The sequence below is a fragment of the Episyrphus balteatus genome, chromosome 1 (genome assembly GCF_945859705.1).
Source record: "Episyrphus balteatus chromosome 1, idEpiBalt1.1, whole genome shotgun sequence".
In the NCBI taxonomy this organism is placed as follows: Eukaryota; Metazoa; Arthropoda; class Insecta; order Diptera; family Syrphidae; genus Episyrphus; species Episyrphus balteatus.
Genome location: NC_079134.1, coordinates 116,886,661 through 116,997,786, shown reverse-complemented (window position 1 = coordinate 116,997,786; position 111,126 = coordinate 116,886,661). Strand labels below are relative to the sequence as shown.

The following is a 111,126-nucleotide window of genomic DNA, read 5'->3' as shown; positions in this document are numbered from 1 at the left end:
TATCAAAATGAAAACCTGGCTTTACAAAGAAAGCTTTTGATGTACATATCGTCGTCGTAAAGCAAAATTGCTCTAAGTCACAAAAATCAAATTTTAAAGGGGACCAGGGGACAATTTCTAAGTTTCAAATTGGTTTAAAGCGACAATTTTCTGCTCGTTTGCCATTCAAGTTATGTTTTTTATAAAGTTTGTTCTTTTCTCTTGAATAAACCATACAAGTTAACCTCATTAGTAGGTGCATACTATTTTTAAATATTTTTTTAAACTAAAAACCCAAAATTGGACATAGAACAATTCCTTTTCGTTTTCGTTTCTTTCTTTCTTTTCGTTTTTTCCTCAAATAAAAAGTGGACTTAGAACAAAATATGATGTTACTTAGAACAATCAAGAATACTCGGGCTCATTTTCAAAAGGCTACTTCCCTGCTTTTATTATTCTATGTCCCATATAAAAGAGAGTTCGTTAAGTGTGTGTGGCCGGTAAACTCGCGTTTGGCTGGTCCGATTTTGGTAGTTTTTTTTTTTGTTCGAAAGGCATTAATAAGAAGATGGTTTGTATCAAACAAAATTATACCTTTTCTCCCATCTTCACTTAGTTGTCAATTTGTACGAGTGAAGAAACACTCTGGCTTTTTAAAATTTTTTACTAAGCTTAATTTGTAAGCAAATTTATTAAGATAGGCTTTCAAAATAATGATTATCGTTTCAAGCCTGCTTTTGAGTAAAATAAATAATTTTCAACAATATTCAAATCAACTTATCGTGGTAAGTAGTAAAAAAATTAGCTAAGACAAGGTTTGAAAATAAAAATCGTTTTCTTTTAAAGTGGGACTTTGAAAGAACTTATAATTTAAACAAAGGATTTTACCGAGGTAAAAGTGATTTCCGAGAATCGCTCAACTCAAAGGGATTTTCGAAAAAGCAAAGTGAGTATAGTGTATTTACCGTTGCTGTTCTGCATTGAATTTTTATGCTTACAGGTAAATGGTTCGCAGAAATGAACTAAACCAGGGGTCGAATTACAGCACACGATTACGATCATACGTTAACGTTTTGTTTATTGCTCTCTCTATTACGATCATACGTTAACGTTTTGTTTATTGCTCTCTCTATTTATTTAGTAGAAGAAGATAGAGACACATAGCAACGATACGTTAACGAACGTATGCGGTAGTTCGACCCCAGATTTTGTATGTCGTACGTCGTAGATTGTTTCATCAATATGCTGTGGATTGAGAAAAAAACAGGATTCTCTAAATCAATACCACATATTTTTAAAGATTTAAAACTGCTTCCATTTTGTGTTGAAAATTCAAAGGCGAAGAAGTTTTGATTCCTCGAATTCCAATTATTCCGTCAGATTTCCCATTTGATTTAAAGCGTCATCAGTTTCAAATCTTTAAAAATATGTGGTACATATTGATTTTTCTGTTTTTTCTCATGGCCTACTTTATATGTTGGCTGTTCGCGTGTAGGAAAACCATCTGCTCTATTAATATTAGCAAGATATAAAGCCTAGTACGCAGATCGGGAAAAAACAAATTTTATCTTTACAATTTTAATCTCTACAAAACATTTTTTAATCCCGCGGAAAATTTTGAAGTTGGAGAAATTACCATGGTAATTCGCACCTTAGTGAATGTCGCACCAACTTTATTTCGCAGTTTTTGTGGTATAGCACTAAACTGTTTTTAATACTTTTTTTTGTAATTATCAATATCTCGTTTGCTAAGAACATGCCAAAAAAGGAGGGAACCAAAGAGTGAATTTTTTAACAAAAAATAAAATTACTAGCTGTAAATGGTTTTTTAACTCAAGGTGCCAATCACATGGGGAGTGCCAACAATAGGGCAGTTTACCCTAAGTAATTTCTATCAATAGTTTTTTTCTTCTTTTTTGATTTGATTCTGAGTTGTATTTACTTCGTCTTCACTTTCGAAGTATTTTATTAAAGAGTCCACCTTAATTTTGTTTGAGTTTTTTTTCAATTTTGTTTAATTTTTTTTTTCTTGTCACAATTTTTGCCGGCAGAATAATGCTTCGAACCTCATTTGTTCGCGCAAAATTAATTGGAGACTTTTTCTTTACAGCGGCTCCAAATATTTAAATTTTGCGCGTGAACTGCGTACTGCTTGGAAAAATATTCAAGACAAAATTTGTCCCGAGAAAAAATTTGTATGAGAAATAAAATTTTTCCCGATCTGCGTACAGTATCCCGTTTTCTAAAATTCTGAAAAAATGTTTAAAATCCCGTTTTTAAAGTACTTTGTTTTTTTTTTTTTTTTAAATCCCGGTTATACCTAATAATCCTGTTTAAGCAAAATCCCGTCTCTGGAAAGCACGCTTTTTAAAGCCCCGTTTATACCGCAATTCCCGTTTTCGTACTTCATAACTGCTACTCAATATGGTACACTTAAATTACCTTGCAGTTCCTCAATTGAAAAAATGAAAAAAAAAAAATGCATTGAAAATAAAATTTGTATTGCAAATTAAAAAAAAAGTTGCATTGAAAAAATATTCAATGGAAAATGTGGTAGGTAAATATTTTTTTTAATATTCGTATATTTTTTACAATTTTGACAATTGGACCTTACATTCTATTTCAACTTTAATAATAAAGATAATCAGCCCTATTGAGGTATCCGTTTGGAGAAATTTTTTTTCCGATTTGTTCGAAATCGGAGAATTTTCTATGGAGGTATTCGCTTAGAGGATATAATATATGGAGTGCTTGTTCCTATACCTAATACATTGTAACGCCATATACTATACATGGATAGGGGTCGCTGCCTTCGTTTTTCAGTGCGAGTCCGGTTCCGCAGCTGTAAATAAACACGCTTGTTGATGACAGCCATCTAATGAAAATAAAATGGAGGCATGCACTCATCGAAAAACTTAAAGAAACTAGAGCCCTCTATAAAAGCTTCACGGAACTAACAGCACAAGCACTCCATATATTATATCCTCTAAGGGTATCCGTTCCGATTGACAAATCGGAGGATCTTCCGATGAAACATGGCGCCTATCAACGCATTGCGATGAAGTGTATTCAGCAAAGATTTTTTGACAATTTTGCTTTGAATTTCATCGGAAATTCTCCGACATAAAATAGTTGCGGAATATTTAAAAAAAAGTGTAATTTCACAGAAAAAATATAAAAATGTAAATATAATTTTAATTGTTTAGTGTAGATTAATAAAAAAAATAGTGACAAAGCCTCAGCAAGAATGGTGGGTTGAAATTAAGAAGACTTGAGCATCACAAGGATTTTTATTTATTGAATAAATTGACACATGTGTCAAATGAATGCGATTGTATACTTTATTTTTTTGTTCAGAAGTGGATACCTTAAAAGAAATGTAAGTTCCGATCGGAACGGGATATCGTTTCGGAACTTTCTCCGAACGGATACCTCGATAGGGCTGAATGTTTAATAATGTCAAATAGGATAACATGTATGGAGCGTCAGAGATTGTTCATCGTTCAGTGCGTGTACATCGTTAGCGAAAGATTTAAAAATCCACCCTAAATAAAAACAATAATAAAGTGCAACTCAGGTATACCTGCGGGCTACCTTAATCCAAGTGTTTTAACCTGATTTATTCTTAGGTTTTTTTTTCTAAATAAGTGTTGTGAGTTTTAACCAGTGCAGTAAAGTTATAAAATTAGAGTGAAGTTAAGCTGGAAATGGGTGAACCATTTAATCCGGAGGAGCATTTACTTCCCTTGAAGCTTTGCTGACCAGGATAGCCACCCACTTGGTTCCCGATTATGGACCTAGACTAGCCGATACCTTCAGCAAATTTGTTGTCATAAAGGAAAAAGATATCGAAGAAAGCATGGAGATAGACGAGCTCCGCATCGAAGGAATCCCAGTCGTAAAAGTGACACTTCAAATCAAGGAAGGCCAAGGCGAAGGACTATAACAAATTTGTGGTTGCAGTTTCAAGACATGCGACATCAACGAGGTCTGTGCAAAGAATGTGGAAGCGGAACTCTGGTGTGCCCACTGCCAGAAGGGAGGACATCCAGCCAGCTTCAAGGGCTGTCCACTCTAAAGGCCCACCTTACTGAGAGGAACAAAGTCATTGCTGAGAAGAAGGCGCACAAGGAGTTCGTCGCTAAATCAGCATGCGTGCTTACCCGTTCGGCAGCAAGGGAGAAGCAGAATTCACCACCCAAACCATCAACAGCAGCCAAGCCAAGGACTCCAGCCAAAACCATCCCTGTGAAGAAAGCGCTAGTGAAACCATCGTCAGCAACATCCCCATCCATGAACCTCAACAATAAAGTCCAGCGGCTCCTCGGATCCAACCTCATCTCCCTCATGGATACAGCCCGTTCAATATGTCGTCGTGTCAGCCAAATTTGTATTTTTCAAAAATTAAATAAAATAAACGAAAGAAATAAATTAAAAATGTATGAATATTAATCCGGAGGTAGCATTTACTTCCCAATATGCACCCAGATTAGCTGATACCTTCAGCAAGTTTGTCGTTATCAAGGCAAAAGACGACGAAGAAGACATCGCCGACATGGAGGTCGAAGACACGACGAGTGAGTCATCCAGTGACGAAGACGACCAAGTATGCTCGGAAGGGAGCATGACTGAAGAGGAGGAAATCATCGAAACACCTCCACCCACCCAGACATCAAGCTCGGATGACGAGTTTCCTTTACCTGGTCAGAAGAGACCACGTAAAGGAAAATCAAACAAGGACAACACATCCAAACGCCCCAACTGGAAGGAAAGAAGATCCCGCCAAAGGAACTGGAGAAAGAAACAGCAGCACCATCATCAGCCGCCATCCCGCCAAAAACCCCATCACCATCAGCCGCCATCCCGGATAAACCATCTACATCATTAGCCGCCATCCAAGCAGTAGCAGCCCCTAATCCTGCTCCTGCCCAGAACACAGCTGCCGCCACCGTCAACCCAGGTAAAGGTCCTGGAATGCCCCCGATATTTTGTTTCTCGGGCAATGTCGCCGAAATAAGGAGACATTGCAACGCCAACAAAATATCGGTGACATTTAAAAACCGCAACACAAAGACAACCATAATCAGCACCCAGGACAGGACATCATTTGAAGCCGTCAAACAGCACCTAAGGACCATGAAGATCCAGTTCAACACGTTCACGCCAAGGGAAGACAGGAAGAACCTCCTGTTACTAAAGAACATCCACTTCACGTGTGAGCCACTAGACGTTGAAGAAGAGCTCCGGATCGAAGGGATCCCAGTTGTGAAAGTTACGCACTTCAAATCAAGGAGGACCAAGACCAAGGTGTACAACAACTTTGTTGTGGAGGTTTCAAAGACATGTGACATAAACGAGGTCTACGCTAAGACTCTGATAATAAACCAGAGGGTCTACTGGGAGCGGCTCAAGTCCAATGGCATTGTCCAGTGCCGAAACTGTCAGCGTTTCGGACATGTAGCCACCAACTGTGGCCGCCAATACGTGTGCGTCAAGTGCAAGGAAACCCACGAGCCCGGACAATGCAAAAGGAAGGAAAACACTGGACTCGATGTTTGGTGTGCCAACTGCCAGAAGGAAGGACATCCAGCCAGCTTCAATGGATGCCCCACTCTCAAGGCCCGCCTCACTGAGAGGAACAAGATCGCTGCTGAGAAGAAGGCGCAGAAGAAGTTCGTCGCCAAATCAGCCTGCGTGGTTACCCGTCCAGCAGTCAGCTATGCAGCAAGAGCGAAGCTGAATCTACCACCCGGACCAACAGCAGCTAAGCAGAATCTAAAACCCGCAGCGAAGCCAAGGACTCCAGCCAAAACCATCCCTGTGAAGAAAGCCCCAGTCAAACCAACATCAGGAACATCCCCATCCATGAACCTCAACAATGAAGTCCAGCGGCTCCTAGGATCCAACCTCATCTCCCTCATGGATAAAGCCCGCAATGCCGTACCAGCCAACTACAACCAACTGAGTGACAACGAGAAATCCGTGGCCTTGGCCGCCTTTGTCTTTAGAGTATGTCAATGAAGAAGCTCCGCATCCTGACGTAGAACGTAAACTCGTTATACAGCCTTGAGAAGAGGACGTCATTTAACTGGTTTATGAAGAGCAACACCCCCGATCAGAGCCGGTTTTAGGGGGGGGGGGGCAGCCTGGGCCGTCGCCCAGGGGCGCAAGAATTGAGGGGCGCCCGAACTTTTACAAAAGTTTTATAAATAACGAAGTCTTTCCAATCGATGTTTTATTTTTTTTACATTCACAAAGGCGCCCCAATTTTTTTCTATTTTACATTTTCAACGGCGCTCGTATTGTTTGTCCTAAACTTTTTGAAGAATGAAGGCGCCCCCCAATTTTGGGTTAATTTATTTGGCTTCCGGAAGGACAATGGTGTCCAAAATCTTCGTTCATCTTTGAAGAACAAGGCGCCCCAATTTCTTTTGAAAGACTAAAGAAATCCTAATATTCCTCCTACCAATTTAATTTTTGCAAAGGTGCCCCTATAATAATGAATAAGGAAAGAGAAGGGAGACGGACAGAATCCCGAAATTAAAAATCCAGAAAGCCCAAAATCCAGAAAACCCTAAATTCCGAAAACCCAAAAACACAAAATCCCGAAAACCCACAATCCCAAAATCCCGAAAACCCAAAATCCAGAAATGGCAAAAATTGACAGCTTCTCCATTTCTCATAAAAACTACGTTTGTGTGTGAGAATAAAAAAATAGGTCTGTTCGTTGTTCCCCCCTCCAGGGCACTCTAAGTCATTTCAATTAACTGTGAAAAAAATCTGAGTTTCTCGGGTTTTCATTTTACATCGAACACCTCAGAGCTTTAGTTTCATCAGCGAACATCGAACACAGAGGAAATAACTCTGGTTGAAAAAGGAGCTACAAAAAACGCTTGACAACGAATTCGGAGCGACCCAGAGTGCCCTAGAGCTCACAACGAACAAACCTTATACTTATAAAGGTATGTTGTTTTCGATTGGCCGTCCGGAAGCGCCTGGAATCATTAAAAAGCGTGCTGCAAGTTTTTTATTCTCCTAGTGAAAAAACAAAAACAAAATATTTGATTTTTCACCAATACAGATATTAAATTTTAGAATTGGGTGGAAGCGATTCAAAGTTTTTTATTGGATTTCAGAATGAGTGAATCATTGAGTGATTCCAATCGAAAACGACATTAATGTACCTAGTTGAAAAAGTTTTTGAAAAAATATTGTTCAAATAAAACCAGCTGTACCTAATCTTTAAATGTGTTTAAACAAAAAAGTCAGAGATAAAGGTAGTCTTGTCAATTGAGCCTAAATGACATGAATAATTAATTTTTTTTTTTTAAGTTAACCTTTTTAAGTTAATACACTGCACATTTTTAATAAATGCATTAACAAGTTTATGAGAGGTAAGACATAATCTGCTATTGCTTTTTTTCGTGATTTTAAAAAATTGTTTTTAAATGAATTTTTTTTTAGAGGCGCCACTTGCAATCTTGCCCAGGGGCGCCGGTAGTGCTTAAACCGGCACTGCCCCCGATATAGCCCTCATCAGTGAGATGAAGGTCACCAAACGGAACAATATCAACGTCAAAGGATACAGGACGTACTGGCAGGACAAAAACGAGGACCGCGTTGGAACAGCTATCTTCTTAAAGGACAAACTTTCCCCTAATTCAGCAGAAGTCATAATCCCCGGACTGCCATCAAGATGACCATTGGAGGGGGTGAGACCCTTACAATCATTAGCGTATACTTCAAGTGCGCTTCCTTGACAGCAAATATCCAAAGTGACCTGCACATATGGAATCATTGGCGGCGACTTTAATGCGAGACATTCCCTATGGTCAGATGAACGAGACAACAGAGAAGGCAGAGCAATCGTGGACTGGATGGAGCAGAACTGCGGCGAGCATTCCCTGGTGGTTATATCCCAGCCAAAACCGACCTTCCCAAGAACACCATCGACGCTGGACTTCTTCCTGGCTTCCTCGAACCTAGTGCACATACTTCCGGAATTCCGGAATTATATGTGTACTTTGGTCCCTAGTGATTCAGACCATGAAGCTGTTCAACTGACTATTAATTTAAACCAACATATTCTTCTTTTCATTTCAGAAGCTCCTGAGAACTTCATCAACTTCAGAAAGCTGGATATTGAGATTATAATTAAGTATTTTTCGGACTTACCGCGACAATTAAACTTTTAATCATATAAAATATGACACGGCTCGACGTTTCGATAAGGTTGCACTTATCGTGGTCACGAGATGACTGATGGTTTGTGGGTGGATGTTGTTTTTTTATTAAGCTTTTTTATTTTCTTTTCTTGCACGGAGATTGTACCGGTTGGTATTTTGTGTTGATGTTGTTGGTGCTTGCAGTTCCGATGATGGTTCTTGTTGGGACTGCATTAATTGTTGTTGTTGTTGTGAGTAAGCTTCTGTGCAAGCAAAGCTAATCACATCAGATGGTACATTGTTTTGATTTTTGCTTTTCTGTTGTTGTTTTTTCTTTTTTAGTTCGTTGATAAGTGGATCCCATGCTCCGGATAAATTAAAACTTTGGTCTCTGTTGAAATTGTTGCACTTTTTAATTTCAATTGCCTCACGAACCAATCTAGGCACATAAAACCTTTCCGTTGAAATGGATTTTGCTTGATCAAATCTTATGAAGTGATCAGTATTGTACGCTAAATGTTCACAAATGGCAGATTTTGTAACTTCATTCTTCTGAATTGCTTTTATATGTTCATTTAAGCGTGTGGATATGGAACGTTTGGTCTCTCCAATATATTCCGAGCCGCAGCTACAAGAAATAGAGTATACTCCTGGGTTTTGTAGGGGTATTTTATCTTTTGGTGACCTTAAGATTTGTCGTATTTTCGCTGGTGGTTTGAAAATCGACTTTATCCCATAATTAGACAAGATCCTTCCAATTCCTTCAGATACACCTTTTCTATATGGAAGAAAGGCCCGTTTTACATTTTCGTTTTGGATATCTTGAGTGGGTTTTGTTTTTGGTTTCCAAGAGCGTTGCTTTAAACTGTAACCATTTTTAATTAAAGCTGCATCTACCCTTTCTTACTCATCTTGGAGATGGTTTTGGTCACAAATAGCATGTGCCCTGTTAATAAGAGCAGAAACAAAAGAATTGAAGTTGGCTGGATGATGATGAGATGCAGCATGCAGATACCTATCAGTATGAGTGTCATCATCATCCAGCCAACTTCAATTCTGTTGTTTCTGCTCTTATTAACAGGGCACATGCTATTTGTGACCAAAACCATCTCCAAGATGAGTTAGAAAGGGTAGATGCAGCTTTAATTAAAAATGGTTACAGTTTAAAGCAACGCTCTTGGAAACCAAAAACAAAACCCACTCAAGATATCCAAAACGAAAATGTAAAACGGGCCTTTCTTCCATATAGAAAAGGTGTATCTGAAGGAATTGGAAGGATCTTGTCTAATTATGGGATAAAGTCGATTTTCAAACCACCAGCGAAAATACGACAAATCTTAAGGTCACCAAAAGATAAAATACCCCTACAAAACCCAGGAGTATACTCTGTTCCTTGTAGCTGCGGCTCGGAATATATTGGAGAGACCAAACGTTCAATATCCACACGCTTAAATGAACATATAAAAGCAATTCAGAAGAATGAAGTTACAAAATCTGCCATTTGTGAACATTTAGCGTACAATACTGATCACTTCATAAGATTTGATCAAGCAAAATCCATTTCAACGGAAAGGTTTTATGTGCCTAGATTGGTTCGTGAGGCAATTGAAATTAAAAAGTGCAACAATTTCAACAGAGACCAAAGTTTTAATTTATCCGGAGCATGAGATCCACTTATCAACGAACTAAAAAAGAAAAAACAACAACAGAAAAGCAAAAATCAAAACAATGTACCATCTGATGTGATTAGCTTTGCTTGCACAGAGGCTTACTCACAACAACAATTAATGCAGTCCCAACAAGAACCATCATCGGAACTGCAAGCACCAACAACATCAACACAAAATACCAACCGGTACAATCTCCGTGCAAGAAAAGAAAATAAAAAAGCTTAATAAAAAAACAACAACAACATCCACCCACAAACCATCAGTCATCTCGTGACCACGATAAGTGCAACCTTATCGAAACGTCAAGCCGTGTCATATTTTATATGATTAAAAGTTTAATTGTCGCGGTAAGTCCGAAAAATACTTAATTATAATGTGTATAAACCGCGAATATGAAAGTTTAAAATTGGATATTGAGAGATTACACAAGGTCATCGAGGACAATATTACCCTTCCACCGTCAAACAGGAACCTGCTGGATATGGAAATAGACGCAGCGATAGACAACCTCCAACACGCCGTTTCTGAAGCCCTGGATAAGCAAAAGAAGCCCAAGACATCAAGGGACAGGTACCAGCATCTTCCGGAATATATACAGAACTTGTATGCTCACAGGCAGCGGCTGAGGAAAATGCTCCAGCGGATCCACCAAAGAGAACTGAATACTACCAACGCCAGCTATCAGACAGTTTGGAATGAGCTGCAACAAACTAACATCATGTTCCGGAACTCCATCCAGCACTACAACAATATCCAGTTCCAGAAGAGGCTGCAAGACATCAAGCCGGGACCGGACGCTTTCAAGAATATCAACAGTATCATCGGAAAACAGCCACAGATGCCAGAAACCATCATCAGCAACAACGTAGAAGCAACCTCAACCCAGGACAAGGTTGAAGCATTCGCTAACTACTTCGAGGGAAACTTCAAGCCGAACACACCAGCTGATCCACCGTTCCTACAAGAAGTCGAAGCATCAATTCAGCAGACCCTATAGCCAAATCCAGCCACAATCAGTTTCAATGACACCAATCCAGCTAGTGATCCCACCAATTGCCCACACCTATGCAGTCTAGAGGAGGTTGCAGAGATCATCGGCAAATCCAAGCCAAAAAAATCAGCTGGACCAGATGGAGTCTCCAACTATATCATCAAAAGGTTTCCAGAAGTTGTTATGATTTTCCTCACAATCATCCTCAACAACTGCTACTTCCCCCGGACGTGGAAAACAGCGAAGATAGTGGCAATCCCGAAGAAAGGTGCATCCAACCTGGTATCCAACTACAGGCCAATTTCACTGCTCAACAAATTACTGGAAGAAGTAATCCTCCGGAGACTGAAGAAATTCTGCAGTGACAATTCCATCATCCCTGACATGCAGTTTGGCTTTCGAGAAAAGCACTCAACGCTGCGTCCACTACTGAAGTTTCAGCACGACCTCACCACCTCCCTCAACAGTCATCGTGCCACCATCGGATGCTTTCTGGATGTCGAGAAAGCATTTGATAGCGTTTGGATAGAAGGCCTAATACACAAACTACATGTATTACAGGTACCTCCGCCACTAATAAAAATTCTTTTTTCCTTTCTTTCTTTCAGGAAATTTTTCGTTCAAATTGACAACTTGAAAACCAACATGAAGAATATCGCAGCCGCAGTCGCCCAAGGCTCAAAACTTGGCCCCTTCCTCTACAGCCTGATGACTTCCGACCAACCGGTCCCAATTGGATGTGAGAACCTGCTCTATGCTGACGACTCGCTTACTTACACATCATCAATGTCATCGCTCATCGCTGTCCGGAAAGTAGAAGCCCACATCAGCAGACTCTTCAACTTTTACTCTTCAACTTTTATCAACACTTCGAAATCGGAACTTGTCTGCTTCAGGAGACCTACCACTAATGGAGGAAGCCGCTCAGCAGGCGTTTGCCGAAATCTGGTCCTGAAACTCCCTGACGGATCCACCATAGCTGCCAAACAGAACGTGAAGTACCTGGGAATCCAATTCAACGAGCTGTTAAGGTTCAACCCACACTCAAGGAACGTATTGAGGAAAGCCAACTGGGCCTTCCACCGCGTATACCCATTGATGAAGAAGAGAGCAGGACTAAGTCAGCCAACTAAGTTACTGATCTACAAGCAGCTCATCAGACCAGTCATCAGCTACTCCTTCCCAGTGTGGTTCACCATCTCGAAGACAGCCATGAAGGAGCTTCAAGTATTTGAAAGGAAGATACTCAAGATCTGCACCGGCCTGCACTTCGACCGACAGCGGCGGAAATACTACAGGAACGAACATCTTTACTCCGAAGCCAACATGATGCCACTGGACAAATACCTAGTTCTCTCGGCGAAGAGACTAGTGAGGAACACCATAGACCACCCGAATCAGCTAATGAGAAGGATGACCACAGAACAACGACATCCAGAGCAAAGATACCTCAGCGTGATGGAAACTCTAGATGACAACATACTCATGGACAACGAGGAGGCAGTCTCGTTTTACGCTGACACTGGGTCAGCCTTCTTCCGCGGCTAAACACCACTCCCCCCAACCTACACCAAAACCACCATTGACAACCGGGAATGAACACCCTGAGAACGATAAAGTCAGCCGACTTTTAATTTAAATTTTTTTGACATGTACTTTATTGTTTATAAATTGTTAATCTTAAGACAATGTATAACGTTAGGCCCCCTATGTGCCAACAAATGTAAAATTATCATAAGTATATCATATTAGTTATAAGTCAAAATTGTATATATAAAATGTTCAATAAACCAAACTTAAACTAAACTTAAATGTATGAATATTATTTAGACCATCGAAGGGAGCGGACGTGTATTAAAAGTAGCTCTGAAAAAAGAAGAAAACTATTATAAATAAAATAAATACTTTAAATACAATAAATAAATAAATAAAATAAAATAAAATAAAATAAAATAAAATAAAATAAAATAAAATAAAATAAAATAAAATAAAATAAAATAAAATAAAATAAAATAAATTAAAATAAATAAAATAAATAAATAAATAAATAAATAAATAAAATAAATAAAATAAAATAAATAAAATAAATAAAATAAGTAAAATAAATAAAATAAATAAAATAAATAAAATAAATAAAATAAATAAAATAAATAAAATAAATAAAATAAATAAAATAAGTAAAATAAATAAAATAAATAAATAAAATAAATAAAATAAATAAAATAAATAAAATAAATAAAATAAATAAAATAAATAAAATAAATAAAATAAATAAAATAAATAAAATAAATAAAATAAATAAAATAAATAAAATAAATAAAATAAATAAAATAAATAAAATAAATAAAATAAATAAAATAAATAAAATAAATAAAATAAATAAAATAAAATAAATAAAATAAATAAAATAAATAAAATAAATAAAATAAATAAAATAAATAAAATAAATAAAATAAATAAAATAAATAAAATAAATAAAATAAATAAAATAAATAAAATAAATAAAATAAATAAAATAAATAAAATAAATAAAATAAATAAAATAAATAAAATAAATAAAATAAATAAAATAAATAAAATAAATAAAATAAATAAAATAAATAAAATAAATAAAATAAATAAAATAAATAAAATAAATAAAATAAATAAAATAAATAAAATAAATAAAATAAATAAAATAAATAAAATAAATAATATAAATAAAATAAATAAAATAAATAAAATAAATAAAATAAATAAAATAAATAAAATAAATAAAATAAATAAAATAAATAAAATAAATAAAATAAATAAAATAAATAAAATAAATAAAATAAATAAAATAAATAAAATAAATAAAATAAATAAAATAAATAAAATAAATAAAATAAATTAAATAAATTAAATAAATTAAATAAATTAAATAAATTAAATAAATTAAATAAATAAAATAAATTAAATAAATTACATTATTATAATAAAATAAATTCTTCTTCCTTCCTATTCGGCGCTGTTATGATCTTGATCTCGTTCACAGTTCACACTCGTGATCCGCCCGTAAAATAAACTACATGCAATAAATAAATTAAATTAAACGGGTCTCTACTTCTCTAGGTATTACCTTCTCTATGTTGAGAACTCAGAACAATAGAAAAACTGTTCAATGGTTTTGGTCTATTTTTTTTTATATTATGATTAAGAACATAAAGCGATCAATTAAAAGAGAGAGCAGTAAAAATGTTCTATGCTCTAAGGGCACTTTATTTACTCTCATTGAAGTCCCCATTGAAAAAAATTAGAAATCTGTCAAATCGCAAACAATTTTAAAAATTAACTTAAGCTTCGAAAAGGTTCGCTAAGTTTTTTCCGTGGTAATTGACCAAAAAAATTAGAAGAGATGGCCCAACGTCGGGATAGTTAAAGACAATAGCGCAAAATTTTAAACGATTAAGTGATAAATTGCTTAAGTCTGTAAGTAAGTTACTAAGCCAAAAAGCGGATTGATTTTATAACTTAGTAACTTACTAAATGGTTTTAGCAATTTACTAAATCGTTTAAAGTTTTACACTAATGAAGCATTTTGAATTATTAAAAAATAAGACAACTTCATATTTTTCATACAGCTTACTTTATTTCCAAAAGGTCGATTTAATTGACAATAATTACGCAAAAAAAAAGAACCTGAAAATGTTTTAGAAAACTTGTCAGCTTTTTCCTCCAGATCAATTTTTGACTAGTTTGTTAGATTCTGGGACTGCAGAACTTCAAATGTATCCAAAACCTTTTAGGATTTTCCAGTCTTTCGGTCTGAGAACGTGACTCTTCACCATTCACAGCCTTTTATAGTTCGCTTCTTGCAAAATCTTATAGCCTCTTCCAGTTCAAGTCTTTAATTCCATTGCTACTTCACGGGTTTTCCTACGAAATTCTATCCGAGAACAGCCAACATGAAAAACAGTAGACTACATTTTTTTCTTCAGAACATTAAGCCCGATGTGGTGACAACGGAGTAATAATATTTGGAAAAACTTTGACCACTATTTTTGTCCATTGGGAGAGCTCCTAATGGCCGGCTAACGTCAGAAACCAACAATTCTTTAATAACGCTGGGTCATGTAAAGTCTTGGAAACTCATTGCTTTCTTAAGCGGAGTTCAATTGTTCCTCCGAAAGATTTTATTGTTCTTTCCTCAGATTGTTCTAGAAATGGAAAAGAATTTTCTAATTGGTCAAGATTAACGGTTTAGGGTCTATACCTTCGTTATCTTGAAGCTGATTTGAAATTGTTGCGAAATTTTCTTTATGAACGAGGTTTTCTCCCAAAATTGCCAGAGATGGTTGAAAAGAATAGGATTTTATAATTGGTTAAGAATAACGTTTTGAGGTAAGCCTTCGGTTTTTTAGACTGTTCTAAAATAGCTAGGTACGAGACTTTTTTGTTGGACAAGGTTGACTACAAATTAGAGAAATGTGTCATGGCGCATTCTACTACTTTCAGTTTTTTCATAAACCAAATCGGTAACTCTTCTTTTGACTAGAAGTACCAATATATTTTTTAATATTTATAAAATGAAAGGTAAGTAACATTTCAAAAGATTTCAAAATTGACTAAATATCCAAAATTTTTTGAAAGAGAGAAGAACGTTTCGCTAAACTATCAATGACATGGTCGTAAAAATTGTTGCCTTCATCTCTAATCAGATCTGATTCGGTGTTCAATAAAGAGTCAAAAAGTTCTTGACTCATGAGAGATCGTAGTCTTGTTTTTATGCGTTTAAGCGCAGAAAAACGCCTCTCGCATGTCACTTGGGTGAACGATATTGTAAGATTACGCAATATTCTATATACAAGTTTGAGTATGTACTAATGTGCATATTATATTGAGAAAAAAGCTTACGGGCGCAGGGAATGCAATTTCGACAATTATCTGACTCATTTCGGGACAAGCAAAGATGTGTTTTATTATCAACGCCCATATTATGTTGGACTTCATCGATTACTTGCTCGTTATCAACGATCATTTGCTCGTCTTCATCGTCTAAAAGTTGATCTTCGACTTCTTCCTAATCTTCCTTTTCACTTTGCGAATCCCTGGGCTCTTGTTTAAGAGAAAGGTCTTCATCCCACATCGTTTTCGAAATCGTTTTGCAAAGGATTCTAGCTCTATGCTAAGGATACCTCTGTCAACTCCTGAAATCGAGGAAATGGCTTTCAAGGATTTTTAGGAATATCATTTTTGTTTATATAGCTGCTATATAGATGCTATAGCCCATCGTGATTCGTTATGTTCCCCGTTTGTGTCGTCCCAATCCATATAATTTTCCGGGCAGTAAGTGGAAGCAGTATTTTCCCTGTTGAGCATTGGAAAATTGTGAAGCACCAAACAAGCCAACACCACTTTTTCGGCGTTTTCTGGGAACATATGCTCGTTGGCAGAATGGCCAAAACTATTTTCAATAGTTCGGCAAGCTCTTGATAAATGTTTATTGAAATTGTCCTTGTTCCACGGAAGTAGGATTCCGGAATACGGTAGCATTAAATTGGGTCCCAAGAGGAAAGCTGCGTAGCCTACAAAATAGTGGGGTATTAGGTAGATTGGGTGTTGGGTAGATTTTTAGGAGGCGGGATTGGAAAATGGTTTTGAAAAAGCTTTCTACCAAAGCTACTGGCTTGTTTAATGCCTGAAATAATATTTTGGAATATATTGAATATTATATGGATTATGTATTTATAAAGGTTTTTTAATCAAGAAAGGATTTTTTTTTGCTTAGAGAAAATGAATATACAATTTTTAAAATTTTTGACGTCCATCGCTCTGGCTTCCGTATGCTCCAACGTTGGCCTCATAAATGAAACAAAACCGGGGATTCTTGAGGTCAACCCGGCGAACAAATATATTATGTTCGGGGTATAAGTAATACATTACTACTGATACAAATATACTTACCTACTGAAGGAGAACAGCAAGGAGACATTCTGGGATGATGGGTTCTCTTATCGATGTTTTGGTAAGATAAGGTGTCAGGGTCACAAGCAACACATTGTAGTGCTCTGGGCTCATATGGGTATAAATAAAAAACTGGTCAAAGTGCAGATCTTTTATTTTAAGGAATATCACCTGGAAGAAACCATTCCTTTTTCGGTCTCGGTTTATCAGCCATGCCGTACACGACCGATTTCTTTTTTATTTTTCATGTTTTAAATGCCGAAAATGCTTTCATCAATGAAAGCAACATTTTTCCATTATTTATTGTTTCAAGTTCCATTATATGAACAATTTGAACGCTTTTATATTAATAAGCTTTCTAAAAAGCTGATTGGTTTTTGATTTATAAAATATTTGTTTTTATCACAAAACAAAAAAACATTACTGGTTGAACAGAATGAAAATTCGCTTGTGGCAAAGAAAAACGCCTTGGTACAAGATGTCAAATAAAATCGCTCAAAATCTAGAAAAGATGAACAGAATATATGGCGCACTAAAATGTCAACCTCGTTGAAAAAAAAATTATTTGAACTGAGCAACCACATTAGAAACGTCAAAAGTCATTGCGCTTGTAGCTTGAAGTAAAAGTCGACTCGACTTGTACCACAGCGAATTTCCTTGCCACAGCCACAGCTACATACGTTTTCTGGCACCAACATACTAATTTCATACTTTTAAACTTTGACAGCGCCACAAGACACAGCCACAGCTACATCATTCTGTTCTACCAGTTAACATTTAAATGCGCGCGAATAGTTGTATAGTATTTTTATTGAGATTTTCTTTTTTAGCTCAGGAAAATTAGTCAAAATATAGACATGAAATAGCATTTTTCGCGGGACAAAATTTTTTTCATGGATTGTGTTAGGTTGTCCACATCATCAAATTTGAAATTAATATGCAAAACCACAGTCCTTTTCAGGACTACAAATTTTTTTTCAAAGAGATTTAAACTTCAATTGCTACAAATTGAAAAAAAAAAAAAACAATGGGCAGGTTCAGAAACGTTAGGGACTAAATATTTAGGTAATTTCTCGGTCTCTGATTGGTCAGCTGTCAAAAAAAAAATCCTTCCAATTTAGGTAATTTTATTGGAAAGCTGACTGGAAAGTTAGGCAAGAAAATTTTCCCTAAAAATTTAGGAAAGTTTTTTTTGTCAACATGACAGCGGATTGTTTTTAATTAAAGAATAAATTTAGCAAAATTAAATTTATTTGTGTGAAAAACAACTAAAAAGTGCATTATCGGTTATAATTAGTTTTATTTATTCATTACAGTTAAGTGAAATTTGGTGTCTTATCCATGCGAACGGTAAAATTCTTAAATAAATTTTGAAATTTGACAATATCATCACATGCAAACTAATTTAGTCAATTTACTCAAATTTCCGTTCAGAAAATGACGTTGCCTAAATATCTAGTCCCTAACATTTCCTGAACGTGCCCAATATAATATATTATAATATACATATTAGGTGTGTTTTTTATTACAACCGGTCTTAGCTAGACAAAAAAAACGCAGTCTGGGCTAAGCAATTTACATGTTAAATACAACAACACCTTAGCCCCTTGGGCTTAGTTGTTTAGCCCGGAGATTTCTCTGGGCTTAACTTTTTGAAGAGTTTTAAATCTGTGCTACCAAACTAATTTTTTCATAAATTGTTTAGTATTTGTTTAAAAACGTGAAAACTCACGTTTGGAAGGACAAAAAGTATTAAAATAGTTTTGCTAGCATACATTTTTGTATCTCTTTGTAAAACATACACGAAAAATACAAAAAAATGACGAAAGCGAAAAATATGACAATTCTAAATTTTTGTTGTGTCTGCTGTTTTCGGAACATTCAATATACAGTGCTGCCAAGATTTCAGGTTAAGACCCGAGGCGTTTTTTTTGTCCAGTTAAGACCGGTGGTAATAAAAAACACACCTATTATGTAGGTTTTTCGTTCATATCCAAACAGAACAGTTTTAGTTTAGGTTTTTTTTTTCTATGCAGTGTATGATTTTCATTCAAACTGCAAACAATTTTAGAAATAATATGCGAAGAATGTGAATTTTTTGGGATAACTCGAGAGTCGGGAGCAGCCGCCATCTTGGAAAAGAGTTTGGTATCGTTTTTATTGAATAGCGTCATTATTATTCATTTTAACAAGAAATGACAAAGGTAAGACTTATTATATACAATACAATTTCGTGAGTCGATTAAATTAAATTTTATTGTTGGTCAAAGTGCGGGTTTGTCTCGCAAGCTTGGGGCAAAATGACATTTTTTCATATATCTGCCGAACTTTTGATTTGTTTGGGTAATTCTTAAAGAATGAATTAAAGTTCTTATAGTCTATAAAATGACCCTACAATCGTTATTGTAAGCATCATATTGTAGAAGTAATCTAACTCCGAAATTCTCTATGTACTATTCAAAAGTGAGTAAAAAGCAAGTTTTTTCTATTAGGCCGAGCAAATTTTGGGAGTAGAGGTATAACCAAAATATACACGCGTCTTTATATCGAATTCAAAGGTCTGACAACTTGTTGCTGGTTAGTGGAGGGGAGAGGAGCGTGGAAGAGGAAGAGTCGATAAGGCAGCAAAACTACCATACCGTGACAGGAACATCTGGAAAAGGAAAGACGAACACCAGGAAAAGGGAAAGAGTGTCTACTCCCGAGAACTTGGCCTGCTTGCTGTGCACAGCGTCAGCTCGTCGGATGTGGGGGGGATCTTGTTCCCGGAAGTAAACTTCACCAGCAGCCAAAAACATAAATCAGGCCGATAACTAGCAACTAAACTCAAAATTTGACGCGGACGGACGTTCACCACCCCAAGGGCACTGCCGGTGTTGTTGCAGTGTGGCCTTTTACCCACCCAACCATGAGAATCCTCGGCCATTTTGGATTCTCCCAAACGCGTTGTCGTTCCAGCAGGATCAGGTCCTCACCATCGTTGACGATCAGCTACCATCAGCACCCCTGAAAAGTTCTTTAAAGAATCATGGTTTCACCTTCATGAAACCAAAGCAAAACCAACAAGATTTCTTTTTTTCGACTTTTGGCGTCATTAAGTTTATTAAGACATTGCTTCTGATAAAAAAACTATGAAAATCTTGACAAAATCCAGTATAACAAATATCAAAAAAAAAATCAATAAATTAACAAAAAAAATTACAACAAAAGTCTAACCAACTAAAGAAACAAACGTGAATAAATCTTTCCTAGGAGTCAGGAATAAACACAAATAAACTCTTTTACCCTTTTTGGTATTTACGCTAAAAAAAAAAACTACACGGCCCTGGACTCCCTACCCCTAGAGAGCTCTTTGGAGGTAAATGGTACTCAGAGGAAACAAAAAAACTAACCTTCGCGTTGACCTCTAGGAACCTGATTTTGTTATCACTTACAAGAATATAATTATGTTTAAGGAATTATAAATTTAAAAAAATATATAAATTCAGAAAAAAAGTAATTATTTAACTTTAACGCCAATAAAAAAAATTTTTTTTAATAAATAAGGACAAACACAAACACTTAATTTTTAAAGGGTCCCAATATTTTTGGACCTGGGATGAAACTTGTGAAAAGTTTATTTCCTTTCTTTGGTTAAAGTTCTATTTCGTTTTGTTTTTGTAACTCACTGTGACCTCGTTTTTCTTTTAGTGTGTAAGTATGTAATTGTTTTCTTTTGTTTTTCGTTACAGGATTGTGCATCTACGGACCGGCACTCAAGTGAGCCGGGGTGCTCCGATGGACGGAACCAGACTGCGGAAGGGATGGCTTAGACTCCTCAGTTCTCATCCAAATCCTTCAAAAAAAACTTTGGGTTATGGGTGGTACAGGAGTCAGCTTTCAACAAAAATAGCTCAAAAATAATTTTATTTTATTTTTATTTTTTTACCACAATTATTTATTTATATATTTATTATAATTTGTTTACTAAATTAGATGTTTTGCATGTTTAAATTACTTATATAATATCACTTAATACTAGAATATGTAAATAAAACACTTAAAACACTCACCAGTTATAATATGTGCAGTGAAATTTGTTGTAAAGATGATTCGCAATTCAATATCGACAACGCGTTTGGGAGAATCCAAAATGGCCGAGGATTCTCATGGTTGGGTGGGTAAAAGGCCACACTGCAACAACACCGGCAGTGCCCTTGGGGTGGTGAACGTCCGTCCGCGTCAAATTTTGAGTTTAGTTGTTAGTTATCGGCCTGATTTATGTTTTTGGCTGCTGGTGAAGTTTACTTTCGGGAACAAGATCCCCCCCACATCCGACGACCTGACGCTGCGCACAGCAAGCAGGCCAAGTTCTCGGGAGTAGACACTCTTTCCCTTTTCCTGGTGTTCCTCTTTCCTTTTCCAGATGTTCCTGTCACGGTATGGTAGTTTTGCTGCCTTATCGACTCTTCCTCTTCCACGCTCCTCTCCCCTCCACTAACCAGCAACAAACTCTAGTTCTGTGCTTTAATTTTCATAAAAAATACGTTTTGATTTGGAAACAAATATTATTGATTTGAAAACAAAAATTAATTAATATTACTTTAAATTGGTGTAGAAGGTGGGTAAATGACGAAAAAAACGGAATTCTTTAACTTTGTCAGCTTGAGGTGGTTTAACTAAACCACATGTTTTATACATTGTTGAAAAGGTCTAAGGCCCAATTTATTGACTCTCCATTAAACTTGAATCGCCATTAAAAAAGTGAATTTTAAAATTAAAAGCCAAATTCGTTTAATTCAGTGTCTTTTAAGGATTTTTTTGAAGTTTGGCATCATTAACTAATTGAGCATTAAATTTAAAAGTCGTTTTAGCTAAAATACCAAATTCGACCTTTTAAGAGGGATTTTTAGAGCTAATGAAGGTTTTAAACAGAATTTCTTTTTATTCACTCTCCGTTAGCGTTAGATGTCAAATCATATACTATTTTATTATTTGTTATTTGAAAGCTTGTCAATTGACCTGAGCAATTATAAAAAATAAAACTTAAATATGGGTAAAAGTCTATTTTCTCGGTTTTAAGTGACTTCGCATCGTTGACCAAAAAATTTATAAGAACTCAATCGAACGATGGAAGGAATAAATAATAAAGAAAAACGGGCCGATACAAATGCCTACTAAAATATTGGTATAGATTACGTTCATCAAAGGTAGGTCTAACATTTGTGTATAAATATTGTGAAGTGATAAAGATCAAATTCTTTTCAATCTATTACCGATTTTTTTCTGTGTGTCCCTTTTGTGTCCAATCTATTGTCAAAATCAAGCTAGCCAGTTGAATTGATGAAAATCGCTTAAATACCAAAACCAGTTGTCTTTTCTTCCAAGTTACGTTCGACGGTTATTTTATACCGATGCATGTGCTTGTACAAAATGTAGTAATTCGTTTTCGGAGGATATCCCACTTTAAAATATCAACATATATGTGCTTCTTCATATTTTTTTTATGTCGTTTTCTTTCACTCCAATGAGAGTACCCTTTTAGTACTTATTTTTACACTTTTGAAGGTTTTGTGTTCTTTGACGCACAAAAGTGTAAGCAAAAAATTACTATGGAGTAATTTTAGTACTACGGAGTACCCCGGATTTACTCCACATTTTTAGTCAGATTTGCACCGATTTGCACACGGACTTGCACACACACTTATGAATTTGAAGTTTGACATTTCTCGAAAAAGTAATTGGGAAATTTTAAAATTTTGTTTGAAAAGTGAAAAGTGAGAATTGTTTCATCAAAAAAGAATAATAATAAAATAAAATAATTTGAAAAAGTACAATGAATCCAAATTTATTGCCAACAATCAGCGAACTGATTGATTCTTCATCATCATCTTCATCAACAACTGATGGCTACTTCTCCTCTGACTCGGACGGAGACTTTTTGGAGCTCGACAAATTGTTTAAGCACCGAAATGAGAGACATTCGATGAAAAGATTTGTTGAAGATATAGTATCCAACTATAGTGAGGGAGAAGTAGGTCCTATTTATAGTTGTTTATAAACTATATAGTAATTGTTTTATTTTTTAGTTCCGTCGCTATTTCAGGGTGTCTCGTCAAACTGCTGCTGTTATTACTCAGCAGTTTGAAAACTCCCGGCACTACAGTCTTGGTCTTGGTCTGGAATTAATTGATATTGTTGGGAAGGATGTGATAGGTCTTGGTCTGGAATGAATTGATATTGTTCGGAAGGATGTGATAGGTCTTGGTCTGGAACTAATTGATATTGTTCGGAAGGATGTGATAGGTCAGGGTTTGGAATGAATTGATATTGTTCGGAAGGATGCAATAGGTCTTGGTCTGGAAAGATATTTGGCGATTCAGGGAGTTCTATTTGAGGGGGGGGGGGGGGTTTGGTTGATGCTTCTAGTTCGGATGATTGTTGTTGATACGGGTCCGGATTTGGAAAGAAAAAGTGGTCTTGGATTTCCGGCGTTATCTCTACTTGAATGATGCCTCCATCTATTATTAATATTCTTTAATTGGTTTTATAATCTTTTTTATTTAATTTAACTTATTACCTATTTTATTTTGAAGTAAAACTTCATCATCAGGAATAGCTAAATCAAGTGTATTTTTATTTATTAATTTATATTCATACAGATTTATTACGGTCATTTTCTTCGTTTCTTCTTCACCTTTTAAAACTTTTTGCCAAATTAAATACACTAGCCCAAAAAATTAAGGGAACAAAAAAAATCTTCATTTTTTTAGTGATTTTCGATAGGCTGTATCTCAGTAAAAAATGATCGCATCATGACAAACTAAAAAGCATGTAAAAGCTCTATTCTTCTAGTTTTAGGATTAAATATTAAAATATTTTCTTTCTAACGGTAAAATAGCTAAACTGTTGGAAATGTTCAAAAACCAACATTTTCCAATTTTTTTTCGTTTTTACTGTTCTCCTAAGAAAGAGGGAACATTTTTTCTGATAAAATGATTATTATTTTTAGAAAGGCTATTTATTTGGCTTTAAGATTCATTTTGTTTCAAACTTCTACGATTTTTTTTAGACTGCAATATCAGTCATCGAACCAAAAACCATACTTTTGACTTTGACTATCAATATCTCACAGTTATAATAGCATGTTTTTATTACGCCAAAATATGATGATTTCGCAAAATATCTCATTTCGAATGTCAAATGTAATAATTTTCTGTATGACTTGACATTGGAAATAAGATAATTCGCGAAATTATATCATTTGGGCTCTAGTGAAAATAGGTTATGAAGATAAAATGTATTCAAATTACAAGAAAAAAGTGTTTGTTGTGTGTTGTTTTAATCCCATATTAAATCACAACTGATCGTGAACATGTGTTGACATAAAAAAAAATCAAATTGTATCCTAAAAATTACTGATGGGAGATTTGTAAACCACCTTTCAAGCAAGAAAACTGAGTTCAGAAAACGAGAAAAACGGGGTTGCACTCACACACTTGCAACTTTTTGTGTATGAACACAAAGTCGAAGGAGAAATCGTAGTGAAAAAACCAAAACATTTAAAATCGGCTCCGCGGTGATTATAATTTCCGTACTAATTTGAGCCACCGTGGGTGTGGGACCTGTTTCGTAGTCGAGGTCGGACTCAGGCCGAGCGGATTCGGACCGAGGTCGGACTCGTTTGCTTGAAGGGCAGCTGATTATCGGATACTTAGACGACTTCTACACGAAGATGTAGACGTACAAGATGGACATAAGAACAAGGGAAAGAGAATGATCGATTTCTCCTTTGCTCTTATGTGTATCTTGTACGGCTACGTCTTCGTGTAGAACCAGACTTAGGTATCTTGATAATCTATCTATGCGTACGTGAACACACCCAAATAATCCTGCTCTCTATCGAAATCATTTTCACATTGTATATATATTCTTATAGTACTCTCATGAAGTAGACATTGTATATATATTCCTATAGTACTCTCATGAAGTAGAATTTTCTGTTTTGCGTCGCCACCGCTGTGATCGCTAGTTTATTTTATGTTTGAACCTTATGCAGAAAATTGAAGTGCAGATCTACCAAAAGATGTCGCTAAAGTATTTTCATGGATTGATAGTACTATAGAAATATATATACAATGAAGTAGAATTTTCTATTTTGCGTCGCCACCGCTGGGATCGCTAGTTTATTTTATGTTTGAACCTTATGCAGAAAATTGAAGTGCAGATCTACCAAAAGATGTCGCTAAAGTATTTTCATGGATTGATAGTACTATAGAAATATATATACAATGATTTTCATTTGACATTTAGTTCCTATTTCGATAAGTAGATGGCTTTTGTACTTCGGTAGAGAGAAAAATATTAGATGGAGCATGAATTAGATAATGTAGATATAAACATGAGAGATAGAAACATGAGCGAAAAAGAGATGAATATACAAAAATTGATCAAGGTTGTTTTATTTTGTAATGATGATCTATGTTGATCATTGGTCGTAATAAAACATTAACGTTTTGATACTGTCTTAATATTCGAAATCAAAGTATACCATGAAGTATTTGCGTGAAATAATAGCCCCCTTAAAAGTAAAAACAAAAATTTTAACTATTGCGAAATTTTTATTTTTGTTGATAAAAATTTTTCCCTGCGCCTGTAATCCTGGTATAAAAAGACAGGGTATGATCATTAGAGCCGCCATCTTACAAAATGGGGTAATAAGGTTTTGACATTATTTGGCATTTGGCAAAGTCAAAAGCGACAACAATTCCCAAGACAAATTTGTTTACAACAACAATTTCAGTGGGCTGGGCTGTCAAAACTTTAATAGTAATAGTAACTTTATTGAGATTTTTCTTTATACACTTTTTAGTTATGGATGGATTAATACATTATTATATCAACTTAAGATAATGAAATTGCCGACTTAGAATTGGTCTGGCTACAGAAAATGGTTTGCTTGTTGTCTAAATTATGACAAATCAATTAAATAGAAAGAAATTAACACTACTTTTTAACTTTTAGAATTGTGTCCACTCAACAAGACACCATCTTTACAAAAAAGAACTTAACCTAAAATAAAAAGAAGGATAGCGAAAAGAGGAAATAACAAGAATGAAATGCAAACATAGATAGATACAACGGGTCGTCTCTATCTGAACACTATATGTGTGCAAGTGAAGAGGACAGATGGCCCTGTTTTAATTTTTGATGCTGCTTAAATCTATTTGTTTCATTTTCTCAACAATCGAGTTATTTATTACATCTATGTATACTAGACTGGGCCAAAAAAATAAAATATTTTTTTTTTTTGAAAGTTACTTCGAAAATCTTGTTCATAATGATGAAAAAAAAATTTGGTGAAAATTTGACCCGTTAAAAAAAATTTTAAGAGGTCTATCATCGGTGTTTTTTATTTTTATACATGATATGATGTTTTACAACAGAACTGCTAGACGATCAAAGTAAAAAAAATTTCTGTTCATTTTTTCTTATATAAAATTAAATTTCCTACAAAAAAGATGTAATTGAAAATTTTCGTCAGACGAGCCGTATTCGAGTAATTAAGCTTTTTAAATCGAAGTGTTTTTTCAATTTGCCTGTTTCACTTTGGAATTTTGTGATGAGGAAATAAGTGAATAGAAAAATAAAACCTCGACAGATTCTTATAGGAAATTTAATTCTCTACAAAAAAGGTCTCTTAGTAATTTTCCCTAAATTGAGTTTTGAAGAAGTTATTCACGATTTAAATCGAGAAAAAAATTAAAAAATCAATTTTCAATTTCAAAATTTTCTAATTCACTGAAAATTCAATATTTTCAAATTAGCAAGATGTTTTCTTGTAGGGAATTAAACGTTCTATAAAAAATTCCTTGGCAGCAAATTAATTGCTTTAACCGTTTAGAAGATAATCGTATTCAAATCGCAAATGCATACTTGTCATAAGAGAACTATTGAAATCAGTGGGCATTGGTTTTGATACGAATATCTTCTTAACGGTTAAAGCAATTAATTTGCTGCCAAGGAACTTTTTATAGAACGTTTAATTCCCTACAAGAAAACATCTTGCTAATTTGAAAATATTGAATTTTCAGTGAATTAGAAAATTTTGAAATTGAAAATTGATTTTTTAATTTTTTTCTCGATTTAAATCGTGAATAACTTCTTCAAAACTCAATTTAGGGAAAATTACTAAGACCTTTTTTGTAGAGAATTAAATTTCCTATAAGAATCTGTCGAGGTTTTATTTTTCTATTAACTTATTTCCTCATCACAAAATTCCAAAGTGAAACAGGCAAATTGAAAAAACACTTCGATTTAAAAAGCTTAATTACTCGAATACGGCTTTTCTGACGAAAATTTTCAATTAGATCTTTTTTGTAGGAAATTTAATTTTATATAAGAAAAAATGAACAGAAATTTTTTTTACTTTGATCGTCTAGCAGTTCTGTTGTAAAACATCACATCATGTATAAAAATAAAAAACACCGATGATAGACCTCTTAAAATTTTTTTTAACGGGTCAAATTTTCACCAAATTTTTTTTTCATCATCCTGAACAAGATTTTCGAAGTAACTTTCAAAAAAAAAAATATTTTATTTTTTTGGCCCAGTCTAATGTATACGTAGTTTTTGAATTTTTACATTTTATTTGTACTCTTTTTTGTTTTTTTTTTTGTATCTTTTTATTATTTTGTCTTATTTTTTCTTTTTTTTTTTGTGTTTACATTTTGAAAGACGATTTAGGTGATAGCTTAACTTATGTTTATTAGTTTCACAGTAGATGGTATGGCTAAATTAATGAATTAATATCACATATCAAGTTACATTTAGTAAAGTTACAGTCTTAAGGCAGGTTTTTTTTTTTTTTGTTTTTCCTTATCCTTACTTAATTCTAGTTAGGTACAAAAGTATTTTACAAGGCAGGTATTTATTAGTATTTTCATAATAGTTTGAGACGTTGAGTTACTCAGCCTCTATGGGTATTTGGGAAGCATTTCTTATAGAAAGAGGAAGTAAACAGATTGTCATCATCCTGGATTTGGAAAAATGACTCTGAATCCTCGTTGAGGATGCTGATAGGAGACATATAATAGCGGTCGTTGATAGAGTAGCCTATATTTTCATCGATATTCCGGAGGATAGGGTTGTCATGATACGAAAGAGCTGATAGTCTTTTTTTGGATAACGATGTAAGATAGTCAAGTAGAGGGACGATTCCAGAATCTTGATATAGAATTTTATTACAAAACCATTTCCCATTAGGCCTTCGTCTTTTTGAAATGCAGTTTCTAATGATTTTTCTTTCGAATCTTTGCAGTTCAAGAACGCTAGGTGTTATGTTGAACCATATTAGGAAACCATAAGAAATCAAGGGGCGGATTAGAGTTTTGTACATAAGCAATTTGGTGTTTTTATTTACGCTATTTGAATTCATGAGAAGTTTTAGCTTGGCCGCTGCAGCCTTGCTGTTATTAAGAGCTTTTCTGGCATGAGGATTCATCTTGAGTCTTTGGTGTAGATGGACACCCAAATACTTAAGCGAATTTTTCAAGGGGATTGGACTCCCATTAATACACATTCTAGGATGCCTGCTTTCGCGAACAGCAAGATGATGTCCCCTGCCAGATGCATTTCTGAAACAAATCAGTTCGCACTTATTGATGTTAAGATCAATTCCCCATTTTTTGTAAAATACGATGGCTTCGCTAAGGTGTCTTTCGACATTATGAAGGGCCTCGTGCGGCCTCTCATGTTTACTAAATAGTATTGTGTCATCCGCATAAAGGATGGCATCAGAGTTGTTGTGTTGGATTGGAAAATCATAAAGATAAAGGTTAAATAGGAAAGGGCCGAGGATAGATTCTTGGGGGACACCCGTAAAGATAGGGATGGATGAGGACTTCTCATTTTCGAAATAAACGGACAAACTACGATTAGAAAGAAAACTTTTAATGATTTTGGTGAGACTCGGAGGGAAATTTAGTTGGATAAGTTTATAAATTAGACCCACGTGCCAAACGGAATCGAAAGCTTTGGTGAGATCCAGGGCACATGCCACAGTGCATTGTTTATTCCTTAGATTATTCAGGATTTGATCCTGAAAAACCAGAAGAGCGTGTTCAGTGGAATGGGCTCGCTTAAAACCGAACTGTTGATCCTGTGTGAGGGCAGTATCTTCGAAAAGGTGTTGAATTTTTATTAAAATGGTTTTTTCTAGGATTTTACCTAGGTTGGATAGAAGGGAGATGGGGCGAAAATTTTCCAAACTGTTTGGAGAGTTTTTTTTTTATCGGTATCAATTTGGCTTTTTTCCAAGTATTCGGAAAATAGCAATTATTCAAACAATTGTTAACTAATGGGGTAAAAAATTTGGCTATTGTAGAGTTAGCTTTTCGCAATATAAAATTGGGGATATTGTCATGTCCAGCACATTTTTTGTTATTGAGCGAGAAGATGATGGATTCGACGAGATCAGTGGAAGCAAAGATATCGCCGTTAGTAGAGTCAGATTTGTTATGGGGAGTAAATTCAGTTGAAGACAAGTTATTATTCCAGACGGAAAAAGCAGTATTAGAGGTAGTCACCTCCAGCAAATTTTCGAGATCATCTGAAGGAATTTTTAGCGAGTATAGTTCAGAGTAGTAAGACGCAAATGCCTCTACTTTATCAGTAGGAGATACAAAGACTCTGTTCCCGAGCATTAGCTCCTGGAAGCAACTATCAACTTTGCTTTTTCGCCCAGTAATTTGGTCGATAAATTTAAAGACATTTGCTGAAGGCCGTAGGCTACTTAACTTGCGGATTCGTACCTTATCTTTGATAATTTTACTAAGACAACTTATACGAGCTGATAACTCCGAATATTCGGGACTGGTGCGATCACCAAAATGATGATAAATTCTTTTTAGTCTTTGTTTCCAGATTTTTCTAGTTTTGAATAAACTAAGAGTATCATCTGAAACTTTTACCCAGTTGGGATGAAGATTTATCTTTTTACTATGCTTATCCATGCATTGGACTAAACTATTTGTGAAGGTGTTGATGAAATTGTCAATTTCCAGATTGGAAAGATTTCTATCAGTTGGAAGAGCCATATTAGTAAGCAAAGAGTTAAGCGAGCGATTGAAATTGACCCAATTAGTGTTCTTATAGCTGGTGAATGAATGGGGAAAGTCAGGTAAGGTTGAGTTATTTTGCAATTTTAGGGTCATAAAGACAGAGAAATGATCTGAGATTGCATCTAAGGTCAGGCAGGCAATATTGTTGTCTGAACGGAGGAGGTTTGATGAAATTATAAAAAAGTCGATATGAGAGCCGGACCTTGGACGGGTGGGGACAACGGCTGCCACAATGTCAAAATCCAGAAATTGGTTCATCTGATACCATTGGGCTAAATGAAACCCATTAAAATTTGTTGTGGAGTCACCCCATAGCGGATTGCGAGAGTTAAAATCTCCACCAATTATAATGTAGTCAAAGTTGGAAAGGCTGTCTATCAAATCATCCAATGCAGGAGGGAGGGACGGTCCACAATTACATGGAATATATATGGAAACAAGAGCTAGAGATTTGGGAGTGTCTTGCGAATAAATTGGGATGGAGGCAATTGTTGCTGAAATCAATTGGTTAGAAAAAAATGATTGAGTGAAACGAATGGTATTTTGTACTAAGATACCCGTTCCTCTGCCTTCGTTATTTCTAATAAAGTCATACTTGTCGTTAAAACTACACTTTATTTATTTTTTTTAGGCATGTTTCTTGGATTAAAATCGCAGTAGGGAGAGTATCTTTTAGCAAGAGATCTATGGGCACGTTCAGGAAATATTAGGGACTAGATATTTAGGCAACGTCATTTTCTGAACGAAAATTTGAGGAAATTGACTAAATTAGTTTGGATATGATGCTATTGTCAAATTTCAAAATTTAGTTAAGTATTTTACCGATCGCATGAGGAAAACACCAAATTTCGCTTAACTTTATTGAATAAATAATATTAATTATAACCGATAATGCACTTTTTACTAGTTTTTCACACAAATAAATTTAATTTTGCTATATTAATTCTTTAATTCAAAACAATCTGCTGTCATGTTGACAAAAAAAAAACATTCCTAAATTTTTAGGGAAAATTTTCTTGCCTAACTTTCCAGTCGGCTTTCCAATAAAATTACCTAAATTGGAAGGATTTTTTTTTTTGACAGCTGACCAATCAGAGACCGAGAAATTACCTAAATATTTAATTTAGTCCCTAACGTTTCTGAACCTGCCCTATTTCTATTTGTTTGTCTTTGGAGAAGGAGTTGATATTAGATGTGATTATGTTTAAATTCATGGTGAAAGGGGGGGGGGGGTTAGAGAAGCGATAAAACGCAGATAGGCACTAGGCTTCTGATTTTCGTTTAATGACTTATATTTGGGCCAAAAAGATCGAATTTTTTCTATCAGCGAGTTGATTGGCAAGCCGAATAGCCTATTTGATTCTTCCATAAAGTCTGAAATTTCATTATTGGGTTGATTTGTAATCAAAGACGGAGATGATTCCTGCGGATTATTTTTAACTCTTAAGGCGCCTGCAAAAGACACAGAAGGCTTCAGGGCCGATCTACTATTGTTGACTGAGGCCAACATGGCCTCCTTTTTTTTTTTTTAATTCTACGTCTAGGGCAGCCCCTGTAGTTTGCCGGATGGCCAGTTGACCCACAGTTCACACAAGATGCCGACGACGTTTCGGTTTTTGGACCAACCTCACATTGACCCACCAGGTGGTTCTTAAGGCATTAAACGCAACGATTTGGAAAAGTGCAATAAGTTGCCACATGGCCGTATCGCTGGCATCTATAGCATTGCTTTTCGCCTGAGCTTTTTACACTCTCCCATTTGATTCGTTGCCTAAGCAGCGACTTAAACTGCTTAATTTTTATTAGGCTGTCCCTGTCCCCCAGGACACAAAGGAACAAGTCATTTGGAATACCGTTCGCTTTAGACCAACTGGTCTCGAAACGTTTAACCTCCAACCTCAACGACGGATCCAGAGTCAAGAGTTCTCTTTGAATCTCAGATGGCAAAAAATCGCTTGAAATACCTTTCAAAACCACATTAAACTTTTTTAAATTTTTTGGGGTGAACGAAAAAGCTTCGATCTTCAACTCTTTAAGGAGGCCAAGAAAATAGCTATGCAGCTCAACGTCCCTAACTATTATTTTTAACTTGCCAAAACTATTGGCTATAAACTTAACATCATCTACTTTATATTTAGACTTACTTATATATTCTAGTATAATTTTTGCAGACACACCTCTGGTGAAAATGGGAGGGCACCAAGAGCTTGCTTCCATCGGTGCTGTCTTGTTGATTTGGATGCCGCTGTTGCCGCTTACATTTGGTCCATTGATGTTGTTTGGGACGACATTTATCTTTTCCTTCGATGTATTGATGCTCACTTTCTGTGGAGCCAATTTATCGTTGTCTAGGTCGAGAGCTGCGAAACGATTGTTTCGGTTCACAGAATATTCCATTGCAGCTTTTTTTGATGCATTTGTTGTTGAATCAAATTGCCGCCTTTTCCGGGCAACAACTGTAGTGAACGAATTTTTATAATTTGCAAGAAAGTTTTTTAGCGCAATTTCGGTTTCAGCTTGGGCGTCCTTTTGCCCGGCAACGGGACTATTGTTGTTGCTTATGCAACCTATATGGACACAATTATCCATCTGTTGCGCGCTTGAAGTACTTGCCTTCTCATTTTTGCTCACATTGGTTTCAGTATCCATCTCACTCTCACTGCTAATGTCTGTGAGACTGCCTGCAGCCATTTCACGCCGCCACTCTTTCCTCGCATTTTTGCGAATTTCTTTTTTTTGTTTTTCAGTTAACATATTAGATGGTAATTGTTCATAATTAAACTGATTAAACTGTTTGTTAGGGTCAGGAGGCCTAGGAGGCACACCTGAAGATGGATCACCACCTTCACTCATCATCACTGATTTTTTTTTTATTTCTTTAGAGAATTTTTTTTTTTTTTTTTATGAAATTTATTCACACAGAAACCAACGACACGTCTGCACTCGATGAAACGAAGATGCAAACTCTGTCAAAACCTTAAGTAGCCATAAGTTTTGACAGTTCTCGATACTGAGTTTTTTCATGGAAATATTACATGGCCTGTAATCACTATTTTTTTCAAGGAAATTATCCATTTTTGCCTTGTCACACACACAATTACAAAAAAAAAAATTACTCTCATTATGTTCTTTCACTCCAGAAAAAGGAGTAATAATTTAGAGTACTCCTTAATAGAGTGAAAGAAAACGACATTAAATGTAAAAAAAATAATATCTGTTTCACTTGACAAAATTTTGCTTTTGACAGATTTTTTTATCAAAATAAATTAAAATTCTCTGGGATCTTTTAACGGAGTCTTAAACTTAAAGTTTCCATTAAAAACAAAGTATTTAACTAAAGGAGAGTGAATAAATAGAATATTTAATGGCGTGTATTTAATTGCGTCAATAGTTTAATGGCGTTGTTAACTAAAACGATGAAATGCAATATTTAATGGAGGGTGAATAAATTGGGCCTAAATGTCTGCTATCTAAAATTGTAAAGAAATCTAAAATGGGTACAAATTTGACGAAGCTAGATTCTTTTCAATGGGTGAAGGTCAAAAAAAACAGTTTTTTGCCCCTAACTCTAGATTTCGGGGCTGTTACAGAGTTTTTAAATATTGTTTTGTAATCAGTGCATCTAGCAGTGCAATAATCTGGAGGACAACGTTAAAGTTAATTGAATAGCGGCCATTGCTCGAAAAAAGTGCTTATCGAATTTCCAACTGGTCAAAACATTTAGAAGTCTTAACCCTCCAAGCACCTACTGGGGTCTGAGAAAACCCAAAAAACTTTTTTTTTAAACTACGCACGACCCTTTTATTATAGTTTCCATTTTTTTTATTTTATGTTATTCATCGTTTTTCTTTTTGTTTTGATTATTTAAAAATAATATGAGTTAATAGCCCAGGGAAATTAGTAATTTAAATCGCATTTTTCGCGGGACAAAATTTTTTTCATGGAATGTGTTCGGGTGGTTGTCCTTATCATAAAAGTCAATTTGTTGGCATAATTGGAGGTTGGGAACAGCCGCCATCTTGGAAAAGAGATTGGTATCGTTTTTATTGAATAGCTCCATTGTTATTCATTTTAACAAAAAATGACAAAGGTAAGACTTATTAACAATAAAATTATCTAAGAAATGATATACAAAACAATTCCGTGAGTTGATTAAATAAAATTTTATAGTTGGTCAAAGTGCGGGTTTGTATCGCAAGGTTGGGACAAAATGACATTTTTTCATATATCTGACGAACTTTTGATTTGTTTGGATAATTCTTCAAGAATGAATTGTAGTACTTCTAATTACCTATAAAATGAGCCCACAATCGTTATTGTCACCATCGTATTGTAGAAGTAATCTAACTCCGAAACTCTCCATGTACTAGTCAAAAGTAAGAAAAAAGCTGTTTTTTTTGCTAGTAGGCCGAGAAAATTTTGGGAGTAGAGGTATAATCAAAATATAAGTACGCAGTTTTGCAGCCATACGCGTGTTAATGTCGATTTCAAAGGTCTGACAACTCTAATTTTGTGCTTTATACGGTTTTTGGGGGGTTAAATAACGTAAGTTTTCCAGTTAATGTGAATGGGCTAAATTTATACTATTTGAAATTATAAATATACAAGCTGATGCTCTATTATTTTTCCTAAATCTGAACACCCCAATCTTGAGGATGTGACCAATAGAACTATATATAAGCCGTTTATACGATTATGTTTTAGAAGCTGTTTTTGTTTAGATTTTTGTTTGTTTATTTGAATTGAAAAGCCTGATATGGTTAGTTAAAAAAGCTTATATCGTGAGTTCTATTAACCCCATAGCCGAGATTGAGGTGTCCAGATTTAGGAAAAATAATAGAGCATCAGCTTGTATATTTATAATTTCAAATAGTATAAATTTAGCCCATTCACATTAACTGGAAAACTTACGTTATTTAACCCCCCAAAAACCGTATAAAGCACAAAATTAGAGTTGTCAGACCTTTGAAATCGACATTAACACGCGTATGGCTGCAAAACTGCGTACTTATATTTTGATTATACCTCTACTCCCAAAATTTTCTCGGCCTACTAGCAAAAAAACAGCTTTTTTCTTACTTTTGACTAGTACATGGAGAGTTTCGGAGTTAGATTACTTCTACAATACGATGGTGAAAATAACGATTGTGGGCTCATTTTATAGGTAATTAGAAGTACTACAATTCATTCTTGAAGAATTATCCAAACAAATCAAAAGTTCGTCAGATATATGAAAAAATGTCATTTTGTCCCAACCTTGCGATACAAACCCGCACTTTGACCAACTATAAAATTTTATTTAATCAACTCACGGAATTGTTTTGTATATCATTTCTTAGATAATTTTATTGTTAATAAGTCTTACCTTTGTCATTTTTTGTTAAAATGAATAACAATGGAGCTATTCAATAAAAACGATACCAATCTCTTTTCCAAGATGGCGGCTGTTCCCAACCTCCAATTATGCCAACAAATTGACTTTTATGATAAGGACAACCACCCGAACACATTTCATGAAAAAAATTTTGTCCCGCGAAAAATGCGATTTCATGCCCATATTTTGACTAATTTCCCTGAGCTATAATAAACAAAAATAGAAAAATATTAATACATATATCTGTTGGGGGCTGTGATACCTCAGCGTGTGAATACGGAAAGTATATTTGTTTAATGGGCTATGCTTTGGTTCACTGATTCGACCTATTTCGAAAAAAGGTCAAATAGGGTCCGATGCAGGAACTTAAATCTTAACTTAATTAAGAAATTAAACACCAATCTCTTCTCCCAATATTAAAATACTTGGTTGCAAAATAGTTGCAGGTAATAAATATTTCAAGAACAACATTTCTGAGTAAATAAATAGTATAAAAGTGTTTATTTACATTTAATTATATTTAAACAAAAGTGTGCTAATAACATTACAAAAAATAGTAGTTTTGTAGAAAGACGTAGAAAAAAAAATTATGTAATTTTATTCAACTCGTTGTTTTTTTGATAAAAAAAAAGAATTCTACTTACATAACTAATTTTGGCTAGAATAAACATGTAAGCAGAATATTGTTTTTATTTCTTAGCAATAATTTTTAATACATACATTATGTATAACTAAGTTGTATGGAAAATATCACTATCTATAACAAAGATACTTTATTTGGGACCTATCGATTATTCTCTTCGCGTATTTCTTTTTAATTTAGATAACTCCTTTATAACCAATCTTGCAAGCATGGTCATAGCAATTACATTGGAAAATATTAACATATAAAAAACATTTTCCCATCCTTGGCTAGATATCATCCCTGCTACCAATGGACCTACCGCAGCACCTATACAAAAATAATTAAAATACTTTTAAGCTTACTTTCGAATTAGATTATGTATGTACATACCAATTGAACCAGTGCCATCTATAATAGCTGTAACTGTAGCCAAAGCTTTTGAATTTCCTTCCAAGGAACTATGCTGACCCAATTCAGCACTTACAGATGTTGTAATAAGAGCATATGGACCATTAACCAAAATTCCTCCCAAAAACAGTAAACCAATACTGATGGTCAATGAAATAGCTCCATAATGATTATAAAGAAGTAACTAGAAACCAAGGGAACTTTAATTGAATTCACATTTTAAAATGCTAAACTTACGACTGGACAAGCAAGAAATAGCATGATTGAACATGTTGTTGCTGACATTCCAGTATAATCGGATATCATGCCAGCTGTGATTGCTCCAATAATGCCTCCCACGTCAAATACAGTTGATAAATCAGCGCTTAAACTAGCGCCCAATGTAGCTAGATTAGAATAATATAGAAGTTAATATGTACAAGATTCTGGCAAAGTAATTTTAGTATATTATGAGTCGAAGAGTCTCAATCTAAAGGAATAGTTAATAAGAAAGTTCTTAAATGAATAATCTAATCTGATTAAAAAATGAAAATATAAAAAAGCTTTCAAATCTTATCAATTCTTTTAGATTTTTCAAACTTTTAATAATTAAAATCTTGATCTTGATGGATATAGACCACATTTTTTGTTAAAAAATCTATGTAAGTTGAGCTAAATATAAACAAAATTTGCGTATTGACAAGGTGTCTCACGATAAGTCAAGTGATGAGTCCAAGTGAGCTTCACCGGGACGAAACGCCAAAATTTTTGTTTGTATTAAAGGCCGTAAAAAGCTATATTAAATCAATAAATTAGTTTTGATATATCATTAGTGCCGAATTTCGAAATTTACTTCAGAATTTCACAGATGGCATAGGGCTACCACCAAATTTCATTTTACTTTTATAAATAAATAAAATAAGTTATAACTGATAATGCACTTTTTACTCGTTTTTCACACAAATAGATTAAATTTACTTATTTTTCATGAGCACAAGCCAAAACCACGAATCAGCAAAATTCTAGTTTTGAGAAAAACGGATTCAAAGTTTTGGAAACTCATGCAATCTTATAGAAACTCGTTTAACGGAAATTGATGGATGGAAACAAATTTAATTCTGTAACCGATACGAAACCACAGTGAATAAACACAATAAGCTGTCATGTTGAAAAAAAAATTTCCCTAAATTTGTAGGGAAAATTTTCTTGCCTAACTTTCCAGTCAGCGTCGTGTCGCGTCGTGACGTATCGCGTCATGTTTAGCGTCGTGTCGCGTTTTGTCGCGTTGTGTCGCGTCGTGTCGCGTTGTGTCTCGTCGTGTCTAACATTTCTGTCTAGTATCAATATTCTAGGTCCTAGGAGGAAAAAGCTCTAATTGAGTTTTATCTGACTCATGAAAAACTGGCCCTAAGTAGTATGGGTTCTAAAGAATAACTTTATAATGGTTTCCAAAATTTTGAAATCTCTTATTTTTTAATATATTCGTTAGGAGTGTAAAAGTAGGTTTTAACTGTTTTTAACTCTAAACCGACGGTATACAGGGTGTCCCAAAAGTCAACGTCGAAACGAAAACGGTAGATAGGTTAGGTGTTGACTGTTATCAGAAAAATAATTAAAAAAATCGCACCCTATATTTTGAGAGTTATGAGAATCGAAAAAAAAAATCGAAAAAATGGTCACCTTGTGACGATCTTTCATGTGCCATGACTACAATCTTAAGTTTTCTCAATTTTTTCTTTTGCTACGGAACCTTGAATAGCCCTGCTAACAAGTGCATTCAAAAATTTTTACTCAGCTGCATCAGTTTTAAAGAAAATTTCTCTTAAAAAATCAGCACTTCACTACTTCTAAAAACGCAAATTCAGTTCTGAAATAATATGGAAAAATTACCTAATAAAAAAAGTCGGATATCTTAAGGGGTAATAACACCTTGTAAACCATGAAATCGAGCGTCATATTCATCAGCGTATAAAACAAAGAAGAAATATTATTTTCTTTTCGTGTTTGTTTAGTTTAATTAAGTATATTAATAGGTAACAGAATAGGCTAATGTTAAATTTTTTAATGATGTGAAATTTTTTAAATGGCGGTGTAGTTCAGGATGATAGTAAAATCCTGTGCTCCCATCGGGCGACCAACTAACTCCTACAGTTTTTAACCGATTGGGCTGAAATTTTGTGTGGAGCTTAAAAATACTATTCTCTAGTTAAGTACGTAGGGTTTTTTTGAAATATTATTTTTTAAAGAAATGGCATTAGTTTGAAAAAATTATTTCATTCCAAAAACAAAATTCGTTGAAAAAAAGACCATAAAATCGTTAAATTTTAATATTTCAAAAAAATCCTACGCACTTCACTAGAGAATAGTATTTTTAAGCTCCACACAAAATTTCAGCCCAATCGGTTAAAAACTGTAGGAGTTAGTTGGTCGCCCGATGGGAGCACAGGATTTTACTATCATCCTGAACTACACCGCCATTTAAAAAATTTCACATCATTAAAAAATTTAACATAAGCCTATTCTGTTACCTATTAATATACTTAATTAAACTAAACAAACACCAAAAGAAAATAATATTTCTTCGTTGTTTTATACGGTGATGAAAATGACGCTCGATTTCGTGGTTTACAAGGTGTTATTACCCCTTAAGAAAAATATTTTTTTTTCCGTTATTTATGGAATAATCTCAACAATGTTATACCACTTAGAAAAGAGAATTGAACAGACCAAATTTTGAGGTAACTTGCCGATATGTCGTAGTGCATTTTTTTTTTACACTACGGTTCATTGAATTAGGGTCATGTAAAATTTGTGTTTACTTAGTTGGGCACAAAAGTGAAATTTGCTTTACAACTGATGCAGCTGAGCTAAAATGCTCTTGTTAGCAGCATGTTTTTTTAATCAAAATAAATTCTCTCGCATCATAAAATTACAAAAATCTCTTTTTATTTTTATTTTTTCCGATTATTTCAAAAAAAAAAAAACTTTGTGTTCGTTTTCTAAACAAAACATCCACTTTGACACATCAACAATCTCATGAATGTTAAACTCATATCATGGAGGCGAGTTGGAAATAGTTACGATTTGTAACTATTTGACACTTCAAAACGAGTTTAGGAACGATGTTCATCTGTCAAATAGTTACAAATCGTAACTATTTTGTAGTTTAGGAACGATAAAAGTTAACGATAGTCAACAATAGTTAACTATTGTTAGAAAAAGAACGCACCTCAGTATACCAGTAACTAGTATCTCCTATCGGTTGAAATTCAACCGTAAACTTTTGTGCTATAGATTATTCTAACCAGCAGAAACAGAAAGATGAAATCACTCAGGTGCTTGTCTTAAGGCCATACACAAATCGCTCTAAATTTTAGCTAATTTTTTTTCAAGCGCAAAATGTGACAGATAATACATGTCAAGTTGGAAACGAAAATGTTATTTTCTAGCTCAAGCTGCTAACAACTCTGCTGAAATGCTTGAATAAATTTAAGCTCGGTAAATATATATGTAATTTAGTCTTAGATTTGGAAACAGATTTCTTGCACGACAGGTAACCGATTTATATTATTATTACAAAGAGGTCCTTTTATAGCGACAACAAACATAAGGAAATGCAGTGTTATTGCACTTTGTCTCAGAATGGGCGCCGATAAAAGCCGGCAGACTTACATGTTTGGTTTCGCTATAAATGGACCTCCTTGTAATAATAATACAAATCGGTTACCACTTAAGCAAGAAATCTGCTGCCAGCTCTCTAATATAAGCACTTAACTGTGATAGGGACACTACCTATGCCTTTCAAATAAAAGAAAAAATAATATAATTCCTTGCTAAGTTAATGAAAAAGGGTAAAATAAAATTCTTGTTTAAGTATTGACATGTTAGACCAGTGCCAATAATTTTTGAAAATAAAAAAAATATTAGCAGCATAAGGATGGTGGGAAAATTTAGGATAAATGGTATATGAAAGGGGAAAAATAAATTGCCCACAAAAAAATTGGGGGAAAGGGGGTGGGTGTCAAAAATCATGGTTTTTATACGATTTCTGTCAAAATTAGACGTCCTATCGAAAAAAGTCAAATGCAAAAGTTGTAGGTAGTATAAATGTCTACAACTTTTACTCAAAAAATTTTTTTCTATAACCTCAAAAATATTGGAAAAAATGCAGAAATACGATTTTTTTATTTTTTATTTTTATCTTTTACAAAAATGGTTGGATTTTAACAAAACTTGGTTAAAAACTACTTTGTTATGTTTTCTATCTATTAAAAATGTTTTTTGAACAAAAAGTGAGTTTTTGGATTTTTGACGAATTTAATTTGAAAAAATAGCCTATTTTTCAATCAAAAAAGTTACCGAAAAAATTTTTGATTTTTGAAAATTTTGGAATGCAATTACATATTTAGCTTAAAACCGTTTTCTAAAGATTGTGTGGAAAAACTATACTTTTGTTTTAGAAAATATTGAGAAAAACTGAAAAAGACAAAAAAACGATTTTTAAGATTGATTTTTCCGTAAATGACAGTAATATTATTTTTTATTATTTTTTGACTAGTGAAATCAACCAGGGCAGATAAAATCGAATGCCTTGTTTGATTTCACTAGTCAAAAAATTGTTTTTTTATAGAAATCAAAGTATATTTTTCTAATGGTTTTTTGTGCGCTGAGCTTGAATCCGTCAGAAAAATTCTATCACATCACGTTTTTGTCATATTACCTACTATGCCAAAAATCAGAAAAATATTGTTTGGGAGGTTCAAAATTCAATATCTCAAAAACTTTGCACGTTAGAGCTATTCTAATGCTTGATTCAAATTAAAAAGGTCAATGACCATTAGAAAAGTATAATTTGGTTTCTATGGAAAATTATTTCTCGCTAATACTACTGTCATTTACGGAAAAATCAATCTTAAAAATCGTTTTTTCGTCTTTTTCAGTTTTTCTCAATATTTTCTAAAACAAAAGTATAGTTTTTCCACACAATCTTTAGAAAACGGGTTAAAGCTAAATAATTGCACTCCAAAATTTTCAATAATCAAAAATTTTTTCAGTAACTTTTTTGATTGAAAAATAGGCTATTTTTTCAAATAAAATTCGTCAAAAATCCAAAAATTCACTTTTTGCTCAAAAAACACTTTTAGTAGATAGAAAACATAACAAAGTAGTTTTTAACCAAGTTTTGTTAAAATCTAACCATTTTTGTACAAGATAAAAATAAAAAATCAAAAAATCGTATTTTTGCATTTTTTTCAATATTTTTGAGGTTATAGAAAAAAATTGTTTGAGTAAAAGTTGTAGACATTTATACTACCTACAACTTTTGTATTTGACTTTTTTCGATAGGACGTCTAATTTTGACAGAAATCGTAAAAAACCATGATTTTTGACACCCACCCCACTTTTTCGCCTACCCACCCTCTTTCCCCCAATTTTTTTGTGGGCAATTTATTTTTCCCCTTTCATATACCATTTATCCTAAATTTTCCCACCATCCTTATGCTGCTAATAATTTGTTAAACTTTTGCCCTCTGAAAACCGGATTGGCTCTGGTCTATGTGTTTTTATGTGTAATATAGATCTAGTTAATGAAAATGCAACTTACTTGACGATTGAATGTATAGTGGCAGCCAATACAAGAAGGTGTAGCTTACGAGTTTGGAAAAGAATAAGCACAAAGAAAAGTCAATTACTCCCGGTATGCTAAGTGCACCGATTAATCCTATAGGTCTTCGATCCTGGGAAGAATTCAGAGAATGTGATCTCTCCAGAATAGGTGTTCTTTCCGTTGGCCGGTAGCTCACTTCCTGTTTGTGTAAAATAATAAAATTAAAAATTACATAAGGGGTGTTTATTTCATTTTGAGCATTTAAGGGCCATTTGCTGAAAAGAAACTCATATTCTCTACTCTTTTCTCTGCGTAAACTGTCACATAAGAATTTATGTAGAATATAAATGCTTAAGTTTCGATTCAGCAAACGGTTCTAAGTGTAGGTAGTATAAGGTTTTACATAAATGGCTTTTATTTAATTTTTTTTTCGGGAAAAACTTGTTTACTACTCAAAAGTTAATTTTTTCCGGAACTTTTGCCAAATATATATATGTAGTAGTGAATACTTGTTAACCGTTAGTTATTTAAAAACCTTACTTGACGGTGGTTAGTGCGATGTACTATCATCCATCCTCTTGCGAGGAATTGACAAAGCCTCCAAGAGGATCATTGACATCTCTGTTTAGCCGTTCGAGTTTGGCATTGTGTTTTAAGTCTCTTTACCTTGATCCTTCACGGATTGTCATACATATGACACATGTCGTACCACAAAAAAAAACTTGGTCTATTGTAATTTCTAATGCTACAAGAGCATAAGCCATTTTGTAAGGAAAAAATTTGATTTTTGTTTTCAAAACATAAATGCGAGTTTTTGAACACTGTCTTTACTGTGAACCAAGGTACTCAATGCTTAATATTCCACTAGAGCCAAATCCATATCGTAAACGATACGATATCGTTTCATTTCATTCATTTTTTTTTTTTTTTTAAACTATATGCCTTTAAGACCTAAAGTCTTTTAAAAACATACTGCACGGCACTAGTTAGAAGGAATAGAAAGATAGGAAAGAATTTGTCTTGGTACAGTGAATTGAGAATAAGATGGTTATTGTCTCATATAATCCCACGGGTTGACCCCAAGCTGGGGGATAAATAAAAGAATTTCGCCTAAGGTAGGGCTCGAACCGACATCTCGAGGTTACAAATCAAGCACTACATCCACTGCCACTATAGTCATAGGCAATGCTCTCCGTTATTCCAGCACTACGTTTGTCATCATAAAATTGCATACTTTACTTTAGGGTGCTTGTACTCATGAGTTTATGGAGAGGAAAATAAAATGCTGTCGAAGTTATGGAAATCACCACCCCCAATATCGTTTGGCGATAATCACGTTATGGAATGAATCCTCAGTGAAATTTTGAAGAAACATCCTGTTTCAGATTATTCCAATTCCAAAGTTAACCAGTGATGGATTTATGATTTTCATATTGAATTGACCATTATTTCAATGTTGAAAAAGATTTTTAAACAAATCGAGGTCTCGGATTTGTGGTAACCATGACAACGTCTAATATTTCACATTTCCGACGTATTCTTTAATAGTTTAAGAAGTAATTTTCAGACTGTATGTGACCCTATGATTTTAAAATAAAATCGTTAATTTTATGGTATTACGCCAAGATTATTTTCTTTGTCCATTATTTCTTTATGAATGGTTAAAAAAAATCTTAAAAACACAATGTTATTGCCTTAAAACAAAATAGATTTTCGTTTTATATTTCTTTGAACAGGGAAAAAAGATTACGTTTTTCCTGTAAAACCGTTATCAGTATCTATCATACTTCCTTAATTTTGAAATTTCGAAGACTTTTTTAATGGAATTTCAAGAAGAAAATTTAAAAATGAAACTAATTTTGGGTTCTAATACAAATTACGATTTTGAAGATCAAGAAGAAATATGCAACAAATATTAATTTGAAGATCTCAAGACACAAATGTTTCTTATTTCATTATGTTTGCATTAGTGAAATATGACAATTTAGGCTTGACTAGCTTTGTAGTGCAATTTTTCATTCCAAAAGCTAGTTAAATTTCGACTACGTAGGTACTAGATTAGTGAATGCGCCCATTTTAATACAATCCGGTAACTAAATTGGCACCCTTTTCTGTAGGAAAACATAATTTCAAATTGAATGTGTTTTTAATTTAAGCAGCACAAAATGTTTAGAATAATTGACTGGGTTTATAATTGTTAAATACGACACAATTTGTAACAAAAGTTGAATCTGCACCATCATTTAACCTCAAATGTTATGTTAACGACATTTTGAATCTTAAAAAGGAATTTCAACAAAGAATAACACATAAATATGTAAATGTAAACCTAAATTCTTATCTCTTGTATAAATTTTTGATTAATTTCCTTTACCAACACACTAATAGAACATTTACAAATTAGACGTTTGACACAACAATCATGTTTTTTTTTTTTTTAATACAGACATGCACTTACAGAATCCACATTGATTATGTTAGATAGATTCTCGATACCAGCCTAATAATAAAATAAAAACGTTGTCACTTTATAGCATTCTTGGGATGTCAGTGTTTAAATTTTAATATCTAAATACAAAAATAAACTTACCGCATTTCGAAAATCAGCAGCAGCTCCATCTTCAATATCAGAAGAATTTGATATTCGGTCATCAATTGATGGTCTCTGGTGAAAACCAGCTTGTTCAGGAGAATCGACAAGAAACAAAAATATCATAAAACCCAACACAGCAGCTATAACACCGGGAACAATAAACGACATTGACCAATCACTTTCAACGTAGTGTGCTGCAATCAAAGAACCAAGAATATTTCCAATCGAAGTGTGACTGTTCCAGATTCCAAATATAAGTCCACGTTTCGATTTGCCAAACCAACGACCGACAACAGTTACAACACCGGGCCAACCTGTTGTTTGAACAATACCCGCACACGCTTGTATAATCAGGAAGTACCATAGGCTGTGAATGTTATACGTTTTGGCAATTCCAAAGAGATACGAGAAAATGCCTGATAGCATCATTCCAAAAGCAAGAAAATAACGAAGTGATACACGTTCGGCAACGAAACCTGAGGCAAACATTGCTGCTGCGTAGGAAAAGAGAAAAGCCGAATCTAAGGCTCCAAAAAGTGTTTGAGCATCATGTCCATCTTTAAAAAAGAAAAATATTTGATAAATTACAATAAATTATTCAAATAACACCGGCACACAAAATAAAAAAAGTGTCATGTACCAGGAACCAGACCTATCTTTCTATATTGTTTTGGGCACGCTGAATCCGAATTTCAAGTCCGTTTGGCCCTGTCACTCCCAGTTTTGAGTAAAATGCGAAAAACTAAAAAAAAAGGAAGTTTTTTTGCCGTTTTTGGGGTCTTTTTTACATTTTTCTCAAAACTGGAGGGTGACCGGGCAAAACGGACTTGAAATTCGGATTCAGAGGGTCCAAAAACATATAGAAAGATAGGTCTTGTTCCTGGTACATTCAACTTTTTTTTTGGTGTGCTGGCACTGTCGCCAAATGTCGCTTTCATCCCCGGCACACAAAAAAAAAAGTTCCATGTACCAGGAACCAGACCTATCTTTCTATATGTTTTTGGACCCGCTGAATTCGAATTTCAAGTCCGTTTTGCCCAAACACCCTTCAGTTTTGAGAAAAATGCAAAAAACTCCAAAAAAGTCATAAAAATCCAAACAAAATGCAGTCACAGCTCAAAACTGGAGGGTGACCGGGCCAAACGGATTTGAAATTCGGATTCAGCGTGCCTAAAAACATATAGGTCTGGTTCCTGGTACATGACACTTTTTTTATTTTGTGTGCCGGTGTAATCATTTTCACTTACGAAACGGTGCATAGCCACCTTCTGTTGTGGTGTTGTCTGGATTTGTGTGATTTATGTGCAGGACGGATTTAACGACAGAAATTGGCTTTCTGGTCATGTGATAGCACGTATAGGAGAGATACGTTAGCACTAGAATTGAGGATTTGAACCTGTAAGCATAATAATTAGTTTTATTGTACTCAAATAACAGACACATAACAAAGAGAATTTTAAAAAGCTCCGAGAAAGCCTCGGGATTATCGTCAAATTTTAAAGAAGTCATAGTAAAAATATTTTTTTTCCATTGTAATTATGCTTTTTATGAAACACCAACAAAATTTGAAGTGCAGTCGAAAGCGCAGTAACCATTTTATTCCATTATTTAAGAGTTGAATCTTTATTGTTCGATTTCAATTTTGGTTTATTAAACTTGCTATTTATAATCAAGCGGCACGGTAGTGCTCAGCCAAGTTCTCTAGCAACTTTGGCACTACACACTACACGAAAATTTGAGATTTTCAATTCAGGGGGCGTGGTAACCACCCATTTGCACTGATTTTTAATCAATTATTTTAGAACACTTCTGATTATTGCAGAATCTTGAAACTTGGCAGAATTGTAGAGCTGGTAGTTTATACAAATGAAAAAACTAAAATTTAAGAATTTTAGGCAGGGGGCGTGGTACCGCTCATTTTCACTGAATTTTCATCAATTATAATTGAATTGTATAGCTTGCTAGAATCTAATGCCTTGCAAAAAGTAGTAAAATCACAACAAAAAATATAACTTAAAAAAAAGCCAAGTTCTCCTATGATAAAATTATTCTGGCACAAAAAGTACGATGTAAAAGTGTGCCAAGTTCTTAAGTTTAGTTTTAAATTTGTATCAATAAAATTTTGATTGTTTACATGGAAATTTTTCAAATAACTGTATAAATAGGTAATTAAAGAAAAATTTTCAAGAGAATAATCAAAATTTAATTGATACAAATTTAAAACCAAACTTTACACTACATCTCAGAACTTTTTGTTCCAGCATAATTTTATCATAGGAGAACTTGGCTTTTTTTAAAGTTATATTTTTTTGTGATTGATTTAAAATTATTGCTAAGATACATACATTGATTGATACAAAATTTTGTTGGCACATAGGGGCTTAACCATATACAATGACTAAGTTATAAGATATAAATAATGAAATAAAAATCTAAACTAAGTAAGTAAGGGCCATTTGCTGATACGAAACCTGAATAATTTTTATGTTGATCATAAACTCTTATTCTCTACTTTTTTTCTCTGCGCAAACTGTCACATAAGGATTTATGTTGAACTTAAAAGATTCGATTCAGCAAACGGCTTAATAAAGAATTGTAAAGCTTTGACATAGTTCAGTTGGAAAATTTAATGAGGTAATTTTACTTTATGAAATTTAAATGAATTGATCTAAACGAATTCAGTCATTAGTATTCTATACTTATAAATTCAGTTTAAAAAGCAGTAGGTATAATAGCTTCCAATTTGAACCATTTAATAATATAGAAATTGTTTCTTGCATTCTTAAGCTATTTTCCCCGAGAAAAGTTCTTTTTTGATGTTTTAAAACTGAACAAATACTAATAAAATGGAATCAGTCTAATGTTGCAAACGGTACAGAATTTCTGGAAATATTTAATTTGTTCATCAAGATATAATAATTTGCTCGATCGAAAGCTTTGTTTAAGTCTGTGTAGATAACGTCACATTAAAAATCACTTTCCAAGAAATTAACAACACTATTGAAAGAAATCGTAAGATTTGTTGTGTTAAATTTGCCAGGTATAATTTCACCTCATCCATATGGTTTTATATAGATGAGGTGAAATTATACCTTCTAGAAAGAAACATAATTTTTTAATAATAATGTTTTTCGAAAAGTTTAGGAAAAGCGAAAAGTTTACAAATTATTCGATAATTTTTTACATTATGTTTTATTATGAATTGAAATTATAAAAAAAAATTCAAAATTAAAAAAAACACCTTCTTTAAGTGAGGCATTAAAAAAAATGTCAAATGCAAGCAAAGAGCGCTGAAACATTTTTTAACGAAAACCGGAGATATACCATCAGGACCGGGTTGCTTGTCCAATTTCAGACTATGTAAAGCTTCCATGGCATGAAATTTACTTATGCAAAGGTTTGCTATATTAACTGGACAGTTAATGCGGTCAGAAATTGGATTTTCGAAATAACTTGTATTTTTTGTTTTTCTTATTGTTTAAATTGTATAGCCGATAATTGAACCATTGATGTTTAGAATTCGATATGATATGTTTTTTAGGTACATAAAGATCAACCGCCCCATAAATTGAATTAATCAAGATACATCATACAAAACAGATTATTTTCCTGTAAAAAGGTCATAATAATCAGTTGATAGAAATATTCTAGTAGTTGCCAATAAGAACTACATAGTTGGATACTTCGACCGAGGGAAAATGTTTGATAAATAAACATATACAGGGTGTCCCACAGTCACCGCCCCAAACGAAAACCATGGATTCCTGAGGTCATTTTAAGTCGAAAAACTTAAGAGGTAATTTTCTCGTTTTCGTCCCGTTTTCGAGTTACCACGGTTTTTATGATTTTTGTTCTCTTTTCCCTTATCTAGCTTTATCTTTGCCAAACTACGTTTGATTTGAAAAATTTTTTTTACAACCAAACAAGAATTTATTACAGTTTTAGTTTGTCTCAAAACTTTTTTTTCTGCGGACAACCGTTTCTCCACAATTTTGCATCAAACACAATTTTCCTCGTTTTTTAAGTTGTTTTTTACACTTTCATATCATTTAAGTCAAAAAAACACGTTAATGAGTATTAACTTTTTGTGCTTTTTATTAAAGCCCAGTTTATTTTCATAAAAAAAATAAGTTTTATTTCATAAAAAAGGCTACTGAAATTAATTAAAAAAAAATAAACAATCTGAGTGAATTAAAAAAAAATAATTTTTAAATAAAAAATTAATTTAAATGAATTAAAAACTTTTTCTGAGCTATTGTGGTTAAGAAAAGAACAAATAAATAAAGCTCAGAAAAAGTTTTAATTCATTTAAATAAATTTTGTATTTAAAAATTATTTTTTTTTTAATTCACTCAGTTTGTTTATTTTTTTTAATTAATTTCAGTAGCCTTTTTTATGAAATAAAACTCATTTTTTTTTATGAAAATAAACTGGGCTTTAGTAAAAAGCACAAAAAGTTAATACTCATTAACGTGTTTTTTTGACTTAAATGATATGAAAGTGTAAAAAACAACTTAAAAAACGAGGAAAATTGTGTTTGATGCAAAATTGTGGAGAAACGGTTGTCTGCAGAAAAAAAAGTTTTGAGACAAACTAAAACTGTAATAAATTCTTGATTGGTTGTAAAAAAAATTTTTCAAATCAAACGTAGTTTGGCAAAGATAAAGCTAGATAAGGGAAAAGAGAACAAAAATCATAAAAACCGTGGTAACTCGAAAACGGGACGAAAACGAGAAAATTACCTCTTAAGTTTTTCGACTTAAAATGACCTCAGGAATCCATGGTTTTCGTTTGGGGCGGTGACTGTGGGACACCCTGTATTTTTCAAAACACCTAGGTCTTTATAAATTAGGTATTCATTTTCATCTTATTTGTGTTCTAGATCTTCCCATAAGAATTTTAGTTATATCCTGAGACATTTTATAGGTAGTTCTTTTTTATGTACGCTCCTGCTTAAATTTAACGCACATCCTATTTATTTTACAGAAAAGTCCTATTATAGGTCGTTTCAAATCAAAAGTCCCATGGAAAATTGAGCAAAAATAAAACAAACTAATTCGCTTACTGGAAAGAAGCATTTATAAGGCAGCTGAACTTTTTCTAAAATTAAGAAAAAATAATGAAGAACAGTTCTTGATATCCCTATTTTAATTAATTGATCCGTCTGTGAAAAAGCGGAGGCAAGTCTCCCGGGCTTGCATCACTCCATATCCGCGGGCAATACAAAAAAACATACAATTATTTAATTATTTATCATTTGAAGGCAGTTGGGATAACTTTGCCGAAGATATTGTTATAGGACAAGCCGAAGATGGACCAGAAATGTCCAGTATATATGATAGCAATTCATAACTCAAAATTCTATTCACATCTTTTCATTTGTATAATTGGCCAGTAAATATCTTATTTTTATTTTTCAATTATTTTGGAGTCGTCACCATAGAAATCATTAATAAACAAATTCAGATTTTTCATTTGTTTATTTTTTCTCTAGCATTTCTTTCATTCAAACAAGCATGATTTGTTGTTATTTTTGAGTTGATTTGTCGCAATGAGTCAATAAAATTGAGTTTTTTGTTTATTTTGTTCTCAATTTTATTGGAATGGAGAAAATAAACTCTGAGTCAGGACTTTTGATTTGAAACGACCTAGGTCGTTTCAAATCAAAAGTCCCATGGAAAATTGAGCAAAAATAAAAAAAACTCATTTGCTTACTGGAAGGAAGCATTTATGAGGCAGCTGAACTTTTTCTAAAATTACGATAAAATAATAAAGAACAGTTCTTGATATCCCTATTTTAATTTATTGATCAGTTTGTGAGATTCACTGGGTTAGCCTCAGAAAGCAGAGGCAAGCCTCCCGGGCTTTCATCACTCCATATTCGCGGGCTTTACAAAAAAAACATACAATTATTTAATTATTTATCATTTGAAGGCAGTTGGCATTACTTTGCCGAAGATATTGTTATAGGACAAGCCGAAGATGGACCAGAAATGTCCAGTACATATGATAGCAATTCATAACTCAAAATTCTATTCACATCTTTTCATTTGTATAATTGGCCAGTAAATATCTTATTTTTATTTTTCAATTATTTTGGAGTCGTCACCATAGAAATCATTAATAAACAAATTCAGATTTTTCGTTTGTTTATTTTTTCTCTAGCATTTCTTTCATTCAAACAAGCATGATTTGTTGTTATTTTTGAGTTGATTTGTCGAAATGAGCCAATAAAATTGAGTTTTTTGTTTATTTTGTTCTCAATTTTATTGGAAGGGAGAAAATAAACTCCGAGTCAGGACTTTTGATTTGAAACGACCTATTTTACTAATTACAATACTGAGTATTGAATAAAATTATTGGAAAGAACGTGTCACGTGCTTCCATTTTTTTTTTATATATTTTTTTCTTAAAAAACAAAATTATTATTATTTTTCAGAACTTGAATTGCTAAAATTGGTTCATTTTTTTTTTTTGGTTGATAAGACTGTTGCAGTATAGCATTTTTTCGACTTGCTAAGCAATAAGCAAACAAAAAAAATACACCAACAAATTTTAAAGCCATTTTAAATAAGATAAGGGGTATAACTAAAGAAGAATAAAGTGTGCGTTAATTTTGAGCAAGTGTATTTTGCCAAAACCATACAAGACAGTCTTCAGTTATTGTTATCATTTTGGAACGAAAACACATTGCTACACAATTAAATTGCTCCTCCGTTCTCCCTTCTACAGATTTGAATAGTTTTTGGTTCGTATCAAATATAAGTAATACGAGCAGTTCTGCTTTATGCATCAATTACACATATCAAATAAAATGCACTGTGTATTCTATATAAATATTGTATAAGAAACAACAACAACGAATTAGGAATTTCCTTTGTTTGCACATTATAATTTGTTGACTCGACTCTATATATCCAACAATAGAACCAACATTTGGTCATTTATAAATTTCAGATAAATAAAATAAGAGATAAGGTTTGATGATGAATTAGGTTCAACATAAAAAATACTTACAGAAAAAACTTTGGAAATATTGCTCTGGGACAGCATTTTTGTGATAGTTTTAAAATAGTTTTTACACCGAAAGGAATATCATTGTAGCTTGTAGACATTTTTCTTGTTTTATGAGGAATCATCAGAATTCCACTTGCATTTGAAACTCAAGATTGTCTTCTTTTTATTTACTATAGAGTTTCATTAATCATGAATGGAGATATAACTAATCACTGATACGATTAACATAAATAAATTTCTAAACATAAGGAACACGCGTTTCGCTCCCACAATTTGTTGATTCGCCTATTGCACTGCTGGCAAAGACTTCTGCTGACTCAAGCAGACAAGTCAAGGTTATTTTCTTTTTTTTTTTATTTTTATTTAAATCCAAACAAATGCAACTTTTTTATTTTGATGAGAGTTTTCTGTTTGATTTTGAATAGTTTATAAAAGAAATTAACAAGACTCCGTTTTCCGTTGAGCGACAGCAGCAACTAGAAATTAGGAAAATACGTGGAAAGGAAAACGTCAACAAAAAAAACACATACGAAATCAACTAGAAAGCAAAACTGATGACTGATGAAGGGATGCGTTCTTTTTAATCAATATTTGGTTAACATTTTCATCGGATATCCCCAAAGGTACTGCCAGATGAAAAAAAAAGCTTTTCAGAAATATTCAAGTATAAAAAAAAATACATAGTTCTTCAGCCATCTTTTACTATGCATGTGGATCTAGATCAGGATCAATATTACACGCAAAACAACAGCAATACGTCATCCTGCTCTCTATCGGGATCATTTGCTTTTGTACGTTGGTAGGGAAAAAATAAGTGATGGAGCATGAATCAGATAATCAACAAACATGAGCGAAAAAGAGATAAACAAACAAATCTGCATTCATATTGATCCATATCGTTTTATTTTGTAATCATGATCTATATGAATCATTAATTACTTATAGCCTTTCCCCACCAAACCCAAAACACGGTTTTCAGCAAAAAAATTTTGAAAACTTCAAATGTGTTCCCACCGGAAATTTTCAGGTTTTCGTTTGACGTTTTAATTATTTTAATTCTGCGACACCGTTACGCTTGTGAACACGAAAAAATCAGAAATTTTTAGGATACCTTTGGATTTTTTTGCTTCTCAACACATGTTTACGATCAGCTGAGTTTTTATATGGGATTACAACAACACAAAGGTATCCAGATACCCTTGGATCGGTACGTGGACGCACCCAATAAGATAGAAAATTTTTAGGATACCTTTGAAATTCACGATCAGCTGTGATACAACATGGGATGGCAACAACACAAAGGGTGCGTTCACGTATGCACAGATACCCTATCCAAGATACCTAAGTATCCGATACGTTTGTGAACACGAATCAGCTGTTCATCAAATCTCCCATAAAATACACGAGAATCCAGACATTTTTAGGATACCTTTGGTATCCTCCTTTGGAGATTTTATATGGGATTACAACAACACAAAGGTATCCGGATACCCTTGGATCTGTACGTGAACAAAGATATCCGTATAGCTTAAGATAGTTACGTGAACGCACCCATTGACATCTGGATAAAAGGCTAAAGATAAAAATATGAACGCCTTCATTCGATGGGAAGGATTTGGCACACTGAACGCTTCCACTGATTTTGTATGTCAAAAAAAAAATAATAAAATCAGCTGTTGAATTGAAAATAGGTGCGTGCTTTTTGGAAAAAAAGTACTTTTAGAAAAACTCGACTTTAATCATATAACACAAAAAGTATGTCAAAAAACTCAGAAGAAATTGATTCTAACAACAATAATAAAGATCTCAAAGATGCTTGGGCGGTATGTCTTATGTTTTAATAGCCACATTTAATAGTTTCATCTTGATATACTTGTTTTGAAGATACGTCCATGCAATATGTACAAGGAAGAATACAGTGATTGCACAAGCATTAAAGCGAGATTTCACCAATATTTTGTTCATGGAGAATCAGTTGATTGCAGTCAATGGTTGACAGATTATGAAAACTGTGTCAGGTACAAGGACTCAAATTGCAATGATATCAAAGCCGGTGCAGCAGTTGTACAAAGCGAAGAAGAACGTAGACAAAAACGCCTAAAAGCCCATTATGCAAACACAACTTGGAAGAAACGTCAGAGTCCACCTGAAGACTGGGCAAAGCCCTTACCAGAGTGGCTTGCAAAAAAGAATGAAAATACATATTTGGAAGTGAAAGCAAATGAAATAGCCGGTGCAATACCTGAAGCGGCAGATAGCTCCTACTGTTTGGTTATGTAGGTAAAATTGTGGAAATAAATTTTAACTTACTATAGCTTGTTAGCATTGAACTCGAAAGCATCTTTCAATAATCTGGGTTATGGGGCAAACATTTTGGATAAAGTTCTTATTCATGTTGGTATTATCTATATTTGAACTGTTTTAATTGTGCCCGAAATCCGTATTTCCATTTGAATATATTTTGTAGGTTATTATGCCAACCAAAGTGAACATCAACACAAATATGTTTACTTCATATCTTTCCCTTATCGATGCCATAACCAAACCAAAAGTTTAGAATGAGGAACCGATCTTTCAACGACTAGGAAATCACTAGATAGAGTATCTGTTTGTATCTGCATCACCGGGGCAATGAGAACATGCCCTACAACAGCAATGGGTTTTTTTCTAGATCTAATTCCACTCAAGAAAGGAACTGGAACTGGGGCTAGAAAAGAAAAAGAGATTTCCTCACCAGATCATCAAAAAGAACGGGTGTTTTCATAAACGTCTTTTTCAGATAATGAGTTTAAATTAATTTTTTTGGGGCGACTTTCCATTAGGGTCGCACGCCTAGAGTTGTGATTTTATTTTTTACAGTGAGCTTAGGGTCTCAATAGAATACCTTTAAAATATTAAGGTTAGGAAACACCCCTAAGTATGATTGAAAAATAAATATTTAAATTTTTCATACAAAATGTATGCAAATGACGACCACGAAGAATTTGAAGTTTGAGGCGTATAAAAGTGAGATGCGTATGGGGGGGCATGCTGGCCCCCTGCAACCCCCCTGCTTGGGCTAACTATAGGATTTGAGGTGGGGACAAGTTTGGGTATGTAAAAAGAACTTCAAAAAAAAATTTTTTTTTTCTTCGCGGTCGTCATTTGCATGCATTTTGTATGACAAAAATGAACTTTAAAAAATTAATTAAAAATATAAATACACGTTTCCTAACTTTAAAATTGTTATTTTTATTACTTTTAGTCATTAATCTTTCACATAAAATTATTCGCGTATTAAAATTCGTGAGACCCTAAAGGAAAGTTCAGCCATTTTTTTCGTATTAGGGTGGCTCTAAAAAATGTTATCTTCTACAGTTTCTTGTGGAATTCCAAAAAATTCAACGTAGATATTATTTTGACCAAATTATCGAAGAAAAAAATTTCCATTAGGGTGGTTCAAAAATTTTAATTGAAAAACCAAATTAATTTTCACTGCAGAGGAAGTTTGTAAAACATGGTTCATTAAATAAATAAAATGTAAAATTGGGTATTTATGCATTACGGGGCTCAGAAAAATGGTATATTTCACATTAATTTACACTTAGAATTCAACTAAAATCGATTTAACTAATTTGAATTTAATATTACTATAGCAAAAAACGCACTTCACAAACATTTTGTGCACTAAAACTAATTTTTTTTAACGCAAACAAAATTTTTTTCAACGCCCAATTAAAAATATTTTTATCCATAGACAATTTGTTTCAAATGTGAACCATTCGTTTATTTATTCCTCTATTAAAAATGAAGAAAATATGTTTTTTTTTGTGCCACCCTAATGTAACACGGTTTACAAATTTTCCGTGTTATTTAAAACAATATTTTCGGGAACTGAAAAATAAAGTATGTATTTTTTTGCAACAAACAACACTCAAAACTCATTCTGTGGTTATTTTTTATATTTTTTTCCGACGTTTATGAGCACTCAGTGACTGCTGAAAATTGTACTAACGCAGGCCTGCAAACATTCATTAATGCAGCAAAGCAGAAAGACGATTGTAGTAACGCAGATTTCCGACGTTTATGAAAACACCCAACTTCCTTGACTTTCCAAGAGATGGCATGGCCACAGACCATAACCTTGTAAAAAACTACAAAATACACCTCAGTACTAAAAAAGATTGGGTAGGAGAATTTATCAACTAGTGGTACAGCGGAAGGTACAGTTGCAGGCGTTTTTAGGCCTAGTACCAAACTCTCCGTACCAATGGGTCAATCCACAATAGATGTCATTGTAAAATGTGCAGAAATAAACCTCGAATCCTTTCTTAATTGAAAATATCTTACAAATCGTCACTATGATCGAATTTTGTGATTGTTTTTTTTTTCTGGAATCGTATAAAAACACTTATGTGTCAAGAAATCAATTCCAAGCTAGTATTGGAGTTTCTATGCAACTTGGCAAAATAAAAGGTTTTTAAAAATAAAATTAAAAAATATTAGGAGGCCAGGAAATGATAAGACTGGGCAAAACTATTAAAACTGAGACGGGCCAAATCCTGTACCAGTCTAAGTAGAAGCAATCTCAGGATAATCACTGGTATTCTCACGGCCACAGTAAGCTAAAAAAGCACGTAAACATTTTGGGACTAGTAAATATTGCAACATGTACAGTCTGCAATGAAGAAGAAGAAAAACCAGACCATATTCAGGGCGGTTACAGTGCACTAATACACCAAAGATTCAAACACCTGGGTTTCTAAAAGGGTAAAGAAAAACAATTAAACTCTATTAAAACTTTGTACAAAATTCAATTTTATAAGTTTGAAAATTTAAATTCTGGTTTCATATAAACACCTAAAACAATAAGATTTATCATCCCGGTCTGTTGTATGGGGCGAAGGCATGGACAAGAGCAAGAGTGGAGAGCAACGGCATCGACCTTTTCACAAAGCAAAGATCCGTTAAGATAGCTAAGAAACGTGGAACGTGTATGAACATTCAACCCTGATAAATAAACATGGCGCCATCTTAGGTGGTGCTCACAAGTGGACAAAGTACTCAACTAACTTGGTCTGGTCAGCTAGTTAATGACTGGGCTGACTGAAGAGGGGCCCTACCAGAGGTTGAGAATTGACATCCACCATTGATTCAAAGTGCATCTTTATTCAGTAAGTAGTCAACGCAAAGTTTTAGAAAAATAGGACAATAATGTGTGTATATTTTGACTTTACAATATTTACTTAAAACTATTCCCTACTACATCGATAACTTTTTAGCGCGACCAATGACATGAATACTTAAATTCAAAATAAAACGTTGTCAAGCTTTTTGTGCTTTGAAAATTTGTTCGGATGTAATTGGTGATCTTCCTAGTTTATACAAAGTATTTATATACAAACTAAAAACTGACGTCTTGAATGAATTTTTTCTGAAACAAAAAAAAAAAAAAAATTTAGGAAAAACATTAATAAAAGGAGAAAATTAAAAACTTACAATAGACAATACTCAAAAAGAGCTCTTCTACAAATCCAACGCAAGTAGCCAACAAATGAATTATACTTGGTATACAAGCATCTTTGAGCATGACGCGCCATTACTTTTGGTCGATCAACAACATCACCATGATGACGACTTATCGCTCGAATAGTATTGAGATTTCTACAAATAAAAGCATTAATGTTGCTATGCATTTATACATTTAGTCATTTCTTACCTAACAACAAATAGCATATTTCTTGGCATCTCTCGAAGTGTTTGCATTATTCGATCAAAATTGTTTCTGGCTACTAGTTGCATATATTTAATATCTTCATCGGATAGTTTTGTTTTAACCTGCCCTCCATTTATTTCAAATGGAACCTGAAACAATACCTGGGCAAAATTTTTGTATTCATTTATATTAAGAGCCGATGCACTTCGTTTCATTCTCTTTTCGTCTCTTAGAACAGTGGCTTCCCAAAAGTCACACAAAGCAAGACGTACTTTTTCCGGCACTGTTTCATATAGTCCATGATCAAGTATTACCAATTCGGATGCGTTGCTATTTTTGGCCTTTCGGACAAAAACTTTAATTCAAAAATAAATTGTAAGGACAAAGGAATATATTTCGTAACTTACTATTTCCAGGATGTGGATCTGCATGTACAAAACCAGTATTGAAAATCTGTTCGGCGAAAATTGTAAACAATTTAAAATCTATTTCTGGAAGATTTAGTTTTTGCTTTTTTAAATCATTGATGTTGGTAATTTTAACTCCATCAATCCATTCCAATGTGAGAACTCTCTGATTATTTTTGTGAAAATTGTACAAAATATTATTTATTATTTCAACATTAATTGATGAATTGTTATACCAACCTCTTTTGTGTGATTCCAGTACACTTTGGGAATATATACAAATTTGAATTTTTGCAAATCTCTTGCACATTTCTCCGAGTTTTTACCTTCTTCGACAAAATTTAATTCTTGTATCAGATTTTTCTTTAGATCTTGCATTATCCAACTAAAGTTGTAATTTTTAAAGAACAACTCAATAATATCTTGTAAGAACATAATGGTTCCCAAATCGCTTGTAAACCGTTTTTGTAAATCACTATACTGCACCTGTGGGGATAAGTTATGTCTTTATAATTTAACAACTTTAATTCATAAATAAAAACTTAATCTTATTGTTATAAGGGTTAGAATCATGTTCCACTTCTACATTTAAGCGTCAAAGAACCATATCGCTTCTGTGTTAAAATTTGTGGTGCAAACGATTTTGAGAAGCATATATGTTTTCCATAATGGTGATCTGCCATGTACCTTTAGTTTTGGTTATAAAAAAATCAATTTCACCTCTAGGTAGCCAACCGATACGATTGACTCAATGATTTTAAGAAAATGAATCGCCTTAGCTATTTGGGCCGTACAGACAAAGAATTGCGAGACCCACTTTTCAAAATTTCGAGTAAACTTTACCTGCTAGTCCAAGGCCCTACCATAAAATTGTCTATCCTCATAGCTATCCTATCCTCATAGCTAGTCCAAGGCCCTACAATAAAATTGTCTATCCTCATAGCTATACGATTGAGATATTTTTTAATACTTGATCCCAACCAAAACATCAGCGCACTAACGACCCATGAAATCTACTACAGTTTCGCACAAATTGAAAACAGGCATCACCCGGTCATGAGTTTTTTTTCCCATAGATCTTCTTTCTCCGAATTTGTTCATCAAATTGAATCAAAGTAAATTTTCTTTCTTGGAGTTTTTCACCGCAACGCTAACTGCTTCGACTTTAAGGTCGGGTACTTCTTCTAAATTAGATTCGGCTGTTGGAAATTTTATCCTGGGAAATTAAAAAGCTGTCGCAATACTATCATGACTTTGACCAAGTTGGGAAGCATTATTTTTCCTTGATACAACTGCTTTGACTCCATCGCTCTATAACCATATTTCTTTGTCGTGTTGGTAGTTTCCTTTGGAAGATCCTAGCAGTAAAATCGCCTTCATCAAGCAAGTTCTTTGCAGAGATTCCCACATACTTTGTAGTCTGCTCTCATCATTTTAAAGTTTGTTGGGTTTACCTTCGGTCAGAAGGGCGATCGCTTCTCCCAATATCACTTTGCAGTCTTTTCACTAGCACCTTCATGAAACTAGATACAAGAGATGGTATATACTACTCTATCAAAAAGAACCAGAATAGGCCCCCAGATGGTATATACTACTATCAAAACTTCAAATTGTTTACTAATTCGCAGCAAAATTGTGTCAATTTTTCCGAGATATTAATCAATGTTTAAGCCTAGTACGCAGCTGAAGCGAAACGAAAAATTTTGAAGTCTCCAAAAACAACAGCAAACATGTTAAAGAAAAAATACCATGGGATATTATAGCAAACTAAAAATAATAAAAGTACAAATAAAAAAAATCAAGAAAAAACATCAGAAAATAAGTTTTAATGCAAAAACAAATTTAATTTCGCTAACGAAATTTTGTATGGAAGATTTCGTTTCGCTTCAGCTGCGTACTAGGCTTTAGGCGAACAAATTGTTCAAACCCCTCTACAGTACCTTGCCATATTATTAGTCCCAAATAAAAAAAATACAAAATTTTTTTGTTCATGTTGCTGAATTTTTAAAGTTTTTGTCGAAATATGTATACGGATTGACTTGAAAAAAAAGTTAAAGAATTGATAAATTTTGATAAAAAAGATAACGTACAAAAGGGGATAAGCTCCAAGACATTTTCTAAAGAATTACCAGACGACCGGTTCAATACTTAAATTTTTGTATCGAGGAATAACGTGACATTCTTAACTTTATGTCAAGAAACTCATTTTCCGTAAATACAAAAGCTTCGAGCCTATTCCGAAATCGTAGAAGCAAAACGTTCCCAAGCTCCTTTTTGTGTTGGTCTGGAGTTATGGTGTTTTCCACAATAAAAAAGGAACCTCATCATTTCCGTGAGATAGTAGACAATCACACCTTCTATATTTATGCAAGATTGGGCACTTGTCATAAAGTTAACCCTCTGTAGGCACACCTCTTTTTTGCGAATTTGGTTTATACTTTTTCATGGCACTAGAACTTTTTTCGGCCTCACTGTTTTATGGAGAATCATATATGAAATTGATGTAGAATTTTCCTTAGAATTCGAATACTGTATTCACAATTCCAAAATGTTCAAATGTTCACCTTTATAAAGACACTTTTTTGTCCTGTCAAATTCGCACCCGTGTGCCGACAGAGGCTTATCCCTCGATACAAAAATTTAGGTATTGGACCGGACTGGTTCTTTAACTTTTTGTTTAGTCAATCCGTATCTGCATGATACAAGTGTAAGTAAATAGACAAAAAAAAAAATATACGATATTTCGACAAAAACTTTAAAATTCAGCAACAAGAACCCAAAGATTGTATTTTTTCGCTTGGGCCTAATATGGCAAGGTACTGTACTATGTACAAGGGAATGTATAATAGAAAAATAAATAGAGTTCGCAGTTAAATAAGTTTAGACTGTTTACACATTATGGATTTTTATAGCTTACCTTAATGGCAACATCTTCTCCTGTTTTCAGTTTAGCTCGAAAAACTTGTGCAAGACTTGCTGCCGCTATTGGTTTATAATCAAAATTTTCATATATCTCTTCTGGCAGCTGTCCAAAGTCTCTTTTAAAGACTTCCTGAACATCCTCTTTAGTTGTTTGCAAACACTGATCATGAAGTTTACACAAAGTTTGAGTATATTCAATTGGTAAGATATGATTAATTGCCGATACACCCTGACCAACTTTAATATACAGTCCACCGTTGTTCAAACACGCATCAAGTAATCTTTTGGCACTTTTCAAATGGACTTCTTTAAGTAGTTGTTCATAGTTTTCATAGGATTCTTTTTGCTGAAGCAGTAAGTAGTCGAAAGCTATTTGTGTTGCCACTTTTAATGAACGTAAAAATCGACTTGTTGCGCCACAGTAAGTAAAATCATTTACAACGTAATCATACACAATAAATGTTGTTAAAGTTGTCCCTGTTCCAATTTTGAAATAAGAAAATTTGCGTTTTTTGATGATGTTAATATTTCTAGCTAAATGTTTCGCTTGACTGGTGCCCAGGGTACGAACTAGAAGTAACTTCTGAAAGGAAGAACAAATAATTCAAATAAGTAGTTGGTTTAGATGTTTTAAATAAAGCACTTACATTAAAGGAAAACATATTACAAAAAAACAAAAAATCTGCTTAAACGTCTAGATGCTAATCGAAAAATATTAAAATAAATTTCTATTTACGTTTGTTTTGAAACTGGAAGAAGCAAAAACCAAGAAGACACCACAAAAATGTCAGAAAAAGCAAAAGAAAAATGACATATTTGTCCCAAAGATCTGTTCGCCTATTAAAGGCTTTTTTGTTTTAAGCCGCTAGCGGGGAACTGAGCTGTCAAAAAAAAAACTGTGTTGCTTTTTAGCTCAGAGAGCCCTGAGCGCTAAAATTATTTTTTTTTTAGCTCTGAGCTCGATCAGGGCTCGCTCGTTAAGTTCGGTTAAAATTGGGCTTTTAAGCCAAACGTCAGTGTCGAAGAAAAAAAAAAAACAGAAAAAAACTTTTGATATTTCAATTCTGAGTATCAATTCCTCAGTATGCATTTGTTTTCCTCAGAATTGCTTTGATTTGATTGGTTGGTTTTTTCTTGTACTTCTTTAATAAACAGTTATGATAGAAAGGAAAAAGACAAATTGCTTAAAAGCCCAATTAACCGACCAGAAGCAGATCGAGCGAGCACGGCTAACTTCAGTATTATTTTTTTAGAATAGATAAAACAAAGGGGGTATTCACAATCTGGTGCAACAGGCCTAGTAAAAATGTAAAATTTTATTTTTTTACAATAGATCGTGAACGCCCCTTTTCTTATCTATAGTAAATATTGAAGCATGAATGAAATCCATGATGTTTTTTTTTAATAGGGTTGTTCCTCCACTGTTGCTTCTTCTTTTTTTCCATTTTTTATAATTTAATTCTTTGTTTTGTTCGGGTTAATTAATTTTCAAATTATTATTTTACATTATTTTACATCAAAAGAAACTAAATTACCGGACCATGAGTACCGACAAGCCGACAACCATGATAAACAGAATAAAAAAGACAAACTGTTTTCTGTGGCCACAATCAATAACCGCTTAAGTCGACTTAAGCGAAAAGTCATTTTTTTGTTTTATCTTGATCTACATACCATATTTTACTACAGAAAAAAAATCTGGATTTGTAACTGTCATTTTGACACAAATATATCAAAAAGAAAAAATCGCTTATTTCATTTCATACAAAAGGACGTTAACAATAAACGCCTAAAGGCTTAACTACATTCACCACTTTTTGAAAAAGAAATATTTTTTTTCTCACTAGCGAAATTTTTTTGTAAAAAAGAGTTTTCAAATTGTTTTTTAGACAAAAAAAATAAGCTTTTTGCATCATTTGTTTTAATTTTCTAGACCGAAAAACCATACAAAAATGCGTTTGAAAATTTTCACTTTTGTACTTTTTCACTTTTTGAGCCAATGTAGTTAAGGCTTAACTCACAGTACACATATTATGTGTACTGTGCGCCTAAAGGTATAACTACATTGGCTCAAAAAGTGAAAAAGTACAAAAGTGAAAATTTTCAAATGCATTTTTGTGTAGTTTTTCGGGCTGGAAAATTAAAACTAATGATGCAGAAAGCTTATTTTTTGGTCCAAAAAACAATTTGTATACTCTTTTTCACAAAACAATTGCGCTAGCCAGAAAAAAAATATTTTCACTTTTGTACTTTTTCAAAAAGTGGTGTATGTAGTTAAGCCTTAACTCACATACGATTTCTTAAACTTAATGGTTTCGTTTATAAATAATTACTTATATAAGGTGTGTTTTTTTGTTTATCTATATAGATTTTGTGCAAAAAAACGACATCGGGATTTTTGAAATCCATGCAAATATTTGGCACCACTGTACATATACTTTGGCAGCTGTCTGTCAAAAATGTTGCTTTTGTTTTTTTTTTTTATTTTAACTCCGAAGTGGGAAGGCAATTACATCCATGTTGGATGCAAACAAAAATTTTCATATGGCCATGGCATCCATGTTGGATTCAAAAAATTGTTTTTTCACAAAAAACCAAAAATTATCTGTATTAGTTGAGTCGTTCTTGTATTATAAGCGTTTGAAGGTAGCCATATTGGATTTTTTTTTCGATTTTTTAAAAATCAAATGTGAAAACTTTTTTATTTTTATTTCTAATTTTTCGAAAAAAAACTTTGGTAATTTTATATACATATCTGTTCAACAATCTTATCAGGATCCATTTAAGACACTTATCTGAAAAGTGCATTGCGTATATCTCGAGATATTAACATTTCAATGCAACCATGTCAAAGTCAGCTATTACATGAAGCCTCAAGAGGCGCGCCTCTTTTCAAAACTAATGAGTGCAAGAGAGAAAGAAGATAAACAAAAAATTATCCGACCGGAGAGTCGTGGGCCAAAATTCTGAGACTCTTTTTTGACGTTTCTTTTTCCACTCTTTATTTTTTCAACATGGTAGAATACAACAACAACAATACTTAAATTAAAGGATAAATGTCAAATTTGAGTCTTTGACTCAAGAGGCATCGTGTAATAGTACGCGCCTCACAGAATGATTATCAAAAGAAAATTCGAAAAAAGAGTCAAGTCTCTTGAGGCTTCATGTAATAGCCGACAAACAAATTTTTGATTATTTTTTTCTATGATAGTTTTTTTCAAACCTCGTTTTCTCCGCTTTTTTTTTGTTGTTAATATTTTCAGATATTTTTGTATGAACACAACAAATAAAGTACCTTGGCACTACTGTTTTTATCGAGAGAAAGTAAAATCTGGATAATTATCTGGATTTTTCAAAAATCTATACAGATAAAGTTTTTGTTGTTTTTAACACGTAAATTGTTTTGATTTCAAAAATCTCGATGTCGTTTTTTTGCACAAAATCTATATAGATAAACAAAAAAACACACCTATAATTTTAAGATACTTTTCCAAATAAAAAATCTATTCAATAATGAAGTTTGCATAATCAATAAATAACAACCAAACTCGACTTAAGCGTTTTTTGCAAATCTTCAAAAGTTCTTTTCTTATTAAAATATCACTTAAAATGAATAAATACAAAAAATTCGTAAGCAAAAACAGCTTATTTTATTTTAAGAAACATGATAAAACTATTTGAATTTGCAAAAACAGCTTAAGTGACATAAGCTACTCAGAAGAAGTGGAATCAAATTTGCAAAAACAACTTTAAGGAATTTTTTTTAAAAATTGTGTTGAAAATAAACAATAATAACAAAAGATAAGTAGTTGATAAAATAAAGGGTTAAGTCCACTCTATGAATCATTTTCGTTTTTGTGCTAAAAGTTCGTTATTTTTTTTCCTGAATGAAAATCCAACTTCCAACTGCTCTCCTCAAAAGTTGGATTTTCAGACATAAAGCCTGGTACGCTGCTCGCGCTAAATTTTAGCTCCCATACAAATTATCGAAAATTTTTATCTCAGCTAAAATGGATCCCATACAAATTATCGATAACTTGTATGGGAATTTTATCTCGGCTAAAATTTAGCGCGAGCAGCGTACCAGGCTTAAGCGATTATTGATTGGGGCCACAGTTATCATGGGCGACGCGACGGTGAGCTGCCATCTGTCAAAAATAATTTTACTCTATTGTATTTTTATTTTGCAATAGGTCTAGGGTATAGCAAAAGTGCAAGACTGTTGTAAAATTTTAATCCGTATATTTTGTTGTTGTAGTGTTGTAAGATTTTACACTTTTGCAATGATACAAGACCAGTTGCATCGGATCGTGAATACCCCTAAAATTTAAAGACGGAAAAATTCTTAAAGAAACCAATTTTATATAAGGCGTATTCACGATCTGCTGCAACAGGCCTAGTAAAAATGTAAAATTTTATTTTTTTACAATAGATCGTGAACGCCCCTCTTCTTATCTATAGTAATTATTGAAGCATGAATGATGTTTTTTTTTTTCCTCCACCGTTGCTTGTTCTTTTTTCCATTTTTTAGAATTTAATTCTTTGTTTTGTTCGGGTTAATTAATTTTCACTTATTATTTTACATCATTAGAAACTAAATTACGGGACATGAGTAGCGACAACCATTATAAACAGAATAAAAAAGACAAACTGTTTATCATGGGCGATGCGACGGTGAGCTGCCATCTGTCAAAAATAATTTTACTCCCTTGTATTTTTATTTTGCAATAGGGTTAGGGTATAGCAAAAGTGCAAGACCATTGTAGAATTTCAATCCATATATTTTGTTGTTGTAGTGTTGTAAGATTTTACACTTTTGCAATGATACTAGACCAGTTGCATCGGATCGTGAATACCCCTATACAAAGTCGTATGTGTAAAGTGTATTAAAAAAAATGATATATAAACATTTAATTGCTAAAACATGGTACGCTGCTCGAGCTAAATTTTAGCCGAGATAAAACTCCCATACAAGTTATCGATAATTTGTATGGGATCCATTTTAGCTGAGATAAAATTTTTCAAAAATTTGTATGGGAGCTAAAATTTAGCGCGAGCAGCGTTTTTTTTTCTAAATGCACAAGGCTGAGGCTGTGCATTTTGATGGTGGAAATAAATTTTTGTGGTGTGCCGAAGAATTTGTGTGGTAGATATTTTGTTTAGAGAAAATAGTTTTCACAAATAACACTCAACACTGAGAAGATTATATATTTTTTAAATTGAATTGTTTTTATTTTTATTCTTCAAATAGAGCAGCGAAAAATTTTTTTGATGTTGCTGTGGCTGTGGCTATCAAGGTTTTACTGGTTTCACTAGAAAATATAAAGTGTAGGAAAAGTCAAATCAAACGCGAGCCGCCATTACAAAAGAGACAAAACTTTGTGCATTGCATACATTGCGCTCTTTTCCTCCCATTTATCAAAGAAGAGTTTATTTTTTCAGGAGAAACAAAACTTCTATTTTTGGAGGGGAGAGATTTTGGTAAATAAGGAAACACATACATCCTCAAAATAAGCTTTGTTGGTGGTTGTATTTTCCCCTAAACTACTGAGGTTTGGTTTGCAGGGAAATATTTCAAAGTTTTCTTTGACGTAAAACACACATTTTTTTAGTACACAAACACGTTTTGGGCTCAAAACATCACATTTGTTTGTTTTGGGCCTACCCCTCGTCTTCCCAATTATTCCAACTTCATGACAACGAATTCCTCTCTGACTTCTAAGGGAGGGGCAATCCTAATGTATATAGAGGCTAATAGATGGAACTCAACTCATTCAAACACTTTTTGTGGCTTTTTTTTAATTAAAATGTTAACACACTTGAACAGTTCCAGATCTCAAAAAATTTTTTAAATAATGTACAAATTTATAAACTTTATGAAAATTCTAAATTATTTGCTTTATGTAATTAAATGAACAATGTACAAATTTTATGAAATATTCAAAAGCTCTTGCTTTATTTAACTAAACTTTATACCATGTATAATGAAAACTTATGTAATACCTTTTGTGGTATGATGCATTTATCGACTCGTGTCAATGAGGGGACTTTTGTGTCCTTTTTGGCACGAGTCGATATCTGCCTCTTGTTAATTTGTTAATTTTTTTATCTAGTTTTAAGTACCCAATCACAATATGTACATTCTGAAAAGTGCCCTGAGCAACACTTAAATACATATGTAACTAGTCAAGTTATTTATTACTTTGTCAACAAGATAATGTAAATCTTTTTATAAAAATTTGTATGTATAAGCTAGACCAATTCCAAGTCAGCAAAAAAAAAAAAACCTAGTATTAGTTTTACTACTTTTATAAATCAAATGTTAAAAAAAAGAAAGTCTTAATAAACTTTAAATTGAATTGAATTGAATTGGGCCTACCCAAACAAACCTAATATTAGGTGTGTTTTTTATTACCACCGGTGTTAACTGGACAAAAAAAACGCCTCGGGGCTTAACCTGAAATCTTGGCAGCACTGTATATTGAATGTTCCGAAAACAGCAGACAAAACAAAAATTTAGAGTTGTCATATTTTTCGCTTTAGTCATTTTCTTGTATTTTTCTTGTATGTTTTACAAAGAGATACAAAAATGTATGCTAGCAAAACTATTTTAATACATTTTGTCCTTCCAAACGTGAATTTTCACGTTTTTTAACAAATTCTAAACAATTTATGAAAAAATTAGTTTGGTAGCACAGATTTAAAACTCTTCAAAGAGTTAAGCCCAGAGAAATCTCCGGGCTAAACAACTAAGCCCAAGAGGCTAACCGTTCGCGTACACTAAAACCGAATTATCGGCCGACATCGGGTCGGAACTACTCGGACGACTTTCTCGGACGATCGTCTGCATACACTGCTTCCGAACTAGGACGTCGCTGCCGGTCTGTAGTCTGACTTTGCGAAACTTGAAGTGCATATAATAATTGTTTTCAATGGAATATTTTGAAGAAATTTATATTTTTGAAAGTTCATACCGCCAATGTTTGGAAAGAAAAAGCTTTTAGCAATATCTATGTAAAAATCAACCCGACAACGGACGAAAAATCCAAACAAGTTCGGATTATGCCGGTTGATCGGTTATTATCGGGCGTCAACGTACTACAACGGACGATGTCACTTTCAGTGGTGTACGCACTCTCTTTTCTTTCTATGTGCTTGGTTCTATCGGCCGAGTTCGGTCGACAACGTCCGAGCATAATTCGGCCGATGACGGATTTGGTGTACGCGAGCCGTAAGGTGTTGTTGTATTTAACATGTAAGTTGCTTAGCCCAGACTGCGTTTTTTTTGTCCAGTTAAGACCGGTTGTAATAAAAAACACACCTATTGTTCTTGGAGACCAGGTGGTAGGATACTAACCAAACAGATTTATGAATATAAAAATGTGTTCTGTGGAACAAACCTTTTTTTTATCTTCTGTCAGATTTCCGACATTCGACGGAATTCAGAATTCTACAAGCTGGATAAATTTTTTTAATTTTAGTTATTTTTGTTTAAAATAAAATTAACTTACAATCATGAGTGGTGATTTTGAACCTTTGGAACCAAGTTTAAAAAATATTATTGAACAAAGTTCATTAAAATGGATATTTGTTGGTGGAAAAGGTGGTGTTGGCAAAACAACATGCAGGTAAGAAGAAAAATGTTATTTTTTTCCAAAAAAAAATAAAGTAAAATATGGTATTGAAATTTTTAGCTGTAGTTTAGCTGTTCAGCTTTCGAAAGTACGAGAATCAGTATTAATAATTTCAACTGATCCAGCACACAACATTTCAGATGCATTCGATCAGAAATTCACTAAAGTTCCGACTAAGGTAAAGCTCGTCAGTTTTATTTTTGTGTTCTGTGTCTTTGGTTATGGTTTGGTTTTAGGTTAATGGATTTAACAATTTGTATGCAATGGAAGTTGATCCAAATGTTGGTCTCAATGAGCTTCCTGACGAATACTTTGAAGGAGAAAATGATGCTCTTAAATTAAGCAAAAGTGTGCTGCATGAATTTATTGGAGCTCTTCCTGGTATAGATGAAGCAATGAGCTATGCAGAAGTCATGAAGTAAGTAAAATTTATATTTTGTTAAGCAATTTCACTTTTTGTAGGTACAATAATTTTTCATAAATAGAGAGTTTTAGGAAAATTAAATTTGATTAATATGTTACTCAAAAATGTTAGCAATGATTTTTAATCTAATTAGAGACTGAATATTAGGTAATTTATATAGAAAATTGAAGTTGTCTGAAGTTTACAAAAAAAAAAAAGATTTGGGAGAGGGGCTGTGGAGTGAGATTTTGAACGCAGTAAAACTGCAATTGTCCACTCGATTCTAATTCTAATTCTAATAATTTAAAAACATTTCCTATCTTATTATCTTATTTTATTATATACTAATAAAGTGGAAAAGGAAATATTTGTATTCTTCTATTTCATATTGTGATATATTCCATTTTTGAATTTTAAAACAACCTACGACGTCTTAAAATGTTATTGGCACATTGGCAGTTTACTCAAAATCAAAATACTCTTGAGAAAACAAATCGTTTTAGTACTATCTCTCTTTACAATCTCTTTTTACAATCTCTCTTAACTTTTGATATTTCCAATTCCTATAAGCGCACGCTTCGCTTCATGTTTCTACAAAGAAATAACGAGATAGATTTTTATGAAACAAAGAGAAAAATATTTACTTTGTATTTTCTAAATATTTGGTTTAGTATACTTTATTTAGCATTCTTGCTATTTAAACCTCCTATCAGGAGTGGAGTAGAGTTCCACTATAATTGCATATGGGTAATTCCACTGAGAATTTTTGGCAGGTATTTGTATGTTTTTGCTCTTATTTATTTAACTATTCACTAATTTAAGTATACAAATATTCCAAATATTGTGCTTTCTGAAAATATCTTCAAATAAGATGTAACGGGTGTGACGGTTGTGCTTTCTGAAAATATCTTCAAATAAGATGTAACGGGTGTGACATTAGAAAGTCACACCCATTACATTTTATTTGAAGATACACTGCGCGTCACTTGAATAAAAACAACAATTTTGCTTTTGAAAACAGCGAATGGCGCTTTGGTGAGGTAACTTGAGTATAAAAAAGCTCTTAAACTAGATAAAAATGATGAAAAATCATGGACAACACTAATTTAAGTAAAACAATGTTAAACTTTGACATTATTTGCACATAATAACCAATCATGGACCAAGAACTGCCATTAGGTACCACAGAAAATACATAAATAGAAGCTAGCATTGAAATTGCACTTGCACTGTACACAATCGTGGACCTAATTGGAGAAAGTGCTTAAAGTGTTTGTAAACTTCTTACAAATTAGGAAAATGACATTTTCCACAATTTAAAGATTCAATATGTATAATTGCTTGTGAAATAAACTTTCGTTTTCATCTGTAATGCATCTGTTTTATTCCTATTGCGTTGTTTTTTTCTGGAAATATGCTTGTTAAATGTCTATGACGGATCTTTTTCCATGTTCCTTGACTTGCCGAGATCTTCTACCATTATTTCTCTGTAAAAGTTTGCATCTTTTTTCGAAGCACAAAGCTTCAATTTTGCAAAGCGTATTACTATAAAAGTAATTATTTCATAAATCAATAAAATAGGACTAATATCAATTTGAGTCATCTAAGTTGGTATGTTTTTCTTTAAAAAACCATTCTTTCCCTCATTTTGAATGCAACTATAACATAGTTAACTTTTTTGTTATATTAATAGAACTTAAAATGGTGTTATTTTACATTTTGAGGCTTTTTAAATGCTGTGCACATTTTTTAACTTCCATGATGGAACAAACCAACACATTACACAACACATTAAATTAGTGTTGTCCATGATTTTTCATCATTTTTATCTAGTTTAAGAGCTTGTTTCTATTCAAATGACGCAAAAAAAACACTGTTTTTTGTGAATTAATGCGAAAAAAAACTCAACTAACACCATACGGTTTCTGTTTCGGGTTCTTTGTTTTTACAATTGTTAAAAGTTTCTCTTTGAAAATGCAAAACCAAAAATCTGCTAAGGTACCTCACCAAAGCACCAATCGCTGTTTTCGAAAGCAAAATTGTTGTTTCTATTTAAGTGACGCGCAGTGTTTTCTCAGAAAGCACAATAGTTGAAATATTTTTAATAATAAAAGAAGGAAACAAATCAATATGCTAAGTGTTAACGTATTAAGATACTTAAATTAGTGAATAGTTAAAAAAATAAGAGCGAAAACACACAAAAATCAACAAAAATGCTTCCATGGAATTAAACATATAAGACTTACCAAGTGAGAAAGCTCTTCACCTCATAAAACAACAACAAAATCGTACAATCTACTGCCATCTATCAAATATCACCTTAGCCGATTCCACGGATGATAATTCCCCTGTGAAATCAAAGGATATATTAGTCGCGAAACTTATTTTTATGAAACTGAATTTTATTAGTCCATATTTTATTACTAATAAGTTGGTAATTAAATATTAGACTAATAGTTTTATGAAATAAGGCCCTGAAGATGAAAAATAAAAAACAAGTTAATCAAAAAAAGTTGTCGGATGAGCTTTAAACACGTATGAGTTAATGTGTAGGTATATTATTTATTTTCTCAGTACCAACAAAATCAAAACCCGAATAAATATAGCGCTCTCTATATTTAAAATTTGAAACCTGCACTCTCAAAAATCTGTAAAAGGGAGATAAAACCTAAGGCTCTCGAAATCTTTTTGGAATAAAACTAAAACAAAAACACTTGACCCGTCCACTAGCGAAAAAAAGAGTTTTTGCCTGATGAATTTCAGCAAAATACTCAGTTGAAGAGCTGAGATTTTTTGTTGCTCTTAGAAAAAGTGAGTTCTCAAGGAATTCTCTTTTTTATAATAACATCAGATAAGAGAGATAAGAAAATTTCTTGCATTATTTTTTTTTTTTCAAGTTAAATATTTTAATACTTTGAGTAATAAAGGTGGATGCGCAAGTAGAAAAAGACATGTTTTGGTTAACGAATTACACATTATTCTAAATTAATCATTGATTGAAATTTTAATCATTGATTCTAATTTTATTTTGGTAAAATCCACTATTTGGTTAAAATCCTCTATTGACATCTCTTGAATTAAAAAAGAAGAGAAAAAGAACTTTCCTCCACTCTCTCTTGGCTCTCGAAACTCTAGAGAACAAAAGTAGTTAGATAACTCTATATGTTCAGTATGCGTTCATTCTTAACAGGGATTTTTATGTTTGATTTTAACAATATTTTTCTCAGCATACATTGTACATGATATATATTTAGGGTTTCGACATCTTTTTTATTTTTGTCTATCTAAAACTTAATCAAGAAATTGGATCAAAAGTATGTGGTGACTTGAAATTAATCTTGTGTTCATCTCTATTTAAGGTTGGTAAAAGCAATGAATTTCTCGGCTGTTATTTTTGATACTGCTCCAACAGGACACACTTTGAGATTGCTTTCATTTCCACAGGTAATCAAATTTAATTAGAATTATAAAAAAAAAAAACTTAAATCTAAATGCAATAAATTCTTTTTTAGGTCGTTGAAAAAGGACTAGGAAAACTTATGCGATTAAAATTAAAAATTGCTCCATTTATTTCTCAATTTGGATCGCTTCTTGGCTTACAAGATTTCAGTGCTGATGCTTTGACAGTAAAACTAGATGAAATGCTTACCATAATAAGACAAGTTAACGATCAGTTTAGGGATCCAGTAAGTAACAGTCAAAAACTCTAATGTCTACCAGGAAGTAGTAACTGCTAATTTATTTATTTTTTAAAGGATCAAACTACATTTGTTTGCGTTTGCATTGCCGAATTTCTTTCTTTATATGAAACTGAAAGGCTTGTACAAGAGCTTACAAAATGTGGAATCGATACTCATAATATAATTGTCAATCAATTGTTGTTTAAAAAAACAGATCAACAACCATGTTCGATGTGTGCTTCCAGATATAAGGTAATTTATTTAAATTGAATTTTGTTTCCCTAATAATATTACATTTATATTTTGCTTTAGATTCAAGAAAAATACTTAGATCAGATAGCTGATTTATATGAGGACTTCCATGTTGTGAAATTACCGCTTTTGGAAAAAGAAGTACGAGGTGGAGATAATATAAAAAAGTTTTCTGAAAATCTTATTCAGCCTTATAGTCCTAACTGATGCTAATTGTGATTACTTGGTGTTAGAAATAAATTCCATTTTAATTTTTCTATGCTTTAATTATTAAACAACTATTGCAATATATCACCAAGCAATTATAATACATAATAAAAATTTAAAAAAAAAACAATCTTATGTACGTAAAAATATTCATGTTTATAGATTGCAATTATAATATTTAACATAGTTAACACAAGTTAACAATTATAACATTATATGATTAAAAAAAATTTCTTAATCGGTCAGTCAATAAGAACAAAAAAGAATATTCCTATCGACAATTTTTTATTAGGAAACAAGAGCCAGTTGGGAAAAAGTATGAATATAGAAAAAAAAAATTAATAATTTAGGAGCACAATAGATCTTGTAGGTCGCAGTGCATCTTCCACCCCAAATATCAATCAATAAAATGTAGCCCTTCAAAAAAAGGACAAAAAAGTCTTCAAAAAAGGACACTAAAAAAAAGCCATCACATCGAGGTACACTCCGCTTCAACTGAATAAGCACACAAATTTTCAAAGGTATTTTTTCCTAAGATTGAGCTTTCATGTATTATTTGATGATGTTTACAGTTAGTCTGCGATGTTGAGAAACCAAATCAGAAAGAATAATTCTCAAAGTACCGCTATTTTTTTTCGTGTTCTCTTACAAAGCGTCCCATATGGAAAAATGCAGTTTTTTTTTGCGTCAACTGAATAGACACACGGTCTTTCAAGGTCAATATCTTCGTTGTTTATGAGAGTTTTGAGGTGTTTTGCATACCAAATCAAAGGTTGAAATGTTCTCAGTGAGATTTTGTCATTTAATTAAAATTAAAAAAAAAGTAGTAGATTAAAAGCTTTGAATACTGTCGACAGAGCTAAAATTAATTTGTTAACGGAACAAGTACTGACCGGGTCTGCTATAGCTACCAAAATTGATCGGAGTTTTAGTGTGTTGCCTATTCGTACCTCAAAAATAAAAGTTCGTACAGCAAAAATATGAATTAAGGTAAAAAACGGCAAAAATAGCAGTTAATCGACGAGAAATTTTGAGATCTGCCTCCAATTCATTTGACTCTGGGGCAAAAATCAAACAAAAAGCTGGTGTTTCTGCAAGTGTTTCAACACTCCGCAGAGTAATTAAGAGCACGGATCATTTTAACCCATTAAAAGTCTAAAAGAAACCAACTTTAAACAAGCAACAAAAAGGTATTCGTTTAGAATTTTCTAGACTCCATATGAGCTGGAAAAATGAGTGACTCAAAGTGGGTTTTTTCGTTTGAAAAAGGTCAATTTTGATGGCCCCGATGACTTCAATTATGAATCCATCAAAATTGACCTTTTTCAAACGAAAAAAAACACTTTGAGTCACTCATTTTTCCAGCTCATATGGAGTCTAGAAAATTCTAAACGAATACCTTTTTGTTGCTTGTTTAAAGTCAACCTTTGATTTGGTATGCCAAACACCTCAAAACTCTCATAAACAACGAAGATATTGACCTTGAAAGACCGTGTGTCTATTCAGTTGACGCAAAAAAAAACTGCATTTTTCCATATGGGACGCTTTGTAAGAGAACACGAAAAAAAATAGCGGTACTTTGAGAATTATTCTTTCTTTTTATTTGGTTTCTCAACATCGCAGACTAACTGTAAACATCATCAAAAAATACATGAAAGCTCAATCTTAGGAAAAAATGGACAAAATACCTTTGAAAATTTGTGTGCTTATTCAGTTGAAGCATAGTGTAGTTAAGAACTTCGTCTACCGCTATAAACATCGACAGCAACATCAGCGCTGAAATCAAACGGAGAACGCTGTTACTATAATTTGAGAAGGCTATTGACCAATAATAAAGCCCTCTCTCGAGCAACTAAGGTGTCCATGTGCAAGACTCTTATCATCTCCCAGTCCTGCTATATGGTACAGAGGCATAGACCTTAACAAAGACGGATGAAAACATCTTGGATTGTTTCCAGAGAAAAGTTCTTCGGGTGATTTTTGGTCCCGTGTGCATTGATGGTGATTGGAGAAAAAAATACAACAAGGAACTGTACGGGTTGTACAAGGCGGTAAGATCATGTGGATCGCATATACAACAATGCTCCTCCGGCCCGGAAAGGTTATTCGACTTCCACCCAGAGGCACGGCGCAGTAAAAGAAGATCTCGTCTAAGATGGCGTAAGTAAGTGGAAGAGCAACTTATCAACTTGCGAAACTGGGAACAGTGAGCTAAGAATAGAGCTGGCTGAAGAAAGAAGCTTGTTGGTTAAGGCCCAAATCCACAACGGATTGTAGCCGCCTGTCAACCTAAGTAAGTAAGTATGCAGCCAAGCATAAAACGTACAAATCAATGCTGCAAGAAAAATTCAGGGGCCAAATCATCGCATCCGGTCACAAAACCTCAAGTGTACGAAAGACAATTGTGTGATACGTTAAATGAGCACAGCGATCGGGATGACGGCATATGTAAGCAAACAGAACGTAATTTTTGCTAGAAAAAAAAAGAATTTGTATCTGCATAGGTTATAATAATTGCTTGACAAATTTGAAATCGTCCACTGCTATGTGAGGGTGCCTTAGCGGTCCAAGGCGTCTTCATAAAAGAAGATATGGGAGCGTAAATTTGCGTGGGTTCGAGCAAAGATAATAGAATACATTCTATAATCTTTGGTTCGAGTCTCACTTTTGGCAATAATTTTTTTATACAGTTTTATTAATTTTTTTGCTGAGCAGATCTAATCTCGTTGTTTTGATTTTAAAATCTAATTTTTTATTTCCCATATTTTCTTTTTTAAACCAATCAATGGTCTGCAAATGGGGTTGTTGCTGGTGTTTTGAGCTCTTTTGGTGCAATTTTATTTTGCTAAACATAAACATTTGTATGTTTTCGTGATTTCAAACAGTTTAATTAATATAAAAATAAGATTAACTCAAATTTTCTTTACTTTTTGAATCCTTTTACAATTTGTTGAAAGCTTTAAACCAAACGAATGACATTACGTTCAGTTGAATACGAAATCGTTTGCTGTACGTATGACACCATGTCAAATGAACAGATTCCGTTCACGAGCTAACGTATGCCACGATTTGACCCCGAACAACTGAGAAAAAAAAGAACTTCTTGTACAGACTACAGAAGTCGAGGAAACGCGAAAAAAAAATTGGTCGAGTCTAATGAGGGTTTCTTCAACGATACTCTTTAGCCTTTACGACTGCCATTTGCCTAGTTTTTTTTTTGTTTAAAAATATTCGTTAAGATCGGTTACATCAAAAAAACGGTTACCAAATGTAGGACCTTATTTGCCATAGTTCTCATATTTTTTTAAACCAAAATCCTTAGAGCCGTTTATAAGAAACATAATCTTTTCCATTTTGGTCGTATGGCAAGTACCTACCGTTAATTTTAAAAATTTCAAATTAAAATTTCCAGTAAATCTCTTTAGTGGCTTATGTTGCAACTCGAGATAAAAGCAGACAGACAGAATTGCGAAACCCATTTTTTATTTTGCATTCTCTATGATCGTAATGGCATGGCAAGTAAAACTGAAGGGGTTTGACATAATTGACCACAAATAAGACAAATTCAGGGGTTTTCATAACTTTTTTATTCTTGTAGGAGAACATTTAAAGATACATTTTAACTTTTTTTTTTTGTTTATCTATTTTAGGTTATTTATATTTACGTAATTCAAAATAAATACATTTATACTGACATAAATTTTAATTTGAGTGTATATATGTATTTAACACACAATTTATTAACTACAAGGTATAATTTCAAATTCATTGGCCTGCTCTTTCGGACTTATTTAATTCAAAGTTTTCAAATTATTTCTAAAATACAATAATTTTGAAAAAAAAGAAAAGAAATATGTTTTTCCTCGAAATAAATTATAATTATTCTAACAATTCGAGTACAGTAGGTATTTTGTTTAATGAGGCAGTATGCTATGTGTCATAATAGGATACGAAATAATAGGCTGAGAAGCATTCGACATTGCAAGAGCTTGGGACGTATTTATGGTCAAGCCTTGGGCCAAGGCAGGTGTCAATGTTATTTGCGATGTGCCTAGAATTTGTTGCGCATGCGTCGGGGCTAATTGCTGAGTTGTATTCGATAGCGATGTAATATTCTGCTGTGATATAGCCAACTGTTGACCTTGTGACGTATTAGCAGCAATAGCCAATGGAGTTCCACTCGATGTTATAATTTGTGTCTGCGGAGTTGCAATGCTAACAATTGGAGTTGCCTGCACTTGAACCGGAGCAATAGATACTCCGCCAATAAGTTGTGTTTGTTGCTGTGAAGTTGTTTGTGTCATAGTGACCGGATTGACAACAGCCGAGCATTGGACATTGGTGAGCCTGAGTTGAGCATTCTGGGCCAACAAGTACTCATTAGAAGCTCTAAGTTCGGCGATTTTTATTTCATTTGCTTCCACACGTCTCCTTAGCATAACTTGTTCCTCTTCAAATCGCCGAACTAAAGCAACTATGTCAATTCTTTCAATATCGTCTCGGAATCGTTTGTATGCTGCCGAATTCTCGAGTGTATCAACGTTTGCTGGACGTTTCAATGATGATGGGAAATCATCACAAACCGCCGCCCTATAGCCATTCATATGAACTCCTTGGCGTGCCATTAGATCTCCTCTGTATTCATTATGATTCCATTGGCAAACTGGTTGACGTTCTATGCATTCCACTGGTCTCATTGGGGGAGGCGATTGCCTTTTGTCCATCATGTAACAGTCCTTGTGACGACATCGCCTGTACATTGCGTACTCATTGCAAATCGATTGGTTATCTTCGGACACCTCTGGCGGAAACTCGCCATTGACATTGTAATATTCTTGTTCCTGGATGGTGTAGTGCAAGAACTTGCAATTAGCTCGGGTGCATGTTGAATTTTGGTAGTCGTGACAAAACACTACCAAATCGGGTGAAACAACATGAGGATATCTGCAGTGTTTTCGACGACATATGCCACGGACAAAGTCACGGCATATTCGATTTTTCATTGAATTGTTTGAGTTTGCATTGTTTTGGTTATTGTTGCACATATTGGTTACGTTGTTGTCTATCAAGTTATTACAAGCTTGATTCATTTTTTTTTTCTAAGAATTGCTAGAGAGTAGCAAGTTAATTGTGAGGTATAGTTTATTAGGGAATCTTTTTTTGATACATATAGTTAGTATTTAGTTTGAATGGTGTTCTAGAAAACAACAAGGAAAACAAATTAGTTCGTGAAAAAATATATACATACATAATGTACATCTATATACGTACATGGGTAATATTATCAATAAATATTGGATTTCATTTAAATGTTTTTTTTTTTAGTTTTGTTTGATTATATATTGTTTATTTCCATGATGTAGAAATAGTAGTGAATTAAATTAATTTTTCTTTTAATTTTAATTACAAAGCGACGACAGCTACAGCCACGGAAAAATAAAATCATGGACTTCACACTTCACTTAAGTGCGTTCTTTTATTGAACCGATGTTAAATTCTACGAAAGTGTCAAAAATAATGTTGTTGTTGTTATAAGACAAGTTCGAGTTCTTGCTCGGTGTGTCAGCTATTACATGAAGCCTCAAGAGGCTTGACTCTTTTTTCGAATTTTCTTTTGATAATCATTCTGTGAGGCGCGTACTACACGATGCCTCTTGAATCCACAGTACACATAATAAGGTAATATATTCCGAACGTTGTCAAAATTTGTTTGTCAAAAATGGGCACCAATCTGTCAGGTCGGCCTTTAATTTTTATATTTCAATCGCAGTAAACAGGAAATTTGTTTTTGTTTTAATTTATAAAATGTCATTTAAAAATATTATAAATTAAAAAATAACAAATTTTTTAAATGGTAAATAATTGTTTAAAAATTATTGGTGTGCGTGGTTTATCGGTTTTTGTGCGTTTTTGGTAGGTATTTTAAACAATTTAGAATTCGGTAGCTGACATTGGTCGCCAAAGTGTCATGTTTTGACAATCTGGCGACCAATGTCAGTTCGGAATATATTACCTTTTTATGTGTACTGTGTCTTGAATCAAAGACTCAAATTTGACATTTCTCTTTTGATTTAAGTATTGTTGTTGTTGTATTCCACAAAGAAGCAAAAAGAATGAAAGGGAATGTTGAAAAAAGAAAGAGTCAGATAATTTTTTGTTTGATCTTCTATCTCTTTTGCACTCATTAGTTTTGAAAAGAGGCGCGCCTCTTGAGGCTTCATGTAATAGCTGACTGTGTGTTTTTGCGAACGTACAGATGTAATGAATGGGTTCAGTACTAATAGGTGTGTTTTTTATTACCACCGGTCTTAACTGGACAAAAAAAAACGCAGTCGGGGCTAAGGAATTTACATGTTAAATGCAACAACACTTTAGCCCCTTGGGCTTAGCTGTTAAGCCCGGAGAATTCTCTGGGCTTAACTTTTTCAACTGATTTAAATCTGTGCTACCAACTCAACTTGTTCGTAAATTGTTTAGAATTTGTTTAAAAACATCAAAACTGATGTTTGGAAGGACAATTATTATTTTAAATATTTATTTAATAGTTAATTGAACTTTTTTTTTCAAAAACACACAAGAAACCCCAAAAGCGAAAAATATGACAACTTTATATTTTTTGTGTCAGCTGATTTCGGAACATTTAGTATGCAGTGCTGCCAATTTTTCTCGCTAAGCCCCGAGGCGTTTTTTTTAACCAGTTAAGCCCGGTGGTAATAAAAAACACACCTAATGTAAGACCTCGCCTTCATTTACCCTGGGCCTCAACTTGAAATAAATGATTGCAAGAAGTGTGCCATGTGTAGAATGTTTTTTTTATTTCCACGCATACATTTCTGTATTTAATTTTAAAGTTCAAGTGACCTTAACTCCAAATTTATTATTAATTAATAATTAATAGGGGTATTCACGATCTGGTGCAACAGGCCTAGTAAAAATGTAAAATTTTATTTTTTTACAATAGATCGTGAACGCCCCTTTTCTTATCTATAGTAAATATTGAAGCATGAATGAAATCCATGATGTTTTTTTTTTTAACAGGGTTCTTCCTCCACTGTTGCTTCTTCTTTTTTTTCCATTTTGTATAATTTAATTCTTTGTTTTGTTCGGGTTAATTAATTTTCACATATTATTTTACATCAAAAGAAACTAAATTACGGGACATGAATACCGACAAGCCGACAACCATAATAAACAGAATAAAAAAGCGTACTGTTTATCATGGGCGACAAGACGGTGAGCTGCCATCTGTCAAAAATAATTTTACTCTATTGTATTTTTATTTTGCAATAGGTCTAGGGTATAGCAAAAGTGCAAGACTGTTGTAAAATTTTAATCCGTACATTTTGTTGTTGTAGTGTTGCAAGATTTTACACTTTTGCACTTTTGCAATGATACAAGACCACCCGACAAACAATTTTTGTTCTATAAAGCTTTACAGATGTAATTGTTGCTTCTGTAAAGCATTATAGAAGCAAAATTGTTAGTAGGGCAGTTGCATCGGATCGTGAATACCCCTAATAATTTTTTATTATTTTATTTTTATTCGTTATTTCTGTATTTATATATACCTACACTGGACACAAATATCTCTCGAAACGTAGACAGAAATTTGAACATTTTTATGTTACATTGCTTTTTTTTGTTACAACTCATGTTATGTTTAGACTTCGTAGAGAAATTATGGCTTGTGAATATCTCTCACTCCTTTTCTGCTATTTTAAATTTAACTCAGTTAAATTTTTGAGAGAATTTTGTATGTGCCTAATCAGTCAGTTTGTTGGCAAGAGGGATGAGGAGTGAAGGGGGAAGATGCTCACGAAGGGAATTGAATTTTCTGAGGGTAGTACAGTTTCATTGCTAAATTGTTCCTCTTTCTGACGTTTGTTCCTAGAAAATGTAAAAGTGGACCGCGTTCCATGGGAGATGGTAGTTTACTACTAGTAGATGTTTTGGTTAATCTAGTACTATCATCTACTCATGCTCTTCTTCCCGAGTAGAGACGATTTGTATTGAATTCGTTGAAAGTGCGTTCCATTGAAAATCGCTAGTAGTACTTTGCCACCAAAGGAACAGGGCTAATAAATTTCAAATTAAATTTTTTCTCTATACGATTTGACATTCGAAATGAGATAATTTTCCAAATTATCTCATTTGGGCTCTAGTGAAAACAGGCTATTAACTTTTTTCACAAAAGTGAAAATATTTTTTTGCTCTCGTGCATTTAAAAATACTAAAAAAAATTGAAGAATTGCGAAAGAGTTGTCCTTCGTGTAAATATCATAAAAAGCGGTACTTCCCGCATCGTGAGACTTTGTTTCCCGCAAATAAAAAACAACTTATCGGTATCACTGGTTTCAATAAAACAACAACAAAAACAAAAAGAGCCCATCTGCCATCAAATTCTGAAGTGACGGAATAAAAAAAATTCTCAACTCAAATAAATTTGTGTTTTTGTTTCATGAGTGTGGTTTATTTTCGTCTGAAGTGTGAAAACAATTAATTTTCTTTTATTTATCCAAAGAATATTACTCTCAAAATCCTTTTATCAGAATATGTTGATATAAATTATTCTGAAAAATAATATTTTTACATTAACGGCGGTAAGTGTACGAAGTTTTTTCTTTGATGAATACATAATCTCGAAGGACAGGTCCTCGAAGGATTTAATTTTGGACAAAAATTATATATGGTCTTACGTTAGAAAAAAAATCAATAAAAGAAAAAAAACTTCACTTCCAAGGTGTTGTTTAATGTGAAAGCTAATTCTTGAAAAATTTATTTTTCTCTTGGTGTTCTGCCCATAATAGACCAAGACCATGTTCTCCTTTTCTATTTGAACTTTTTTTTTGTTATTAACACCAAGGGCAGACAGGAAGTGTAATGAACTTCTAATGCAATATAAGGGAATACAGTTTGGGCTTAGAATTTTAATTTTGTTCATAGATACGTTTTTTGTATTTTTTTGTTAGTGCCAAATATTCATTTCTCTTATCATGGTAATTGAAGAAACTCATACGCATTCTCGATAACAATATTTAGGTATTAGTCATACAAGATACAACTCAAGTAGATGTTTGTTTCTTGATTCTTTTAAATTCATAGATTTGCAGCCCTTCGAAATGGGTTGTCTGTCGGTAAAAAGCTGACGAATTTAAAAAATTCTAAATAAATTATATCAATTATTTATAAAACTATCACTTTCCAGTCCAGCCAATGTTTGTTTTTTTAAAATGCATAAATGAAAATTTATTTAAGTAGGTTGGGTTTTAATTTACTTATTAACAGTAATCATGTAAGAGATGCGTTTGTAAATAGACAAAATAGATATCTTGAAAGTATTGTTTTTTGCGCACATTGCAAACTTTCTATCGGCCGACAGTTAAGTGGGTCTCTTAATCAGTATAAAATTGTATGAAAGTGCGCACACTACAACGATTAAAAAGTTTTTGTTTGATCTAAAAAAAGTTTGTTTTCCTACACAATTGCTTTCAAACTAAATTATTTCCTAACAAACCGAATATTTACACGGCTGCCTGTGCGGACACTAGGAGCCCAACCCGACTTAACTATCAACCGGTATAAAGTCTCTAGGGTGTGGGGGCTCTTAAAGTGATCTACATCAAGACTAGGACATTTCGTCACTTGGATGCTATCTTGTTCTAAAGGAAAGTTTTTACGAAATTTAGTTAAGTAGCTATGTAGTCTTCATAAGTTTGGGACGCTCTTTCGTTTGGCGCAAACTATTTTGTTCTACCTCTTTTAGCTTTCAAGTTATAGAGAACTTTTTTGTTCAATAGGACATTTTTTAACGGTTTATCATATCATTTTTGTTCAATAAACTCCTTTTTATTTTTTTTTGTATTACATTGAACAAATGGAAGTATATTAAAAATTTCTATCTTGTCCAATATCCACTTTTTTGATGTTTTATTCACTATGCGTATGTTATTTTTTTAATTATTTTTTTTAAAAATGTATTTACTCATTTTTAAGTTTTAATTTTTCGGACTTACCGTGATTTAATTTGTTTATTAACGAAATGAATCGTTCGATTAAAATTTCCCGACGCTTGTTGTTGCAACAACAAGCACTTGTTGTTGCAACAACAAGCTCCAATCTATGCGTAAACAACGCACCGGTACAATCTCCGCACAGACAACAAGAAGCGAGAGAATAGAGAAAAAAGAAAAAACAACAACAACAACCCACAAACCAACAGTCAACCCGTGACCACGACAAGTGTAACCCTGTCGAAACGTTGGTAGATTTTAATCGATTCATTTCGTTAATAAACAAATTAAATCGCAGTAAGTCCGAAAAATTAAAACTTAAAAATGTGTAATAACCGTGAAAAGTCTAAAATCTAAAAATGTATTTACTGTTATAAAGTTCAAAATAAGAACTTAAGCTAAATGTTAGCATTATAGAAAAACACTTGTCAATATTGTACTTTAACTATTTATATTGAAATCAATCAAGTAGCTTTTGCTATAATGTAATAGAACAATATGAAAATGAAAATTAAATTAAATTGTTAGCTTGTTGAATAAAGACTTGTTTTCTTGAAAGTATATAACAATTTGGCGACGAGGATTATTTAAGAACTCAATTCGTAATTATTAAACCAACATTCATCTTACAACAAAATGGCGACTGATCCGAAGATTCTGGAACTTCTCGAACTACAAAGCAAACTTTTGCAATCAATTATCGAGGAAAAGGATGAACGCCGAGGTCAGGAATTCACAATGGATACATTGGCAAACAACATTCAAGAATTTGTCTATGATCCTGCAAATGGATTGACTTTTGAATCTTGGTACAACCGTTTCGAAGACGTTTTCATTGTCGATGGGGCGTCTCTTGATGATGCAGCAAAGGTTCGTCTTCTCATGAGAAAAATGAACTCAATCGCTCATGAGAAATATGCCAACTTGATTTTACCAAAAAAAGTCAAGGATATAAGTTTTGAGGAGACAATAAAAAAACTCAAAGGTATGTTTGGTCGTAAAGGTACTCTATTCAATGTTCGTTTCAGCTGTCTTCAAACAATCAAACGAAAGACAGACGATTTGGTTACCTACGCTTCATTGGTGAACAAAAATTGCGAAGAATTCAAATTGAGTGACCTTTCCATCGATCAATTCAAATGTCTGTTATTTGTGACTGGACTACAAGCCCCAGAAGACTCGGAAATTCGAACAAGATTATTAGCGTCGCTTGAAGATGAAGAAAAAGCAAAAACCATCACGCTCGACAAATTAATTTCTGAAGCTCATCGATACATCAATCTCAAAAAAGATACTGCAATGATTGAACATACACCACAGCCGTCTTCAATTGTCAATGCAGTTTCATCAAGTCAAAAATTCAGTCAACACGAGCGCAATGGATCATTCCAACAAAGATCTGATACAACCAAGACACCAAGAACACCTTGTTGGCAATGTGGAGCTATGCACTTCTCTCGGGACTGTACATATTCACAACACAAATGTTCTCAATGCAAAAAGATAGGACACAAAGAGGGTTACTGCTCCTGTTACAACAAATCAAATTCATCATCAAATCAAGAAGGTGTTCAGCAAAAGAAGAATTTTAAAGGTAATAAAAAACATTTTTTCAAGAAACGATCTTTTCAGAGCAATGCAATTCAAACAACTGTGAATTGTATTGAACATTCAAGCAAGCGAAAATTCATCACAGTTCAGATCAGTGATGTACATAATGCTAAACACATTAAGGACACACCTATTAAGCTTCAAATAGACACAGCGTCCGACATCAGCATCATAAGTCAATCAGTGTGGAATAAGTTAGGCAGACCAGGGTCACGTCTAAGTGAAAAAGCAAAAAGTGCAACCAGTCATAACATCAAACTAATTGCTAATTTCACCTGCAGCATTCGTCTCCGTTCTGGAGAGGTAAGTCAGGGAAAGTTTTTCGTAACTGACATAAACCTGAATTTATTCGGGATTGACTTATGTCACAGTTTCAATCTTTGGGATAAACCTCTTAGCAATGTATGTTGCCAAATCAGTCACACTCCACACAATCGTGATGCAGCCATTGCAAGTATTCGTCAAGAATACAAGGGTTTATTCAGCGATGAACCAGCATGCGTTAAGGTCGACGTTCAGCTTCACCTCAAACCAGGAGCTATTCCTGTATTTAGAGCAAAGAGACCCGTGGCATATTCTGTAATACCATTAATTGAAAAGGAACTGAAACGCCTGGAAGATCTTGGTATCATAACCCCAGTAGACTTTTCCGAATGGGCGGCACCAATTGTAGCAGTAAGAAAACAGAATGGTAACATCAGAATTTGTGGAGATTATTCTTCAGGCCTCAACGATGCTCTAGAGCCACATCAGTATCCACTTCCAATTCCTGACGACATATTCGCAACACTCAGCAACAAGAATATTTTCAGTCATATCGATCTAACTGACGCTTATTTCCAGATACCAGTTTCTACTGAGTCACGAAAATTTCTGACTATCAACACTCACAAAGGTTTGTACAATGTCAATCGCTTAGCACCCGGAGTGAAGTCAGCACCAGGAGCGTTCCAGCAACTTATGGATACTCTACTGGCAGGATTGAAAGGTGTTGCAGCTTACTTGGATGATATAATCATAAGTGGCTCCTCCTGGGAAGAACATCTCCAAAGTCTTCACGAGGTACTGAAGCGCCTTTTTGATTATGGATTTCGAGTAAAAATTCAAAAATGTTCATTTTTCGCATCAAAAATCAAGTACCTTGGACATATAATTGATAAGAATGGATTACAACCAGATCAAGCGAAAATCAATAAAATTCAGAACATGCCAGCACCGCAGAATTTAACGCAACTTCGATCGTTCCTTGGAGCTGTCAACTACTATGGTAAGTTTGTCAAGGAAATGCGTCAAATCCGTTCGCCTTTAGATAAACTTTTACAAGCCGAAGTAGAATTCAAATGGTCCAAGTCATGCCAGCAATCATTTGACAAATTCAAGGAAATACTTTCATCAGACTTACTTCTTACCCATTACAACCCAGAATTGCCAATTAAAGTCGCAGCTGATGCCTCAGGTGAAGGCATAGGAGCATTTATTGCCCACATTTTCCCAGATGGAACAGAAAAAGTAGTAATGCATGCAGCAAGAGCCTTAACTCCATCTGAAAAGAAGTACAGTCAAATCGAAAAAGAAGCTCTAGGTCTCATTTTTGCAGTGACCAAGTTCCATAGAATGATTTATGGACGCAGATTTAATTTGCATACCGATCATAAACCTCTTTTGGCAATTTTTGGAAGTAAGAAAGGTATACCCGTTTATACCGCAAATAGACTACAGAGATGGGCTCTAACACTGATGATGTACGATTTTAAAATTCTTTACGTATCAACAAAAGAATTTGGGTGTGTAGATGTCCTATCCCGTCTTATCGAGTCCCAATCAAAACCTGATGAAGAATATGTAGTCGCATGTACAGTTTTTGAAAACGAAATATCACAAAATTTGAATGAACAATTACAAAACTTGCCATTAACATACAAAATGATTCAGAAAGCAACCTCAAAACATAAAGTTCTCCAGACAGTCATCAACTTCATGAGATCTAAATGGCCAGACAAGAAATCAATTTCAGCACAGGTTAAACCATATTTCGACCGAAGAGATGCACTTTCAGTAGTAGACGATTGTCTACTTTTCAATGACAGAATTATAATCCCATCATGTTTCCATAAACGTGTTTTGAAACAGCTTCATCGTGGCCATCCAGGAATCGAAAGGATGAAATCAATCGCCAGAAGTTACGTGTATTGGCCCAACATTGATGATGACATTACAGGATATGTCCGACAATGTCAAAGTTGTGCAACTGCTGCAAAATCGCCGATCAAGACAACTTTATCATCATGGCCAAGACCCTTAGCACCAATGGAACGCATACACATAGACATAGCAGGTCCATGCGATGACAAATACTATTTTATCATAGTAGATGCATTTTCTAAATGGCCTGAAATTTTCCAAGTTCGAAGCATTTCATCATCAACAATCATACAAAAGCTCAATAAAATGTTTTCCCAATTTGGAGATTGTCAACAAATTGTGTCTGACAATGGAACACAGTTTACGAGCTCAGAATTTCAAAAGTTTCTTCAATCAAGAGGTATTCATCATACGCGTACAGCTCCATACCATCCACAATCAAATGGACAAGCAGAGCGTTTTGTTGATACTTTAAAAAGAGCCTTGAAAAAGCTTCATCACGAAGGGACGAGTGAAGAGAACCTGGAAACATTTCTTCAAACATATAGATCAACTCCAAACAAAGTTATAAACAACAAATCACCGGCAGAACTATTTCTTGGTAGGAAGATAAAAACTGCTTTAGATCTGATGACGCATAAACATCAAGATTATTTATCAACCGTACCAAACAAACAAAATCAATACTTCAATTCCAAACATGGTTGTAAGAAACGAGAGTATAGTCCAGGCGATCTTGTATATGCTAAGTTCTACAAAAGAAATAAGAACCATTGGATTCCTGGGACCATCATTGAAAGAATAGGTAATGTCAATTATAATGTATTAACAGAATTTCCAAATCGTTCCAGACTTATCCGTTCACACGCAAACCAGCTAAAAACTCGCTATGCTCCTGATACTCCTGATAACACCAATTCTATCAAAAAGAAGTTTTCAAACAACTTAAATGACATTCTTTATGAATTAAATATGATACCATCTGTGTCAAATGACGTAAATCCACCTTCCGTTGAAGAACTAGAATCTATACCAATACCTATTGAGCCTAATGAAATAATAGAAGAATCTTCACAACAACAAAATCAACCAACTACAAGTTCCAGTCCAATTGCTGAATCTAGAGTTCCTAGAGTTCCAGAAAACGAAGTTAGACGAAGTGAAAGAGTCGTTCGTACTCCAGCCTGGTTTAAAGATTTTAACATATTTTAAATAAAAAGGGGGAGGTGTTAGCATTATAGAAAAACACTTGTCAATATTGTACTTTAACTATTTATATTGAAATCAATCAAGTAGCTTTTGCTATAATGTAATAGAACAATATGAAAATGAAAATTAAATTAAATTGTTAGCTTGTTGAATAAAGACTTGTTTTCTTGAAAGTATATAACACTAAAGAAAACGAATTTCTGGTTTGTTTAACGTTTGGAAAGAATTAATGTATAATTTTTTTTTAACTTTTTGAAAAAAATAAAGATTTGAATTGAGAAACAAATAGCCTTTTTATTTAAACACATATTACACTGGTCTACAAAATTAAACTTTTTTTTTGTTGCCGGAACAAAAATATACTTTTCTGAAGGTTTTCGGTGTGCTGAACTTGAATCCGAAGTCGAAAAAATTCTAGCAGCTCCCGTTTTTGAGATATTACCGTTAGAAAATGCAGCACTTCGGACCTTATTCTTTTATATAAGGAAAATTGTTTGAGCATATTTAGTAACGGTTTTTATAAGAACTATTTACCACCTTTTTAAATCTGTTTAAATCTCTCGGATATCTTTTTTACTTCCCGAGATATCCTAAGTTGTTTGGTATTTTTATAAATTTTATAACGTCATTATCTTCTTTATGATATATGAAGCCAAACCCACTGACTTCAGTTTAAGATATCTCGGGCAATACATAAGATATTGAAAAGATTTAAACAGGTATCGAAAGATGGGAAATAGTTCTTATAGAAACCGTTACTAAATATGCTCAAACAATTTTCCTTATACAATAGAATAAGGTCCAAAAAACTCAAAAAAACGTTTTTTTGCATTTTCTAACGGTAATATCTCAAAAACGGGAGCTGCTAGAATTTTTTTGACTTCGGATTCAAGTTCAGCACACCAAAAACCTTCAGAAAAATATATTTTTGTTCCGGCAACAGAACCCTTGTTAACCAGTGTTATTATTTGATTCGAATAAAAAAAAAACAGTGTTTGCCTTTTAAGTATTCTCGAAATTATAAAACCATTATTTATTCTATATTACTCAATCAACTTTTGTCGTTTTCCAAAATTATGGGAGTGAATCACTCCTTTTTCGTGCAATTTTGGAATTTGTTCACGAAGAATTTGACAAGTGGAGTGATTTGACGTTTGCTTTGCATGTGTTTGTAATACGAAATAATGAATAAAATAATAACACAATCTTTTAAATTCACTTTTAGTGATTTTTTACAATACTTTATTGAATTTTTTTTGTAAATAAATATAATTTACTTCACAAAAAAGAATTAAAACAACCACCCAACAATTTGACAAGCAGTCCATGAAGTCAAATGCAGAAGTATTGGTAAACACTCCGTCACTCCTTCAAAATTTTGGGAGTGAAGAATTCACTCCAAAAATGCACTCCTTTTTCAATTTGGGAATTTGAAATAACTCCTTTTGGAGTGATTATATAGCTAGGAGTGTCACTCCTTGAATTTTGGAAAACGACATTTATGAATCTTTTTTGTTTGTTTTTTCTTCTATGTTGTTCAATATTGAGTTTTTTTTTGTTCAATATCCAAAATATTTTGAAAACTTTTTGTCACTCCATATGCCATTGTCCAATATCCAAAATGAATTCTCTTTGATTTTAATTTATAACTCATTCAAAATAATAGAAAAACTATTTCTATTACTTTTTTTTTAAATAAAATTGTCAAGGGTTGCAGAAAAAAATCATTTAAAAACAAAAATTTTCTGATATCAACAAAAAATTTTCATTCTGAACTTAAAGGATCGATTTCCCAAAATTTTGAAAAATGGACATTTAACAAGATAGCATCCAAGCGACGATTTGTCCTATTTAGAATATTTTGTGTTTTTATTCGAATAAAATAACAATAGCCCTTAGTAGTAGACCCCAATTTTGTAAACCTCCATATTAACAAAAAAAAAAAAAAAACGATAGTAATAGGTTAAACATACATCAAACTTCTGAATTTAGGAAGTTCACCTACAACTTAAGTCGATTTTAAAATCATAGCACTTTTTTAATTTGAAAGTGAGGGTTATGTTTTATTTTTTGTTAAAATCGAGTTTTCGATTAATTCGGGTGTATTACTTATGGGTTATGGCCAATGGGTTTAAAATATAATAATGCCTTAGTCTAGTAACTATCTTCAAAGACTTTAGATTTGCTACATTCCATTGAAAGCAACAGGTTGCAGTTACTAATTGATCATAGTCTTTGCTCACATTTATAGGACCCGGTCTAAATTCACAACGCACTTGTCCTAGTAATTAATACGTTAAAAAATGGTGTAATTGTGATTTAGTACACAAGATATTTAAATCTTTTTAAAAATATTTATGAATAAGCTAGACCAGTTCCAACTCAGCAACAAAACCTAGTGTTACTTTAAAAAAATGTATTTAAAAGAACGTCTCAATAAACTTTGAATTAAATTGTGATTTTTTAAATTATGTTTTTTTAGATTTAAACCATTTATTTTATATTGTCGAAAATTTAAATCAATTGAAACAGAAAAGAGGGCAAATAATAAAATTACATCAAGAAAATTGACAAAAAAATAATATGTAAAAGTGGAGGTAAGAAAGAAGGCAACAACAAAAAAATATACGAATTTTATTAAAAATCTAACAGTGGCTGAATCACATGTTGATGACGATGAGTATGAGATTATACAACCCTATCATTGAAGTCGTTTCTACAAAAACAACAGGATAACGGGATAAAATTGTCGCTTTAAGTCCAGTACGCAGCTGAAGCGAAACGAAATATTTTCTTAGACTCCAAAGTCTACAGCGGAAATTAAAAAAACATTCCAAATTAATTTCAGATCAATCAAAAAACACCAAAAAAATAAGTTGAAAAATCCGTCAACACTGCTCTTTGAATGAAGAAAAATGTCCCAGGACAATAAATAGTACGAAAAAAAAATGAGTGAAAACTCTTAACATAATCTAGAAAAGCATATCGAAATTTTTCGTTCAAGATTTTGTCGTTATATTTTTACATAACTATTTAGAAGGAATGATCTAAAAATTTTTTTTTAATACAAATTTTTAGTTTTATGTTTTTTTTTTTTATTTCGTAATCTTGTGCGCCTGATCGTGCCAAAAGTTTTGATACCAATATCTCATTTTTTTGCTGAGTTTTGAAAAAACGCTCCTCAATTTCGGGTTGCTATCTAACTTTTCTTACAAAAATATCCATATCATGTTCTTTCTTGCGTTTTACTTGCAAAAATGATAGTAAATAACATTTTTTCTTTAATACTTCCCTATCAGATTTTAAGTAGATAACAGTTTAACATGTCTGCAAGTAGTTTAAGGCAATACTTCCTGCTATGGAGTGTGGATTACTGGAATCTAGAAGGTACTTTTACTGTATGAAAGAACATTATTATCTTTCTTTGCATTTTTCCTTCTGCGTATTGTTTTCTTATCTAGTTATTGTTATTGTTTACCATTTCAGTTAATTTTTGGTTATTATTTACACGCCAATCTGAGTTAGTATATTTACCTAGCAAATATTAATTTATGGCTTGTTTATATTATACTCGTATTTGTCATATTTTTGTTTTCTTCATTATTTTAATACAATTTATATTTTATTTCTTTATTCTCAGTTATGACCGAAAATAATTTTAAATCCAGAGATATTGGCCTTCGGGCACAAAAGAAAATTCTCTCCCGTATGGCAACAAAAAATATTGCAAAGGCATTTATCGATGGAACCACGGCGTCACTTTTAGATAATCTCTATAAGTTGTGCAAGATGCATGTAAATCAAATGATATTACAAATTTGTTCGCTTAAAATATATTCTCTTTTTTTTTCCAATTTCAGACCGGCAACAAGAAAGAAGCTGAAAAGTTGATAAAAAATATAATTAAAATTGTTATAAAAATTGGAGTCTTGCATAGAAATAATCAATTCAGTCTTGAAGAACAGCAAGCTGCAGAACAATTTAAACGAAAATTTCAAGTAAGTTGATAAATTATTGATTATTATGAATGTAAAAAAATACACGAGGAAATTTGTATGGTATGATTAATGAATAAAAGCTCATTTAAATATTTTATGGAAAATCTGTTCGGTTTTTTTAAACGCATTAAAAAAAAAGTTAGGCATCTATACTTACTTTTGTGACTAACTGTTTATCTCATCGAGACGTGGAACTAATCTTTACATCGTTTTGAAGAATGTACAGACAGCGTTTTTAACGCCGCGTTGAGATTTTCATATTCAATTGTTCTTTTTACAAATGTTGTATATGATAATGATATTATAACTGTATATATTATATACATATATACAGTTATAATATCATTGTGATACTTTTTTTAAACTTCTTTTGAGCTCGTATTCAAAAAAAAACTTCATTCCCACAGGATGAATTATTATAAAATATATTTTGGAACCTGAACCCTTTTTTGATTCTGCAGAAAAATATTAGCTGTGTTTTATTTTCCTCGTGATCCAGATCAGATCATTGTTTTTATTAGCTTAACAACAAAAGCAGGATTTTGTTTTATTATTTCGCAAATAAATTAATGATCTGAACCGGATCACGAGGAAAATAAAACACAGCTAATAACGCTACAATTGTAATAGGGGCAGCACTGCGCACCAACCCGGTGGTAGGTACTACGTTCCTCCAAAATAATCATACCGAAAAGTTTGAAAATTTAAACGCAGCATTTAAAATAATCTCTCTGACGAGGCGTTAAGAATTGAAAAAAAGTTATACAGATTTTTTTAATTTAAGCCGTTTAAAATATTGAGGAATGTTTATCAGTCAAGCCATGAGGTTTGACATAGCTGTTCTTTTGACTTTCATTTTCGAGGTGAGGTATTTCCACGTACTTCTTAATCAGATGTACGTCGCGCAGTTATTCCAGGAGCAGGGTCCTCTCAGCTAAACGACCAGGCCCTTTTATGGCTTTCAGAACCAGAAAACCGTTTAACCGCTTTCTTAAAGTGTTGCTCACAATCTAGAATAGATCTCATTCTCAACAAACAAGCCTCTCCAGCCAGCTCGGTCCCTAGCTAGCTGTCTTCTGTTACGCACATCAAGTTGGTTGAGGTTGTTCTCCAATTGAGCGTGCCACCTAAGATAGACCACATCTCATTCACGTTGCCCATCGAGGTTGAACACGAAAACTCTAAGGGCTAGATCTCTAAATATCGGAGCAAACCATAAAAGATGTTCAGCAAGTATTTCGATCTAACTGGAAGTAGTAGCATTACCAATGAGTCCAATCATTTTTTTAATATACTTTCATCTTGTAGAATTGCATTGGTTTGAACTCTCTTCGTTCGAGGGTTATAATAGTTTTAATTGCTTTCACAAAATGATATATTTTAATTAAAAACGTTCTTTTTTTTCAGAATACTCAACTCGCTGTGATTTCTTTTTATGAAGTGGACTTTAGCTTCGATTTGCCGTATTTACAAAAATCATTTGCAGACTCGCAAAAAGCACTCAAGTCTATAGTTCAGCCTCACTTAACCGAGAAGTCTATAAATCGCATCAACGAAGTATTTGAGTTTTTCAGTGATGAAAAACTCCTGGAGACCGCATTCAAGCCAGATTCACCATACCGCGAGGTAATGGGTTATATTGTTGCCGATATTAACCAAGCTATGGACACTGGTGACATTTAATAATAATAAATTAATTTGGTGCTAAAAAAAATCATCCTAAGCTATGGGTGATGACACACAACATGAAAAAACGTCCCATTTTTTTAAATGTCGAATCTTGACACTCACAAAAAGAGAACAAAGTAGCAAGTTAGAAAGTCTTGTCTTATTTATTAGTGCAGTGTGTTTTGTTATTATACTTTATTTGTTAGTATATTTATAGAATATTTATATGTTTTTCTATATTATAGAAGAATACGAAAATCTTTTTTGTACCAAAAAAAAAAAAAAAAACAAAACAATCTATAATGAAAATTTAAGCATATCGCTCCGCATCACATTTTTACTACTCTCTTTGACTATTTAACGAAAAAAAAAAACTATATCACTTGAAAATACCAAATTTCAAAACTTTAACGAAACTTTTCTAAAAAAAAAAAACACAAAAACAAATAGAATAATAATATCCAAAACCACTAAATGCGGACCAAATGGTTATAAAGAAAATAAACACACAAATGCTTTTATATTATTAACAACAATTTAAATCTTTTTGATATTAAACAACCGAGTTCATTCAACTTTTTGTATGAACCCAATATTTTAACCAGTACTACTACTTTGGATGATATTTTTAATAATAGACACGAGCTTACATTCCTTAATTAATTAATATTGCTATTTCTGCTATTCGTTTCTTTTGATGTGGCTTTCCTAAACTCGATTTTATAACTTATTTTTTGTTATTTTCCTCTCCAACTCGTAACTTTGTTTAGTTTCTTACTCATTTTAATTCCAATCCCTCCCATCACGGACAGCAGAAAAAGCCTAATTGTATCAGTTATGCATATGCCATTTTACTATTGGATGCTAAAACTAACTTGCCTACCGATTAAAACATATCCAAGTGACAATAAATGGCACAAATTATTATTATTCTTGTACAATTGTATTTACTATATATTATATTTTTAAAAACATTTATTATTATTGCCAATATACACCATTTATTAAGTTAAGTTAAAACTGTATTGCATATTTATTCTTTTGAAAAAATAGGCATTTATGTCTACCGTATAACAAACATAAATGAAAAAAACTTTAATGTTATTATTTTAAATTTAATCGTTGGAAGTTAAAGCAAATATTTAAATATTTTCGTTTCATAGAATGTCAATATACATCGTCGTCGTGCACGTGCCTGAAGAGACAAATGTTAGACTTGCGATATTTGTTTTACTTTCTTCTTCGAATTTGGCGTACAAATTGATGTTCGAATTATTGCATGAGCCGGTTATTTTGATGATATTCTAAGTAACTTAAAAAAAAAAAAAAAGAACGGTATTCAAAATCGGATGTAATGATCTCTGTTTTATTTGTTTGAAAATTACGAGTATGTTATTTACATTGGTTGTAAAAAGTGACCTTCAAATACTTTCAAAAACACCGGCTCATATGTTGTGCTGCACACAATCTATGTTTAATTAATTGTTAATATTAGCCTAAAAATGTACTTAAAAGCAACACACACAAAATATTATCTCCAATTGGAGTTTTTTTTCTAAATAAATACACAAAAGCAAATACATTTATTTGTGTTTCATTTATTTTAGTTTTTTTTTTGTTATTTTATTCAGCCCGACTATCTTTTAATGAATCACGTTCTTTTCTAAATATTTCCAATAGTTTTTCACTTGCGGATTGTTCTATATCTAGCGGCTTGGATGCTTCAGCATTTGGATATGTCATCAAATTAGAATCTGGACTTTTTAGCATGAATGGAGACCATGGTCCTTGGATGGAAGGCATATCTGTGTGCCACATCTTCCTGAGTCGTGTTGAACTAGATGCACCGTGTTGAAGTTTAAGCATTTGAATCCATTTTGAAATGTCCTCTTTTGTTGAATTTCTGCAATTAAGCCACTCTCGGTCACCGTTTACTGTAAGAAAATAATATGGATGATTAAATGGTGAAATGTATGTATTCTGTTATGAATGAATGTTCAATGCCACTGGTGTATAAATGAAGAAGAAATAGAGGAATTAAAATACAAATATAATCGTGTTGTGTCGAGAGCCGGAACTTCATGCATCGGAAACGAAATCAAATTTATTGAACAGATAGCAGGGGAAAAAATGATGCTAAGTAAAACTAGACATCTACTAAGGCAACTAGGTGTCACCAAATAGCCCCACTTGCAACCAAATTTATGATATACCAATCGAATCGAAGACACTCTTTTTTAATATATGTACTGTATGAAAATCCCTCTATGTCAGCTTATATCGACTCGAACGGAGTTTTAAATGGAACAAATACAACAAAGGAAAATTTTATCGTAGTTTCTCCGTTCAAAATTCTTGGCACGACACAAAAGAGGGCATAATTATTTTTAGACTTGATTCATTATTACTCTCAATTCATACCTAATTTATCTACAGAGCTTTAAATTTTGTATGAACCTACTAAAAAGAACGATGAAGCTTTTCAAAGAAGTAAGATATTGCTGATATGTAGAAAATAAAAATCAATTAGCTCCCTATGATACAACCCCCAAAATGAAAAAAATATTCATTGTGACACCAGTCCCTATGGGGTAGATGGGTGTTATCTCACGTGATTGACGACTTTGAGAATCAAATACTCTCAAATTGAAAGAAGTGTATCCGCACTTTCCTACTACACTGTAAGTGGGAGTAATATAAGTTAAGGTAGAAAAAGTTAAGCGATTTTTTCGGTATTTCCCTACCATTATAATGCTCAGAACCAGAGATCAGAAACCACAGTCAACCTTTATTTTCAACTGGTTTCTCTCTGAGAGTTACCACATTATTTTAAATAGGTTTCGGTTAAGGTTTGAGATTTATTTTTAAAATTCAAAAATATAGGTTATCGGTTGAGATTTATTTTTTATGTTTTAAAATATCTCTGAAAGGTTGAGATTTTTACAAAAAAAATAAATGGAAAAGGTCAACCTTTAACCGTTTTCTCAGAAAATAAATTAAAAATGGTTAATTCAAAGCAAAAAGTCGAATATGTCAAAAATGTCTTTATTTTGCAAAAATAAATATGAAAAGGATATTTTTTCTTAGTTTATGTATTAAGTTCAACTAAAAATAGACCCTCAAAGTTCTTTGACTCAAGCTAATATCTCTTTTCGCCTAAAATAAAATGTAAAGATAAAAAATGTCCTTTCCACTGTGATTTGAATCGCTGGGACGACAAGCACAAACGATGCAATTTCGAATATTTCAGAAGACCGATGTTCTAATTGATAAATTTGCAGACGAGATTTATTTTTTTTCTCTCAGCGATAAAACGCACTGGTTGACCGAAACATAAGAAAATACAAAATAAGACTAAGCGCCCACATGCGATTTTGATTGCGCGATTATTCAGTCGCACATAATTTCCAAATTTTTAATCGCGGGAAGCATGTGTGTTCACAGGCATTGAAATCCTTGTGATCCATTTTTCCGATTGAATAATCGCGCGACTAAAATCGCATGTGTGTGCCTAGCCTAAAGGTTTCTCTCAGACCTTGACGGAAATTTTTCTTTTTTAAAAATAAAGGTTACTTTATGACCTTTATTGAAAATGGCAAGAAATAAGTGTTATTAAAGAACCTTTCAAAAGGTTGAGATTTATTTCTTATCTCTGTTCAGAACTTCAAAACCGATGTGCATCGGTTTGTCTTTTTAAATCCTTCCCTATTTTCCTGAAGCTCTTACTGAATTTATAATATCAAGATTAGCCAAATCCCTGTAGTGAGCATAGAATATTAAACAAAAGTAGAAAAATTCTTCCTGTTGCATTATGCGGAAAATTAACAAAAATAGCTTACAATCGAGGAGATGTTGAGATGTTCGTGTTGGAATCAAGTGCGAACTTATGATCTAATTGGATCTTGTCATTGCGGTCTTAGATCAGTAAAATTTACCATTGACCAAAAAATATTACCAACGCGACGAAGAAGAAGAGAATTTAATATAAAGAATGCAACCAAATCAACATGTTAAAAGGAATGATTTCAAATCATGCTTAAGACTTTATTATTTAAACCAACTAACCTAAAACTATCAATTTCTCTACTTTTATATTGTAATTTGAATCTTGATTGTAATTAACAAATCCCTATATCATTTATTTAATGAAAATTATGTAAAAGAATATAATTGTAAAATATTGTTATAAAAAAAAAATAAACTAAAAGTAGGCTAAATTCACAGTATTTTATTTCCCCTAAGCCTGAAGACATCAATCGTGACGATTTGATAGATATAAGCTGTTTAAGTGCCTTTGTATTGGAAACATTTTTGTCATTTAATTTAATATTAAACAAGAAAACCAAACTATTTGAAAAATAAAATTTTTTATCTATCTATCTATTGTAGACTTTTTTGTTTAATTTTTACCGATATGGTTAGTTAAAAAAGGTTATATCCTATTTGTTGCAACTTGCAACGCCGAGATAACTGTATTCATGCTTAGGGGAAATGATAGACTTTCAGTCCTTTTATTAATAATGTTAATTTCACGTTAAAAAATTAATTGGAAATCTCGCATTATTTAAACCCTTAAAAAGTGTACATATATAGCCGCGATTTAATGCTGCCAGCTGCCAGACTTTTAAATTCGTTATTAGAACGCATAAGGCTATAAAACAGTATACTGACATTTTGGTTATACCTCCACTTCCAAAATTTGGTGAAGGCTCTCGGTTTAACACATATTAATACAAATCATCTTAGCGATTTAAAAGATGCTCATGACCATGATAAACTTGTTTCAAGGGTTCATTAAAGCCCTAGTCAGTACGGTGGTGGTAGGATAAAAGGAAAAAAGGCACTGATTTTAGCTGACGAGAGTTTGTATTGATTGAATGATAAGATAACAACCAAACTAGGACAATCAATGACACCATTTAGTAAATAATGAACAAAAAGAATATCAGCAGCATCGCGACGCGAGCAAAGGGTCTGTAAGTTTAAGAGTTTCAGTCGGTCCTAATAAGGACGTAGGTTAGAAGTATTTTCCCAACCACGGAGAGCGAAACGTAAGAATCCACGCTGAAAAGCTTCAATACGTTCAATGTGGACTTGTTGGTACGGTGACCAGACTTACGAGGCGTATTCGAGGAGTGAGGTAAGAGGTAGTCACCGAGCTGATAGTGGGGACCCGGTGAAAAAATAACCTAGAACTATTTTTCTGTTTGGCCAAAACAAATAACTCAATAACTTCTAATTTGGAAGGCCAAATTTAAAATCATCATTCATCCAATTCTAATCTAATGTTATGGTATTCTCCTCCTACATGATAACAGAATTAACGTTTGTTATGTAACTATCGGAGTTTCAAAGTATTTTGCTCCAATACTTTTTTTTTTGTCTACAAATTGTGTCAACTTACAATATTCTCCAACGATAACAGGTGTTCTATGACGCCTTGGTTTAACGTAGACAACAACACCGGGATTCCCTTTGGCAAAATCAATGAGATCCTCTTCCAGAAATTCTCTGTAAAATGAGTTACATATATTCAATGTTTTTCTGTAATAATGGATAATAATTTAGTTACCTCATGCCTTTACTGGAACCATTGTTTTTACAGAATTTTAATGTTATTCTTTGCAATTGACACACATATCGTCCAACACCATTCTGCAACGGTGCTCTGGGAAATCCAGATTTCAGAAACAAATGACTGTTGGACATGGTTTGGTTATATTATATTTTAATAGAAAAGAAACGAATTTTTAAAGTTTTAAAATTTTCTTCTGAAGTCGCATAACCAAAAATATAAAATTTGACATATTTTGAGCACAGGGATGGCCTTTCTCTCAAGTCGAAGTCTGTTCAACGAGGATTTAACTAGATCTTTGTATATAAAATCTATAGTACTATCATGAAAAAAAACAGCGCCACCAAAAAAGTAAGCTAGCGAACGAACTAAAAAATATGTCAAATTTCAAACAGAAATGTATATCTCATCTCCTTACTCCCATTATTAATTCGATCTAAGCGCCCTCGCGACCACTCAGGTAACGAACAAACTAAAAAATTGCACTTCATGATAGTACTATAGTACTATAGATTTTATATACAAAGTACTAGATCAAGCCTGGTACGCTGCTCACGCTAAATTTTAGCTCCCATAGTGCCGGGCTACACGGTGATTTTTCCATCGCCTAACCAGTCAGCTTGTTGGCAAGGGGGGTGAGGATTTTCGTCATTTTGACGTTTGTTCCTAGAAAATGTGAATTGGAACGTGATTGGGCACAACACTGTGTAGCCAGGCACATATAAATTATCGAAAAATTTTAGGCGAGCTAAAATGAGTCCCATACAAATTATCGATAACTTGTATGGTAATTGGCTAAAATTTAGCGCGAGCAGCGTACCAGGCTTCAGAACAGTTTCGTGAAAAATTTCAGAGCAAGTTAGAACAGTCAGTTAAATGTCAGTTGTCAAAATAAAAAAAAACAACAAAATTATATATTAGGTCTGTTTGGGTTCTTTTTGGACAAAAATATGAAACCTGTCAAATTTTAAGGAGTGGGAATGAAATCCTCTCAGAGAAAGAAAAATTGTGTAAAAGAACCCAAACGCTTTTAGAACAAAATGTTCTGCTACTTTTTTCACAACAACAAAAATGTAAACAACAACACCAATTGAAACAAAAATATAGAAACGAAAAATATCAAACACTTTTTTTTTATTTAATTTTTCATAAAATATTTATAAAATGAAGCACTTAACCACTAAAACGCAATAAATAAATAAAAACGCCATGTTTGTACTTTGTTTTGTTCCTCAAAAAATATAAACAAGATTGAAAAAAAAAAATAAAGAAATAAAAAATATTTACACCACTTTGTATTGTTTTTGAAACACTTTTTTTATTTTTTGTTCATAAAATATTAATTTATTTTAAATATTACACCACTAAAACGCGATAAATAAAAAGAAAAACAAGAAAAAAGCCACACCGCCATGTTTGTAGTTTGTTTTGTTTATGTTGTGCGATAAGAAAAAATAAAGAAAAACAGAGAAAGCACTACATATGACAGATTTCAGATTTTTGTCCGAAGAAATTTTTTGGGCAGAAATTCGCACGAAGGGGAAATTTTTTTCTTTCTCGCGGCCATCTTTTTTGTGAAAAAATGCACAATTTCAGAGTACCCAAACAGGAATTGGGCTGAAAATGTTGAAAAAAGTTGAAATATTTCTGTTTTAGGCAGTACCCAAACAGACCTATTATATGAATTTTTCATTTATCGTATCTCGTTTATTTTTTTTATATTTTTGTGTGTTTTAAGCCTGGTACGCTGCTCGCGCTAAATTTTAGCTGAGATAAAATTCCCATACAAGTTGTCGATAACTTGTATGGGATCCATTTTATCTCGGCTAAAAATTTTCGATAATTTGTATGGGAGCTAAAATTTAGCGCGAGCAGCGTACCAGGCTTTACTGCGAAAAATATAATTAAAAACCACGAGCACAGGAAAAATATTCGCACAATTAAATCAGAACAAGAACAAAATATGATACCTTTGCTTTTGACATTGACACTTCTCACAAATCTGTTTTAATCTGTTCTGACTAAAACAGTTCAGAACAGAAAAACCTCAATGAACAGAAAAAAAACTTTTTTTTTTTACTATTCTGCTCTCAAATTAGGAAAATGGATTATCACTGTCTGCCGGACAGACATGTCGTTTAATTGACTAACATGTCCGTCCGACCACCAAAAAATCAAAATTTTTTGAAAACTATCCGGCAAACCGGACAGGCTGTCGGATGGGTGTTCACATTAGTGGGGTTCACATTGACCAGCTTACCGGACAGACCAGCCGCCATTTGGTCTGATCTCATACTATCGTGTGAACGAAAATATAACTCGGCCATCAGGCGAAATGACAACCGGTCTGTCCGGTAAGTTGGTCAATGTGAACCCGCCTATTATCAAAACAGCATCAGATCAGACCAAATGGCGGCTGGTCTGTCCGGTTAGTTCACAGCATGGTATAAAAAGACAAGGTATGATCATTAGAGCCGCCATCTTACAAAATGGGGTAATAGTGTTTTGACGTTTGGCATTTGGCAAAGTCAAAAGCAACAACAATTTCCAAGACAAATTTGTTTACAACAACAATTTCAATGGGCTGGGCTGTCAAAACCTTAAGTAGCCATCTTTTTTTCTTTCATTTGACAGTTCTCGATACTGAGTTTTTTCTAATGATCATACCTTCTCTTCTTATACCATGAGTTCACAGTACACATAAGCTGCGTTCCTTTGGAAATATTTATCTACCTTTTAGTAATTAAAGCTGCTTTGAACTACTTTTTTAATAGCTGCGTTCCTTTGGAAATATTTATCTACTTTTTATTACTTAAAACTACTTTGCTATACTGAAAAAGTAGTTCAAAGCAGCTTTAAGTACTAAAAAGTAGATAAATATTTCCAAAGGAACGCAGATAATAATATGAGTTGACAGATGAAAAACATCCCATACAAATTATCGATAACTTGTATGGGAATTTTATCTTGGCTAAAATTTAGCGCGAGCAGCGTACCAGGCTTAAATAGAAAAAAAAAATAATAGGTACATTATTTTTAAAGCAATTTTAGAATTAATGAGATCACAGTTTACTAAAATTAAGTTATGGGGACTTTTCACGTGCAGCGAAGCTTTTCGACCCGTGTGAACGTAAGTCGCAGGCGACTAAAGTGACAGTTTTGCACATACGACAATATTTTATTGGGGCGACGATTTTTCAATTTATAATATTTTTAAATGACATTTTATAAATTAAAACAAAAACAAATTTCCTGTTTACTGCGATTGAAATATAAAAATTAAAGGCCGACCTGACAGATTGGTGCCCATTTTTGACAAACAAATTTTGACAACGTTCGGAATATAATTACCTTATTATGTGTACTGTGGGTTAGTTGGTCAGTGTGAACCCCCCTATTGGTTAGTTTTTCCCTTAGAAGCCTGGTACGCTGCTCGCGCTAAATTTTAGCTCCCATACAAATTATCGAAAAATTTTAGCCGAGATAAAATGGATCCCATACAAGTTATCGATAACTTGTATGGGAATTTTATCTCAGCTAAAATTTAGCGCGAGCAGCGTACCAGGCTTCAGCTAAAATGGATCCCATACAAATTATCGATAACTTGTATGGGATATTATATCCTCTAGCGTACCAGGCTAGAGGATATAATATATGGAGTGCTTGTGCTGTTAGTTCCGTGAAGCTTTTATAGAGGGCTCTAGTTTCTTTAAGTTTTTCGATGAGTGCATGCCTCCATTTTATTTTCATTAGATGGCTGTCATCAACAGGCGTGTTTATTTACAGCTACGGAACCGGACTCGCACTGAAAAACGAAAGCAGCGACCCCTATCCATGCATATGGCGTTACAATGTATTAGGTATAGGAACAAGCACTCCATATATTATATCCTCTAAAGTTTTTCCTTGAAGCCTGGTACGCTGCTCGCGCTAAATTTTAGCCAAGATAAAATTCCCATACAAGTTATCGATAACTTGTATGGGATCCATTTTATCTCGGCTAAAAATTTTCGATAATTTGTATGGGAGCTAAAATTTAGCGCGAGCAGCGTACCAGGCTTGAACTTCTTTAATAAACAGTTAAGCCTGGTACGCTGCTCGCGCTAAATTTTAGCCGAGATAAAATTCCCATACAAGTTATCGATAATTTGTATGGGATCCATTTTAGCTGAGATAAAATTTTTCGATAATTTGTATGGGAGCTAAAATTTATCGCGAGCAGCGTACCAGGCTTTATGATAGAAAAGAAAAAGACAAAGACAGATTGCTTAAAAGCCCAATTAAATTCTTGTTATAAAAAAATAAATCGCTATAATAATTTAAATATTATTTGTGTAGCCAGACCAATACTAAGTCGGCAAAAGTTAATTAAAATAAGTTCATATAATAGGTGTGTTTTTTTGTTTATCTATATAGATTTTGTGCAAAAAAACGACATCGAGATTTTTGAATTCGAAACAATTTACGTGTTAAAAACAACAAAAACTTTATCTGTATAGATTTTTGAAAAATCCAGATAATTATCCAGATTTTACTTTCTCTCGATAAAAACAGTAGTGCCAAGGTAGTTTAATTGTTGTGTTCATACAGAAATATCTGAAAATATTAACAAAAAAAAAAAAAGCGGAGAAAACGAGGTTTGAAAAAAACTCTCATAGAAAAAAATAATCAAAAATTTGTTTGACATGGTTGCATTGAAATGATAATATCTCGAGATATATGCAATGCACTTTTCAGATAAAAGTCTTAAATGGATCCTGTGCCTACGTTCTGTAACTTAGTCGAGAACTTCTCGCATCGAAAAATTTTAAAACAAAAATTCCATACGTTTCTCTATTTGGAAAAATAACCTGTGTCTGTATCTCGATGTGAGAAGCAACCCTGTAAATTTTTTATTCCATTGGAATTATTGGAAACTGTCAAAAAAAAGGGAAAATATTTGTACCTTTGGCCATCAAAGGTCATATAGACATAGTTTTACAATAAATATTTCAAGCAGAGATGAGTATTTACTTCATATGTAGCAGATCTACTTCATTAATTTATTTTGATGTATCTGCTACGTAGCAACCTATTTCTACTTCGTTTAAAAATTTTTTTCTAACGAACAAAATTTCATTTAAGATGTGTCATCTTGTTTCATTTTTTGTTAAAAAAAATGCATTGTTAGTGCTCTTTAGGCACTGCAAGAATTTCACATCATATACATCCAAATCAAAGACCCATCCAAGATATCAATTATTTTATGTCACCGCCCAAATCCACATAATGGCTGTGGGTCCGGTTATGCATTTTGCATAAAATAAATCAGACATCGGCTTTTAAAAACCAATCTTAGGTTCTTATATGGCAGATGGCATATCTTTGCTCATGGAACTAAGACCAAGTCAATGAAAATAATTTTGTAATAAAAAACACTTTATAATTTGAAATTAAAAATCATTATAGCAATCACGGGGATGGCTTTTTGAGAAAAAAAATCATATTTGTTATTTACGAGTGATGCGCTTTCAAGCTATGCAGGTCTCATTTAAATCGGTGCTGGTTTTTTTTTTTTTTAAATATATTTATTTTTGGGCATTCTCCTTTGTTTTATATGTATATTTTTTTTTTCATTATCTGCTACATATTTTCCAAATCTACTTCGTTTTTTTGGGCAGTATGTTTCACTTTTCGGGCTTAGCATTCTCATCCCTGATTTCAAGGCTCGGTAGTCCGAAGGTAGAGCAGTCGGTCAGCGAGTGGAGGGTACCAAGTTCAAGTCACAGTTAGGGCATGTATTTTTTTCTTTTTTTTTTCTTTAATATTCTTTTTTTTTATTTTAAAAATTTAAGTGATACAAAAATAAATTACCGTGAACACTTTTACTTTTAACACATCTCACATTTTATGCAAGATTATCAAATTTTTTTCAAATATCTTACTTTCTCGCATCCTTTTTGCTTGTGAGTAATTTTGGCAGTTCAATCGAGAAATTATCTCGATAATTTTCTTACAGAAACAGTTTTATTCACATTTTTCCAGTCTGTCAAGCATTTTGATTCAGAAATGTTTCAAGGCGAGAAAAATTTGTTTATAGAAACAAACGAATGTGAGAAAATGATTTTTGTGTCGATTCACATAATTTTTGTTCCGATTTGCGTGTTTCGTGCGAGAAATTTCTCGATGCGAGAGTTACAGAACGTAGGCACTGATAAGATTGTTGAACAGATATGTATAGCTGCGTTCCTTTGAAAATATTTATCTACTTTTTAGTACTTAAAGCTGCTTTGAACTACTTTTTCAGTATAAAGGCTTAACTACATACACCACTTTTTGAAAAAGTACAAAAGTGAAAATATTTTTTTTCTGGCTAGCGCAATTGTTTTGTAAAAAAGAGTATATAAATTGTTTTTTAGACCAAAAAATAAGCTTTCTGCATCATTTCTTTTTATTTTCCAGCACGAAAAACTATACAAAAATGCGTTTGAAAATTTTCACTTTTGTACTTTTTCACTTTTTGAGCCAATGTAGTTATGGCTTAAGCCTGGTACGCTGCTCGCGCTAAATTTTAGCTGAGATAAAATTCCCATACAAGTTATCGATAACTTGTATGGGATCCATTTTATCTCGGCTAAAAATTTTCGATAATTTGTATGAGAGCTAAAATTTAGCGCGAGCAGCGTACCAGGCTATAGCAAAGTAGATCAAAGTAGTTTTAAGTACTAAAAAGTAGATAAATATTTCCAAAGGAACGCAGCTTATATAAAATTACCAAAGTTTTTTCGAAAAATTAGAAATAAAAATAAAAAAGTTTTCACATTTGATTTTTAAAAAATCGAAAAAAAAATCAATATGGCTACCTTCAAACGCTTATAACACAAGAACGACGCAACTAATGTTAATGGTCATGGTCTTAAAATGTAGCTAAGAATATACAGATAATTTTTGGTTTTTTGTGAAAAAAAAAATTTTTTGAATCCAACATGGATGCCATGGCCATATGAAAATTTTTGTTTGCATCCAACATGGATGTAATGGCCTTCCCACTTCGGAGTTAAAATAAAAAAAAAAACAAAAGCAACATTTTTGACAGACAGCTGCCAAAGTATATGTACAGTGGTGCCAAATGTTGACAGACGTGTTTTCTGGCAGTCTCCTATTTGGTTGGTGTTTCTCCAAAATCTTTGTGCTGTTATTTGCATATCGAATTACCTTGTTATAAAAACTTTTAAAAAAAACTTTAAAAAAAAAAAAAATATAAATAAAAAGAAAAACATTTAAAAATAAAAAAAAACTTTTTAATCGCTCGTCTGGACTGTGTTCGGAGTGATTTATTATGTCTTCGGACGTGAATGTCCCCAAAAGGGATGATGGGAGTATTCGGTTTGTCGCTCCCTCGAAACTTTTGAACGAGGCTGACATACAGCGAATAAATTTGGTGGTCGGCGCTAACGCCGATGGTTTTTTAATGCCAGACAAAGCCAACGGTTTTGTAAGTGACGCCGCCGGCCCGACGCCGGTTGCTATGGAGATTGGTGGTGGTAGTGAGTTTGCAGCCGCAGCTGCAACTAATACCAACATGAATACTGGTGTAACTAACACCAACACCAATATGGGTGATGGTGGTACTGATATACATAATGGAAGTATCCATAATGGCGGTACTAATACCAATATAAACAACAATGGCGGTACCAATGGAAATGGAACTAGTCCAGTGATGCCAGGCATCCAAAACAATGAAGAAAATTTCAAGTCAATTTGGGGAGATGATTTGTCGGTCATGTCGGACCTTAAGAGAATTCTGCAAAACGACGCAAACACCTTTCAGCAGGTTATGAGTAGAAAAAGAAGCTCTTCAAACTACCAGCAGTCGTCATCTAAAAAACAGGCAGTCGAAAATATCGACAATAATAATCGATTTTCTCTATTGGCGGATACGAATGAAGAAGTAGCTGCTCCTGCACCTGCACCTGCAACAGCACCTGCACCTACAACAAACAACCAGCAACATACAACACAACTGAATAAAGAAGAATGGTGCCCTCCTATCTTTGCAAAGGGGGTAAGTTCAAAAAATTTATTAGCATTTTTGTCAAAAAACTATAAAAATACCTTAGATGTAAAGTTTGAAAATAGGGGTCTGGGAAGGCTCAAAATATTTGTCAAAGATTTTAAATTACATTCGTGTCTTCTTTCGACACTTAGTGAAATGAAAGTTGAAGCTTTCTCGTTTGCCCCAAAAGAATTGAAAAAATTTTCAATCCTTTTGAAGGGTTTATCGGATGGCTTCACTCCTAAAATGATCACAGACGATTTGGTTAGGGTGGACCCTTCTTTAGTAGTTGAGGTCAAACCATTTTCGACCAAATGGTCCAAAGACAACGACCTTGACCTTGGCATTTATACTTGCACCGTAAACAACAGAGAAAGCTTAAATAAGCTTAAAAATATAAGGGCATTACTCTATCATAGAGTCAGGTGGGAAACCCTTAAGCGTAGTAGCACGGTACAGTGCTTTAAATGCCAACGGTTTGGGCATGTAAGTGCATATTGTGCATTTCCAAACCGCTGTGTAAAATGTTTAGAGTGCCACGATCCTGGGGCTTGCTCTATAAAAACAAGCGATGACAAGTCAAAAGTAGCTTGCATTAACTGTCATTCCACAGGGCATCCAGCTAACTTTAGTAACTGCCCTAAAAGGGTGGAATATATAAAAAAAGAGAAAGTATTACACCCAAAAATGGGAACATATTTGTTATGAATGGTCAGCCTACAGCTGTTCAAAGCCAATCATCCCGAGCTTCCTACGCGGGAAGGGCTAGAGAAGCGGTTTTGCATTCTGAGCGAGTTGCACAGGCAACTCCTCAAAATCTTCCGAATTCAATTTTTGGAGATTTCTTGAATGAATCCAATAAGCTATTTGGTATGCCGTTAAATATTTTGATTATTCGCATTCGCGAATTTTGGCCAAAATACATCAATCTAAAAGAAGATGATAAACCAAGTGCGTACCTTGGTTTTATTGCATCTATAACACCATGATTTTAAAATTTCTTACCGCAAATATAAACTCCCTCATATCTCACCACAAATGCGCTGAACTAAATCTGCTGTTGGGAGACTTCTCGCCAACAGCAGTTCTAGTTCAGGAAACCCTTCTTAAGGGTAATATACACCGAACATTTGATGGTTATTCAATTATAAGAAATGACGCCGGAAGAGGTACAGCTATATTAATCAAAAATACTATAAATCACAAATCGGTTTCCTTCATTAATAATATCATTTCAACCACCATCATTAGTCTAACGCTTTATGAATCTTCAGGTAGCCATAAATCCTTAGCTTTAGTCTCTCTCTACATTCCTTGCAACACGGGTGCGAATCTCATTAGTGCCATGAATGATCTATACAATCTGCTTTCCTCATTTGACTTCTTCATCATTGGGGGTGACTTCAATTCGCGACATGCTCTTTGGGGCGATTCGATGGCCAATGTAAATGGAAACCTCCTTTATTCTTGGTTCCAAAATTACGCTTTTCTTGATTTGGAGATCATCTCACCAATGAGTCCCACTAGGCCGAGTTCGTTGTCAACTATTGATTTTTATTTAGTGTCTGAAAATTTAACGGCACCTCAACATCTTCCTCGCAATTACAGCTGCCTCACCTCTCAGGCCTTCTCGGATCATTTTTCAGTTTTTCTTGCCATGCAACTCGATAACTTTTCCCCTATATACTGCGATCCACCCACTAACATCTCCTTTCTGGATACCAACTGGGAAAATTATAATGATGACTTATACCAGAAACTCTCGGGTCTTAGCATTCCAACAAACAGAAATCTATCAAATGAGGAGATAGATTTTTTCGTTAACTCCATTGCCAGTTCTTTTCAAGACTGTATGGATTTGCACTCCAAAAAGGTTAAAGTAAAAAGCACCTATAAGAACCTTAGTGTTGAAACTTTAAATCTTCTTAAAGTTAGAAAATGTTGGAAAACACAACTCAAAAGAATTTTTCACAAAGAAGGTAACCGAATAAACCAGGCCTATAACGTTTTATCTTCAAAAATAACCTGCTTAAGCAAAATTATTAATGATCAGATAAGAATCCATATGAATGCTCAATTCAGATACAAATTAAATAAACTTAGACCCTCTCCGGCTGTCTTCAAGCAAATCGACCGGATTTCTGGTCGTAAACGGGTACAAAACATTTCTTCTTCTCCCATTATCTATAATAATGTATCGCACCACTCCCCCTCCGATAAACTTAGCGCTTTTGAGTCCTTCTTTGCTCAATTATACTCCCATAAAACTCCACATTACTTTCCAGAACATTCACTTGAGGTATCAACTCGAGTCTGTTCATTCTCGGCCTGGAATAGCAATACAGTTTTAACTCAATTTTCCCAAGACAATAATTCTCTTTATATCTCTTCGGATGAGTTTGCCTCAGAAGATCTAATTAAAGACATCATCTACAATCTAAACAACAAAAGATCATCTGGGTTAGATAATATCTCGAATTTTATTATAAAGAAATCTTTTCCCTCTTTTCCTAGGTTCCTGACCCCCATTATAAACAACTGTATTAACAACGGTTACTTTCCTAGTGCTTGGAAAGTAGCCAAACTTATTACTATTAAAAAGAAAGGCAACTCCAGTAATATCGAAAATTTCAGGCCCATTTCCATGTTATCTAATCTGGGGAAAATCTTTGAAAGAGTACTCTATAACAAAATAGAAGATTTTATTTCTGTTCATAAAATAATTCCAATTAACCAGTTCGGCTTTAAGAAAAGGCATTCCACGGAACATGCCCTCATGCACCTCCAAAACGAAATAATATATAACCTTAGAAACAAACTATGCACCGTCGCGTGTGCTCTTGACCTTACTAAAGCCTTCGACTTGGTCTGGCATGAGGGTCTACTGTTTAAATTAATTTCTCTTAACTTTCCCTCGTTCTTCATAAGAAGTATTTTTAGCTTTCTTTCCAACCGCTCCATTATTATAACCTTAGATTCAATATATTCCTCACCAATCCGAGTCGCCTCGGGGGTGCCCCAAGGGTCAATCCTTGGCCCCCTTCTATTTAACATTTTCCTCAATGACTTCCCCCAACAAGTTCAAGCCTCAAAATCAATTTTATATGCAGATGATACCATTATTTATGATTCAAACGAAAGGCCTCACGACGCACTCCATGGTGTTAAAAAGCATCTTGAAGCCATTTTACCATACTATGATAAATGGGGGATTAATTTGAATACCTCAAAATGCGAAATGATTTGCTTTAGAAATGCATCTACAAAAGGCCACCATCTAGCCGTAAGGGAGAGCAAACAGCTTAAGCTCAATGTTAGAGGTAATATTATCCCTTTGAAAAAAACAATAAAATACCTTGGAATTTCACTACACGAAAGATGGAAACTAAATCCACATGTAAGACAGGCTTTAACCAAATCGAAAGCGGCTGGTGCTAAGCTAAAGTCGCTCCTTAACTCTCGTGAAGTCGAAATGAAAACTAAATTACTTATCTATAAAGCTTTGATTAGACCCGTAATTTCCTATGGATTTGCTATTTGGTTCCAAATCTCTCCAACTGTCGCTCACGAAATGCAAAGATTTGAAAGAACCATTCTGAGGAAATGCACTCAAAAATTTAGAAGACCATCTGGGAAATGGTACACAAACAAGGCACTGTATGAAATCGCTAAAATTCAACCAATTCTATATTATCTTACAAATCTCGCCAAACGTAGATTTTCCAGCTTAAGACTACACCCTAACCCCACAATACGTAAGATTCTCTCTGATAATACCAGAAATTCAATCTCAGACAATTATTACATGTCACCAATCAACATCCTTAATGAAGGGTCCACCCCCCACTTCGTGATGGATGAAGACCATCACTTTCTTTCAAATTTTTACAAATCAAACAATACCAACTCATACAGAGGGTAACTACTTACCCCACTTGAGGCTCAACTAATTCCAGAATAACGTTTTCTTTTCAATCTTAATCCATTCTGTTCTTATTTTCTTCTCAATACCCAATTTTCAAACTATAATTAATTAAATAATTCATTGAAATACAAAACTAAAAAAAAAAAAAAAAAAAAAAAAAAAATAAAAAAAAAAAAAAAAAAAAAAAAAAAAAAAATAAAAAAAAAAAAAAAAAAAAAAAAACAATTAACATAAACATAAATTTATATAGATGTACATATGTAAAAATTAAAACATAATTCATTAAAATAAACCTCATCTACCAAGTTTACAAAAT

General features: G+C 33.2%; 8 protein-coding genes across 11 annotated transcripts; 4 read left to right on the top strand and 4 right to left on the bottom strand.

Moving 5' to 3' along the window:
• Nucleotides 1-35,682: 35,682 nt before the first annotated feature.
• LOC129921093 (glucose-6-phosphate exchanger SLC37A2) lies at nucleotides 35,683-51,896 on the bottom strand. Of its 2 annotated transcripts, XM_056002751.1 has the most exons (8): nucleotides 51,435-51,896; nucleotides 45,665-45,813; nucleotides 44,415-44,974; nucleotides 44,283-44,324; nucleotides 41,822-42,023; nucleotides 36,475-36,623; nucleotides 36,220-36,421; nucleotides 35,683-36,156 (listed from the first exon to the last, which is right to left on the bottom strand). In XM_056002751.1, the coding sequence occupies exons 1-8, from the start codon at nucleotides 51,554-51,556 to the stop codon at nucleotides 35,996-35,998; spliced, it is 1,587 nt and encodes a 528-aa protein (XP_055858726.1). In that variant the 5' UTR covers nucleotides 51,557-51,896; the 3' UTR covers nucleotides 35,683-35,995. The 2 variants fall into 2 exon arrangements, with proteins under 2 accessions (XP_055858726.1, XP_055858727.1); XM_056002752.1 differs by lacking the exon at nucleotides 44,283-44,324.
• Nucleotides 51,897-53,076: 1,180 nt separating this feature from the next.
• On the top strand, nucleotides 53,077-53,764 carry LOC129921523 (UPF0545 protein C22orf39 homolog). Its single transcript, XM_056003385.1, has 2 exons — nucleotides 53,077-53,257; nucleotides 53,319-53,764. The coding sequence occupies exons 1-2, from the start codon at nucleotides 53,192-53,194 to the stop codon at nucleotides 53,712-53,714; spliced, it is 462 nt and encodes a 153-aa protein (XP_055859360.1). The 5' UTR covers nucleotides 53,077-53,191; the 3' UTR covers nucleotides 53,715-53,764.
• A 2,798-nt stretch (nucleotides 53,765-56,562) lies between these two features.
• Nucleotides 56,563-61,237, bottom strand: LOC129906037 (uncharacterized aarF domain-containing protein kinase 5). The gene is made up of 7 exons (XM_055981660.1): nucleotides 61,106-61,237; nucleotides 60,454-61,041; nucleotides 57,777-58,022; nucleotides 57,537-57,702; nucleotides 57,133-57,484; nucleotides 56,913-57,077; nucleotides 56,563-56,847 (listed from the first exon to the last, which is right to left on the bottom strand). Exons 1-7 carry the CDS (start codon nucleotides 61,118-61,120, stop codon nucleotides 56,739-56,741), a joined length of 1,641 nt encoding a protein of 546 aa, XP_055837635.1. The 5' UTR covers nucleotides 61,121-61,237; the 3' UTR covers nucleotides 56,563-56,738.
• A 6,626-nt stretch (nucleotides 61,238-67,863) lies between these two features.
• LOC129913578 (ATPase ASNA1 homolog) lies at nucleotides 67,864-72,902 on the top strand. Its single transcript, XM_055992330.1, has 7 exons — nucleotides 67,864-68,086; nucleotides 68,153-68,270; nucleotides 68,329-68,510; nucleotides 71,855-71,939; nucleotides 72,008-72,181; nucleotides 72,251-72,427; nucleotides 72,488-72,902. Exons 1-7 carry the CDS (start codon nucleotides 67,974-67,976, stop codon nucleotides 72,632-72,634), a joined length of 996 nt encoding a protein of 331 aa, XP_055848305.1. The 5' UTR covers nucleotides 67,864-67,973; the 3' UTR covers nucleotides 72,635-72,902.
• Nucleotides 72,903-76,197: 3,295 nt separating this feature from the next.
• LOC129913554 (zinc finger CCCH domain-containing protein 10-like) lies at nucleotides 76,198-78,092 on the bottom strand. Its single transcript, XM_055992294.1, has 2 exons — nucleotides 77,906-78,092; nucleotides 76,198-77,831 (listed from the first exon to the last, which is right to left on the bottom strand). Exon 2 carries the CDS (start codon nucleotides 77,722-77,724, stop codon nucleotides 76,549-76,551), a length of 1,176 nt encoding a protein of 391 aa, XP_055848269.1. The 5' UTR covers nucleotides 77,725-77,831; nucleotides 77,906-78,092; the 3' UTR covers nucleotides 76,198-76,548.
• A 2,919-nt stretch (nucleotides 78,093-81,011) lies between these two features.
• LOC129913648 (protein salivary glands marred) lies at nucleotides 81,012-94,854 on the top strand. Of its 3 annotated transcripts, XM_055992425.1 has the most exons (5): nucleotides 81,012-81,234; nucleotides 90,906-90,993; nucleotides 91,247-91,401; nucleotides 91,467-91,604; nucleotides 93,012-94,854. In XM_055992425.1, the coding sequence occupies exons 2-5, from the start codon at nucleotides 90,930-90,932 to the stop codon at nucleotides 93,285-93,287; spliced, it is 633 nt and encodes a 210-aa protein (XP_055848400.1). In that variant the 5' UTR covers nucleotides 81,012-81,234; nucleotides 90,906-90,929; the 3' UTR covers nucleotides 93,288-94,854. The 3 variants fall into 3 exon arrangements, with proteins under 3 accessions (XP_055848400.1, XP_055848409.1, XP_055848416.1); XM_055992434.1 differs by lacking the exon at nucleotides 90,906-90,993 and having other exon boundaries at nucleotides 81,014-81,234; XM_055992441.1 differs by lacking the exons at nucleotides 81,012-81,234; nucleotides 90,906-90,993 and adding an exon at nucleotides 90,070-90,203.
• LOC129913487 (uncharacterized protein K02A2.6-like) lies at nucleotides 83,067-87,786 on the top strand. Its single transcript, XM_055992198.1, has one exon. The coding sequence runs from the start codon at nucleotides 83,281-83,283 to the stop codon at nucleotides 87,607-87,609; it is 4,329 nt and encodes a 1,442-aa protein (XP_055848173.1). The 5' UTR covers nucleotides 83,067-83,280; the 3' UTR covers nucleotides 87,610-87,786.
• On the bottom strand, nucleotides 94,837-99,090 carry LOC129913664 (39S ribosomal protein L43, mitochondrial). The gene is made up of 3 exons (XM_055992453.1): nucleotides 98,845-99,090; nucleotides 98,677-98,783; nucleotides 94,837-95,206 (listed from the first exon to the last, which is right to left on the bottom strand). The coding sequence occupies exons 1-3, from the start codon at nucleotides 98,979-98,981 to the stop codon at nucleotides 94,896-94,898; spliced, it is 555 nt and encodes a 184-aa protein (XP_055848428.1). The 5' UTR covers nucleotides 98,982-99,090; the 3' UTR covers nucleotides 94,837-94,895.
• Between the last annotated feature and the right edge of the window lie 12,036 nt (nucleotides 99,091-111,126).

Bases quoted from the DNA above. Each gene is read 5' to 3' on its own strand.
- LOC129921093 (XM_056002751.1), bottom strand. From the start codon at position 51,556: ATGATTCCTCATAAAACAAGAAAAATGTCTACAAGCTACAATGATATT. The intron at 44,325-44,414 runs GTAAGTTTATTT...TTTTATTATTAG, and splicing joins CTGCTGATTTTCGAAATGCG to GCTGGTATCGAGAATCTATC. The intron at 36,422-36,474 runs GTAAGTTTAGCA...CTTGGTTTCTAG, and splicing joins TATTTCTTGCTTGTCCAGTC to TTACTTCTTTATAATCATTA.
- LOC129921523 (XM_056003385.1), top strand. From the start codon at position 53,192: ATGTCAAAAAACTCAGAAGAAATTGATTCTAACAACAATAATAAAGAT. The intron at 53,258-53,318 runs GTATGTCTTATG...CTTGTTTTGAAG, and splicing joins ATCTCAAAGATGCTTGGGCG to ATACGTCCATGCAATATGTA.
- LOC129906037 (XM_055981660.1), bottom strand. The intron at 58,023-60,453 runs GTAAGCTATAAA...TTATCCCCACAG, and splicing joins GAGAAGATGTTGCCATTAAG to GTGCAGTATAGTGATTTACA. The intron at 57,703-57,776 runs GTTGGTATAACA...AAAAATAATCAG, and splicing joins ACTGGAATCACACAAAAGAG to AGAGTTCTCACATTGGAATG.
- LOC129913578 (XM_055992330.1), top strand. From the start codon at position 67,974: ATGAGTGGTGATTTTGAACCTTTGGAACCAAGTTTAAAAAATATTATT. The intron at 68,511-71,854 runs GTAAGTAAAATT...TCTCTATTTAAG, and splicing joins AGCTATGCAGAAGTCATGAA to GTTGGTAAAAGCAATGAATT. The intron at 72,428-72,487 runs GTAATTTATTTA...ATTTTGCTTTAG, and splicing joins TGTGTGCTTCCAGATATAAG to ATTCAAGAAAAATACTTAGA.
- LOC129913554 (XM_055992294.1), bottom strand. From the start codon at position 77,724: ATGAATCAAGCTTGTAATAACTTGATAGACAACAACGTAACCAATATG.
- LOC129913487 (XM_055992198.1), top strand. From the start codon at position 83,281: ATGGCGACTGATCCGAAGATTCTGGAACTTCTCGAACTACAAAGCAAA.
- LOC129913648 (XM_055992425.1), top strand. From the start codon at position 90,930: ATGTCTGCAAGTAGTTTAAGGCAATACTTCCTGCTATGGAGTGTGGAT. The intron at 90,994-91,246 runs GTACTTTTACTG...CTTTATTCTCAG, and splicing joins GGATTACTGGAATCTAGAAG to TTATGACCGAAAATAATTTT. The intron at 91,402-91,466 runs GTAAATCAAATG...TTCCAATTTCAG, and splicing joins ATAAGTTGTGCAAGATGCAT to ACCGGCAACAAGAAAGAAGC.
- LOC129913664 (XM_055992453.1), bottom strand. From the start codon at position 98,981: ATGTCCAACAGTCATTTGTTTCTGAAATCTGGATTTCCCAGAGCACCG. The intron at 98,784-98,844 runs GTAACTAAATTA...CTCATTTTACAG, and splicing joins GGTTCCAGTAAAGGCATGAG to AGAATTTCTGGAAGAGGATC. The intron at 95,207-98,676 runs GTAAGTTGACAC...ATTTTCTTACAG, and splicing joins TGTTATCGTTGGAGAATATT to TAAACGGTGACCGAGAGTGG.